We start from the raw sequence: 132,705 nt of genomic DNA on the forward strand, positions 1-132,705 counted from the left end.
AAAATGAGATTTGGGTGTTAGCAAGTATGCCCTTAAAAAGATTATTAGGAGAGGTGAGTTGTGCATGGTCACCTGAGCCCCATTGTCTAACTCTAGGCTTACTCTTCATTCAAGAGAAGCTTTGGGGGAAGGGACACCAAGAGCATCCTGTCTCCCATTGGAAACCTTCAGGGACTCAAAAACTAATCACCTTGGAACCCTGCCAGAACAAAATCATCCTAGTTGGATGCTCTGGCCATCCCAGTTGGTCTGTCTGGGACACAGCCTGCAGAAGTGAATTTCACAGGGTCCTCTGAGCCCCATTGTATACTTCTGGACTCATTCTTCCATCAAGAGGCGCTTTGCTGGACCCCAAGAGGAGCCCTACTTCTCAGAGGAAACCTTCAGGGGGCCCAAAGTAACCAGCTTGGAACGCTGCTTCTCCAATCCCATCCCAGTTGGATGTGCATACCTCCCTGTTGGGTCAGACTGGGACAAAGTTACAGCATAGGATCTTTCCTGGGACATAGATGGCAGAGTAGGGTACCCTGACCTCTATTGTCTGGCCCATGACTCCCCCCACCTTCCAAAGAAGTCCTGATAACACTAGGATTATCTAGCCAATACCAGGGAAAACTAGATGCCAACATAAGAACACAATCAACCAGACCCAGGGCAACATGGTACAACCAGAGTCCAGCTATTTTGCTATGACAAATTCTGGATATCTTAATGAAACCAAAGCACAAGAAAAAAATCTTAAATCCAATTTTATAAAGATGATAGAGGTTTTTTAAAAGGACATGAATAAATTCCTTAAGGAAATACAGGAAGTCACATTCACACAGGTAGAGACAATAAAAGAGGAAGCAAATAAATGTAAAGAAATACAGGAAAATGTGAACATGAAAATACAGGAAAATATCAAACATAAAGAAATACAGGAACAAAAGGAAATACAGGAAAACAAAAGGAAATACAGGAAAATGTCAAACATGTGAAGGATATGAATAAAACTGCTCACGACCTAAAAAGGGAAATGGAAGCAATAATAATATAAAAAACCACAAACTGGGGTTTTTCTGGAGATGTAAAACATAGGACAGTGACAGGAACTACAGATATAAGCATCACCAACATAATACAAGACATGAAAGAGAGGATCTTAGGTGTAGAAGATATGAGAAAAGAAATCAATATACCAGTCAAAGAAAATGCAAAATCTAAAAAGTTCATGATACAAAACCTGCAGGAAATTTGAGACACTTGTGAAAAGACCAAACCTAAGAATAATAGGAAAAGAAGAAGGAGAAGGTTCCCAGCTTAAAGACCCAGAAAACATTTTTCAACAAAATCATAGATGAAAATTTTTCTAACCTAAAAAAAAAAAGTGTGCCTATAAAGGTACATGAAGTTACAGAAGCCCAAACAGATTAGACCAGAAAAGAAAATCTTCCTGCCATATAATAATCAAAACATTAAGTATACAGAACAAAGAATTTCAAAGCAGCAACAAGAAAAGGCTAAGTAATATGTAAAGGTAGACCTATCAGAATTATACCCAATTTCTCATCTGAGATTCTTAAAGATAGAAGGACCTGGACAGAAGTCTTGAAGAACATAAAGAACCACAGAAGGCCATCCCAAACTATTATAACCAGCAAAACTTTCAATCACCATAGTTGGAGAAACCAAGATATTCCATGACAAAACAAATTTAAACAATGCCTTTCCATTAACCCAGCCCTACAGAGGATACTAGAAGGAAACCTCGAACCCTATGAGGCTAACTGTACTCAAGAAATTGCAATAAATAAATAATTTCACACCACTAAAACCAATAAAATGAAAACACACACACATACATACTCAACCACCACCAACATCAAAATAATAGGAAGTAACAATCATTAGTCATTAGGTTCTCTCAACATGAATTCCCCAGTAAAAAAGATGCAAGATAACAGAATGTGTTTGTAAATAAATCAATCATTCTTCTATACACAAGAAACATATCTCAGCAACAAAGATAGGCATTATTTTAGTATAAAGGATTGGAAAAGGTTTTCCAAGCAAACAGACCCAAGAAACAAATTAGAGTAGCCATTCTAATATCTAATGAAAGATACTTTCAACCAAAGCAATCAAAAGAAACAGGTAATGAACTTCATACTCACGAAAGGAAAAAATTCACCAAGAGGGCATCTCAATTCTGAACATCTATGCCCCAAATGCAAGGACACCCACATTCATAAAGAAAACATTACTAAAGCTTAAATCACACCTCAAACCCGACACATTAATAGTGGGAGACCTTAACACTCTACTCTCACCAATGGACAAGTAATCAAGACAGAAACTAAACAGAGAAACAACAAAACTAACAGATGTTATGATTCAAATGGACCTAGTTGATATCTACAGAACATTTTACCCAAACACAAAAGAATATACCTTCTTCTCAGCACCTCACAGAACATTCTCCAAAATTGACCATATACTTGGTCATATAGCAAGCCTCCACAGAGACAAGAAGATTGAAATAATTCCATGCATCTTATTAGATAACCACAAATTAAAGCTGGACTTCAACAACAACAGAAACAACAGAAAGCCTACATATACATGGAAACTAAACAACTCACTACTCAATGATTGCTGGGTCAGAGAAGAAATAAAGAAAGAAATTAAAGACTTTCTGGAATTCAATGAACATGAGGGCACAGCATACCCAAACTTATGGGATACAATGGAAGCAGTGATAAAAGGAAAGTTCATAGCACTGAGTGCCCTCATAAAGAAATTGGAGAGTTCTCATACTAAGTAAAAGTACATCTGAAGGCTCTAGGAGGAAAAAAAGAGGCAAACACACCCAGGAGGAGTAGATGGCAGGAAATAACCAAACTCGGGGCTGAAATAAATCAATTAGAAACAAAGAGAACAATACAAAGAAAACCAAACCAAGAGCTGGTTCTTTGAGAAAATCAACAAGATAGACATGCACGTAGCCAAACTAAGTAAAAGGCAGAGACAGAGAGAGAGTTCCCAAATTAACAAAATCAGAAATGAAAAGGGCAATATAACAATGTTCATTGTTAAACTGCTAAGATCAAAAACTCGGGTGATAGCAGATGCTGGTGAGGATGTGGAGAAAGAGGAACACTTTTCCACTGTTGGTGGAATTGCAAGCTGTTACAACCACTCTGGAAATCAGTCTAGCAGTTCCTCAAAAGACTGGACATAGCATTACCTGAGGACTCAGCTATACCACTCCTGGGCATATACCCAGAAGATGCTCCAACATATAAAAAAGGACACATGCTCAACTATGTTCATAGCAGCCTTATTTATAATAGCCAGAAGCTGGAAAGAACCCAGATGTCCTTCAACAGAGGAGTGGATACAGAAAATGTGGTGCATTTACACAATGGAGTATTACTCAGCTATTAAAAACAATGAATTCATGAAATTCTTAGGCAAATGGATGGAATTTAAAAATATCATCTTGAGTGAGGTAACCTAATCACAAAAGAACACATATGGTATGTCCTCCCTGATAAGTGGATATTAGCCCATAAGCTTTCAGTACCCAAGATACAACTTACAGACCATCTGAAGCTCATGAAGAAGAAAGACAAAAGTGTGGGTGATTCGGTCCTTCTTAGAAGAAGTAACAAAATACTCATGGGAGCAAATATAGAGACAAAGCGTGGGACAGAAACTGAAGGAGGGGCCATCCGGAGACTGCTACACCTGGGTATCCATCCCATGTGCAGTCACCAAAGGCAGATGCTGATGTGGATGCCAGGAAGTGCATGCTGACAGGAGCCTGATGTGGCTGTCTCCTTAGAGGTCTTCCAGAGTCTGACATATTCAGAGGTGGATGCTCAAAGCTAACCATTGAACTGATCAGGGGGTTCCCAATGGAGGAATTAGGGAGAAGGAGCTGAAAGGGTTTGCGGGCCCCATGAGGAGAGCAACAATACCAACCAACCAGAGCTCCCAGGGTCTAAACCACCTCACCAGCCTGGGAGCACACAGGGAAGGACCCATGGCTCCAGCTGTATATGTAGGGGAGGACGGCCTTGTTGGGCGTAGGTGGGAAAGGAGATCCTTGGTCCCATGAAGGCTAGATGCCCTAATGTGGGGGAATTTGAGAGTGGGCAGGAGGAAGTGGGTAGGTGGGTGGGGGCATATCATCATAGAAGCAGAAGGGGAGATGGGATAGGGGGTTTCTGGATGGGGGGGGGAAATGGGGAAAGGGGATAACATCTGAAATGTAAACAAAATATCCAATAAAAAATGGACATTTAGGAAATTCAAAGAATCTTTAAGTCTACTTCAACAGTCTGTATTCCATAAAATTGGAAAATAGAAATGAAATGGATGATTTTCTAGACAGATGCCTATTACCAAAGTTAAGTAAAGATCAGGTAAATGATCTGAATAGTCCTATAAGCCCTAAGGAAACAGAAGCAGTCATTAAAAGTCTCCTAACAATAACAACCAAAAAGCCCAGGGCCAGATGGTTTTATTGCAGAATTCTATCAGACTTTAAAAGAGCTAATGCCAATACTCCTTAAACTATTCCACAATATAGAAACAGAAGGAACACTGCCAAATTCATTCTATGAAGCCATAGTCCCTCTGATACCTAAACAACAAAGACTAAATAAAGAAAATTTCAGAAAAATTTCTGTTATGAACACTGATGCAAAAATAATAATAAAATACTTGAAAATGAGCTGGAGAGATGGCCCAGTGGTTAAGAGCACTGTGTGCTCTTCTAGAGGTCCTGAGTTCAATTCCCAGCAACCACATGGTGGCTCACAACCATCTGTTATCAGAATGGCTAAGATCAAAAACTCAAAGGACAGCAGATGCTGGTGAGGTTGTGGAACAAGGGGAACACTCCTCCATTGCTGGAGGGGGTGCAGACTTGTACAACCACTCTGGAAATCAATTCAGTGGTTTCTCAGAAGACTGCAAATGGTTCTACCTCAAGACCTAGCTACATCACTCCTGGGTGTATACCCAAAAGATGCTCCACCATCCCACAGAGATACTTGCTCCGCTATATTCCTAGAAGCTTTATTTGTAATAGCCAGAAATTGGAAACATTCCAGATGTCCGTCAACTGAAGAATAGGTAGAGAAAATGTGACTTATTTACACAATGGGATACTACTCAACCATTAAAAATAAGGACATAATGAATTTCACAGGCAAATGGATGGAACTAGAAAATGTCATTCTGAGTAAGGTAAGCCATACCCAAAGGCACATGTATGGTATGTACTCACTTTTAAGTGGATGTTATCCATAAAATACAGGATAACCATGCTATAAATCAACAGACTCAAAAAGGCCAAATAAGAAGAGGGCTAAAGGGACGGTGGTTGAATTTTTCTCAGAAGTGAACTAAAATAGATATTGGAGGTCTATGGAAGGAGGGAGCTGGGTGGAGGAGGGGGTGGGGAGGGGAGAGAGAGGGGGCCAGAGATCAAATGTAGGGAGAGAGAGAGAGAGAGAGAGAGAGAGAGAGAGAGAGAGAGAGAGAGGAGATAGGAGGGTGATCAGCAATCTCTAGAATGTGCCAGAGATCTAAGATGGGGGGAGGCCACAGAGGATCTATGGGGGCAACTCTGACTGAGACTCCTAGCAGTGGGGAATATGGATTCTGAAGTGACCATGCCCTGTAGCTAGGCAGGATTCCCAGTGGAGGGATAAGGACAGCAACCCACCCACAGAGCCTCTGACTCCGAATGTGTCCTGTCTAGAAGATGGACAGGGGCAAAGATAAAGCAGAAACTGAGGGAATGGCTAACCAATGACTGCCCCAAAATTAGACCCATCCCACGGGCAAGAACCAATCTCTGACACTATTAATGATAGTGTTATGCTTGCAAATAGGAACCCAGCATAGATATCCTCTGGGATGCTTGACCCAGGAGCCAATGGGAAGAGATGTAGAGACTTGTGCTCAAACATTAGATGGAGCTTGAGAAGTCTTACTGAAGAGTCGGGAGGATTGAGGGACCCGAAGATGACAGGTACACTACAGGAAGACCAACAGAGTCAACTAACCTGGACCCTTAGGGGCTTCCAGAGACTCAATCACCAACCAAAGAGCAAGTGCTGTCTGGACATAGGCCCCCTGCACTTGTATGTAGCAGATGAACAGCTTGGTTTCCATGTGTGTTCCCCAAACAACCAGATCAGGGGCTGTCCCTGAGACTGTAGCCTGCCTGCCTGCCTGCCTGCCTGCCTGCCTGCCTGCCTGCCTGCCTGCCTGCCTGCAGATCCTGCAGCCTTAAATGAACAGCCTTGTCTGGCTTCAGTAGGAGAGGATGTGCCTAGTCCTGCAACCTCCCCGCCCTCACAATGACTTGATGTGTGGAGGGAAGAATGATTAGGGGCTTGACACCCAGGGGTGGGGGGACTTCTCCTTCTAAAGGGATTGGAGGAAGGGTTTGGGTGAGAGGGTACTGGGAGGAGAGGAAGGGCTGATATTAGGTTGTAAAAGATAATTATTTCACAACACTAGCTTTGTTTACAGTCTTGAGTTTGATTGACAGTATACGAAACCAGTAGCAGAAGATATGATTCTTCACTGGGAAGTGGTGGGGTGAGGTTGCAATTGTGGCCCTTTCACAGAAAAGGGAATTTCCAAAATGAAAAGCTGTGGGTGACTTCCCGAGGCCATCTAGTGCTTTCAGAAGGTCAAAAGCACTTAAGAGGCCATGGAAATTCTGGTAGGAGCAGCCTGCTTTAAACACCCCCAGAAAGCACATACATTCCAAAGCCAGCAGCTCATTTCAGCCAAGAAACTTCCTGCCAAGAGCTTCTTCGTGGGTTGAATATGATTCCTCAAGGTATAATTCTTAGCTTTTATTTATTTAGTTTTTATTTTCTTCTCCTGAGAGACAAACAAGTTAGTCGTGAAGACTAATGAGTCCAAGGAATGCAGCTTGCCCACAGGCGGTGATTTCAACACAAGAAACCTCATTCTTTCATCCATTTCTCCCCAGGTCTGAAGAACAGCAATTAAGTAGCTTTCCCAGCAGGCAGAGGGCACTGGAAGAAGGCGGCTGGTTTACCTGAGTGTGAATAACTAAAATTCTTGAAATCTCAAAGTACAGTTTGTCAGGGAATACTTGTTGGTGCCAATAGCAACACATGCCCTCTCCCCCCCCCCCCCAAAAAAAAAGGAGCAAATAAGGAGAAGGGGAAGCAGGAGTTTAAGTCTATAAAAATGTGGAGCTGCATGGAGCTGAGCTGCCCCTTAAGAAGGGCAAAGAGGAGGCCTTTCTCACCCAGGTAATGACTGTATGGGTCCCATAAGGAGATGGTTAAGTCAAACTGAGATAACTACGCTTAGGAGGGGGGAAAATATGTCAATCACACTTTGCCTTTGACACAAGGAAATTCCTTGAAACTGAGAACGGAGAGTGGAAGGGAGGGAGAATGTCTCCTGATGTGGGTGGCCAGGAAACCAGGGGCCAGAAAAGCATGGGAGGAGAGAGAGAGAGAAAGAGTCAGGGGATGGGGGCGAGCACAAGATTGAATTCTAATCAAAATGCTATGAGGCATTCACACCAGGCCTTGAGAGAATATTAACAAGGTTACGGGGGGGGGGCTTTAGCCCCAGGAATTATTAGTGAATATGGAATTATATTTGCACAAACACTACCAGATGCATGGAGGTAAATGTCCTGCAGATGTGGAAGGGCCCGCGTATGCTCCAAATAGGCGGCAGCTTTATTTGTTTTACCCTTCTTCCAGCACCGGGGCAGCACGTTTCTGAGGGGTTACATTTCTGGAATGACCACCACACCATGAACCCCAGTTTCCCAAATTCTGCTTCATCAGCCTCCACAGTCCTCGACCCAGGACCATGTGGAGTAGCCCTGAGGCAGGCTTGACTAGCTCACCAGCTCACTGTCTCCTTTGGCGGGGAGGAGGGCAGTCTAACATCCCGAGAAGTGATTTCATGAAAGATGAAAGAGATCAGAGCCAGGTACATCCCAGCGGCTTCAGAGAGGAGCTGTGAGTACAGATATAACCTGCAAACAAAGAAGGCAAGGTGTTTCGTTGTTCTATGAATCATCATACCTTCCTACAGTTTAATTTAGATTCATCGCTGCCGAAAAAGACATACTTTATTTCTAACTTTGTGACAAGACACTATTTTCAGAGAGTCTCCTGAACACAAGCTCCTAAATCTCTACAGTGGTCATGGGTTGTTTTTTTTTGTTTGTTTGTTTGTTTTGTTTTGTTTGTTGTTGTTGTTGTTGGGGTTTTTTTTGGTTTTTCGAGACAGGGTTTCTCTGTGTAGCCCTGGCTGTCCTGGAACTCACTCTGTAGACCAGGCTGGCCTTGAGCTCAGAAATCCACCTGCCTCTGCCTCCCAAGTGCTGGGATTAAAGGCATGTGCCACCATCGCCCAGCTTATAGTGGTCATTTTGAGGACCAGTTGTTGAGGATATTGAATAGTTGTGAGGTGAGGTGGATCAGTGGATAAAAGTGCCCCCCTCCAAGGCTGTGTTTGACTCCATATAGCGGAAGGAGAAAACTGGCTCCTACAAATTGTCCTCCGACATCCACATATGCATCATGGTGGGCACATGTATTCCCCCCGACACCCAAACAGACACAGATAAGTAAGTAAAATATAAGTTAAAAAATTAAAGACGTGGGCATAGCAAGCCAAGTTTCAGAAGATTGATAAGACATGTAGACGCAGGGAATCTTGAAGCTAGCCTCTCAAGTTCTCACGGGGGCTCTGTCAACGTTGCTTATATCTCTGCATGGTTATATGTTCTTATACAGTTCAGCAAGTTAAAGAGCTTAAAGCCAATTGGTTACTATTGCCCTGAATTCTCCTGTCACATTTTCCTCTGGATAGGATGGTATGCAGTTGGGTTGAAAATACATGTAGCTTGAAGAGAGTGGAACACATTATATGGGCCCCATAACTTTGCTGTAGAGTTGATTGCTAGTTGTATTTAGATGAATGGATTCCAGAAAGGCTCTTATTGGATGCTCACTCTGTGATCTTGGCAACCAAGAGATATTATCCTGGGACGTGAATGCATTCTACAATGCCCCGCTCTGATGGCAGTGGAAGAGAAACACTTGAAATGCAAAGCCAGAAGCCGGTAGGGAGAAGTTGCCTAGATCTTGTGACTCTCGATGTCTCAAGTTTCTAACAAAAGTGTTCTCAATCTGATGACAATTGTAAATTTGTGTGAGTGGCACTGGGAACAATGAGCCACACACTCTAGTCGCCGGCTCTGAAGGGAGTTTTCCTAAGCTAGCCACAGTAAAACGCAAATTTTGATTAACCACACTGAAAAGGAAAGTTACAATATTCCTATTCTGCCTCAGAGTGTGATGTAATAAAAAGAGTTGTCATTCAGAGAAACTGTCAGAATCTGCAGCACAGTTGTATCTGTGTATAACAAAAGTGTTCCAGACAGCTAACAGCATTGCTTGTTGTTTTCCTGGACTTACTAATGTCGTTTGTTTCAAATTAGCATGTTGTTTCAATTCCTCTTCTTATTTTTTTTCTGATTTTTTTTTAACTTTTCTGTTTTATTTTATTTTTAAAACATGTACAGGAAAGCTGCGTGGCAGCTGCAGGCACTGTGTTTACCTGGGCTGTCCAAGTTTCTCCAGTTTCTCTGGTCTACAGTTGGAAAGCCCATGGCCACAACCAGCCATGGCCCTTGGAAATGTGCTGATGACTTACTTCTCTTTCTATCAAATATTTATTCATTTGTTTCATATTAAAGCCAGAATTGTATTGTTTTTCCTAAGTAAGACTCCCAGAGTTGAATGAGTCTCAGACCCACATCACCTGGATTCGGCCCTGGTGCCATGCGCTGTGTGTCCACTTCCCACACTCTCCTATTTCCACCATCAGAACACAGGACATGCTCTGTTCATACCACCTGACCTGAACCTCTCAGTCTTCGTACATAGCTTTGAGTCAAGGTCCACCTTATGCTAGAGAGAGGCATTTATCCTAGTCCTCTTCTCAGTCCCTGTCCCACCAGAGGGCATGCTGAATCCCAAGTTTTCTGTGCTTTATCGAGGGTCCAAATGACTTCCATTGACATCACCTCCACTGTACCCACATGTCCCTTGCCTGCCTCACAGTTGATAGATCTTAAAGTTCTCACTGGCAGGCTTTATTTCCTCTGATGGGGACTGTCTTGCGGGTTTTTTTTGGCAATTCCTCTTATAATATTTTCAGGTGTTTATAAATCATAAGGGAAAAAATAGAAAAGCTACTCCAAAGTACCTGGGTGGAAGGATTTTGGAACTATAGCATCTTATAACTGAACTTCAGAACACATTTCCTCCAGGAAGCCACCATGCAGTTCTCCTTTGACCCCCGTTTACTGTAGGCCACTCCCACCCACATGGAACATTTACTCATATTCTCGTCCTTCTGAGAAGACAGGATCAACAATGCCTTATAATCTCTGCAACATAAATAACACTTGTCTAAACATTATGAGGACCCAAGCATAATTTCCAACCATATAGTCTGAAATGAACTGAGGGTGTTTTTTTGTTTTTGTTTGTTTGTTTTTACTTCAGTGCAATCTATCATGTTGCCTTAAAAATGAAAAAGAAATAAGTTAATTTTTTATCAAAACGAAACACCTCACTTCTGCATGGAACAAAAGTCCAAGGATCTCCTCACCCAACTCCCTAGATTCTTGTGTACGGCTTCAGCTCCTTGAGTGTGATAGCAGCATATGGTACTGCTTCCAAGTCTGTAGTTATAAAATTAAATGGTGTTATTTCTTTCCCATTGAAAAAAGTCCCATGAGCCCTGAGAGTTAAATGATTAATGACTGAAAGCTCCTACACAAACATGAATAGTTAATAATAAAAATAACCCCTCTTTGCCCCAGTGATAGGCACCAATAACCTGATGCTAAGCCTGGATCCAGTCTTAAGGCAGCCGAGATAAACCCTTTTGCTGCTTCAGTCTGGGCTGGTGTTCTCTGACTTCCTCTACCGACAAGTCTTCTATCAGGCTCAGACTTCACCCCAGTAATGTGAAATCTGCTCTCTGATTGTAAAGAACTCACACATGGGACACCTCCAGTGCAGGCCACTGAAGGGTCAGTATAACTTATCTTTTTTCAAAGAACATGACTGATTTCCCTATACCACAAAATTATTAGGAAAGTTTTGTAAGATCAAATGTTTCATCAAATCTTCATTCATTTTAGACCCTTCCTAAGAGAACCCCTGCACAGCTGTTGAGAACCTCCAAGACAAGAATGTTTCTGTCTTGACTGCTGGAGCTGGGTGTGCCTGGAGAGATATTCATAAGGAAATAGGTTCTGGCAAATTTTGAGTTTACTTTGTTTACTGACTATAATCCATTCTTCTCTTAAGGCAGAATACAACTACATAGAATGTCTGAGCCAAATATGATCCCAAAGCAAATTTAAAACACTATGGGTGGGTTATCAACCAACTCTGACACATAGCAAACAGTCTTGTCTTCAATGACTTTGCTTTTCTTTGAGCTGATGAACAGCCAAATAAGGGAGTCCCTGTAGGAGAAAAGCATCAAAAAGCTTCCTGCGTTTCAGACAACCATTGTGTGAATAGCTGGCCTGGTTTCACCACCAGAACAAAGCAAGATGAGGGGCTTAAGACTCATCACCAAGCAGATCTGTATCTGAAATCCTGACAGAACCAGTTGAAAGGTATGGTATCTTAAGCATTTTGTTCCATTTCTAGTAGGCTATTTCCGTATATACAAAGATGGACAAAATTCCACGGGGGTGGGGGGGGTGGGGGGGGGAGCAAAAGTAATGTAGTTAGCAGCTGCTGCACATTAGAGGGCCATCAGAACCCAGAGGTGCAGGAAGTAGAGTTTGATGAGTTTTGTTTCATTACAGAAGCAAAGTGAAGAATAACTGACACAGAACAAAAATCCTGCCCTCAAGAAATCCAGACCATCTAGCTCATTTTTTTGTAAAATGTCAGTAAATATCTGTCCTTACACATTTTTTTAATTTTTCCAAGTGTGCATCAATAATATTGAGAAATTGCACATGTTCTTGGATCTGGAAATCCAGATTGGTAGCACAGCATATACTTCACATGAGTTCTAGATTTAAGGTCTCAAACTAAATAAACTTAAAATAAAAATAGATGGTCAAGTTCGTCAGTTTATACAAGCCAAGACTATCTCTCAATTACAGTTGCTCCCAACCACACAGTGAGGAAACCGGGGTAGAGTATGATGGTCTTTCTGGATAGAGACACTGGGGTCCAGGGAAGCCAATGTGATCAGAGTTTTCAAAACAAAGAACCAGAGGAGGAAAAGAGAGCCATGGCCAGAGGGAGATTCTGGGATTTGTAGTCCCTTGTTAGGTTTGAGCCATGGCCAATGAGAGCTTCTGGGATTTGTAGTCCCCTACAAGGTTTCACCTAAGAACTGCTAGAGCACAGATAAAACTACCTTAAAGAGCAATGAAATATGATGTCCCAGAATGCACAGAGGGCCAGGATGTTTCATCATCCTAAATTGAAAACCTAACTGTAGAAGGATACTTATTCTGTTACATTGTATTCGCAGTGGAGCTCTGTGATTAGGCAGTAGAAGAGGAGGCAGAGCTGGGAGAGAAAGAGGGGAAGGGGAGGGAAGAAAAAGAGAAAGGGGCGAGGAGAAATAGAGGAAGGGGAGGAGAGTAAGGACTCTATCAGACATGGAGAACCACGAATGGCTCAAAAGCTGCCTTGGGTAGCAACTTCTATCAAAAGCTTAGATATTGGGTAACAACTCTAATTGTGTGGGCATCTTGTTGATTGAGCATTTCTAAATATATAAATCCTTTAGATAATCATTAAGCTTTAAGAGTCTCATTTCTTCTGGGTACTGCGAGGATGGCAGATATTGTCTGGGAATCAGCCAAGCTTTGTGGATGCAGTGTGGTGGATTGGCAGAACCATCCCCCATGCTGGTGTCTCGTGGGTGCCAGGGTCTGTGCATCTAGCTAGCCAGAACCCTGGTCAGAGTGGAGGAGCAGCAGGAACACAGCAGCTGCCCCAGGAACAAGCCAGACAGGAGCTGTTTTCTAAATATACCCCCTACACCTAACTCTTGGTGCTGAGACCAGTAGTAAGAACATTCTAGTCTCAGATGTGGGGGAGAAATCAAAATTAAACAAAATATTGTCTTGATCCTGCAGCATCAGTTTGTTCCTTAATACTTGGTTATATTCCAGAACAGTGTATAACCTTTTAAGGTAAATCTCATAATTTTGTGCATCTGGTGAAGGGTCTGCAAAAATAATAATGAACAGGAAAATAAATTCCATTCAAAAATGATTCAAATTATAACATTAATAAGAAAGGTTAGTAGCATAGTTGTGGCAACTGTGCTCCAAACGTTCAGAATGTGAGAAAGGGATTGAAAATATGGCTCAGGGGGAGAGCATCTACCAGCATACACCACACTCTGTACTTCAGGAAGAAAGGATGGAGGCTCCACAAGCTTTCTCCTTCCATGATAACATATCTGTGGATGATCTTGTAATAAAGTGTTTGTTTACACAGCCATGCTGATGAGGCTTCATGGGTGTAGCTTCTGACAGTTCTAGGAGACAGGATCTTGCAACAAACTTTCCATTCTTCTGGTCCTTACAATCTCTCACCTCCTCTTCTGCTAAACATAAATATTAACATATATTTACATATATGTATGTATACATATACAAAGCCATGAATTTGATAGAGAGCTGGGGGTAAATGGAAGAGTTGGAGGGAGGGAAGGAAAGGGAAAATGATGTAATTATAATTGCAAAACATTAAAAATTATTACTTAAACAAAGCAAACTAGGAATGCATTTAATAGATCAGGCAAAGATAATGAAAATGTTTTTACAAAATGTATTTCTGGCTAGGCCCCTTGGACTACACCTGCACTCCCACATTCAAGGAGCTGAAAGAAAGATTTCAAGACAAGGTAGCCAGGATATTACTGTAAAACCCTATGTCAAACCTGCATCTGAAACAACTTCTAAATATAGAAGCTAAGCATCTAAGATGTAAAATGCACTGATTCACATCAGCTTAGACATCAAAAGCAAATTGGTATGTAGATTTGGAGACACAGGAATAGAAACTATTCACCATGAAGCACAGAAGAACTGAAGACACTAAGTGGATTGCTGGTCCACAGGACAGACTCATACAGACAAGGAAGTGTGTAATTAAAGGAGATAAGGCGAGATAAGATACAAAATTTTAAGGAAATAGTAGCTAAAATATTTCTAAATTTAAGAATGCTCAATATGCTTTGACTATAAGAAACATTACAACATATGACCACATCAAGGTAGGTCATAATCGAATTGCATGAATAAGTGTATGCACGTACAGAATTCTATGAGATACTATTATTAATATTATTAATATGCTCATAATTTTTAAATTAAGTTGAAAAACATAACTATAACCTTGAAATACACAAAGGAAATTTCTACTGTCTTCTATGAGAAAGGAAATACAGTAAGCTAAACTAAAAAATAAAATAAAAATCTACTCAAATTTCCCATTAACTTTATTTAGATATTAGAAAAATATAATGAGATATGAGCTCTCATCAATTGGAAAGATTATTATTTAAAAATATGAAAGAGAAGTTTGACTAGAAACATAAATGTGGGAAAGATGACACTTGCATTCTGTTGGTTAAAAAAGTAAATTGTTCAACTATTACAGAAAGCTGTACAGATATTAATCAAAAAACATAGAACAAAGTATCATATAATCCAGCAATACTACTTCTATACATTTACCAAATAGGATTGAGACCATACATGTATACACACTTATGTTGGTTGCAGTGATATTTATTTGCGAGAGCCAAGTTCTAGAATGAACTTAAATGTCCACCAGCAAATTGTAGATAAAGAAAGTGTGGTGTCTGTGTACAATGCAGCTTAAAAAAGAAAAAGATTGTTTCACTTGTGATAGGAAGACACACAGGAAATAATACAAGCCAGGGCAGACAAACTCACTGAAGCACAGGATAACATAGTGGTTATGATAGACTTTGTTGAGGATTGGTTCTAATGCTTTGAATTAATCCTGCTCCCCAAATTGGGAATCTCTGTGTCCAGATACTGAAGGTCCTTTTCCCCAATTGGTTTTTGAACAATCAATAAAGAGCCAATGGCCAATGGCTGGGCAGGTAGACTGAGGCAGAACCTTTAGATTTGTGAAGGCTAGGAACTGGTAGAGAGGAAGAGAGATTGCTCTGATCGGGAAGAAGAAAGACCAGACCTACAGGCCCACAGATGTAAGAACCAGGGAAAGTGGCCACATGGGCTACTTCCCCAATTGTGTTTGGGTTAGCAGAGATAAAATATAGACTTTAAAAGATGTTAACTCAGGAGTACTGAAGCAGAGTTTGCTAGCAGCAGGAAGGATTAGAAATGCCCAACCATTAAGCTAGTCACAGATTTCAAAATTAACTGATGTGCATGTATGGGTTTCAATTGCCAATCCATACAGTTCTTGGGCAGGTACATGAATGCGACCCATCAGGAGCCAGTTAACTAACTACCACTACAGGTTTGGATGGAGGGAAAATAGGGTGACACTGGTCAAGGATGCAATTTAGGTCAGTGTGAAGAAAATCTTCAAGATACAAGTTACACATTGCAGAGACTGTATTTACCGACAGTGTGCTGCAAATTGATATCTCTAACCAAGGCTCAAGTGGTCACTTTACATATATACAGACTAAGTGTGTGGGAAAACCCATACAGCACGGCTTGAGGTGGCCTTTCCACGATGTGCCCATACCAAGACATCATGCATACAAATTATAACATTTATATAAAAAGGCGAAGGACTTAAAATGCTCAAAAGAACTTTGGAAAAATAAAATTGAGGAACTCACATCGCTTGACTTTATAACAAAATAAAGAGGCTATATGGTACTGGTGTTGAAAAACAAAGAGATCCACAGAACAGAAGACAGCCCAGGGAAAATCCTGCACATGTGTTGTGCTGGTTCAGACAAAGAGGCAAAGACAATTAAGTAGAGAAAGAACAGTCTTTCCATCAACTATATGTTAACAATTTACATTCATTTAAAAGATGTACTTCAATCCATAGGTGCAACATGTGCTAAAAATTACCTCAAAATGGAGTATATGTTGAAATGCAAACCTAAAATTATAAACCTTGAAGGTGTTGTTTGCTGGACCACTTGACCTGAGCTACAGGGTTTGTGGCATTGCAACCCCAGCAAGTGCCTGAAAAATGAAGTTGTTCCTGTTTGTTACTTACTGATCTCACACCAACAAAGTTAAGACTTGATAGGACAACATCATATGATACACAGTCTATATTCAAATTTCTTTCACTGTCCTGCTAATATCCTTGTCTTGCTATTTATTTCAATATAGAAATAAGTCCAGGGATATGCATTGTACTCAGTTTTTGTATGTTTTTATTTCCTATAATCTAGAACAGACCCCCCACTCAAATTTTTCATTTTATGACCTTAATGTTTTTCAAAAGCCCATGCTAGTAGTATTGGAGGACACCAACAATATGGATCTAATTAGTTTCTCATCCTTGGAGGCGGGTTAAATATTTTGTCCATGCTACATAAGGGATGGTGTACTTCCCCCATAGCATCATAGCCTACATCCCCAGAGTCTGCCTGCCCCTCTGGCAATGCTGCTGAGTTACTTTGCAAAGCATCTGCTCTCTCCATTGTGAAGAAACGTTCCCTCTGAGGTAGCTCATCTCAGTCTGCAAGTTCTGTCCTCTCCAGGCACCTTACGAGTGAAGCACTTTATTTGAGCCAGTGATTGCACTGCTGCTGAAAAATGCTAAATTTGTAATTTTAACATTCACTTTACATACAATAACTGGCAATCTTCTATAAAGAAGGGATTACTTTCTCCTGCTTCCTTTTATGGTATTATGAGTGCACAGATCTTAAAAATAAACATACTTTACCTTAATGTATTACTGCATGTAGCATTATTATATTTAATTAATGTGTTACCTGTTATTCTTTGGGATTCTCAAACTTTCTGAAATGTGATCAGAGGAGCCTTGCACACAAGTCCAGACATAGCAACTGCACATATGAACTCAAAAAGACTATAACAGCATGCATAAGACCCACACAGAGTCAGCCACACAAAATCCCTTCATGGAGAAGAAGTGGGCACAAAGTCCCTCACCTAACCAAGAAAATATTTGCAACTGATATCTACTGGGAGAGAGAAAAGTGTCACTTCAATGGAGTGACACTATCAACCATATTCTAGAGCTGGTCTCAGGCTCAGGAGTAGTTATCAATACAAAATGGTCTCTCTCTCTCTCTCTCTCTCTCTCTCTCTCTCTCCCTCCCTCCCTCCCTCCCCCCTCTTCTCTCTCTCTCTCTCTCTCTCTCTCTCTCTCTCTCTCTCTCTCTCTCTCTCTGTGTTTATGTTTGGTAATTTTTGTCTTTTTGGTTGTTTCACTATTTCAGTGGTTTGTGAGGGAGGGAGAAAACAGGAAGTTGGGTGAGTCCGGATATTGGGAGGATCTGGGAAGGCTTGGAAGAGGGGAAAAGAACTTTTTTTATATAAATACTTAAAGACATAACAACAATCTTTTTAAAGGCACCTGTGAGCCTCTGTCTGCGCACTGCAGGATCTTCCCAGGCTGTGAGCGCCTCCGTGACATCTGCAGCTGTCTTGCTCCTTCGCTCCTTCAAAGTTACAACTAGCCATTTGCACCTGAAGTCTTCTGGTTTGAGCAAGGGTTGGCACTAAGAAGCCCACCTCTGGGGTTGCCTAGTGCTCCTGGTAGGGTGCACCGCACTCTCCTCCTCTTCCAGGTTTTTTTCATTCCCCACTCCACAGTTATGTTCCTCTTTTTAACCATGAGTGTCCAACCAACAAAACACATGTTCTTTCTTTAATCCTATTATATTTATTTTTAATCGATTCTTTATAAATTTCTTATCATGTACCCCAATCCCACTCATCTCCCCCTTCCCTCGTGCCTGCCCTCTACCTTGTGATCTCTCCCAACCTTTCCCAACAGAGGGAGAAGAAATCTCATTGTGGACGTTGTAGTATGTTACTGTAGACCATTTGGGCCACACTTCTTTGCTTACATATATTCACTACAATGATTTGTTCATCTGACACAAGGCCTTTGGCTTCTACAAATAATGTATCAATACTGAAACCTCATCGGGATGCCTCTCAAATATCCTGTTGTTACCCTATGTAGAACCAGCAGTTCATCACTTGTGTAGATATTGGGGTGGGCCAATTCAAAGGTCTGAGAGGTCTATGAGCTGGTCAGTCTGCCAGCTCTCCTGCACTCACACCACTGGGGTGAGCTCTCCTGCCCTCCCCTGGCTAGTCCATCCAATGCCGCAGCCAACAAGAGGCAGAGCCAGCTCTCTCAGCTCATGCCCTTGTACCTAGCTCACTCATACACCCACTGCCACCAGGGTCAGGTCTATTGTGCTGCCCAGGCAAGGTGTAGGGTTTGCCCTTTCTAAGGTTGCAGTAGGTGAGGGGCAGAGCCAGCTTTCCTGCTTTAATGACCTTGGGGCTAGCTCTCCTGCTACCTGTAGGTGACAAAGTGTGAAGAGGGAGAAGGGCTTCTCTCCCTTGCCCATGTCACCACATAGCAGACAAGTGGCAAGGCCAGATCTCCCATGCTTACACCCTCAGGGCCAGCTCTACTGTGATGTCCTGGTGAGATTCAGGACTTGCTCAATTGGGTGCTGAAGCTGGTGAGGGGTAAGAACAACTCTGGTACTTTCATGACCCCAGGGCCAGGTCTCCTGCCTGCCACAAGTGGTGAGGGGTAAAGAAGGAGAAGGACATCTCTCCCTTATCCATGTCACCATATGGGAGACAGGAAGCAGGGATGGCTCTCCCACACTCATATCCTAAAGGCCTGGCTCACCAGTAATTCCTACAAACAGGGCAAACCAGCTCTACTGCCAGTGGGGCCTGCTCTCCTGAATACTGTAGCTGGATAGAGGTAGGGTCAGCTCTCCTGCTCTCACGCCCTAGAGCCAACTCTCCTACAATGCCCAGGCAAAAGGTGGGGCTAGTCTGCACAGCCCCAGGCATAAACATGTCCCCAGGTAGTAGCCCAGACCAGGGATATCTGCCTGCCCTTTGGTGGCAACAGATTCCTGTTGCAGCAGGGCCATGTATCCAGATGTGGCCCCAAGTGTCAACGCAGAACCCCACTATGATCCCAGGTTGCATCACTGGCTTCTCACACCAGGCTGTTTCTCACTACCCTTGTGTCTTTAGTTCTACCTCTCTTCACTGTGTACACACCCTTCTGTTTCTCTTCCATTTCTCCACCTCTTAGTGATGTGGGGGTCTCTAAGTGTCTGGAGAAGTCTCAGGAGTGCTGTGTCCCATTATGGCACTGGGCAAGGTTATTTCAGGCAGAGTCGGCCCCCCTCAAGCCTGCATGGCACTGGATTGGTGGTCATCTCAGGCTCGCTATTTCCAGGGAATGTTAAGCTATTAATCATTCAGATGTTCACAAGTCAGAACACTGAGCACAGACATAACCTCTCTCCTATCTGTCGACTACTAACATGCATGACACCGGAAATATCTGCAGGGGACCAACTCTTGAAGACAAATAGAATTTCAGCATTCCTAATGCCTTTTCTAACAGCATGCCTACTAAATTCAAGATTGTATAACAGATCATTTAGTTCTTAAACCCAATGTTACTTTGATTCTGCTTGAATTGATTTTAATTCTTCTCACTTGCATGATTATGTTACCGACATGCTATATGTGTGTTCTCATTCCTAGGAACAGTAAATGTTTGCTTCCTTTGCCTTTTGAATTTAGTTCAATGTTTAACTGTATTATACTTAATAATCTATTAAGTGTGTGTGTGCCGTGGTACATCCATGGAGGGTCAGGGGACAATTTACAGGAATCAGTTCTCTTCTACCATGTGGATGCCAGGGATCAAACTCAGGTCACCAGATTGGCAACACATACCTTAAGCAAGTGAGCAGTCCCACTGGCCCTTTGTTCAGTTTTGAATCTTAAAGTACTTATGATCCAGTCTGCATCAGAACATACATGGAAGCCACATCTCTCCCACATCAGAACTCTTCATTGTCCTCTCTCATCCCCTTGGGTAAGTATTTTTGTTTCTAGTTTATCTTTTACTTTTCACAAAAAAAAATGAGGAAATGTGTGCACACAGTTTTATTTCTTCCACCACAAAGGTAACATGTTATCTATGTTCTGTCTCATCTTGACTTTTGTTTTTAATCACAAACATCTTTTGGAAGTCACTTTGTAACAGGTCATGGAGGCCTTTATCCTGTTTTCATGACTGTATGATACCATGTGTTAGAGGGAGATACCCTAGCTTTATGGGCTCCTATGAGAGGACATTGAATTGTTTCCATTTCTTTTTGTTTTATTTTATTTTTATTAATAATTATATTGTCATAGTGAATGGTTTTTATTGTATAGTGTTTCATTTTTGTGGAAGTATATCTTAGTGTTTTGTGTCCATGGCTGTATTCAATTGCTAGGATTGCATAATAAAAATCCCCCAGACTGTATAGTTTCAGTAACAGAAATCTATTTTTCCAGAGTCTTGGAAAAGAGCCAAGGGCCAAAAGCAAGGTGCCATGGAGACTGGTCTATCTTCTTAGCTTCCAGATAGTGCTTTCTCCCTGTGTCTTCTCCTGGCCTATGTAAATGATCTGTGTCTCAATCTTCTCTTCAAGCCAGTAGAGTCAACATAAATAACATTATTTCACCTTAAGAAACTCTTTAAAGGCTCTGCATCCAAGCAGTTGCATTTCACTTTACTGAGCACAGGGCTTTGGCATATGAATCTGAGGCTGCTACAATTCAGTCTACAAGAAAGCTCGGCACCAGGCACGTGCCAACTCCACCTCACAGGGTTTTTATGAAGTTTTGTGCTGACACCAGTAACCACACACTTATTTTTTAATGTTCTTAAAATACAGTTCTTTCAGAAGTATTGCTTATCAGCAGCCACACTGAGAGATTTTCCTCTCGAACTGAAGGGTATAATTTTACTCCTTCAATTCCAGGATTCCTCAATGAAAAACTCATGCTCCATTTCCCAGATTCCATTTACTCTGGTGTGTATTTCTGTTCAACCAACTGCTTAAACAAAACCAAACAGAAACAGTTCTGAAGCCAGCCAGCACACACACACTGTCGAGTCTCAAATGCTTTCCCTCTATCTGACTGGTCATTTACAGATTCTTTGCCCTGTGCATCTCCTCTGCTAAAGACTTGATTCTGGAGTGTGGCACAGGTGAGTTTTCTGAACTAATGGGAAAATGCATGTGGGTAAACACGTGGGTGGGTCCTGAAGGAGCCAGGTCTCCAAGGCTGTGAGAGGAGAGGATTGAACATGCTTCTTTCTAGAACTTGGAATGAAAGGCACAGGTATTTTAGGGTGCAGGAAATAAGAACTAAGTATAATTCTTCCTAACCTCTGTCCCTTACAGTACAGCCTCATTCTAGGGATTGTGTACCTAGGGAGAGAGCAGCACTAGCCATTGTTACAGCTACTTCTGGGCTTCTAGATTTGACTAACATACAGTATGATCTGTAGTTCTCAGGGGCGAGCAGCCTTCAGCCCCATCACCTTCTGTGTTCTGTGCAGTGTTAGCTCTCTAATGACTCCCTCTCATAGTCTTTTTTGTGATGAATAATCTAATATTCTAATATTCTAGATTTTTATTTTGCAAGTGAAAATTTACTCTAAAATGTTTTCTATAGAAATGTTCTGAATTTCTAATTGTGAAATAAAACTTTCTATATTTTAGTTTACATGGCACAGCTATTGACCTAATTTGATCTTAACTGTTCATCATGGGCTCATTTATTGAAATCCAGATCCCCAGAATGTGAGCTTACACTTTTGGTATAGGTATGAAGGTGTGATACCTTCAAGAGATGTTTTCTAGCAGAAGAAAGGATATCAGAGGCATGGCCTTGGAAAGGATACTGGGATCCTGGACCCACCCACTTCTTTCTGCATCCCAGCTGATTTCTTCTCCATCCTTTTGCCAATTTTTTTTTTTTTTAAGTAAGGCCTTTCAATGTAGGCCACACTGGATTCAAGATCCCACTGCCTGTATTTCTCTTCTGAATGAATGGGATTTGAGGTGCATGCCATGATACCCAGATTTTCCTCCTCTTAAATTGATTCAGGTAAGTTGTCACGGAAGCAAAAAGCTAACTAAAATAGAAATCTATGATTAAAAAAACAAAAGTTCTTCCCTGAGTGCAGAAGTGTGATATTTTATAGCTGTTTTTATTAAAAACTCAATCAAACAAATTCTCAGTGATGAGGAAAATTGAGAATGCATGCTCATGCACCATTGATTAACACTTCTGGAGATAAATCAAGGGATATTTATTAAGGTATAAAACCACAAAACTTCACACTCAGTTACCCCATTTTTAGAAATTACCTCTGAAGTGTCAGGTTTATTTTATTATATTTACAATATTTACAAACCTTCAATAAAGTATATAACTATCTAAAAAATGATCAGGGCTGGGGATATATCTCAGTGGTGGCAACACCTGCACAGTATGCACAAAGCCAGGATTTGGTCCCAAGAGGAGAGAAAACACAACAACAGCAGCAACCAATCCAGAAGATAGCATGAATGACGGTGTCCAAGTACCTCTGCCACCTGGCCTTTTAAAGCCTGAGCTGTCCACAGGCAAAGATGCATAGGAATAGGGGAGACTGCGCTGTAATACCCTACAGGGAATGAGGTGTAATACCTTATAGGGAAGAAAACACTAGGACAGTTCTCAACCTTCTCCAGTGTTGCAACCCCCTAATACAGTTCCTCCTGTTGTGATGAGCCCCAACCATAAAATTATTTTTGTTACTACTTTATAGCTGTAATTTTGCTACTTTTATAAGTTATAATGTAACTATCTGATATGCAGGTGGTCTCAGGCGACCTCTGTAGTCTTTTGATGCCCCCAAGTGGTCTCAACTCACAGGTTGAGAACCATTACGCTAGAGTTTGTTGTCCTCTCCAGAATCTGCATAGAATACTCCTGTAAAATGCACCACCAGACACTAGCAGTGTTTTTCATGACAACCAGATTCAGGTTGAGGAACAATGTTGAAAAGAGAATTCTGAGGTCTTTTCTTTATAATTTGATTTTCTTTTTGAAAAAGGTACACTTTATGAGTTTACCTTGTGTGGGTATGAAGAGGTGTGGTGTGTGTGCTGGCATCTGCACATGCTCTGGTGCACGTGTGCATATCTAAGGACAACTTGCAGGAGTTAGTTTTATCCCCACAGTGTAGGTGCTTGGGTAATCAGGTTTGGTGGCACACGCCTTTACCTGCTGTGCCATCTGCTAGTCCTAAGGTTTGAATTTCCCTGTGAATGTATTCCTCTTAATAGTAATATTCTTTTCTTTTTTCTTTTTCTTTTTTTTCTTTTTTTCTTTTCTTTTCTTTTGATTTTTCAAGACAGGGTTTAAACTTAGAAATCTGCCTGCCTCTGCCTCCCAAGTGCTGGAATTAAAGGCGTGAGCCACCACTGCCCAGCAATAGTAATATTTTCATTAAGCAATTTTTCTTTTCTTCTTTTTCTTTTTTCCTCTGTTTTTCCCATTCCTCCTACTTCTATTCCCTTCTTCCTGTCTTCTTTCCTTCCTCCCTCCTTCCTTCCTTATCTTCTCCCCTCTTTCCTCTCTCCCTCCCTTCTTCTCTCTCTGTTTCTTCCTTTCCTCTTTCCCATCCCTTTCTCCCTTGCCTCTCTTCACTCCTTCCTTCCCTCCTTCCTTCATCCTTGTCTTCCCTTTTCTCCTGAGATACTCTGGATGCAGTATCACTCCCAGAAAAAAAGAGTGGTTTCACACTGTCTTAGTTAGGGTTTTACTGCTGTGAACAGACACTATGACCAATGCAAGTCTTACAAAGGACAACATTTTATTAGGGCTGGCTTCAGAGGTTCAGTTCATTATCATCAAGGCAAGAGCATGGCAGGATCCATTCCAGGCCGGCATAGTGCAGGCAGAGTTGAGAGTTTAACATCTTCATCTGAAGGCTGCTAGTGGAAGACTGACTTCCAGGCAGCTAGGGTGAGGGTCTTAAGCCCACGACCACAGTGACACACTTACTACAACAAGGCCATACCTCCTAATAGGGCCACTCCCTGGGTCAAGCATATACAATCCATCACCCTCATATCATTACTTTTCAGTAGCTGTCTTCAAAATAGAGGAAAATCAACATGCTTTGTTCAAGTTATAGTAGTTCTGAAGTAGGGCTTTGTCTCATGTAATTCTTTTCTGCTTAACTGGAAGGACTCACTTGGTAGGCAGCCTACCAAGAAATCTGAACATTGCAGAAAGCTTAGAATAGAGGTGCACAAAACATCTGACCTAATAACTATTGACTTAGCATTATTAAAGGTTTCCTTTCTAGATGCTGAGGTTTATAAAATAGTTTCCCCTATCTAAATCATATCACTATTGAAAAACATGGGCACATAATTACTTTGTTACCAGGGAAGATTTTCTCAATATTTATTTGAGGACCAAAAATTTTTAGAACTTGCCAGACCATCTTGAACCCCCAAATGATACAGCCACAGGCCAAGCTAACCCTCACAAGCTGGCCAGGGTGCACATCTACAAGGCCATCAGCATCCTGAGAAGCTTCGGCATGATGTTTGGTCACCTCATTCCACAGCACTGACATCTTCTTAAACTACTGGATGGTGTATGCAAAACCTCAATACACAATTTAGAATATTCGTTATTATGTTGCAGTTCCCCCAGAGGACAGGGAGCTTCTTGGTTGTTGTAAAGTAAGGATCAGCTGTTGCTGCCAGAGAAGTCAGCTTCCCTCATCGGCTTACAAGACACAGGCATGACACCAAATCCAACCTCATGACATGGTAACTTGATTAACGTTTTGAAAAGGAACTGTCTCTCACACTGGGCACTGATGTCTCAAAGTGTGCTGCTATTGAAAGAGTTCTTTAAAATCCTGTGATCCTGATCGAGTAAGGAAAAAAGCATGAGCACTTCTGACAGCACCCTGGCCACTCCTGTTTCCAGAACACTGCTGACCCTGCCTAAGCCCAGAATGCCTGTGGTTCAATGCAGCAGCTGACTGCTCTCCTGGGACTCCTCTGTCCCTCCTGAACATGGATGCCTGCCTTAGTCTCCAGCTGACCAAATGTATGACCAGTGTCTGTATTGCTTGTGTGAAAACAAATAGCCACCTGCTTCCCACCTCGGACCTGCAGAACCTGTTCCTCTCTCACATGTGCCACGTCCCTTCTTCATACACAAGCATGAGCTAAAGGGTGATCGCAGCAATGCTTTTACGACATGCTGTCTGAGTGCCTCTTTGGCAAACCAAGCTGAAAATATCATCAATGGATGTTTATGTGAGCATTGTATGAACGCTGTTGTGTTTTCTTGAGGATTGAGAATGATTTCCTAGTCTTTCCAAATAGCAGTTGCACTCCAGGTACTTTAAAGTTTATCCAGATTACTGCCATCATGTTTCTATCCCATTCAACTCAGTTCAACAACTGTTTGCTGAGTGTCTGCTGTGCAGAGGGTTGCTTATGCTATAGAACACTGAGCAAGACTGGTCACCTCTGCAGAAGATGTTAATGGCTCATGGAGAGTACAGTTAGCCAATGGTAGAACAGGCTTCAAGAGAAGCTGTGAAATATGGAGAACAGGGTCCTGAGGGGCATTGGGAGGGGTGCCAACTCCATTTGGGCGTATTTCATGTGGCTTTACATCCTCAGGCTGCGGAAGGAAGACATGCTGTTTGGATTATAGAAAGTGCTGTGAAAGTATCCTGTTTAGGAAAGCAAATGAAATCCTAACTACTTCCCCCTTAGCTTTGTCCGTACTCGGTTTCTTCCACGTTTCTCTTCTTATCTCATCAAGTGTTTGTGACTCCTCTTGAGTTAATTGCACAGAATACTGGCTCTAAATAGAATTCTGGGAAAAGCAGCGCAGAAGCCTGTGTCATTCCAGGGCGTGGGCGGCAGGGATGATGGAGCCAAGCAGGGACACCAGGTCCCAGGAAAAGGAACCCATAGCACAGCTGGCACTGATTAGCAAAAGAGCTGAGGCCATGAGTAGGCAATGCTAACGTAACCTAAAACAACCATACTATTTTATGGAAATGTTTTTTCAGCTCATCTACTTGAGCCTCCCCTTTCAGTGCTGTTCCCAAGGTAAGAAACTCGCTCCTCTAAATGGCAATTCTCTGAGTGTGTATTGCATGGCCACTGTCTTATGGGCAAGTCAACAGATCCTTGCAACTGGAGGTGAATGTGAGCTTCCCAGTAGGGGTACTGGGAACAAAACTCAGTTCCTCCAGGAGAGCAGCAAGTACTTTTAGCCACTGAACCATGTCTCCAGTTCCACATTTCTCCATTTAAAACTAATATTAACACACACACACACACACACACACACACACACACACACACAATCACCCAATTAAAGAAAACTACAGATAATTTGATCTTAGTGTTTTGCAGGGAAGGCAGTATTATATAATGTAAGGCATAAAGTTCCTCTTTCAGGTCCTTTCTGGTATTTTCTTCCACTACAAGTACTGTGTACTTTGTGGAGCTGGTTGAACTGATTAATGTTGGTGAACAAATGAGTTTAGTAGAGTTGGTAAAAGCCTAGGAAAAGATATCCAAAGTCAGGTCCACCAGCAAGTATGTAACATACCTGTAATTCCAGCCCTGGGAAAGCTGATACAACAGGAGTGTCACAAATGTGAGGCAAACCTGGGCTACAGAGTAAGACCCTATCTCAAGAAAATGAAAAAATGAGAAAGCAAACCAACAGTTAAAAGAGGAAGAGGAAAAGGAGGAGGAGGAAGAGGAAGAGGAGGAAGAGGAAGGGAGGGGGATGAGGAAGAGGAGGAAGAGGAAGAGGAGGAGGGGGAAGAAGAGGAGGAAGAGAAGGAGGAGGAGGAGGAGGAAGGAGAGGAGAAGGAGGAGGAGCCAAGCCAGCCACTAAAAGGCATCTAAAGGATCCGGAAACCATGGATGACACTGGTGTTAACACAAGCCACAGGCTCTGCTGAGCTGACGTCCAAAACCCTTCCCTTATTGAGATGCATTCTTGAGTACTTGGAAGCTTTTTTTCCCAAGTGTGCAGCTATCTGGGTGGCAGATGCAAAGACGGGAAAAAAAAAAAAATGTGGCTATTGGAAACACCCGTAGGAGAACGCTCCACACATCTGCCTCAGAGCACAAGCGTCAGCTTCTAGTCAGGCAGATCCCACTCGCTTGAATTCAGAATTTGGCAACTGTTCACCAGGGCTACTTCCGCTCATTTGTACGATGCTTGAGGGCAAGCACTCAGTTCTTTATCTCATCTTAGCAAACCCAGTATCTGGAGCAGGAGGGAGGGCCACTCAGTTGTTTGTTATTGATAATGAATTAGAAAACTGGCCCTGCCTTGCCTGCCCAGCCATTCTGCTAAGGTGCAACAGTGGAGTATATAGTAGCTTAAAACAGCAATCTAGATGCTAGAGAGAAATAACTCAGTAGTTAAGAGCATTGGTTGCCTGGGTGTGGTGGCCCACACCTTTAATCCTAGCACTTGGGGAGACAGGCAATTTCTGAGTTTGGGGCTAGCATAGTCTATAGAGGGAAGTCTAAGAAATCCAGGAATATACAGAGAAAGTGTATCTCAAACCCACCTCAAAAACAAACAAACAACAAAACAAAATAAGAGTATCAGTGGCTCTTCCAGAGGACCCAGGTTTAGGGTTTGATTCCAGGCATCCACATGGTGGCTCACAACTGTCTACAGTTTCAGTTCCATATTATCCAACACCCTCTTCTGGCCTTGTGACTATGACAGAAAGAGCACTTTGTCCTTTATCTTTGAGGGTATAAATGGAGCATACACTAAGTAGTTTTTGCTTGAGTGAACAGTATACATGAGTATCAATGTCCTTGCCTGAGAGCCTTGAGAGTCAACTGGTTCTCCCATCTCTCCTTACCACAATCTTCTCAGTCACCAGCTCCCTAACTAACCCCCTCAACTCAAAAGATGCATGTGATGGTGTGAACAGACTCACTCCATATTTGTTTAAAGATGGCACTCTGGGCCCACTTCCCCTCCTCTGTGCTGGGACTTATGTCTGGCCTGAGCTTGTACAGCTTGTGCTGTCACAGTCTCTGAGTTCATCCATGCATCTGCCCCATTGTGTCTGGAAAACGCTGTGTCTACAGAGTCATGCATCACCTCTGTTTCTTAGAATTTTCCACCCCTTGTCTCCCACATATCCCAAAGCCTTGAGTGGGAAATAGATCCATACTAGTTCTAATAACTTCTAATAATCAAAGGATTATTCATGTTGCCATGGAAATGTTTAATCAAAATTGGAGGATGGTTTCAGCTAGACATCCCTGGGTGTTACTTCCAAGGCAAGAAGGATCACTGGGTTACAAATGCAACGCCTACATGAATGCACACTGACAAAGCCTGGGAGGAAGTGCAAGAGTCATTTGGGCCCACAGCTTCCATTTATGCAGATAACAAAATGGGCATAAAGGAAAGGTCTTTATGAGATCGCTTTACCAGTGACCACACAGCCCAGCTGGAACTGAGATCCACTGTTTATTTATGTGTTTGTTTAATTATATACTTACTTATGTTTAGTGCATTCAGTCTCTCCAGGAACACTATTTCAGGATTCCCATTGCCTTAGGCCTCCCAAGGGACATTTACCCTCTGTGGATCTACCACTGATTGGGACGTATGCTTAAAATGAAGTGCTGGCCCACAGAACTTCTCAGTAAGCAGAGAGATGATGCAAACTCAAGGGATGGGTCCAGAAATGCATCACATTTTCATACAGCATTTACCCAAACTGGATTTTGAATAATTTCCACAGAAATTATTTTACCCACAGGAATGCTATTTCTTCCCACAAGGATTTGACCAAACAAAAAATAGGACAAAATGGAAGAAGAGCCGTGATTTCACTTTATGTCGAAAACATTAGCTGGAATCTAGGTAATATCCCTCAAGTAATCAGAATATTTTATACATACTGATTTAGCTGAAAGAGCAAACCACAAGAAGCTAAGCATATATCATACAATTTTAAAATGTTTCCAGAGTTTAGCATACATACTGATCAAACATACATACATACATACATACACACACACACACACACACACACACACACACACACACACACACTGTGACATCATTTCCCTCCTAATGGTTATTGGGTAGCCTCCAAGAACTTCCTCTCTGGCTAGTAGTTATCATACAAGTCATTGTGACTGCCGATAAGAAAACCATAAGTACTTTTCCTACAGAACGGGCAAGCGGATAAACAATACCCAGCAAACAGCTGAGAACTTAAGGGAGCTTCTCCCTACAGTAGCTAGAGCAGAAGATAAGACCAGATAATTCTATCAACCCTTTGACGCTTGTGAAAAACATCACTCCATGTTCACAGTGGCTAGGAAGTCTCCAGTCTGCAAATTTGCCGTACTGGGATGGAGATGGTGTCAAGCAGTTTCACAAGTCTGGGCTAGAAGTGAAAATTCACAAGTCTGGGCTAGACGTGAAAAGTCCTTCTTAGCCATCTGTATGGCCCATGAACACAAAATCAGTAGATAAGTGCTTGATGTGAATCCTGGCTATAATATCTATTTTTTAAAAAATTTCTAAATAGCTCCATTTTAGGACATCAGAAACCAGATGTCTAGACAGACATGTTATAATGTATATGTATATCCTCCAACAATCCAAATTTTCCCACTTATTTTACATGTAAAAAAAAAAAGGCATGTGAAGTTAAATGACTCATGGTTCAGTAACATTGCCAGTGTGCTGATTTTCTCAAATGTCATACTATTCTGTTTGTTAAAGGGAAAAGGTGAAAAAGAAACATAGCCGGTTATAACTGTCAGTGGGTTTGGAGAAGTCTGGTGGATTCTAACTCACTGAAATGGAATTTGACAGCAATAGAATGAGGTTGATTCACTATTTTTAGAGAGATCAAAATCTCTTGGTTTTAACTCAAGGAAAATGCAGGTATAAACCTGCATTTATACCTGCATGAGTTTCAGTAGTCACAGAGAAGATTCTAGATCAGCAGTCCTCAACCTGTGGGACCTCTGTGGGAGTGGAATGACCCTTTCCTAGAGGTTGCCTAAGACAATCAGAGTAGAATTCTTAGCAGGTGTGGCCTACTATGCTTGGCTTCTAGGAAACATTTTCAGGGGAACCTTACCGAAGTTTGTAGTGTAGACGCTCAATTGGGAAGTAGAAAGCCTGCCCAGCCCAGTTATGAAGTCACTGAAAGCCAAGGGTGGATTAAAAATAGAACATGTGCAGAGAATGTATAGGTCTTGTCTTAGGTGCCATGCCATCTGGAAAGAAATACGGCATTCAAAGACAGTTAACAAATAAAATGCTTTTTCAAAAGTTTAATATTGCTAATTTGAAAGTTCCATTCTTCATAAGATGAAAGATGAACAGTGTGGGTTGGAGATGCTATGGAAGTCTCTTGGGATTCCCTCTGAGATATTTTTTCCCCAGACAGGGTTTTTTTGTGTGGCCTTGGCTGCCCTTGAACTCACTCTGTAGTCCAGGCTGGCCTCCAACTTGTAGAGATCCTCCTGCCTCTGCCTCCCAAGTACTGGAATCAAGGGTGTGTGACACCACTGCCCTGCCATATTTAAGGATCTGCATTCTCCACCTTCTTTCAAGCTGTTCTCTGAATCTAAAACTGCAGCTTCAGAAAGATCTGGAGAGAATACTAAAACCAACAGCTACTTGTGGGCCTATATCACTCCTATGTAATTAGTTCCCATTCAGGTGCTACACACTAAAGACCACCAGAGTCCATATTCTGAAGATGACTGCCTCCAAATTGTTTACTGGGCACACCCCATTTCTTTCCACCGTCCCCCATTTCCTGTTAGCCCCAATGAAAATATTGTGGAGTGGGAATGAAGACGCCTTTAAGGTTCTTGCTATTCACATCCCTTTCTTTCTCCCTTGTTCTTACTGGATTGCAGTCTGAAAGAGACAGTGATGCACTTAACAGTGCAAAATGGCCCTTGAAGTACACAATGAGTCCTTCATAAGATCATAAACACATAAACACATCGTAAACACGATGAGGGTTTCATAATGAGATAATTTTCAACGCACCCCCCACCACACACACACACACAAACCCTAGAGAAAGAGTATCTTTTAATATGAGGAGACCAGCATCACCTTTCTAAAAATCAGATACTTGCTGTTCTGACCATAAAGCCTCACATAGGATGTGACTTCATGTGAAACCTTTCCTCACTTGGAACAGATCTAACTTCAATGTTCTTAGCAGGGCACTAATATGGAAATGAAACTGAGGTGTTTGTGTGTGTGTGTGTGTGTGTGTGTGTGTGCACGCATGTGTGTGTTCTTGCTCTTATTTGTCGAATGGTTTGTGACAAGTACTATCTCTATGAAATGAATCACAGAACTAAGGTGACGCCAAAGCTGAAAAAGAAGTCACCAGCTTCTCATGCGCTTTCATGTGGATGGTGATTATCTCATGCAGGGGTAGGACCCCACCCATCACTTTGATTTCTGTTTATAGAATCGGTCCAGGGTAAGATGGCATGGTCAGAAAGCTGTTGCTGTACTCCCATTATTCCTTTTTTTTTTCTATTATGGAATCTCCTCCTCCACATTGAAAGAAAGCATACTCAATAAGCATAAAGGGTTAGGGTGAGTGGCTTATGTTTAAAGTAAGCTTTGAATACAGTTGCCATCTAATTTTTACAGTCTGCAGAATTCTTCTTTAAGTGGATAAATGTGTAGGGTGACTCTCCATTACCTTGATCAGCACCTAATGCTAACCTGACACTTAGAATTAAATTAAAGAAACAGAACTGGATACTTTGAGACTTTGGGGGCTGATTACACTACAGCTAAGAATGGGTTTAAACTCTTCCCTTATCCCATTTAAATCTAACTAGGTATAAACTCTCCATTACTGGGGAGTAGAGGTGCGTCTGCTGAGGTGGGGTTCCCTTGATGTTCTCTGACGAGGAAATCCAATCCTTCTTTTTGACACACATGGTTGCAATAGAAACAGCTCCTCAACTGCCAGTCTGGTTTTAATCTGTTGTTTCTTGCAAGAGAGGATTTTCTGGGAATGTTAGGAAGAGAGCAAAATTACCAGAACTTACTATAAAATAAAAGTGTTGATGAGAAATCAAATTTTAAACAAGTGTTCAAACTCCTAAGCATGAACACATGTAGACACAATGGTACGTGCTAAAAGTTTAAGAATGCAAAACTTTAATATATCAAGGATGTCTGAGGATTGCTTTAGTAATTAATTTATTTCTCATTTTAAGAAAACACTACATCTCACTCAAATGGTTCCAGAAGTAAAATGCTGTCATTAAACACAGCGCATCTCTTAAACAACTCTGAGAAATTTTCTATATGATCAAGTTTAGCACTGTAACCTTTTAAAAGTATTAACTATTTTGTATGAAAAACACTTTTAAAGTGAATTATACAACTTTTTAAAGATTCACAGTCACTATTATTAAAGATATTTGTTAAACTAAGCAGTCCTTGTATACTGCTCCTTTCAGAAAGTGGTTTAGAAGCTGACAGCTTTTTGCTCATTCTTGCTTCAATACTAAAATGCTGTTATAAAAACAAAGTACAAAACTAAGTAGAACAGGTTCTAATGGGTCTTGTGTCTTTTTACTTTCAGTTGTTGGTTCTGACTGTTAAAAGTATCCCGATTTTTTAAAAAGTCATGTTATATAAGTTGGTAAAATAAAATTTAGATTTAAAACATGTAACTGCTCTGTGCAAGATTCTTTCCTAAGTGATTGAAAAAATCTTAAGGTTCATGAACTTTTATATTATAATAAATATTGTATAGTTATTGTTCGTGCAACAACTCAGCTGAGTGATACCTTGAGTTACAAAGTTACCACTATAGTGCAGAAAAAAACTAAGCTCCAACAACATCTTATAGTCTGCAAATAATAACCTCAAAGTACTGAAAATGCACTGATAGTACATTAACAAAAAACAAGTCTCTTACCCAGACTGAGTTCGGGTTTCTCCGTGTTTTCTGTTGCCTCATTTTTTGTAATCTGTCTGTTGCATGAATCTGAATCTGTGCCTGTCTGAATGATGTCATGGGAATCTATCCCTGTGTCTTTGGGTCCCTAGCAAAGGGCATTTGCTCTGTATTTATTGAAACAGAAAAGCATCTCATGGGGAAGAAATGGATCCTTAACAACATTTTTAAAAAGATGAAACTTTACTGATTGCAACTGACCCAGCTAGAAACGAAATCCCTCAAGCAACAGTTATGTGCTGCTTCCAGCATTTGTGGTGCATTTGTTACAAGGTTGCTTTCAACCAATTTGTTGCTTCAACAAATGACTCCCACATAACACACACACACACACACACACACACACACACACATACTATATACTTTTCTCTCTAGGTCAGAGTGAGGCATGGAAGGTTATTTACCTTAAGATTACAGCAAAGCATTAGCTCAGGTTATAAAAGTTGATTACATGGGAAATCCAAGGCAAGTAAGGTTAGTTGTTACATTGTTCTCTTCTTTATTTTTCGGAATTATATTGTTTCCTCCTCTTGTTCTCTTAAAAGCAGATTAAACTGTCTGAGTGCGCAGAAGCATAGCAATCTTTATTGATTTCAAGGTGTGTTATTAACTTAGCTGTGAGGTCCAGCAAAAATATGTAAGGGATATTTTATAGTAATGTGATCGATGTTTTCCCAATGATGAGTCACTACAGCAAATGATTTATTCGAACATTATCGTATTGAAGTAGAGTATTTATAAACTGTCAGAGAACGTACCCTGAAGATATTCCCCTATTAAAACATTACTAGTCATAGGCACCTGGGCAGAAGACTCCAAAAAAGCACTGGCACTGCTGTCTCTCTGTGAGGGTTTTTTACTCTGCAATCGGGATGGCTAAGAACGTTAGAAGTCTAATGTTAATTTCTAGGGTTATAATCTAATTAATTATACAGCTATGCAAATACTAATACTTTGCTTTCTATCTGAAGATTAGACACCTAAGGCATTTATAAATTTCTATGTTACAGTAGTCATCGTCTATCTCTTCTCCTGACCGGCTCTGCCTCCTGGGCTTCCGCTATACTATGTGCTTTGGAATTTCTGTTAATTCCTGGCCACTTTATTTCTATTATTTGACCACTTTTTATTCTAAATTCTATCTAGTTGATTCAGTTTTTGGCTTCTATTACCATGTTTTGTAGCTCAAGTGTCTCCTGGCTCTATTCTTGGGTATGTAGTCAAAGAGCATTGAACCTGGAAATACATGCACCTTGAATTTTAATGACAAAATCGTATTGTTATGTTCTGCTGAGGGAGGAACCATAACTTCTTCAGCTTCCTCCACCTCGTACCTGTAACTCCTTTCCTGTTCACTTCCAATTACTCCGGGACAATTGCTTGCTTCGCAGATTTTACGTATGAGTTGAGTTTTATCTTGTCTTTAGATTTCAGCTCCCCAGGAGTACAGGAATCTCATAGACAGTACCTCCCACGACTCCTTGATAATTTCCAGTACATGTTTCTTAGACTAATATAACAAATGCAGTGGGATTGAGCCAAATCTGCTCATTCTATTTTTACTGGTTCTTAATCTGAGAGCTTTCAGTTCACTGAGAGAAGTCAACCGTTTTTACACAAAACATCTTCCATTAGACATCACTGGTGTCGTTAAGTTGTTACTCAACGACCGTGAAGCACTGCAACTCTAAGCATTGTCCACTCTGCACTTGGTACTTGCTTCTATAGCACCTCATCAGCATGCATCTGTACCTATTAGACCCCACACTTCCGGAAGGCAAGGTATATACATATCCTTGTACTGTTTCACTCAGGGCACTAAAGTTGTAGACCGATGACCACTACGTAGGTCTCAAAAAGCCACTTACAGTCCTTTAAGAGAAGCAGGCATCATTCTTAAGAGACACGAATGGAAAGCTGCACCTAATAGCTAGATCAAATTTTAAAAAAATCAACCTACTTGACCTTTTTCCTTTAAGAAATAAGCCAATGGAGAAAAAATAAAATAAAATAAACCCAGTTCAACCTCAAAATCTTGAGAGCTGACTTTTATTGTTCTTAGAGGTGTGTGCTCTTGGGTTCAGTATCAATGAGCACAGGAGAGCAAGCCGTGTAGTTTTGTAGTACAGAGTAGGTGGTGGGGCACAGCTTCCTCAGTCATTGACTGCTTTTCGAAACTGCTGAGTAGGAGATTGCCTATTTGCTCCACCTTCGGTCTCCAAGGAAACCCGTGGGCGGCAGGATTCCAGGAACCTTGGGTCTGTTTTTAGCCTCGGTTTAGGACGGGTGATTTCCTTTACTTCCATGTCTAAAGAGCAACAACTTATTCCCGACGGGACAGAGTCTCCCTCAATTAAGCTGGCACAAAGGGAAAGATGATCGGGAAAACACTAAAGCCTACGGACAGCTCATTCCAAGGCGCACCTGCTCAGCAACGAAACAACCCCAAAAAGCTACTTCAGCCAGCCGCAGCGCGGAAGACAAGCGCATGCGCAGTAAGCACTTCGGCTCTCCCGCAGACGTCATTCCGGGCGGGCGGCTCCGCCCTTCTCAAGATGGCGCTGTCCTCCGTGCGGAAGGCGCGCGAATGCTGGCGCTTCATCCGGGCACTTCATAAAGGACCCGCAGCTACTCCGGCTACTCCGCAGGTAACCCGAGCCGGCTTTAGGCCTCCGGTCCTGCGAGCGCCTTCCCGCTCCCCATCCCTTCCGCCACTTATTTCTCCCTTCCTGCTTCCCGTAAAGAGCCCTCCACACTTTCTCTCCGAGGTCCACTAGCCTATGACTGTCCACAACGCAGAGCGCAGCGACATTGCACACACACGTGACAGCAGGAGGTGCTGCTGCTGGAAAGCACTCGCCGCCCGGCCACGTGGCCAGTGTTGCCAGGCAACGCAGGAAGCCATCTTCTGTAATAGCGTGACGTTATCAGAGACCTGGTTGTTCTGGGATCGTTCTCCTGCTCACCTTTCTGTTATGTTTTTAGCCTCCTTCTCCTAACAGCTACTCCGGGTGCGGCAGAGAAATCAGAAAAGTTTTCTTAGATTTGGGTTGTTTAGGTTAGTGCAGTAGCAAGTGTGTGAAACGCGAGCAAGAGTCGGTGTTCCTTGATCCTTAGGCGCCTGCATCTACCAGGCCCTGTAACCAACAGCAACCAGCTGTCACGGTGCTTCATACTGTTGCTTGCCTGGCAGCACTGCGGTTGCCATGACTGCGCTGCTGAGCACGACCGGTTATGTTGAGACCGGCTATATTTGCATTTTGCCCTCAAGGTCAAAAGGTGGCAGGGAATATGCTTTCACTGGTTCAGACAAGCACAAAACATCCCAGAATATGTCAGTTTGACATAGATGATCACGGAAGTAATGTCTGAGAGTGGGAAGGAAATTTGAACTTGTGTGATGAAGTAGTTTTTACACATTGCATATTCATAGCCATTAATACACAGACATGACACGAGAATGTCATGTTCTAACTGGTGTATTATTGAAAATCGGGCTGGCCTGGTCCTAAAAGTTCCTGGCTTTTTTTGACATTTGCTAGATATGTTACAGAACCAGTTGCAATCCTCTGGGCAGATGGGATAGAAGGAGAATTGGAGTGATTGGCATGTTAATATACTTCCAAGCCTGGAAAGCTTATGGGTTCATGACTATGAAGATAAAACATAGCCAGCAAGAGTAGATGACAACTAACATGTAATATTATATTTTGAATCATCCCATAAGTTACTCATTCTCTGAACTTCTGTTTTCTTCATTATTGTAAACCTCACAAGGTTCTATAAGAATAAAAGACACAATACTGGAAACTCGGCAAACAACTATTCAGATGTTACTTTACATTTTAAGAAACTTGTTAGTTAAGAGTTGATTCCAGCTTTAATCATCAAATATTGTTTTCCTTGAGGTTTGGGAATTGTATTTTTCAGAATATGATAGGCATAATAATTTGTATGCAATCAAGAATATCTAGGGCAGATTACTAAAGAATTAAATTAAAAAGAATTAAATGATAGTTTCTGCAGTGCCATATGCATATCAGTTAAAGATGATGGCATGAAAGATTAAGGCAAGCCCAGTCTGATGGCAGAAGCCTGGCATCCCAGCTATTCAGGAGGCAGAAGCAGAGGGGAGAGGATCACAAGTTTAAAACCAGTCTGGGTGATTAAGTGAAAGTCTTTGTCTCAAAATAAAATTTAAGAGGATAGCTAAGTGACAGGGTGCTTGTCCAGTACACAGGATGACATAGGTGCCAAAGCACTAATGAAGTTCTCCTGAAAGACTAATGGGAAAGATTAAATACTGTATTCAGAATATGATTGCAGTCGTGTTTGTAATTAAGTGTGTACACATAGGAAGAAAGACTGGAAGGAGAACAACCATTTTTGATGGGCTTTGTTCATCCTAAATAGTGGATTAAAAGTAATTTAAGTGTGCTTTAAGCCTTTGTTTTGTGTGTTTCAAATTGCAGATATATCACTTTTATAACCAGGAAAATTTGAAAGCATAAATTTCCCTGCAGACCTGTAGTCACTGGTGCTGTTTGGGCATTTTAGGTTTCTGAAAGAGATACCTATTCTCTATGGCTATTATTAAAGTGGCCTTGGAAAAGGACTCCTAAAAATTTATGGCCACTCTTCCTGTGTGTGTGTCTTCTTTTTCTATTGAAAAGCGTCCTTTGAAGTCAAAGGGATTTTGTGAGCAGATGCAGAAATATGTGAAGAAAGAATTGGATTCTCAAACCAGATGCACTGGACATTTTTATGACATCTCATAACCTTTGTAGAAAACAAAACATTATTTTGTAAGAGCATATTATAATAGAAAGAAATGCATATTTATCACATAGGTAGTTTTTATAAAACCGAGGAATGGTTATGTTACTTGGTTATTAGTGTAGGCTGTACCCTTGCCCCCTGAGGTGGGAGCAGATACGGATGAGCCACAGTGTGTTTTTGTTGGAAACTGACTGAATGCACTGTGAATCTTAAGCTGTTTTAATGTTTTGGGAATTTTTTTAACAGCATCTTAAATAAGAAGTGTGACTCCTCAAGGCTACATGTAAACTCAAACTCAGGATAGCAAGAAAGGGCCTAGACGTGTGGCTAGTGCTTGCCTGGTATGGGAGAGGTCCTGGGTTTCATCGTGAGTATGTTAAAGAAGGGTATAGGGGAAGGAGTGTGAATAAGAGCACATCCTACCGTGTTCACTGTGGCTGTCTACAATTTGTGCGGCAATGGTTTATTTTGTCAGGTGTTGCTTGACAGAAGCCTGTTGAAATCTGATGAGAGGAGCGTAATCACAAAGTCAGAGAAATGAAAATCTGACGTGATGTTTAAAGACTGATGGTGTTAGATACATTTAAGCCTGTCATCATTGACTAAACACAGCATCTGTCCTTCTTTAAGCACTCATTCATGACTGTATTTGGAAACCAGTGAAATATTCTTGGTTAGAAGGTTTTCCCAAGACTATTTATAATTATCCAGCTCACACATAGAAAGTCCTCATTTCATTTCTAGCCCTCCACAACCTAGATTTGGCCAACACTGTCCTATTCTTTCTCCTGCTGATGGTCAAAACATAGCCATTAGATCAGCAGTTTTCAACCTGTGGGTCATGACCCCTTTCAGAGGGGTCACCTAAGACCTTCTTCATAACAGATAGTTACATTACATTTCATAGTAGTCGCAAAATGACACTAATGGAGGAGCAATGAAAATAATTTTTTGCTCGCGGGTCAGCACAACATGAGGAACTTTAGTAAGCACGATTGCAGCATTAGGAAGGTTGAGAACCACTGTGTTCGAGGGAGGGAATGTGTTTCAAAAGGAAGAAAGAGCACTGTCTTAAATTTCTGGTTGCATGATTAAAACTTTTAAAATTTAAAAGTAAGATTCCCAGAGTTGCAGAGTTAGTTCGAGAACTTCCTGTCTAGCCTGCGCTCTGCTTTGTCTTACATGCTCACAATCATTACAGTTTAAGCCTAACATCTGTGCAGTGCTGTTGCCTTAGATAGAAGCCAAATTCTAGTTGTGCTGGTTTTTCCAGCAGTCATATCATTTCATCCTGAATCGAATGCAGGATCCCACGATTCACTGCTGTGTGTTCTCCAAGAATGGATTACTCTCTGGTTTTCACTATTGAAAGTTCTACCTTTGCCACTGTTTAAGGATGCTGATCAGATGTTCTCTGGGGTGGCTCAAGATGAGCTCTCCTAGGGATTTCTCAGGATGAAACCAGAGTTATGGATTTCAGCAAGAAAACATGGAAGAGTGAGGCAGGTGTAAGCACTCTAAGAACTAGAAAATAAGATTTGTCTAGGTACTTTCCCAGTTAATTAGTGGTAGAATTGGCATGGCAACGTTGATTGTGGGTGTTTCACTTTATGATTATTGCTGTTTAGGTTTCTGTGATTATAACGCCATGAAATTGGGGTGTTCCTGGTGACTTTTTACTCAGTTCCCTTTCCAGTTCTCTGTGTGGTCTGTCCACCTGCTCCATCCATAGGAAGCTTTAGGGACTACCACAGCCAGCTCAGTCTTGTTGGCTGGCAACTGTGCCAGTTTGGTCAGACTGTTTCAGCTCTGCTTCCTTAAGTAGAGTGGGTACGGGGTAGGGCTCTGTGAATCCACCCTATAGCTTTTTTCTATCTTAAGAAGTAAACAGATTTGTTGAAAATGCCCTTTACCTTAGTCGTTTATGTAGACTGAGTTAATATACATACAAATATCTCAGGTCTTTGAAAAGTAACTCTGAAACAGGTAATAAAAACCACTGAAAATTTCTGCTGAAAAAGGTTTCTTCAGAGAAAGAACCATGGACAATTCTTAAGGCAGCCACACTTATAAAGGGTTGGTAAGAGAGCTGCCACCTTCCAGATTCCTTCTCAACTTGTCATTTTTATACTTGCATGTGCAGAACTGTCTACAGAGAGGAGCTGGGGTATGTTTGTGGCTACAGTGTGTGTGTGCACGTGCACATGTATATGTGTGTGTGTGTGTGTATGTTTGTGTGTTTGGGGGGCACATGTGTGTGTGTATGTGTGTGTATGCTCATAGATTGATAGATTTCCACATTTATATTGATATGTGCATATGTGTATATAGAGATATGTTAACATATATATGCCTACATATATTTACATTGCCATATATGTTTGTATTTATATCTTTTAGAAGAGGAAATGGCGTTTAGTCAGCCAAGGCAAGCCTTATCTTACTCTTTCCAAATATTGCATAACTTTTATTCTATCCATTTTATGAAAGAAGACACTAAATCCAGAAAGACTTGAGTTTCACAAGTCACAGAACCACAGTACCAGGATGCCAACCCAGAGCTGCTTTGCTTTTCTCACCTACTCAAAAGTTACCTCTTATCAGTGAAGGAGTTTGGGGAGCTGAGGACCATCCAAAGCCCTTCTTGCCGGATCCTTCTTCCAGCCTCTCCCCAGCCACACACAACCCAAGCCCCTGAAATACAATATTGAATTTAAGATATAGTTTGAAAACTGTTAAAGCTTCAAAGGAGGAGTATAGTATCTGTTCTGTTTACCGAGCTCCCTGAGTACAGGGCAGTCATCAAGTGCTGCTTTCCTTCCCTGGCTCTTCCCGTCATCTCTGTTCTTTCTTTCCTTACTTCCTCAGAGCTTACTCTCCACAGTATGCTGGTCACCATTCAAAAGGCAATGCCACAGCTTCTCCTTGGGTCTCTGCCTAGCCTGATGTCCAGCCATTTCATAAAGAACACTTTCCCTGGTTGTGCTCTGATGTTGGTGTGCCCTAGAGTCTGGGAGCTTCTCTCATAAACACTGCAGTGCAAGCCCAAGTCTCCCCCCTAGGTACTTCTCAGGAATGATTTACTCATTAGAGATTGAAGCCGCTATGCCGGAGTGTAACACGCTAGGTGCAGAGATGATTTAGAGACAGAGATGATACACTGACTCCAGCTTGAGTTAATTTAACTGGTCTGGGAATTTGCAGATTTCTCTTTGTCTTTTCTTAGCAAGACTTGTTTTTTCCTGCCCTTTAGGAGAGTAACAGGTTTCCTAAGTCTCCTGTTCACCAAACGGAGCAGGCCATGTCGAGGTCACTGCACTGCCCCAGCCCTGGAGCTCTGTTGGACCTCTAAGCATTTACTGAAATTCATCTATAGCTCCTTTTCTCTTGACACAGCCGACACAGCCATTGGTTTTTTGTTTTTTATTTTTTTTCTCTTGAACTGCCCCTCTATTACTAGTTAACTTCTGATTGGCTAACAGACTGTCTTTTGACTGCTCCGTTGCCTTCTGAGAGTAGAGTCAAGTCAGTGTGATGGCTAACCATGAAGATTCTCATTGGTTCCGTTTCCATCCTTATGCCAGGCCAGCACCCAGCATTCAGGATCCCTTCACTTTCCATCTCTTGCTCTCACTGACTCATTGGTGAGCCGGCTGTCGTGGTGAGAGTGCAGTCCTGAATGTCTCACTCCTTGGGATGTTAGTTGTAGATCTCTCACCTGGGATACATTTTCAAGTGGATCTGTTCTCTTCACTAATATCTTTTTCTAATACGGCACTCCGTACTGTCCAAAATATTTCATAGATTCCTATTAAATCTTGTATACAGCATGCAGAATTTTATTATTTGGTTGTTCAAAATTTCTACTCACTGGAAAACTTCCATTATGCCCTCTTCCCCCCACCCCACCCCCTTTTTAAATCCAATTCAGTGATAATTATCAGTCTAAATAATTTATTAATATTCTTTCAAATTTTAATTTGGTGAGCTTTTCCTGTTTCTTTCAACCCCATTCTATACTTAATTTATTCTAGGACCTTAGTCTAATAATGGCTGGCAGTTTCAGTTATTGCTGAGGCCAATGATACCGGGGTGTAGAGCTGGCAAACACTCGTTGAATGCTTACCTTGTTCCCAAGGCCAGGTTTTAAAGGCACCAGATAACATAGCTCATTCAGTCTTCCCAGCTCAACTAGGTCCACAAAGAGTAATTCTGGGAGGGTTTAATAAGTCACTCAAGGTCATGTAATTAATTGTCAAGTGTCACAGCCAACATGTGACCCCAGTTATCCTGATTCCAAACCCTATACATGAACTATAAAATGACAGAAATATCTACAAGAAACCATATGTGTTAATTTGCTGTTAACTGCTTTGAAAACTTGTAAGTATTCCATGGATGCTACTTGTCTTGTCACTATGACATGAAGGGTAGACACTCTGAGTCAGCCTTTGCTGAGCCAGCTTTGCTGTTGCCATTCTTGAGGTCTTATTTGGCTGCATGAATTACGGATATGGAACAAGTCTGTCTTGTAAAATTTTCCGAGTGTCTCCATTGGCCACTGCCACTAAGATTACCTTAGATAAAATAAGGCTTTTAAAACATGAGTCCCAAGGTGCATGTAGGAAGTTATATTTATATATTGACTGTAGCCAAAAGGTCAGCCTGGACAGAGATCTGCAGGCAGAACAGAGGTGGAGAGTGCTAAATCTGAGGCCAACTGGGGGATCTTTGTCTGGCTTGTAGTTATGATTTATGGTGGGAATACTCTCTTCAAGGAGTAGGAGTGGGCGGTGGCAAGGGATGACAGCCGAAAGTAGTTAGTAGTTGGCCCTGTCTGCAGAGGATGAGGAGTCTCGCTTGTTAGTGGGGCTCTTAAAAAGATATATACTTCAGTAATTATAGAGTATTGATTTGAGTGATTACCCACCTGTACACTCACTGGGACGAGGATGAGGCTTTGAAATTAGCACTGTTTGTCAGAGTTGACTGTGTACAATAAATGACAGGCTCTTTGTTAACTCTTCCTTATAGTCTCTGTGAGTAGAAACTACAGACATATTATTCAAATTCATTCATCCTCAGGAGTCCTTTGGGGAAGCAGAAGGATGCAATGGAGAAGGGAGATGGGGCTGTTTGCTTAAATCCTAGGTTTGGTCTTAACTGGGTAGTTCCAAAAAAATACTGCAAAATAGAAAAGGCCCCTTGGGTTAGGGACAAGTGTACAGTAAAGGTGCAGGGGCCATTACAAGGAAGTAGGACTAGACTGTCATGGAACTGTATTCTCTTGTATCAAGGTGTTTTGGTTTAAAAATTTAAAAAAAAAAAAAAAAAAAAAAAAAAAACAACTTTGGCTTCCAATATCTGCCAGTTCTCTAGCCACCACATGCAGTTAACTGGAGTATGCAAGGTCTGAAACTAGTAATGTTTACATTGTGGGAATATTATGTGGATTTGAGAATCCACCACAGAGATAAAGTCCCTTGGCTAATGTTTAGTACTCAGGAGCTCTTCCTCCTTTCAGTAGGACTGTTCCTACTCTTATCAACTAAACAGTATTTTCCTATCTTCATGCAGTCCTTCCTTCTCCTGACACCCAACTGGATTCATTTCCCAGAAGCAAAAGCAGAAGCAGACTCACTTTTCATAAAGTCTGTACTCTTCATGACATTTAAAATCTTCTGCAGGCCATTGCCATTACAATTGATTCTTGACCCAGAGTTGTGTACAATTCTCCTTTGCTTAGAGTCACCCCTTTTACTTAATAGTATATCATTTTTTAAATGTCCTTTCTTCCATCTATATCTATCTGTATTCTGCCATTCCTTTTCATTTCATTTTACCTGGTTTATGACAAGTTTTACTTTATAGCTTTTGCTAGGCTCAAACTTGCAATCCTCCTGCCTCTGTTTCCCTGGGATTACAGGCATGAGTCATGGTAATTAGCTGTTTTACCACTTTCCAAAACTATGTACAGCTTTTGAACTTTGGTCATAGAGAGGCTTAAACAAAACAGCAGCAAAAAAAAAAAAAATGTATTAAAACATTCTAGAAAATTTTTGTTCAAAAGCTGGAGGTAATCACTTCCAGTTTCAAATTATAGCTTCCATTTTGAAACTGGATGAGCCCTCATCCCTGTCTATAGAAGCGAACACATGCTCTTTATAGTCTGCCTTTGTTTAAAAACATTTGCTTGAGACAGATGGACGATCATGCCTTTGTTCTGTACACTATCTTTGGACACTCCAACAGGAAGCAGTTCGGTATGCATTGTTCCACAGGTGAGCTGTAGGCTTCACTTAACATGGAGAGCTCCCAGAGCATAGTATTTCTGGAGGCTCCTCCCTGTCCTGAACAATGAGCATGAGCCAGTCCTGTTGAGTCATAGCTGTTATAAGTATATGTGTGATAAATGAGTCATTACTTAAATCCTGGGTGTGATTCTTTCGATAGAAAACCCCAATGATTATTTATTGAATGAAGACAGTGGAAAAAATAATCAATGCAATGGCACACGAAAATTCATAGTGTTGATATCAAGCATGCTATTGAATAGGAACCATACATTTTCATGTACTTTGTGCTTAATTGACTACACCTGATGCAGGTAGTGATCGGAGTTGTTATTTCCCAGTGCATCTAGGCATTTATGTTACTGGAAGGTATTGGTGGTTGTCCAAGTAGACTGTAGGATTCTAACCTCTTGCTGTGGCTGAAGTTAACTTTGCCAGCTCTAGTTTTATTGTTCATGGTACTGCTAATTACACTGGGGATTTTATTATACCAAAGTTTGCTACCTCTGTATGCTGGGAAGTGCAAACATTCACAATTAAGATGAAAAGCTTTTATTTTGAAAATAAATATGCTGTGTTATCTATACAGTAGTTACTGTTATAATTCTGTTGTTATGAATAACGATTTGCTTTTTACCTTTTAGGAAGGAGATGTATTAATCACGTATTGTTTTTTTCTCATTCAGTTACCAATTTGAAGTCTCTTTAAAGCATCGTTTTGAATCATACCTAGCACTTTTTGCCCTGTTGGTGTTAGTGTGCTCTGCATAGAAAGCAACCTTACCTCTCACTGCAGGTACATGATAGACAGGGGACAGGCAGGCTTAAAGTGCCTAAGGTAATGTGCCCTCACTTTTACTTGTACCATGTTAAGAGTGGATTAGCATAATGCAAGATTTTATATGGTCAAGTGCTACAGATAATTTATGTGTTCTTTCAAAGTAGTTCATGGCACATTGACATCTGCTCAGAGAAGCTTTATTGTTATACTCTCATTCTAATTTGTGATGCATGTATTCAATAAGCCTTAAATCAATGTATGTAATCACAGAGTAATCATGGAATATCATGTTTCTTAAAGAGAATAGGATTGGTTGTAACGTCTCCCGTGCCTTAGCCTATTTGGGCTGCTTCGGTAGTACCAGAGATTGGGTAGTGTAAACAACAGCCATATATCTTTCATACTTTTGGAGGCTGGGAAGTCCAAGATCAAGGTGCTAGTGGATTCTGTTTCTGGTGTTTCCCTTTATAGTTCATAGGGAGTTGCCATTTCACTGGGGGAGAGCATGAGGCCTCCCTAGGATCTCTCAGAAGGACAGCAATCTGTGAGAAATACCCTCTTCCTGCCTAGGCACCTCCCTACCATCAGGGAACTAAGATTCATCATAAAGTTTTGGCGTTCACAGGCATTGTCTATTTTGGGTGATTTCAGTGGCCAAACATCTTATAAAATCAAGACTGGTTTTCGCAAATCTTTGAAATGTGTTGGATGTTGCAGTGTTTCAGTGTTGACATGACATCTACCAGCTGTTTTTCACATTCAAAAATGGAGTAGAAATTCTTTAGCTGACCATGTGTCCTTAATTTTGATTGGGAATATATTAACATATTTATGACTTAAATAGAGACACAGCTTGTTCTCTGATTTTTTTTCCTAACTAGTGGGCCTTTTGATCAGGTTTCAGTGATATTTTTCATTTTGAAAGTTACATGTTCACTTTAGATCATATGGCTACAGGATACAGGACTAGCCACTTCCATTGGTTCACATGCTAGATAGAAGGGGGACATGGGAAGTGGCAGGCTCTTCAAAAATTAAGTTACAAGGCTATGATCAGTAATGAAGTTCCTGCCATTTAAACAGCATTTAAAGTTTAGTCTTCTACAGGAAGATGATTAGGAACGTCCTAGGGGGATAGAGAAATGACTTAGCAGATAATGTGCATGCAGTAGGAACTAAGTCAGATCCCAAGCACCCATATAAAAAACGTAGATGTGATTGTGCATTTTTAATTCCAGTGCTGGAAGGCAGACAGGAGGATCCCAGGGGCTTACTGGCCAGGCAGTCTAGCCAATCAGTGTAAGAGACCCTTTCTTAGAAAATAAGGCACAGAGTGATGGAGAAAGATACCTGATGCTAGCTTCTGACCTCCACAGACAGGTTCAGATGTTCACACTCACATATATGCACCTGTGTCACATATATATGTGACACACAGGAAAGAAAAAAAGGAAGGTGTTGTGGGTTGTTCTGGTGCTGTTTGTATTCTGATGTTAATTCTGCTTCTTCAAGAGGGGCTGCCCCATGAGGAGTGGCTCATGTACTCAGGTGATTTCATGTGAACCTTTTCCCCGTTTTAACTGGTCAAATAAAGGTTAGGGCCTGTGATTGGACAATGGAAGGGAAAGGTGGGGCTGGAGGTTTTAGAGAGTAGGGGAAGAGAGGGAGAGAGAAGAATAAGGATGGAGGAAGAGGAGGTGGAAGGAAGATGGAGAAGAACTTTACAGCCTGGGGAAGCCTCGGAAGCCGCAAGTAGCAAGGGATCTCATTGCTGGGGAATAGAGCAGTGTAGAGTGTAGTGGGAAATCTGCCCATTCTAGGCGTGCAGCTTATAAATCTTGTAACTGAGGTGTATGTTTTTTGCATGGGCTTATTGGGGTTGGATATTTACTGCAACAGGAAGGAATGGAGGGAGGGAGAGGAAAAGGAGAGAAAGAGAGGGAGCATAAGCATATGAAGTGAAAAACATTTTAAAAACTTGGAGTTTGAAGTAAAGTTGAAGAATGTAAAAAGAAATTGGGTAGGAGAAGAATCATTACAGGGTCAGTTTAGGGGCTCAAAGGGTTAGAGCTTTAAGAATCAACTTCGGGGTGAGGTATTGATATAGTAAAAATAAAGACTGAAACTATTAAATACTATTTATAATTGATTTATACCCAGGGATGATAGCATCAATAACTATAGACTGGTTTTCAAGGCTGAAAATTCATCTCAGTGAGACAGAGATAAAGTGAGGATCACCCATTAAACACCCTGCTTGAGCACAAACCACCTCGGATGATAAAGGGAGCTGTAAACGTTGCCACCCTCAGCCAACTTTTGAGGTACTTTTAGGGCTGAGGAAACCTGATCATGATTATAAAAGCAAGTATGAAGATGGAGAGGTTGGAGATAAAGAATGAATAAGCACCATCCAGAGTAGGCCATCTCTGGGAGAAGGGTGGAGATGTCTGGGTCTAGATGAGTTTTCTGAAAAGGATGTGAGCAGTGGAGGATCTCCCAACCTATTGGGCATTAGCTCTTGCAAGGGGGTTGATTTGGAAATGGTGTAGATTAACAGGCTAAAGTATGGGCTGTGAAGTCACATGCTTTTCTAAGCCAAGTTCATCCATTTGATACTTAGATAACAGAAGTTGGGGTCCAAGGGCAGGTACTGGATTCTGTAGCTCACTGTTGTCTTCTTCTACAAGATAAGCAAGGAAAGTCAGAGTTAACTGCAAGAACTCTGCAGCCAGACTGCCATTGTGTAGGCCTAGTCTGTTTCACTACTTTTCTTTATTTTTTTCTTTATTTTTTTTATTTTATGTATTCAACATTGCTCTCTTCAGATACAGCAGGAGAGGGCATCAGATCCCATTGCAGATGGTTGTGAGCCACCATGTGGTTGCTAGGAATTGAACTCAGGACCTCTGGAAGAGCAGTCAGTGCTCTTAACCACTGAGCCATCTCTCCAGCCCACTACTTTTCTTATAATCTATAAAGTGAAGACAATAGTATCTACTTCTGTGACTGTTGCTGTGAGGATCACCTGAGTTAGTGTTTATAGAGTCTAGAACAGCACCAGGTACATTGTATAGCATAAGTTTTTTAAAATATTTGGTAAGCAGTGTTGTGAAGCACTGAAATTAAAACTAGAAACTGGTTTTATATATAGATTCTACAGAGTTTTGATATTTATATTATTGCCAAAACTACTTAGCATTTAAGTATCTAATGAACTTATTAGCCTTAATCCAAATTGGAGTCTTGCTTGGCTGTTATGACATGGTAGCAAGGGGAGCTGAGACTGCTCATGGGTGCACGACCCAAGTGGAAGAATATTGACACTTATGATATTAAAGTGGTGGAATGATGGTAAGACCTCTGGTACAGCGTGGACTAAACAGTTAGTGAAGTCAGACAAATGCATTGAAAGCTAGTGTGCTGGATGGCTCAAACGCCTGGTACTCGAACTCCCTTGGAGAGCAGAGTTTGACAAGAACCAGATTCCCAAACCTATAGTAAATGTAAGAGCATATCCAAGAAGTGGGAGATAGCAGTAAAGATTGTGTTATGAAAACACCAATGCTTTATGGAGCCTGGGATGGTTTTATGTTGTGCTGCCTTTTAAGGTTGAGGACTAAGAGAGGAGTAGCCTGTGGCTTGAGAGGCAGCTGAGGACTAAGCTTGCTGTTCTTAGGGAGGATCAAGGTTCAGTTCTCAGCACTGACTTGGTAGCTCCCAACCATCTGTAACTCTAGTTCCAGGGGAGCCAGTGTCCTCTTCTAAACTCCACACGCACCATGAGTGCACATGGTGCACATACATGCATGCATGAATAACACTCTGTGGTGGTTTGTATATGCTTGGTCCAGGAAGTGGCACTGTTAGGTATAGTCTTGTTAAAGTGGGTGTGTCACTTGGGCTTGGGCCTTAATACCTTCATCCTACCTGCCTGGAAGCCAGTCTTCTCCTGTCTGCCTTTGGATGAAGATGTAGAACTCTGAGCTCCTCTAGTCCCACATCTGCCTGATACTGCCATGTTCCCACCTTGATTATAATGGACTGAACCTCTGTACCTGTAAGGTAGCCCCAATTAAATGTTATCCATATAAGAGTTGCCTTGGTCATGGTATATGTTCACAGCAATAAAACCCATACTAAGACACACATACATAAAAAATATGAATCTTTAAAATAAAAGACTTACTTGGCCCTACTGAGATGGAGTTGGGAAGCCATGAGAAGGCTTGAGTAACCTGGTAACGTCTGACACAGGTACTAAAGCCTCTACTGTGGGTGCTTTGATAGAGTTTAATGCAGAAAAGCAAGGAACACGCAGGGAAATTAGTTGTGAGACAACTGTGAGATTCAAGTAAACAATAACAGTGCTTTGAGTTGAGCACAGTGGTAAAGATGGAGTAATCAGATTCTGAACATTTTAAATGGAAGTGAAATTAGCAAGATTTTCTGGCTAATTGGGAATAGAATGAAAGAATTGTCTAGTTCAAAGGACTGTAGCCAGAACAACCAACGGACAGGAGGCATTCACACTGAGATGTTAATGACTGTATATGTTAGGAACGTGATATGGAGAGAATATCGGAGTTCACACTGACTTGAAATGCCTGGTGTGCACTTCCATGGAGCTGTTGGGCAGGCAGTCTGATATCTCAGACCAGCTCAGCAGAAAGGTATAGGTGGAGATAGACATTTAAGAGTTCTTAGTAGAGTATGCATGGAGTTACCATGAGGTTGGGTGTGTGACCACAGTATGTTTAGGAAGCATATTGGGGGGAAGGTGCAGGGGAGCATGGGGAGGACAGGAGAAAAGAACCCTGATGACCTGAGTTTGACTGGATGCACATGATGGAAGGAGAGAACCAAGTCACAAGAGTTGTTCTGACCTTCACATACAGTATGTGAACAATGAGGTATCTAATACTTCAGTAAGGAAATCCTCTGGGTGCAGGAGCCCAGACCTTTATACCTTCTACACATGACTTTTAGTGAAGTCTACTTACGAGGGAGCACAGATGTCTAAGGTTGCTAGCTGATTCTGACATTCAGCCTTTACTAAGAGAACCTGTAACGTAAGATGATGCTGCCTGAATATTTAGAGCTTGTGCACATATGCACACACACACACACACACACATAAATACATGTACACACATGCGAATACACACACACATACACACACACACACAAATACTCACACACATTTGGTTATGGTTTTGATGACAATAGAAGTGAAAATATTTTCCTGACAGGAATGAAAATCTTTTCAGAATATTAGCAGTGCCATCCATCAGAGCTTCGCAGAAAGCATCATGAGAACGTGTGATTAGAATCGATTGGATATTTGGCTGTCTTTTTCAACCAAAAGATGGATTTGAACCAGATTACCACTTCTATAACTTAGTTTTGAAGAAAGGGGTGTGGGGGAAAGGCAATTATTTGTCTCTTTGTTCAAAGGCCTTTTTGTATCGTCGATCCCTGAAAAGCCAGTGGAGAAGCCAGCCTTTCACATCCATTAAGGTCAGCCCTGAAACTGTTGAATTTGATCTCTTCCATTTACCATCTGGATACAGTAGAGAAAAAGCTATTCTGCAGTGGGTTGCTGGACACCATCCAGAAAATAATATGTCAGGGCATCAAAGGCTTGAGGCTCTTGGTCCATTCTGCCTAATGATCACAGGCAGGGTCTGTGCTCCAGTTTTGTAGCATGTTTCATTTTTGCAGTGACAATTTATATCCCAGTAAAATAGATCACAAGGATTACTGCCAGCTTGTCAGAGGTAGGATTCCTCTATCATGGACGTTCTCCCAAAGGGTTGTGTTTTAATTGGGCAAAGCTTGGTTTCCAAAGCTCATTTCTCTCCATTCCAGTCTTTCTCATGGACAGCACTTACTGCAGGAAGGATTTTAATTCATAAACTGTTTTATTCCTTACCCAAGTTCCCAGTCTGAAATCTTAAAATTGACCTTATTTAAATGGGTTAGTATTCATTGTCATCTTTATAAGGGAGCCTGGTGTCAGGCCAGCTAATGATGTTGCTGGCAGTTGTCCAGGAATCTGACAACCACATCTCCTTATTCACAACAACTGGAGCCAGTTGTGGCTGGGTTGTTTTTATTATGAATTGATTGATTGATTGATTGATTGATTGATTAGCTGAATAAGAAACAAAGGCAGCAGCATGTCCTGTGTCTTCCCTGAGATGGGGAGGAGACTTGCAGACTAGGATGTGTGCTAACAAAGAGCAAATGGCTGCATTTTAAGATAACAGGAGGCCATCTAATGCTAGACTCGGATACAGCAGCTTTGCTTTGAATCTCTGCAGGATGCACCCAGGCATAACTTTATGCTGGAGTAGGGGAAAAAAACCAGCTATAGGGGATTGCCTTTGTGTCCCTTATGCTGAGAAAAGATCACGGGAAAACCTCGAAACCCTGACAATACAAATCATTTTCCTGTGGTAAGGGAGATCCTCAGTCTTCCCACCAAACAAAATGGCGGGTCGCAGATTTCCTGCTCAGACCCAGGAAACTGGAGCCACCGTGTGAATTCCGGCTGTCATCAGAAGGCATGTGCTGTGCTTCTAGGTTTGGTCCATGTTCTCCAGGAGGTCCATGGCCTCCATCTCCTCCTCATGGAGATTTTCATCTCAGAATCTTCTGTGCTTCTCTTTCTTTTGATTTTTCTATGTTGGGAACAAGAAACAGTTCTCCAGGATTAAGTCTAACAAATTAAATCTCTTTTAACTATGGTCAAGCTGGACTCTTAGGATTCTTAGAGCCTGTGTGTGTCCACATGGGTGCATGCCTGTGGTGGGAGGAGGAGGTATGTGGGGGTGTGCATGCCCTTCACTGACTAGGACTTTGGTTGTCTACCTGTTGTTCTCCATCTTATTTTTATTTTTTAAGTATTTTTTTTAACATTTTGAAATGAAAATATCATGTCCCTTTTCCCTTTCCTCCTTCCAACCCTTCCCTTGTACCCCTCCTATGCTCTCTCAAATTCATGGCTTGTTTTTATTTGTTTGTATATGTATTTCTAAGTATATAGAAGCAACCTTTATTTTTTGGAACAGTATAACCCACTGAACCTGGAGCTCACTGTTTTTGGGCTAGGCTAGCTGGCCTGCAACCCTCAAAGATCCTCCTGTCTCCTTCTTCCCCCACACCCTCACATACCCCAGGCTGGTGTTACAGCTGTGCACACTTTAAACTTTACATGTGTGCTGTGGTCTGAATACAGGTCCTTGTGCTTCTGCAGCAAGGACTCACCGAGCCATGGCCCGGCTGTTAAGCTTTGTGCATGCACAGCTTTTCTGCACACGTTCTGTCCCTTTCTACTGTTTAACTGCTCAGATATCTTTTCTTTGGAAAAGAAAGAAAGAAAGAGATAGAGGGAGGGAGGGAAGGAGGAAGGAAGGAAGGAAGGAAGGAAGGAAGGAAGGAAGGAGGTAAAAATGGGGGAGTCGAGTTGCTAAGATGTTAAGATAATTCTAGATCACTAGACACAAGCTACTTCCTGGTGCTACCATCTCCAGCCTGTCTGTGCCTCTGGACAGTGTACATGATGATGGGGCTGTAGTTCATGGCTTAGTCTCCACAAGTGAGTAACATGAAGAGGTTAGCATGGTGCAGCCGAATGCTCAAGGTGTATTTACTGTTGTCATTGTTCTTATTTGATGCATCTTTACATAAACAAGTGCTGGGCTCTGGATCTGGAATGCCCTCACAGGTCCATGTAAAACACTGAGGAGAACAGCATGGTTGAGAACTCAGCAGGCAGTTTTAAGGTTCCTCTGACACATGTGATAAGAGTATGTTTAGTTTTATATGGAACCACTGAACTGTCAAATGTTTGTGTCACGTTGGGTTCCCTGCATTAGTGTGGATGTTCTTGTCATTCTCTGCACTTGCCAGCATTTGATACTATGTCTTGATTTGGGTCACTGTGATATGTGAACTGAAATCCCATTGTTCTTTCAACTTGCAGTTTTCTAGTGACACATAATGTTGAATGTCTTTTTAAATATATTTCCCTGCTGTCTGCATATCTTTCTTGAGGTGCCTGATCAGGCCTTCTTTTCCCTCTGCTTGTTCTTCTTTATTTTGAAATTTAAGAGTTGTGTGTATGTTTTCTGAGTAACAATCCTTTGACAGATGTGTCCCATTTCAAAGACTTTAATTATACTTTCTTATTTATTTTCTGGCTATATACGTATTTATTTCTTTATGTATTTTATTTGTTTGTTTATTGATTGGTGGTGAACATACTACGGCAGGTGTGTGGAGATCAGAGGACAGTTTGCAGGAATCAGTTCTCTTTTCTACCACGTGTGTTCTCCGTATCTAACTTGAGTTGTCAGGCTTGGCGGCAAGTGCATGTGTGGACTGAGACATTTCCCTGGCCTTATGTCTTTTTCAAATATTTTTTTCCAGACTTGTAGCTTGTCTTGGCACTGTCTTGACATACTATCTTGTAGAGGTGAAGTTTATAATTTTAATTATATCCAGTTTATCAATTATTTCCTTGTGGATTATGCCCTTTGTGCTGTATCTGAAAAATCATCACCATATCCACTGTCAGTAATGTTTTCCATATTTTAGGAGTCTCATGTTTTTGCATTTTATATTTAGACTTAGGATTCATTTTGAGTTAATTCCTATAAAATGTTTAATATCTGTATCTGTTTTGCACATGGAGACCTAGTTGTTGAAAAGGCTCTTTCCTTTGCTGAATTGTTTCTTTCTACATGAGAAAGATCAGTTGACACTGTGCTCTCTGTTGTGTTCCATGGATCTGTTTATCTGTTCTTGTATGCATACTGTCTTGATTACTGTAACAGTATACTGTATTAAACAAGGGTGATGTTATCCCTCCAACTCTGTTCTTTCACCAGTCTTGCTATCCTGATTAGTACAGCATGCCTTAAACATGACAGTCCCAGTCCTCCAGACATGGGAGTCCCTGTCTTCCAAACATGGGAGCCCCAGTCCTTCAGACATGGGAGTCCCAGTCCTTCAGACATGGGAGTCCCTGTCTTCCAAACATGGGAGCCCGAGTCCTTCAGACATGGGAGCCCCAGTCCTTCAGACATGGGAGTACTAGTCCACCCACTGGGTCTTACAGTCCTCTCTGTTTTGAATGCTGTAGCAATATGGTGTTTTAAACTTGGGCAGTGCTTCAACTCTTTATTTTTTAATTGAGTTGGCTATTCTGTTTCTCTATATAAGTCTTAGGATCCATTTGTAGCAATATATATGATAATTTGCTGGAGTGTGAACTAGGATTGAGTTGACTCTTTACTGTTACTTTCCCATGGATGTGGACCATCTCTTTATCTTTTTAGTTCTCTGATACCCTTCACTAGAGGGTTATTGATTTCCTCTGGTAGACCATATACATATCTTCTGAAAGTTATATATAGGCATTTCTTTTTGGAAGGCACTAATACAGGCAGTAATGTATATTTTTATTTTAAAATATGAAAGGGAGGAAGAGAGAGCATACACATATATGTGTGTATAGACCTCAAAGATAACTTTTGGGAGTCGGTTTTCTCTTTCAGCCTTGTTGAGGCAGGTCTCTCTTGTTTCTGCTGTATTCCAAACTCCAGGCTAGCTGGTCTGAGATCTTGTCGGTGAGTCTCAGGTTTTGCTTTCTATCTCATGGTTGGAGTATTGGATTGCCAGTGTATGCCACAGCATCTGACTTTTTTCTAGGCATCAAACTTGGGTTGTCAGGCATCCATGGCAAGCGCACCCTCTGTGCTCTCACCAACGTCATGCTGTATTTTATTTTCAGGTTTTCCTTGCTCTTGCTGGCTACAGCAGTGGGGTTACCTTGTGCATGTTAAACGTGTGCCCTGTCTCCTAACTGATTGCACGTACTCCGTACTCTAGGGGGCAGAGTGTTTATTATTTGTTATTATTAGTTCTGAGTGTTCTGTGTAGATGATCATGTTATTTGTGAATAAAGGCAAGTTTTTTTTCTTTCAAATTAGAATGTTTTCTTGACCTAATTGTCTAGAATTTGTAGTAGTATTGAAAAAGGGGTTGGTGAGAGGTAACATTTTTTTCTTCCTGGCTTTAGTGGGAATTTTCTTCTAACCAATAAGTACATGATACATCCCATTTCCTTGTGTGTAATCCTTTTTATGCATTGTTGGGTTTGACTTGCTAATATTTTTATTGAGAATTTTTATATCCATGCTCATAGTAATCTATAATTTTTTGTATTTTTCAATTTATATTTGGTACAGAGTCATACTAGACTTTCAGAATGAGTCAGTGATTATTTTCTTAGCTTCTGTCCTTTAGGAATTATAGAAAATGGTATACTTTCTTCTTTAGATGTTTATTAGAGCTCACTAGTGAGGTCCCCTGGGCCTGGAGCTCTCTGTTTGGGAAGTTATTAATCATTCATTCAGTCTCCTTAATAGTTGTGGTCCAATTCAAGTTGTTTATTTTCTGTTGTGTAAATTTTGATAAATTGTACATTTCAAGGAATTGATCCATTTGATCAATGTTATTAATTTTGTGGATATAGAATTATATGTTCACAAGATTCCTTTTCAGCCTTTTGATGGCAATTATTGTGATGTTCCTTTTAATTTTTATATTAGTGATTAGTGTCTTTTTCTTTATTACATTTCTGTACGTTTATGCTCATGCATGAATGCTGATACTCACTTCCCTATGACTCTTTCCTCTCCATCCTCACCGTGCCTTCCCCTGTGCCCTTCCATGCATAGGAATTCCCCATTTACCTTCATGCTCCTTTTTCTCACCCTCTCTGTACACATGAGAAAACTTGTGATCGCTGCCTTTACTTCCCTTAGCATGATGATCTTCAGTTCCATCCATTTCCCTGCAAGTCACACAGTTGTATTCTTTGTAAAACTTGTGTGTGTGTGTGTGTGTGTGTGTGTGTGTGTGTGTTGCATGTAGGGGGTCTTCCCCTGCATCCTCACCAACTTTTACTTTATATTTTCTTTATAGGAGGCGTTCTAGCTGAGGTTAAGGTGGGATTGCAGGGATTTGTAGTTCCCTGATGGCTAAGGATGCTAAACTCGCCTTTTCACTCTTTTGTCTTTTCTTTGGTCCTCCGTACCAATTCAATTATTCCACTGAAGAGCATCTGTTCCATTGCATTGCCCATTTACTGAGAGGATTGTTTGTTCTTTTATTACTTAAAGCTTTGAGTTCTTTGTGTTCCAGGTAGTAGCCTCCTTTCAGGTGTCTGTTTGGAACAAGAATTCAGTCTGTCTCTTCACTCAATGTTTCTTTTCCTGTTGGTGTACAGAGGGTTTTTTTAAATTTATTTAAATTAACACATAATGTTTATACATCTTTAGACAGGGCTCTATGATGATTTTACTAGTGTTAGTATGTATGCTGACATCCGGGTAATTAGCATTTGCATCTTATCAAACATCCTTTCTGTACTGGGAAACTTTAGACACTTAAATTCTTTTGACAGATATCATAGAACATTGTAGGCTCTCCTTCCTCCCTGTGCCAGTCTGAGTGTCTAGTGACCTCTGACCCACCTACTCAGCTGTGAGGATGTTGTACAGAAGCATTTTAATAATGGTCCCACGCCATTCCTGTTCTTATTTCCCGAGCCGCCGGAGTCCAGCGTGGAAAGTCTTTGTCAATGCCTAGATCCTGAAGCAATTCCCCTGCATGCTACTCTAGAGGTACCTAGTGTAGCCAGAGAAAGTGTTGTACAGCTGCTCACATGATTGACATCCTTAGAGGACCAGAAACCTGACCTTTTAATTGTTTTAATTACATCCCCACTCCTTTTCTTCACCTGTTTGATCTTCTGTAGAGACTTTAAAACTACAGCTGACCTTTTTTTTCTTAGCCCCTCTGAGGGTGATCCTGTTTGCTTGTTTGTTTTACATCCCCACCAGTTTCCCCTCTCTCCTGTCCTCCCAGTCTCACCCCCTCCCTCTTCCTATCACCTGTCCCATCCACTCTTCCTCCATTTCTCTTCAGAAAAGGGCAGACTTCCCATAGTCATCAACAAGCAGTAAGGACAGTAAAGGGCAGACTTCCCATAGTCATCAACAAGCAGTAAGGACAGTAAAGGGCAGACTTTCCATGGATATCAAGGTGCAGTAAGACTGGGTGCCTCCTCTCCTATTAAGGCTAGACAAGGTAACCCAGTAGGAAAGAGTCCCAAAGGCATGCCAGTCAGAGACAGCTCATGCTCCCACTGTTAGGAGTCCCACAAGAAGACTAAGCTACGCAGCTGTAACATATGTGCAGAGAGCCTAGGTCAGCCCCATGCAGGCTCCCTGGTTGGCTATTGGGCCTAGGTCAGTTGATTCTGTGGGGTTTTTTTTGTGGTGTCCTTGGGCCCTCTGGCTCCTACAATCCTTCCTCCTCACTTCCTAATTTCGATTTCATTTTTCTTTTTTTTTTTTTCTTTTTTTTTTTTTTTTTTTTTTTTGTAGTGCTGGGGATTGAATGAGCTCAGGTTCTTGTAGATGCTAAGTGTGTTCTCTACCACTTAGAGTTCTACTCATAGCCTGATGACTTTGATCTTTTATCTGATTTGCACTCTTTATTTTCTCTTGCTTACTTGTTTAAGGTTTCATTATTTTGTCTGTTTCGTGCACACACAATGCATGGTGATGATAGTCATCTCCATTCCCACCTTTCATTTCCTCCCAACCAGTCCCTCTTACTCTCACTTATTTGCTTTAGGCTGGCTTTATGGGGGTAGCCTCTGCTACTGCATGTTCATGACTGCTGCATCTAGAAAACAGCATTTCACAAGACTTCTTCCTAACTGCCAACTCTTACAGTCTTTCCACCCCTTCTCCCTCCATGGTTTCTGGTCTTTGGAAGGAGTCTTACAAATGTCCTGGTTAGGGCTAAAGACTGAACGCTCACTGTTCTCAGGACTGTAACTAGTTACGAGTCTGTGCATTAGTCATCACCCTGTGCAGTGAGACACTTCACTGATCAAAGCTGAGAGCAGCACTGTCTGTCCACATAAACTATTTAAAAGACAGCTTGACTGCATATTTGTTTTCTGTTTACTTTGCTTGATTTTTATTCTGGTTTCCTAAGGTTGAATCTTATATTATTAATTTTTAAATCTTTATTCTTTTCTAACGTGCACATACACTACTGTAAGTTTCCCTTCGAACCCTCCTTTGCCTGCCTATTGTGAGCTTTGATAAAACTACATTTTACTTTTTCTTTAATTCAATTGTTTTCTGCTATTTATACGGAGAATCTCACCATGTAGCCCAAGCTGGTCTAGCCATGCTGTGTTGCCCAAGATAGCCTCAAACTTGCAATCTTGTCCCTGCCTCCTGAGCACTAGGATTGCAGGTAGCAGCGCCATGCCCAGCCAATTCAAAATATTTTAAAATTTCTCTTGAGTGTTTTCCCTCTGACCACGTACTTAGAAAAGTGTTGTTTAATCTCCATGTAGCCCGGGTTTTTTTCCAATTATCTTTCTATTACTGATCTCTAGCTTGATTCCATTGTGCTATAAGGTCAGACATTATATGGTTCTGATCTTTAAACTTGTGAAGAAGTGTTTGATGATTCAGGATGCTGTCTAACTTGGTGGATTTTCCATATGAACTTGAGAAGAGAATATAATCTGCTGTTCTTGGGTAAAATGGAGACTACTTTGAAAGGTAGCTTCTTATAAAACAGCATGTTCTTACCGTGCATTCAGCAGTTGCATTCATTTCGTGGCTGGGTGTCTATGTGAGATGAAAGCGAACACAGAATCTGTTGAAGGGGCCTCTGCTACCCCTAAGTTCTCCCACATTGGTTGCCTAAGTGGTTGCGTTTTCTTTCCTTGCCTTAAATGCCAGAGTCTGGGGCTGGAGAGGGAGCTTAGTGCTTAAGAGTACTGGCTGTTCTTCCAAAGCTTCATTTCCCAGCACCTACAAGGTAGCTCATAACTTGTGGTGATTCCAGATACAGGCCATCATCTGAAGCCCTCTTCTGGAAGCACACAGGTATGGCATACACTAATACACACACAGTTAAAAATAAATTGCTGGGGGTGGGGGGTGGGGGCATGCCTTGTGGCAGGCACATGCCTTTAGCCCCAGCACTCGCAGAGGCAGGCAGATAAAGTCGCAGGCCAGCCTGGTCTACAGAGTGAAATTCCAGGACAGGCAGGCTACATAGAGAAACCTTATATCAAAGAAAAAGTAAATAAATAAACAATAAATGGATAAATAAATAAACTTTAAGTGCCAGCACATACTGGTGTGTTCATTCCAGGTAGCTCCAGCTCTCCCGCAAGTACCAAATTTGCTTTCATCAACCCAGTAAGCATTTCCACGTAGAAGCGTAGGGAGCACCTGAGACTTTCATTCCCTGAAATGGAACTTTTAAACATTACTTCAGTGTTTTATTTCTACAAACAGCAATTTATAAAACATCCATTTGCCAACTAAAAGTAATTCAGAAGTTTGAGTTGGGTTCTCTGAGTAGCAAAGTGTGGGAGGGGCTTTTATAGGGAAAGAAAAGATAGAAATAAAATACAGAAAATATTTAAAAGAACTTTTGGTGATTTTCCTGTGTGGATTTTTTTTTTTCTGACCTACTATAGAAATTGTTCATAGTACAGAAAGTGTTTGCTGGCGCTGGTTTTGCAGGCAGTGTGTAAGGCCCGTCATTGGTGCCTCCGTTCTCCTCAGTCACGCTCACCCTCTCATCTCTCCTGTGCATTCCACCAGCAAGCTACCCTTTCCAACACAGGTGCAGTCGCAGTCTGCGTGTGCCTTTCTGTTTGCTTGACCGTTCCCTACTCAAAGCCCTGCCATGCTCGCCTCCACTCCTCAGTGGCTCCTTGCTTACCTGTAGATTGCCTCCGTTCTTTCTTGACCTAGAGACCAGAATAATCCTTAAAAGATGCAAATCTGATCATATCCCGACTACTTAAGGTCATCGAATCTGTTCCCAGTCTGGCTCCTTGCCCTAAGCTCCTTGCTGTAAGTCATCTGCTGGTCCTGCTCTTCTACCTCCTTTCCAGTGCTCTTCTCCCCTGGAAGGCTGCACTCCTCTTTGCTTCCTCTTTGTTCTTGCTCTGTTTGTTTTTGCCTTTCGCATCTTAAAATATTGTTTTCCTTGTTTTTTTATTTTAAAAAATTTGAGGCAAGAACTCAATCCTTCTGCCTCTGCCTTTTGAGTTCTAGAATTACCAGCATGTCCCACCATGCTTGGCTTCTCTTCGCCTCTTCAGACCAGAGTTCAGATGTGTATTCCAGGATTCTGCACACATGCTCTGTCTGAAGAAGGTGTTCCTTCATCATGCTCCTGTCTCTCTCTCTCTCTTTTCTTCTTTCCTGGTCCTAATTTCAGTCTTTATTTATCACACATATCCTCTTTTTTTTCCCCCAGATCTTTTCCTGGAATTTAAGCTTTATAATATTAGGACCTTAAGGTTGTAGTAATCGGAACTGTGTTTTGCTATTTGAGTTTATAACTTTAAATAATCCTATACCCTCTGGTTCTCAGGAGGAAGAGCATGGAGACAAAGAGATTTGCAGACAGGCTTTTAGACAGGGGAGAGAAAGGGCCCCAATATCATGGACACAAGGTAACTATAATGAGTTTGCTGCATGGGGGGACACTTGGTAACTATAACGAGCTAGCTACATTTCCATGTACTGACCAGGGAGGATGCCCTTGGCATGTGGTCACCACAAATGCAAGCAAGTACAAGGTAATTCATGAGAGCAGGTTTGCTTGGTGTACCTTTACCACTGACTTTCTGGTAAAGATGAGTGAGCATTACTCCTGTCATGATGTTGATGCCTTTGCCAGGTCTAACATAAAGAAGAAAAGAGGAGTTTTCAAGCTCTTCTATGTGGTTCTGGATTTGCCTTGTTATTAGAAGGTCTGTGTTAATCTAATGAATGTAGGTCTGTGTAAATTTAATGAAGCGAAGAAGAGAAGAAAATGCAGTCAGTCTGACCAGAAGTTCAGGGATGCTCCTGTAATGGCCTGTTTGCTTCCCTCCCCAAGAAAGTTCTATAGAGATACATGCACAACGGCAGCAGCACATGAGAACAGAAAGACTATCCTGGTATCTGTGTGGCTCTTGGTTTACCCACTCAAACTTTGGAATGTGAATTACCAGCTACCTTAGATAGAGGGTGCAAGAGACCAGCCTGAGCTACTGGATTCAGGAAGAGGCAGAGAGCTGGGCCAGGCTTAGAGTTGACTTGTAGGCTAAGCTCCCCTGATAAAGGCATGGCCTAGCCATGGATCAGTTCCACAGAATCCTTTCATCCAAGCCCCAAACAAGAGCAGATGAAGAGAGGAGGTTTTCTTTTCCATGAACATCACCTGCCAAACAGGAAGAAGTTGGAAACTGCTGTAGGGTGGTCCCCTCGAGGCTATTAAGAATAAACAAATCTGGAAACAACAAAGACAAACTTGAGAAAATGAAAGATCCTAAAATATAAACAATACAGTATAGATTCATGGGAATGAAAACAGTTGTTTTATGATTTTTTCAGGTCTTTTTATTGTTATTATTTGTTGCTTAAGATATAAAATAATAGATTTTATCATGACATTTTTCAGACATTAAAAAGGATGACAAAAGTGTCAGTTGGAAGATACAGAGAGATCTGTGAAGAAGAAAGACAGCAGCACAGCAAGGCCTTGGATTAGGGTCAGGGGTCATTTGTGGTTTCAGAAGTGCTTTCAGAGAGCTGAGCATAGTGCCTCACCTGAAACCAACTGCAGCACTCAGGAGACTGAGGCAAAGGACTGAGAGTCTGACAACAACCTGGATTACATAGTGAGATCCTGACTCACCTTTAATTAGGAGTATAGTAATTCTATGGGTGAGAAGCCAAATTGTAGTCCAAGTTAAGGTGAGTGTCAAGTATGGGACTGTCATTGGAATGTTTAAATAGTGTGAAGGGAGAGATAGCCCAGCGTAGGAGTGTGCCTCCTTATGCTTCCACATAGTAAGAAACACTGGAAGGCCCTGGGAAGTGGGTAGGGAAAAGAAGCCAGGCATGGTGGCACATGCCTGAAGTCTCACCACTCTGGAATGAGAGGCAAGAAGATTGCTGTGAGTTTAAGGCCAGGCTAGGCTACACAGTGAGTTTCAGGTCAGCTTGAGCTACAATATAAGACTCTGTCTCAAAAATTAGTTGGTTAATTAAAATTTAAAAGATTGGGGGGGGGGGCATTTGAGCAATCCTAGATAAAAAAGGAAAGCATTTAGATCCAGCATGTGTCCTGCTTCTTGTAGCTCTAAACTGCCCTAGCTGGGATGCCACATACATACAGGCAGTATTTATAGTTCTTATAGTCACTGAAGAGCCTGTGTCTTCTGGCTCTTGCCTCCTCATCAGAATGTTCTAGAGACATTGAAATGATTCACTTCTCTCTATTTAAAGTGAACAGTGGTCTCACCCATGTGTTAGACCTACTTCCTACAGTCTTGTGTTAAGCAAGTAGACATCAGGGTTTCTAATGTGCCTTTTTATTAATGAAAGATTTTAAAGTGAAAGGACAGAGATGGATAATGGGGGTTTTTAATTGATTTATTTATCAGTGTTTTACCTGCATGTATATCTGCATACCACGTATATTCCTGGTGCCTGCAGCAGCCAGAAGAGAACATCAGATCCTGTGGAACTGGACTTACAGATAGATGGTTGTGAGCCACACTGTGGGTGCTGGGAACCAAGCCTGGGTCTTCTGGAAGATCAGCAAGAGCTCTTAACTTCTGATCTGTCTCTCCAGCCCAGAAACAGATTCTATTTGAAAAAGGAAAATAAAGACGCTTCTGGCCTTTAATATCTCTATTGTAGTATTAGGGAAAGTAATTGATTATAATTTACTCATTGATCCAGTCATTATGTGTCAAGGGCTTCAGGATGTGATAAGCATGCACAAAGTTCTGGACTCAGTCACCAGCTACAGAAACAATAATGGCTAAACTCAAATGAAAATAATAAAACCACAGATACAAAGAGATTGATTTTAAAAACAATAATGATATATCAAACAACTATAAGACAGAAAATTTTATAAGGAGAGGCTAATTAACTATGATTTGTTTGCATTTTTTAATAGTCTTCATTAAAAAATAGTATGTGTCTTGTTTTGGTCCAAATGAACACACTAATATTCCAAATTGGTTACTTCCAAAGAGGAACATTGAAATGATTATGATGCTTCGATAAGCCTTCCTCTACATTTCGGTCAGCATTAGATATTTGTCCTTGAAGAATGCTGAAAGGACTGAGCTGTTTCTCCTGGTCCTTTGCTCATTAGGAACCATCACAGTAGAAGCCCTGACCCTGTGAACCACTGCAGCAGCAGATGAACAAAGAACGAACTAGATTCCAAAATATTTTGTTTTCAGATGTTACTTGTTGTGTTGAAGTCATCATCCAACATCTGATTCTAATTTTGAGATTCTTAATTTGTTCTTTTTAAAGATTCAGTTTTTAAAAAACATAAACACATTTCCACTCAGTTTTCCCATGAACCCCATCCCATAACTCAACTCAAAACATCCTGCTCTACAGCACCCTGCTGTGTTCCTCCAATTGCTGGATTAGGACCGCCCTAATGTCTGCTCGGTAGACAGACACACACAGTGCTTGTCTCCATAACAGCACAAGTGCCCTGTGCTGTAGACTAGACACATACTCAACCTAAATGCAGAGCTCATCAAATGAGGCTGAATTCACACCCCGCCCCCAGCTCCCTGCATCCCTTTGATGAAATACATATGAAAGTGTAACATGCAGTCCATGCTGAACCTTTCTTGCACTGTAAGGTGGGTTGAATACTTATAAAGGCTTATAAAAGTAGTTACCACATTTTATTATAAATTCAATTACATTTTATTGCATTAAGACGATATTCTAGTAGTTGTCAATATTCGCGTGTTTGTATAGGGAGCCTGAAAATGATCTTTTGAAAATCCCCTGTGCTGATCTCAGTACATGCCCTCTGCTCATCCTCCTCCCCTAGGCCTCCTATGTGCCTCAGATCGCAGGGCTGGACTGCTCATTGCTGCGTTTTGTAAACCTCATAGGGTCTTGGTTTCTGTTCCATTCATTTTATTAATTTACATACATTGAAACTCGCCCACTCTGATGGTGTTAGGGACCGGAATGCCACTGCTTGGTGAGGTATGTAGGGTGAATAAGTTACAGTGTGTTACATACAGGGTGAGTGCTCCATTGATAATTATAGCTTGGTGATATAAGTGAAAGACAGATATAGCTACAGCATGCTAAGTAAGTGTTTATGGGACCAAGTAAGTAACTTATCCTGTCTGGAACATTTAGAGAAGATGCCAGTAATGGGCGATATCTCAAAGAGTAACTTGGAATTCATCAGATGGGGAGAGGGAAGCCAGGAAGAGGTACTGTGTGTGGAAAAGTATAGTATAGAGAGTGGAGAGTTAGAGAAAATGTAGCTTTCCCAAGGAAGTAAAATCACTAATATCAAAACATGACTCTGATGCTTTTCACAAGAGGTGCCCATGGGTTAGAGTCTGAGGCAAGCAGTGCTGTTGCTTGTGACATCAAGTATTTTACCCTCAGTGACTGCCTAGCAGTCTTTGTCACCTGCAAGATGCACTTTCAAACCTGACAAGTGACACCGTGAATAAGAAAGGCATTGCATTATTTATGCTAATTATTGTACCTACTTAAATGTAGTTGTAGAGAATTATGAACAATATAAAACTTCTAGTTGGGAAGAAATCTCAGAAGCTCACAAATGACATTTAGAATTGTATGGTTGGAGGGAGTACTACTTTGTGGTGAAGCTGTTGAGGAATAATTATCAGTTTTGACTCAAAGGATATTTACAAAAATAGAATGTGATGATATCAAAAACATAAAATATATAGGTAAAAATAACATCTGTGTAGAAGGTACATTGGAATAAAAGCATATGCTACAAAAGTAACTGCTGGATGTTTCATTGGTGAGTAGAGGCAGCCTTCTGAAGTTATCAGAAAGGCACAATGAAATGTGGAAGAGGGCAACTGTCTCGGTTTACACACTCACCCTTGATCACTGTGAGAGGGCACACATTCTAAGCACATTATTAGAACAAGAGCAACAAAACCGTGTGCTGTTATTTCACAGGTTGGGGCTTGCTTCGGTTTTATTCACCAATATGTGATTCACTGACTTAACAGAATGAGAAATTATAAACAATCAAGAAAGAAAGGCTTTCTTAATTACAGGATGTTAAATTTGGTCAGGCTTGAAGACAGCTAAGGCTGTCAAGTTACTTCACACATATACATGACAGAGTGAGTGTAAGCCACAATCTGGATGGTGCCACTGAACACAAGCAGAAAACTGTCCTTGATGGCAGAGTTTCCGAGGAAGAGGCAAGTCCTCATGAATGCAAAACCGAAGCTGATTAGTGAGCTTGAGCAACAGAAAACTGATATGCTTTTGAGAGCAGTACCTCTTTGATAGCATCCTCTCTGTGTCTGGATGCACATTACCAGCTTTCTTCCAAAGTTTTATAAGAGACCCAAAGATAGGACCTGCAGGAAGCAATGTGGCATGTCAAAAATATATTGGGCTATTTGTTCTCTAACGTTATGGGCTGTCATTGAGACATTCCAGAGATTATTGGCATGTGCTTTTGAACATAAAGGGGGATGGTGGATTAATGATCAGCTGACACTGATTTGCAAATTTGAATCCCCTTCCCCCCAAGTTTATTAATTATAATACGGTGTTTTAAGAATTCTTTCTAAAGAGCTTCAAAGAAAAATCAGACATGTGTACTTGGTTTTTCAAAAGTTAAAGAAATAGTTCACTGTTTATTTTCTTTAAAAGAAACCTATATCTCAAAACCATTTGTGCTACAGTGGTTATGAAAAAAAAAAAAAGAAAACTGTTAAAAATTCAAAGGAAACAAAAGGTATTTTAGAGAACAGCAGTAGATCGTGGCCATTCAAGTAATGTATGTCCAGAAACTCCACTAGAAAAATGGTATACAGTGAGTAATTCTCATCAGAAAAAATATACATATTGTTTGCTAAGTTCACATTGACATTTTTCTGAGTGATTATCCATAATGGAAATTCCAGTGGTGCTGTTTAAAGTGGAAGAAATAAATGGGGTTAAAGTGAAAACCATGTGCAGTAGTTTTAAAGAATCAATGCAAATATGACCCTAGAAATTTGAACTGATCCCAGAACAAAATAACAGCAACTTCAAATATGATTACACCCTCTTAGTTGATCTGTGCTGTTTATTTGATGTGGTCAGTCCAATAATGCTGCTTGCAACATAGCACCACTACCTATATACAATTGTGGTTTGGCCAATCACCATAGGCAGTTCAGTGTTTTCATCCTGATCTGCCTTGCCTGCAGCACCAGCCCTTACAGCTCTGGATAAGAGGTTCCATGCCAGGCTCACTCTAGAAGGGAGGGCAGCCAGATTATAGATCTCAGACGTCTGCACATCTCTTTGTTGCACTAGCGGAGCTTACTGGTTTTCTGAGACTTCAATATAAAAGTGCTTTAACCCTGTGAAGTAGCACTTGGTACAACAGGAGCATCTCTCACGGCTCTGGGGTTAAAGGCAGATAGAAATGTGGTCTGCAGGGTATCTATTCACCTTGGAACTCTATCACTCCAGCCTCTCCTTACATCCAACATGGCTACCTTTCCTTTTCACCACTGTCCATCTCTTGTAAGGAAACTGTTTACAGCTCACTCAAGTCAAGAATGGCCTCATTCTAACAGTTGATTTCTGCAAAGACTTATCTTCCAAAGTTTTATTTTAACAGGAAGGGTGATGTGTAGGAGGAGCTAAGGTGAGAGGAGTACTGAGAGGAAGAGAAGGAGTAAGGAGAGGAGGAGAAGAAGGAGAGGAGAAGCTAGGTGACGAGAGAGAGAAAGGGGGGAGACAGGGAGGCAGATGTTCATGTATCTCCACCAGTCAAAGATAGTTGATATATCTAGGTTGGGTAGTGGGTTACACCTCTGATTGAGCATTACCAAACTTATAAAGCCTTTGATTAACATTTTTAAAAAAGTGTATAAATGCAAAAAGGAAAAGGGGGCATGGGGTAGGGGTTTTCTAAAGGGGGGGAGGGAATGGGGAAAGGGGATGGCATCTGAAGTGTAAATAAAATATCCAATAAAAAATGAAAAAAAAAAGACTCATCTTCCAGATAAGGTCATAATATGGAGCTTCACATAGACATGGATTGTCAGGGGAACATAGGTAAGCAGTAGAAGTACTGTATGTTTAATTTTACCCAGAAACAAGGTCAGTTGTTATATAAATATTTCTTCGGTTTTGGACACTGAACCACAGATCCTAAAGGTTCTGACTATTCTTACTGAGCTAGTTTACCATAACATTGACTGTAGTCCAAAGCTGCTTAATTTAAAAAGGAAGTGTTAAAGGCAAATCACCAACGCACAATTTTTCATGAGATTTTTCATTTGCTTAATTAAGGTCAGTTCATGGAGACACTTGCCTTTGCCATGCTACACTAAAGCAAGGAGTTTGGGCTTAATCTGGGAAAAGAACAACTGGGGGTCACTATCTTGAAAAGACAGTTCAGCTGATGGTATAGACCCTACAAAGTCCAAAGTAGTTCAGACGTCAGAGGAGAGATGGGAAAGTAACAACGAGCCCTGTTGCTTTTGTAGCTGCTTAGCTGGTAATGATGCTAGCTAAAAGTTTTAGAAGCTATGCTTACTGCTTCCCATAATTTCAGTTAACTCAGTCATTCTGGATTTCTGAAGGGGTTGAAGACCTATAGTCTCATAGCCAATCCTGGCTATTTGCTTTGAGAGAAAAGATCTGAGTGGATGGTTTTCAGCTGACATTCATTCTAAAGCCAAAAAAAAAAAAAAAAAAAAAAAAAGCCAGGTTCAGAACTAAGTGTTTTACTTAGGAGAGATGACAGAGATTCTGGCTAGTCAACAAAATGATGGACTGGATATTAGGACTATCTTGTACCTCACTGGTACAATTAGGAATAATTATGCTCTAATTGTATTTTGAGAGAAAAGTTTTATTTTAACAGGAAGAGTGATATGTAGGAAGAGCTAAGGGGGAAGGAGTACCGAGAGGAAGAGATTAAGGAGAGGAGAAGATGAAGGAGAGGAGAAGCTAGGTGGTGAGAGAGAGAAAGAGGCGGGGCATGGAGGCAGATGTTCACGTGTCTCTACCAGTCAAAGATAGTTGATATATCTAGGTTGGGTACTGGGTTACACTTCTGATTGAGCATTACCAAATTTATAAAGCCTTTGATTAACATTTTAAAAAATTGTATAAAAGCAAAAAGGAAAAGGAGGCATGGGATAGGGGTTTTCTAGGGAGGGGAAATGGGGAAAGGGGATGGCATCTGAAATGTAAATAAAATATAAAATAAAATAAATGATGCTAGCTAATATTTATTGAGTGATTCATATGCACTTTTGATATACCCCTGTGTTTAATTCCTGTAATAATCCCATTGTGTAGAAATAACTGAAATCATAAATGCTTGCTAAAAATCACCCAGGTAGTAGGGAAAGGAGTCAGGGATTAATACTCTAGAATGTAGCAAGGGAGAAGAAGGATTTGATGTCATTCCTGGACTGAGCAGGTTTGGAAGGAGATAGCCAGATTATGAGGTTGGGCTACAGTATTGTACTTGATGGGCAGCTGGTTAGAAATGCAAATGGCTATATCACATAGGTGGCTCTGACTGTAAAGGGATGGCAGTCATATTTTCCATTAACACTCATCTGCTCTGAATAATATAGTATTCAAAGCTATGGTGAAACATGAAAAATAATACTTTTAAAAGAAGCACAGTACTTTAAACAGGGTGAAATGTTTGTGGAAGTGAAAGGATTCTAGGATCCTTTTTAAGTTAAGTAAGTAGATACCATGTTGAGAACTTTGTGGAATTCTTTTCAGCCAAATAGATAGAGAAAAGGAATTTGTGACATACTTGGGGCCTGCTGGCTAATAAGTGAGTGTAGTTTGTCACAACCCCTTGCACTCACCCTGGGCTCCACTTTCCTACAACCTCCCCCCCCCACCCCCATTGCTCTAACCACAGGTTGTTTCACTTCAGACCTGATGGCTTGTGGGAACTGCTTTGTCAGAATCATTAAAGAAAGAAATGCCTGTGAATTCTCCTCCTGAAGCACTGCCTGTTTTCGGTGTCGTTTTGGTCTCATTAATCAGCATTGCAGCAAGGCAGACACTGTGCTGTGTATTTTACTGTCCCCAGCACAGCGGCTTCTCCATCTCTGCCCCCAGGCTGACGCATTGGGGAAAAGGAGAGAGGGAAACCATCAATCTTCCCAGTTGCTCATGTCAGCAGTGAGTCCTTCCCCCTTCCTGTTGGCTGGGTCTCTCACCACCTGTGTTTAGAATTAGCACCGAAGCTGCTGCCCAGATGAATGAGAACCACTGTCCTTGTCACCTGCCCTGGTACGGGCCAGCACTCCTCAGTGAAAACAAGTACATCAGGCAGTTATCTCGAGTGGGAACAGGGAAGCAGAGTCACATGTCTACCTTAGATGACTTTTATAACATAAAATTAAAGTAGGATTTAGGTCATATAATTTAGAAGGTTAACATAATCAGTGGCTCCAAGAGGTAAAAGCCAATAATTTTCCTGAGCACCATCCTCCCAGGATTGTTTGCAGCTATCGTTGATTGATGTACCTGGTTCAAGGCCTGTCTGTTATCTCCTGTCCATTCACTACTCACTCAACCTTCCTGAAACTCCATTTGTTCTTTTGTAAAATAACTGCATAGGAGCTTTTGCAAGGATTGAGACACAACTTATAACCTTGTTATATTGCTATTGCCAAAAGTTCTCACCAAATGTTAGCTAGTGTTGGACCTCCTTGCTCAAATAAGAATGTATCATCAGATAGATTAAGTGATATAAGAATTAGAGGACATAGAAGGAATTTGGCCCTAGCACTCTCTAATTCCCAAACTTTAGATTATGCTGCATTGTTTCTAGTGTATTTACAGTTTGCAGATGCTAATAACTTCAATTTGCAAACTGTATAAACCAGTAGATGCTATGTTTTTATTTCTCAGGACATAAAATAAACATGGTTACTCATGTTTGTACGAGACTCTCAGTTACATGCCAATCACTCAAGCTATATGCTCACAGATTGGATTTGTGCTTTCTTTTTAAATTTGATGACAGAAAGTGACTCTGCCCTTAGAAAACTAATACAAGTTATCAAAAATAATACAGAATATCAAAAAGTCCATGTGAATTACTCCCATCCCCTCCTAGCCACTAGTAAGCCATGTGTGACTCTCCCTCCTCCATCTGATTAGCCCATGCTGACACTGAGTGGCTGTGCGTTAAGCAGTGTCCTTGTCCCCTTACACATGAAGAGATGTTGTAATTCCCACAAGGAAGTAGTAGATCAAGTGCCTACAGGGCTGGTATTAGACTCCTGTGTTCTGGTGAAAGAGTTGGGATTCTCCCCTCCACCAATATACACAGTATTTTCTTTCTTCTTATCTACTCTATTATATAATCTCTTTGTGTTGCACAAAATGAAAACTATAATTTCTTTAAAATTTCCCCTGCTGGTGGATAGTAATTGCTTGGAGTTCTTTTATAACCAAGAGATGATGTAACACTAGGTATTCTATATTCTTCTTGGATAAATATTTCTGCAGGACAGATGTCCTTATTGAATGAGCAATTGGATAAAAATAAAGCACTCATATTTCTGGTCCCCACAGGTAACTTATGAAGGGATCTTACTATGAACCTGGTACCACAGGTTTCCATACCAGAAACCCTTCCAAAGCCTCCTAGCCGTGAGAGGTAGGTACTGCTGCTGTCTTCACATGTGGATGCTCAGGACCACATAAGCAATTGAGCAGAGATTTGAATCCAGGAAATCTGGCACAGATTCTCAATTCTTAATCTCAAGACCTTTTTTTCTCCATACTCTGTTTCCATGCATGAAATTCACCTTATGTCTTCTAAAGGTTCAGAACCCTGAAGTAGTCACAAAATCACAGTCACTTCATAGGGTTTGAGGGGTTATTTGCTTGTTCGTTTGAGGTAGGAGTTTCTCTGTATATTCCTGGCCTGGCTGTCCTGGAACTCACTCTATAGAGTGGGATGGCCTTGAACTCAGGCTCGATCTGCCTCTGCCTCTGCCTCCTGAGAGCTGGGATTTTGTACATTCTGTGTAAGAATGTTTGACCTTTCAGCTTCACTTGATTAAGGCTGCCTGTTACTAGCTCAAGCTTGGATTGGCTCATAAGACCCAACCCCCATACCCTAGAGAATTTACCTAACGACCTATGGAAATCAGAAATGCAAGTGCTTTATTTTTATAATGCTTATTTAGAAATATTCATACAAGAATACAGGATATCTAGTGTTGCACTATCAATTATAAAAGAGCTTGAGTGTTGACTCTAGACTCTGGTGAGAGATAGGAGTCAAGAAGTATTGCCAAACAGGGACATGGATAGAACAGAGAATGCCAGCCATGGAGAATTTCATCTTCTACTTATCCCAAGCATGTTTTAAAGATCTCTTTGTGAAATCCAATGCATTCAAGCTTTCTGAATCCACAAGCCATATAAAGCAAGAGTGGTACAGAAGCCATTGTCCTACACTTAACTAACATTTATTAGGTACCCTTAATGCACCTGAACCTGTATTGTTTCCTCGGGATATAAAGATGAAAAGGACAGCCTCTGCCCCAGAGGAGCTTGTGTCCTAGCTGGGAAAATATTTACTAAGCAAGCAAGAAAGTATTTGTGAAGTTTCTGATATGGTTTGTGCAATAGTGGAAAACTGATGAAGAGATCCATTCTGCTGGTGAGAGGGATACTGTGGCTAACAAAACTGCATATGCGTGTGTATGTGTGTGCATGCATGTATTTAATGGGTATAGAATTAGGGAAAGTTTATTATTGCTTGATGATCAGGAAGTATGCTCATGGCAGAAAAGGAAAGAGGTATTCTGCAGTGATAACCAGAGTGTGCACCAGGGGTGTACTATGGTCCTCCCTGCATAGTGATAGGATGGTATGAACTGCCATGGTGTTGGAGCCTCATCCCAAAGAAGGAATGAAAGTTTTTGCTAACTTAGTATGTGGTATTTCCACTTTTATCCCAGCCTTTCTTTTTAAAGAGCATGTGTGTGTGTGTGTGTGTATGCTTCATTTTGAAAATAGATATTTTGAAGAGCTTATATATTCATATATATGTATATAAATTCATGTAGGAATATATATACATATGAATGCTTGGGAAACACCTTGAGCCAAATAGATTTGGGTTACTTTTTGAAGTGATCTTTGATGTTGGCTGGGACAAGCAAATGAAAAGATACCTGTTGATTCTTCTATTATGTAACCAAGGGAGAAAGGAAAAGGGAAAAACTAAAACCAATCAGTGTAAATCTGATCTTCACGTATTATGTCTAAGGGCTTTCTTATAAGTAGACAACTCTCAGACACTAGCAAAAGAATTAATGTCCTCAAATGAGTAGCTGAAGAAGAGACTTTAGGTATGCATTGAGGTCTGAATGATGGTTTTAATTGATGATTTAATTCCTAATCATGTCATCAGAGGAAGTCTTGCTGGAGTATGTCTCAGTGCTGACATAAGTTCTGGTTCTGCAGTGGCGTGAATAGTCCTGTAAGTTCCATGTGGTTTTTGACATTAGAATAGCCACAAGGCTAGAACAGCATAGCACCAATGATGGAATCTGACTTCTGGTCAGGAATCCCACTCTGTCAAGTGGCATCCTTTACCATAACGTCATCTTTCATGTTGATCTGGTCCATAACTGAGGTCAGACTCAGTCATTGGAATTTCCAGGGCTGACTGATTATCCACTTCTGGGAAATCCAAAGTATACCAGTACTCACAATCAAAATTCATATGTCCCATATCATTTGCTGTTCTGTTTGGGCAATTTACATTAAGAAGCTCTGCTTCTTCCTGGGAATTCCCATGTGGGAGCCATTGATGAGAAAGCATCGTGAAATCCTTGAAAGAATTTGCAGGAAAATGGATAGAGCTGGAAATTATTAGATTAAGCAAGGTAACCCAGATTCAGATAGAAATCACATATTCTTTTATATGTGGAGCGTGCTTGTGTGTGTGTGTGTGTGTGTGTGTGTGTGTGTGTGTGTAGGGGTAAGATTGGATTAGATAATGAAATGAGAAAGGGAATTACAAGAGTACCGCCAGACCATCTCAGACCTGCCAGCTCCCGACACTGAGACTTCCTATTGCTATGAAAGCTTAGACATGGTAGATAGCAAGGCTACCTCCTAGCAAGCTCTTCTTTATCCAAATTAACCCAAGTGTTCTAGTCCATGTCTGCCTCATGGCCCAACACCTCTCACTCAGTCTTGACACCTATTCCTTCCATGTCCCTGTCACACTGGTGAATCCTTCGCACCAGATTTTTCCCATAGTCCCTATTTTTGCCCAGAAGTCTCTCCTTTCCTCTCTGGCCTCAGCTATTAGCCATCAGATCTTTGTTACAAAATACTGATGCAACATTTGACATGTAAATAAATAAAATAGTCAATAAAAAAAACCAAAAAATATATGTGGCAAATAAAAGCAAAAAACCAAAATACTGCTACGAGTGATGATCTGTAAGACTAACAATGCGAAGGTCTGGATAGCACTCAGTTCTCTGCTATACAAAAATCAACATTTGAATAATACAGAGTCAACATTTACACAGTGCACAAAAAGATGAGCCCAACAAAGTTAAGGATGTGGAGAAGGCAGTGGGGGCCTGTGACAGGAAAGGAGAAATGAGACTGAGACCGAGGAAATAAAGGTAGGTGAGCACAAGAGGAGTCAACCAGGGAGGCAGCGAAGGCATGTGGGGAGGAGAACTTAAAAAAAAAAACTAATTTTGTTGGCAATGCAGTAACAAAGCCCAGTGCTATATATATTGATTTAAGAATATTAAAAATAAATAAATAAAACAGCACCTTTGGCTCGAGTTAAACCCGCCGTAATCCCTAGAAGGCTACAGTAGGGTGGCCAGTGCTTACTAAGTAAGAGTAAATAATAAATAAATAAATAAATAAATTTAATGCCATTCTTTTTTATTTTTTAATACAGAAGTATTGTTTTACTCTGTAGCCTGGCTGGCCTGGAGTGTGCTGCTGTACTGGTCCTTCATGGCCATTCAGATAACCTGTTAAACTTTGAGTTTGTGCATTTAAGTGTCTGGGTTTGCCTTTTATGACCACAGTTAAAATAAGTCTGGTGATGGGCCATTTGATGCTCTGCCTGGACATGGCAGAACTTAGTACGGACTGCTGAGTCTTTGTTTCCCACCACTGCTCTCAGAGGGTTTCATGGTGCATCAGATTAACGTGCCAGCTGCCAAAACTGAGGGCTTGAATTTGATCTCCAGGACACACAGGGACTTGCTGGAAGGAGAGCATGACTCCCAAGAGGTGTCCAAATACATGTTCCCCAGTAAATAAATAAATGTAAATAAATAAATGGAGGATGGGGAGGAGGAGGAAAAGAAGAAGAGGAAGAGGAGGAGAAAAGAAACTATTTCACAGCTAGTAGGTAGCCTGAACTCATGTGATATAACCTACACACATGGGATTAACAGCAAAACTCTCTTGAGTGATTTCAAGTATTGTCTTCTGCAATAATTAATAGTTTGGGATTTTTCAATTGCTTCTAAGTGCCATCACCAGCATTAATAAAAGAATAGGTTTTGGTATGCCCAGGACCTTATGCAAGGAGAGTTTCAGCTCTGTTATGAAGTTGGTGAACCTGTGCCACATTTTGATTGGATCCCTCATGCTCTTTTCTGGTCTTCATCATTGTCCAGTGCCAGTGTTTGTGCTACAGTGAGGCCGTTAATTCGATTGGGTGTGGCTTTTGTTGAAGATATATGCCTGAAATTAAAAATGTGGGAGGTATAAATGTTTCCCTTACTCTGTCTACTGCAGTGGAATCTGCCTGACTCGTGCATGCATGCCTGTGGGCTAGTCTTGACAGTGTTTTCTTTGTGGCTTGCCTGCTGTCCACTGGGGAGCCCATGTTCCTTTCATTTTCATTCTTCTCTGACTACAGTGCTTTTGAACACAGAGCCCCCTATCCTCCCACCACCCGAACTCCACATTCCAGCTTCCTGATCTCATGGTGCCAGGCCTATCTCCCCTGCCATGCCGTCAGACCGCCTGCTGGCTCTTGCTGAGAACGACTACAACATAAACTCAGCGCAGAAGAGCAGGACGCTCTCTGTATATTTTTAAGACCAGGGATCCAGATCCCATTTAGAGGCTGTGTTTGTTTAATAGCCCCTTGAAAACTGAACAAAACATTTCTTGTTGCTCTTACTTCTTGGTAACATCATTCCGTCTGTACTGATGCACAGAATCTCAGAAACCAGGAAATGGAAAAGATGTATTAGCTCATGGCTAATCCATTCCCACTGCTCACGAGCCCTCTTTCCCACAGTCCATCCTCTTGTGCTTTTCTCTTCGAGTCTTCTCAAGAATTTATTTTCTCCAGTTCTCCTGGGGCACAGTTTCTGAGTTTGACCATAGAGGAATGTATGTAGAATTATTCATATTCCTTTTCTCAGCTCAATACTCCTGATCTCCCTTTATATTACCATAAGCTGCCACTCTTTCCTGCTCAAGTATTTCTGGATGGTATTTTCACTTCCATTTACCAAGTTCAGAGTTTGTTTTCCTGCTTTACTTTCCCTCTTCATCAATCAGTCCTGATGCCCATTAATCATCTTTCTGTGCTCTGAAAACCCATTGCTTATTCCCATATCGGCCTACTTCAGGTCCCTGGGTACTGGAGGAAGCTTCTCTAATACCCTCCCTCCCTCCTTCCCTCTCTCATCTCTCTGTCCCTATTCTTCCCCTTCCCTCTTTGCCCCTCTCCCAGTCTCTTCCCTTTCTCCCTCTTTACCTCCCTCAATTCTCAACTGGAAAAATTTTAGTACTGCTTATAAATTATGATTTGAAGAGTTCATTGAAAGGGTATGTGTGTGAGAAAGGGGGATGAGATTCTGAGTTGTTTGATTATGTTTGTTCATAGTTACTTGAATGGCATTTTTCATATCCTCAGAGCTACAAATTTTCTGGACCCCCTGCTGACTGCTTGGATCAGATTCAATGCCGGACCGTAGAAATATGATGTAACATTCTTTTTTGGCACTATCATCCTATTAGCCGAGAAAAACACAAACTATATTTGTAGAATGTAGAGTTCTTGGAGAAAGAGAAGAGAAAACCTTAAGTAGCCTTGACACTCACTATTTAAAGTAGACTAGCTCTCGGGACCCATTGTTAGGTAAACAAGATAAACATGTAACATGTTGTATGGTTTCCCATATTGGAATGTCTAGAGTCATAAAGATGTCCATTCTGCCCCAACCAATCTTATTTCAGGTTCTAACCAGATTCCTCACACTCTCCTATGGCAGAGATGACATTCCAGAGCAAGGAGAAGAAACAGGCTTTTTCCACACATAGTGCTGGAATAATCAGATGTTCATAAAAAGAAAATCTAATGCCTACCTCATACATTATGTAAAACAAACAAAAACACTCCAAATGGATGCAGACCTAGATATGAAAGATGAATAAAGCATTATAGTACACACATACAATTTATATAAATATTCATACATATGTGTATGTGCATATGTCTTCAGGACCTTATAGTATTGAAAGATTGAAAAATGACAGGATTATTTTACCAAAACCAATAAAGTCTTAATCAATGATGCTGAAGAGAACATGATAGCTGGCTGCAGTAGTTTCCTTTCTGTTGCTATTCAGGTCTGTAGTCAAGTGCTTTATATTTATTTAACTACTAATGAACTTCCCTTCATCAAAAGATAATAGGCAGAAGTAAGCACATGCTCTGAGAATGTACTTTCTCTACATGTAGTCAGCTATAGTATCTAGAACATAACAAATTCTTAAATAATGAAGACTACTTGTTGGGCTGTGGTGTGAGCATGGGTGTGGGTTCTGTGGGTCGAATTGTGGGTCCCATGTCTGGCGCTCCAGGGGCTGCGGCTCAGAGAGGCAGAGACTCAGGGATTCACTCCACACCACACTGGGTGGATATATGGCTGTGAGAAGCCAAACAGGAGTGGCGGGGTTAGAGAGCTGGTCAGTAGGAGATGTAGATGGTGGCGCAGTAGTTGAAGACCACCTCTGTGGTTCCCCATTGTGGGCCCCAAAGAGGAGAGGTAGTCCATGGTCTTAAAACGTTTATTGTCATGGTGGTAAGTAAATAAAACTATACCCTGTATTCTCAGGGAAGGTCTGAGGTTAAATACCTTTTGCTAGGAGGAAGAGGGTCTGAGAAGGAATGCTTAATTGGCTATGCCCTCTGGCCTTTAGGTAACTCATGAATATGGAGATGTCTTGAGGCTCTGAGGCCTGTAGTCATGCCCTCTACCTGTGCTACGTGACCAATGGCCACAAACCTCTCTTTGGGAGGGGCTGTCGAGGGCTGTGGCTATGTGAAAGGAACCCAGGGGACTCAGGAGCACCACCAAACTCCTACTGTCCCTTTAGGGTCTCCGAGGTTCAAGGCCTGCACTCAACGAGGTACCCAGCTGCCTCTCACAGCCCACTGCCCCACGATAACTCATCTAAATAAAGCACAGAATAGCTTGACCAGGTTTTTCACAGTAGAAATAAAAGTAGACAATAATAGAAGAATCTCAGTGTCTAATAATCAAGGAGATGAAATTAAACTATAGTGAGACTCTGCCTGTGTTCTGTTAGCAGAAAAGACTAGAATAAGCAATACCAAATACTGATGGGAATCTGGAGTCACAGGAACTGGTGGTAGAGAACAGATATGTTATATACTTGGAAATAGTTTACCAGGCTCCAGTGTATTTGAAGATGCACATATATACTTCATGATTTTACAATTTTATGCCTATATATAGAGTAACTTGGCAAGTGGCTCACAGAGATATGTCTGTAGCAATAGTTTTTATTTTTCTGTAACCATTTTGCAAATTTTTAGACCTACAGGAAAATGACAGAAGTATTTTACCAAAAGCAATAAAGTCTTAATCAGTTTTAAGAGAACATAGTAGCTGGCAGCAGTAGTGGCTTTTCTATTGCTATGATAAAACATCAGGATTGGGGCAACTTAAAGAAGACAGTTTATTTTGATTTGCTGTGCAGAGAGCTAAGTGTCCATCATGGCAGGAGGACACAGCAGCCACAGCAGGAGCAGGAGAGGAGCCTGAGGCCTCAGCAGAGAGAACAAACTGTAAGAGGGATGAGGCTGCGTGATCTCAAAGCCCTCCCCCAGTGACAGGCTTCCTCCAGCATGGCTGCACCTCATAGGCCTCACCCAAACAGTGCCACCAACTGGGTGTTCAGATGGTAAACTAGCAGATGTGGGACTTGATCATTCAAACCACCACAAGAGTAGACCGACTTTGAAATCCCACATCTGCCATTTCTTGCTGTGTGACCACAGGCAAGCTGTTGATATCTGTGAGGCTCAGGTTCTCCTCTGCAAACGGAAGTAGTAATGAGCCTACTTCATTGGGTGCTCAATTAACTGTGGTCCTGTATATGAGGAACTGGGCATGTGCTACCAGCATAATCGTCTAGTAAATCATGGGCTCCGTTAAGGTTTTCTCACGATGCTGACTAAAACAACAATGTAAACTTGATTGCTAGAACATTCAGTCTGCACGTTTACTGACGCATACTGAAAACATTTTGATTTGTCACTATATAATACTAAATCATTCTGGAAAAATAATTTTACTCTAATTTAGTGTTTTCTCCTTACTTTTTTAATAGCAACACTAGAAAATGTTATTCAAAGGCAAGGCATGACTGTGATAAAAAATATTTGTATAATTAGGAAAATTATGCAGACATTTAAAATTTTCTTAGTAAATTAAAACCTAAATATAATTATGAAAATAACTATCTTTAAAATATTACAATGAATATCTTCTAATTCTAGCCCAAGATGCTACCTATTAAATTATAGTATCAACAATAAGAAATAACTAAGTGACAGTATATTTTAGCCTAATGTTATGGCTTTCATTTTTTTGAACTAAAAAAGTGAAGTCACTCACAAAATCTTAAGGCTCATTTAATGTCTAATGACATGAAGTCTATGTGCGCCAACATCATGGTTGCCCACTGGGACCAAAGCTAAGCTTTTCCTCTTGGGAACTACTGTCCACTTACCTCATTTTTTGTTCATTCTGACCACGCCTATATTGCCACCTTGTACCTCATCTTTGCATGAATATAGCTTCTATCTTTAACTAGATTGTTGTCTTTTGGCCAAGCAGACCTTTTCCTAAACATCTTCGTGCTCATACATTTTGGGTTAAGAAAAACTATTTTAATACCTTTGGGTCTAGCAGTGCCCAACATAGTGATTTACAGAGTGCACACAAGACAGTACAAGGTGACGACCATCAGACTAGACTGTGCAGAATCAGGACTGTACAGTGAGCAGCACATAGAGTTCACGGATGCTGCCTCCAGAGCAACTGGGTATGCTTTTCTTCTCTTTGTTACAGAAGGAGAGTGGGGAGCGAGTGTTTTCTGGCATTCAGCCTACAGGAATCCTCCACCTGGGAAATTACCTTGGAGCCATTGAGAGCTGGGTAAAGTTACAGGAGGAGTATGACACAGTGATATACAGCATCGTGGACCTCCACTCCATCACTGTCCCCCAAGACCCCACCGTCCTGCAGCAGAGCATCCTGGACATGACGGCTGTGCTTCTTGCCTGTGGCATAAACCCAGAGAAAAGTATCCTTTTCCAGCAGTCTCAGGTCAGTGTCTCAGACCAGAGCCTAGAGGACTGGAAACTGTGGCGTTTCCAGTTTGATATTTACTTACATGCGTATCATTATGTATCCTTGTATTTAATACTGATTTCTAGCTTTCTCCCACTGTACTTTACAGTCTCTCATCCACCCCACGGTTATGTCACATTCCATCTTTGAACCCTGGGATTGTTTTCTGTGCTGATCGCATTCAGTCCATGACCTCCCACTGCTGACTAAGCTTCTGGTGATCAGGAGTGGATTTTGTGGCCAATGATGATTTTTTTTTTTTTTTTTTTGTAATTCCAATGGCAGTTCATTGAGTACTGAATTTGGAAGGCCTGTTGGATAATTTCCATTGTTCATTCTTTGTATAATTGCTTTTGAAAAGATTTGATGAAACAAGCCAGGAAATAAGACAAAGTCCCAGAGTTTTGTGTATAAGCCAAGAAAGTCTTTGGAAAGCCAAACTAAATAAAGCCAAGATATTTGACTTATACCTTTTCTGTGGATGAGTCAGTTTATCCTTAGACAGGAAGAAATCCTGGCCCAGAGACAGCAATGTAGAGACACGCTAGCAAAGAAGATAAGAACTCCTACTGGATCACACCCTTGTTACATATCTGCTTTAACTTGCAGCAAAGCCGCAGCCATTGGATCCCTCTCTTGCTCATGCACTTCTTTCTACTGAATATATGTTTTAATGTATTTTTTATTAACCCAGAACATACTGTAATGAGTCACAGAGTAACCAGCTGAAAAGCATAGAAGTAAAACACTTGCCTAGTATGCTCAAAGTCCTGTATGCTCAACGTCCTGTATGCTCAACGTCCCGTATGCTCAACGTCCCATATGCTCAACGTCCCATATGCTCAACGTCCTGTATGCTCAACGTCCTGTATGCTCAACGTCTTGAGTTGAATCCCCAGCAAAGCCAAGCACACACATATTAAATGAAGGATGCATTTAAAAAATAAAGTCTTCAGTGTAAGCTTGTCACTCATATACATATGTGAAATAATGCCATCATTAAAAGGATCATACAGGCAACCTACCTAGAGCTTCTCTACAATTAATCAGAAGGCTTTTACTTAAGACTCTTCAAGTCTGATGTTGCACAGATCTAAAGCATTTATCTAAATTGGGCAAATCTTGGCTTCTCAATAATTTCTGTGCAGAAACTTTTGCTTTTTAAAAAAACAGCAATAGATCAGCTGTATCTCTGCACACCTGCTCACCAAATACTTGCACACATTTATTTTGTGCTGTCTTTATTCCATAGTTTTACTTTTAAACCATGTTTTACTTTTATTTTTATATATGGATCTTTTGGGTTTTTTCTGTGCCTGCGGAGGCCAGTAGCGGGGACTGGATAGAACAGGAGTTAGAGCTGGTTGTGAGCTGTCATTTGAGTGTGGAGAACAGAACCTGGTCCTCTGCAATACCAGACAGTGCCCTTTACCACTGTGTCATCCCCCTGCCCCAGTTTTACTGTCTTCAGGCAGCTGGTCCCCAGGCCTCTCGAGCTGTCCATCATCCTACCTCAGAAACACTTCACCTTTCTGAAGGACTGTGATGCTTGCAGTTCATGGTTCTGGCTCACTCCAGCCATTGCCCCATCTCTGACACTGCAGAGTTGCTCATCCTCAAGGTACTTTCAAGTCACTCAGGTGCATTTCTCAAAGCACATTGGCTTCATCCCATCTAAGCTGCTTTGTATATAGCCTCTTCTTTGATCCTTATTTGTGTTATTCCTAAAACTTGCATTCTCAGCCACAAGTTTCTATTGCCATATTTTTTGGAGGTAAATATGTCAACCCTCCCCAAAGTAACTGCTGGCCAGGTTACATTTTGAAGTAATCTTTAAATTAAAGGCTATTTTGGAGCCTACATCCAAGAACTGTTACTTTCGGCTCATTCCTCCAAGAATAATTACCATATGATATTATTTAATATCACATTAGCATATTATAAATATTTCTTTCTCTCTAACAGACTTTTGACAGTGTCCTCTATAGGCACATAAACTACACAATAACTGAGAGAACTTCTTTAGCCTATAACATTTAAGAACAAGTACCCCACAGTATAATAGACTGTGTGTACATTGTCCCATAAGTGAGAAGTAAGAGTGGTCACCTTCTCTTTGGTGGTCCCCAGGTGGCTAGTAAGCTAGGTCAAGGAGCAGTAATGATGAAAGCGTCCGCCTGCCGCAGCTTCCAACCTTAACCCTGCCACGCTGCTTTGCCATCCTTGACTTTGGCTCTGTTTTGATAGTTAGTCTAGTAAACTTTGAGAAATACACTCTATTATGTATATTCCACAATTCTCCCCTCAAAACCCGTGTGCAAAGCTTCCTCAGGGGTCCTTATAGCTACATGACATACTTAGTCTTGGCAATTCCCTTCTGCTTTAACTTAGACAATCAAATTGTTCCAACCCTTTAGATGAAAGGTCTCCCAGGATCTTTCTCTTTTTTTAATATTAAAAAAGAAAATACTGGGGGCTAGATAGATGGCGCAGTGATTAAGAGCACTGGCTTTTTTTCCATAGGTTCAATTCCCAGCAACCGCATGGTGGTTCATAACTGTAATGAGGATCTGATGCCCTCCTCTGGCATGCAGGTGTCCATGCAGATAGAGCACAGATAAATAAATAAATAAATAAACAAATAAATAAATAAATAAATCTTAAAAAGGAAAAAAAGAAAATATTGAGATGCTTGTACGAACAGGGAAGTGCAGAGCAAGAGCAGGGCAGTGTGCTGTACTCTCACACTGTTAACATTTTATTCGACTCCTCAACGTTGTTTTTAGTGAATAACTGAAAGTAGCTATTGCATATAATTACGTTTTCTCTCCTTAAATGTTTCAGCGCTGCACCTCCGAATAAATTAAGAAAACATTGTATAGAAATACTGTGCTATCTTTATACCTAAAGAAACATGATAAATATAATTAACATCTAATACTAAAATTATTGTGGGGTGATCTACTCAGGTCCACATATTGGGTTTTTTGTTTATTGGGGTTTGTTTTGGAGTGTGCACATGTGCATTTGAAGTGTGTGTGTGTTTGGAATGTGCATGGGTGTCTCCTTCCACCTTGGGTTCTGGTGATGGAACTCAGGTTGTCAGGCTTGTGTAATAAGTGTCTTTATGTACTGAGCCATCTCACCAACCCTGCAGTAGGTCTCTTGAAGTTATTCTTTATGTGTAACTATAAGTGTACAGCCTGTCCCTTTGACTGACAGTTCCCCAGTTCCCCACACTGTCCCCTGATAACCACTTGCTTCTGAGTTCAGTTTCTTTCTCTTCTGTATGTGGTCCCCATGGCATTTGTCTTTCTATACTTGGGTTATTTTACTTAGCATATACTCTCCCAGTTTATCCACATTGTTGCAGATGACAGGACTCCTTCTGTTTAGAGACAGAATAACATTCTATAGTAGCTGTTATAGTAGTGCTTTTGGTCTGTTGATGGACATCCAAGCCAGTTCCATATCCTGCCTGTGGGCCTGCAGCTTGTAAAAGGTGCTGTGATGTGGGGGAGGGCAGATACCTCCCATCACCCATGACATACCAACTTCACAGACTCCGGGTGCACCCACTGTGGGGCCGTGCATGTATTTATGGGCTCTCCTTTAGGTGCCTCTGTGCTGTACTTTCCCACCACTCCCATTCATGAGTTCCCTTTTCCAGAATTTTGCCAACATATGTAATCTCCTGACTTTCTAGTAGTAGCAGTTAAAGAGATCTAAGGTGATCAACCTGTGAAGTCTAAAGTGAGTAACAAAGTAACAGGAACAGGCCATCTTGTTAGATCTTTGGGAAGAGTGTAGAATCATGTTTATACGGTGATTGGGTGGGACCTTCCCCTGCCTTGCCTGCTGACCCTCCTCGTGCATGCTGTCTCCTCAGAAGCTGGAAGCAGAGGGCCAGTGGGAAACTCACATTAGGATTTGGCTCTCCTCTCACAGAGTGGCAGTCCATCACCATGTGGGAGCTGCTTTCTTTCTACTAGGTATGAATAGAGCTTCTTGCCTGCCCTAAGGCTAAGCTCTACCCCAATTTAGCTAGAAAAGCTTTTATCAGTGAGCCTTGGAGGACGCAGGTTCGCATTTCTGTCATACTACCAGAGTGACATTGACTTATACCAGAGTGATGTTGACACTTTATTTTGTGTCCTGTGCTCTGATTGACTTTCACTAATAACTGTCAGAAACACATATTGGATTTTTTTTAATTTTGAGAAATTTTAATAAGTCAATTCCTAATATAGGAATAGAGTAATGTATGAATCATTTACCTACATAATTAAGTGATTTTTGCTTTTGTTGTTTCCTTTATCTTGGCAGTTTTGTAGTTTGTAAGCATTTGATTGGTAAAGCTATAACAGAAAGAATATAAATTTATTAAATAATTATCAAGATTTGGGAACTGAAGCCAATTAAGATCGTTTATGCCTGATACCCCCACACAGTTATTCACAAACAGAATTAATAGTTTTTGAAATTGAGAGTTAGATAAGAACATTTTTTCTACCATAGAATGTGTTCTTGGGTATAGCCATTGGGTGATGATTTTCCCATGTGCCCTAGTTGTGCATTAGAAAAGGCCCTAGTAATCATTTAAAATGGGGAAGGAATTCAGCTATGTTATAATGCTGATTTTACCAATAATTTTCATCTGCAGTTCTTTGCATTCTTTCTCAGCATCCTGGCTGGAACAGTTTAGGCATATTGAAGATTTTTCCCATTATTTTCTTTTTCTTCCTCTCCCACTGGCTTGTACTCACAGTGCTTCCCCTAAATATGCTTGCCATATGTGGGGAGCTTTCAGACCTTCTCATCTGAAAGTGTACACATGAGTGTGTATGTGCACATGAATATGTCCACACACACATTTTGTGCTAGAGAAGGGTGGGGTGGGGAGAATGCCTGTGTGTGCATTTGGCAGAGGTTTCTATGTCAAAGCCAAAGTCACTGTCTTTTGTTTTCAGCAGACCTGAGCACAGCTCCAGTCTGAGTCCCACAGATGTCTGTGAAGTTCAGGTTTCTACATCTCTCCCTGTCACTTTTCCCAAAGTATAATCGCCCTGAAGATGGAAGATAGGAACAGAAGATGTAGCCTTCAGGTCTGGCTGCCAGCAGAGGTCAGGACAAAAGGAGGTTTGGAGTATCAAATATCAAGTTACTGAAGGTCCAGAACAGTCCAGAAAAAGTCAGGGGAGCAGGGTGGAATCCAGACCTTTGGAACGTAGCCTCATTCTCTGGTGTTATGTTTTGTTTCCCAGGAAACTAAAATCAATAATAATAATAAATTAAAGGGTACTACGGCGGAATCAGTTTCTGAGTGAAGGCCAAAAGGACTAACTACATGGATCTTGCTCCAGTATATGCATGTAAAAGTTACACCTGACTCCTCTTTGCCCTGAGACGTAAAACGCCACATCCTAAGATTAGGCAGAATCCACATGGGCTCTGTGTATCCTGGGACCTTTGCAAGTACCTTTGAGTATATTTATGATTGTTGAGCTCTCCAAGTTGTTAGCTACCAACAAGGAGTGTGTGCTCAGCTTGTAACCAAAGAGGAACAAACATCTGTGTAGGCTAATGGACTTTCAGAATGTATTTGTAAAATTGGCAATACCTCTAGGTTCCTGGGGGAGATGAGGCTCTGAATGGCCTATGCAGTAAACCCTAAGTTGAAGAAATGATTATATAGCCAGACTTGGCATGTGGTTTCTTCTCTATATAGTTCCCACCTGTACCACAGGTACCACTTTCTGGCTAACATCTGGGTACTGTCTGACTTGATGAGAAGAAATAGGACCATAGCTTGACTGGTCATGCTTTCAGGGAGAGGTCTTGCTTCACACTTAGAACAAAAATGGAAAAGTACACACTTTGTTTTCCACTGGACTGAATGTCACTGTTGTCTCTTCTCATTTGTGCCATAACTGACAAATAACAAATTTTTTTTTCTGAAACCTGTTAGTGTCTACAGTAGGGGCTTAAAGAAAATGAGGTGACACATTTGGCAAAAGCTAACTTTCTATCACCAGCCATTGTGTGCCTCTTGTTGCCCACACATCCTTGATGTCGCAAAGGTTTTGTCTGAAGTGGATTGGCGGATGGCCATCCAGCTTATGACTGTCTCTTTTTAGTCTTGCTTAATAAAATATTTTCAGAAACTTCTTACTTACTTTTTCCTTTGCAAGGAATATTTTGGATATTCAAGACTATTAGATAATAAAGAAATATTTCAACCACTCAGGAAAGTTGTGAAGATGAGTGGATGTCTTTTGAAATATTAACTTCCTTCATACAGGTTTTGATTTTCAAAATAAAACATTGCAAATATAGCAGAACTTTTTAACTTGCTCGAATTCCACTCCATGCTCTGCCTCCCTAGAGGCAACCCCTATATCTGTTTGGTATTTCTCATTCCCACATATGTGTTTATATTTTTTATTGCATATGATATGGCTATAAATAATCTGTATTATTTCTTTGTACATTTTCAAACTATGTAAATGATATCCTGCTGCAAATCTTTCTGCATCTTTTATTTCATTTCTGAGATTTGTTCATTTGTTTTATTGCTGTACAGTGTTCTGGCTCCTTCACAATTTTTTTTTTTATCCATTTTCTTGGCAAGAATATTTAGATTTTTTTTTCAAACTTATTTTTTTGTTTTTACTACAAACGATAGTACTGTGGTCCTGCTAGAAAATGCCCTTTGTGTACTTGACAAAGACTTTTGTTTTTGTTTTGTTGTCTTAAAAAAATTTGTTTGTGTGGGCAGGGGCATGCATACACAATGACCTGAGTGTGGAGGTCAAAGGACAGTTAGCAGGAACTGGTTCCCTCCTTCTACCACGTGGGTCCTAGGGATCCAACTCAAATAAATAGTCAAGCTTGAGCCCCCTTACTGGCACTGGCAGAGTATTTTCTAAGTGCATATACCAAGAACAGAATTGTGAGGCTGCATGCTCAGTAAACCTTGCTTGTGCTGCAAATGGCTCTAATTTGTATCCCCACCTCAGGCACTCTGAGCCCACAGCAATATCAGTTACCAGGTTACTAGATGTTTTCCTTTCTCCATGATACACTGTGCTATCTAGTTATAATTGGCATTTCTAGTTGAAATTAAACATTCTTTTTCTTAACCTTTCTGTTCTTACCTGTTTTTTGTTTGTTTTTGTTCTGTTTTCTTTTGGTTTTTTTTTTTTTTCTTATCTGTTTTTATTTGTTTCGATTTTTGGCCCATGTTTTTAAATTATGGGTTTTTTTAAATTGATTTGAAAAAATCTTTTACATGTTTTGAATACTAACCGTTTGTTATGTTAAATCTTTTGCTGTGTGTGTGTATGTGTGTGTGTGTGTTTAATTGGGTTAATTGAAATGAGAAGACCCACCGTAAATATGAGTACCATCATTGAGTGCACTGTGGTCTAGAATCTAATTAGAGAAGGAAAGGTAACTGAGCACAAGAGTCATTGAGTTCTGTGTCCTGACTGCATCCAGTGTGTGCTGCACTGCCTTCTGCGTCCTGACTGCATCCAGTGTGTGCTGCACTGCCTTCTGCATCCTGACTGCATCCAGTGTGTGCTGCACTGTCTTCTGTGTCCTGACTGCATCCAGTGTGCTACACTGCCTTCTGCATCCTGACTGCATCCAGTGTGTGCTGCACTGCCTTCTGCATCCTGACTGCATCCAGTGTGTGCTGCACTGCCTTCTGTGTCCTGACTGCATCCAGTGTGCTACACTGCCTTCTGTGTCCTGACTGCATCCAGTGTATGCTGCACTGCCTTCTGTGTCCTGACTGCATCCAGTGTGCTGCACTGCCTTCTGTGTCCTGACTGCATCCAGTGTGCTGCACTGCCTTCTGCTACCACATTTTCCTGCCATGATGTGCCAGAGTAAACCCTTTCTTCCATTGCTTTCCTTAGGCATTTCATCACAGCAACAAGACAAGTAGCTATAGATAGAGAAAAGCCTTTATTTTCCTGTGGTTGTGTTCTTATAATATGCATTTTCAGTGATTTTCTGGCTTAATGTTAGAGAACTATTTATTACCTACAAAGTGCTTTTTAAGTTTTATTTTTCATGTGTAAGACTGAGTTATAGAAAAATTAGGAATTCTCATGCACATTTTATTGACAATATTAAAAACCCAAGTTGTTAATTTTATCATAGATCTCTTCATGGAGGCGTTAAGTATTGGGGAATGAAAGATGCATGTTTCCTAAAATTCAGATTTGCCCTAGAAAGCAGACATGCTGTCAGTAGCCACAACCCTTGGTTTTTCTTGATGTAGTAGGACCTACTGATTTATCTTAGTCTCTGCAAGGTGATGACATAATGCACATAATGGTCAAGCAAGAGCGGTTCTTGAAAGCTTTTTTGTTTCAAATGTTTCTTTCCAAGACAGGGTTTTTCTATGTAGTCCTGGCTGTCCTGGAACTCTCTCTGTTAGACCAGACTGACCTCTAACTCATAGAGATCCATCTGCCTCTGCCTCCTAAGTGCTGGGATTAGAGTGTGCACCACCACTGCCGGGCTTCGAAGGCTATTTTATCAGATAGAAATAAAGCCACCTTGTTCTCTTCAGCTGTTTTTTGGGTGGAAACTCTCATGTTTAGTTTATGTGCTGCCTCGTCTTCCTTTGACACCATATAGTTAGTTGGATGTTGTTTTTTACCTATTGGACCACTGTTCTCTTTGATGACTTTAATCCATTTGTTCCACTTACAGATACGGAAGAACGTCGTGTCTCATTGTTTGTTCTGGGTGTTTTGTAGCTCCCTTGTCTTTTCTTCCACACTTACCCTTCTGTGTGAGTTAGTGGGTGTTTTGTGGTATCAATCTTTGATTCCTTTCTCTTTATCCCGTACCCAAGAGGGCATCCCATGCTTGCCCTAGCTCTCTTTGTTTTTCCCTCTAAGACAAGAATGGGGAGTTCCAGAGAAGGGGCTACTTCTTCAGGTCAGACTCTGAAATGAAAAGATACAGAGTCAAGGAAAATCTATAGGTATCAGAATATATTATAAATAAGAAAGAGTCAATGTCTCTTAAAATTAAGAGTAATTTGTTACCTAATTTATCCTACAATAGATTGATAAGTAAAATACTTCAAAATAAGCAGAACTATGCACAGGGGTACATTTGTACACAGTAAGTCACAGAGCATAGATAGAGGTGACTTTTGAAGCTGGCAGATAGAATCAGCATATGTGGCTTGGGAGATACTAGACAAGGAAAGAGTTAGTGAACTCTGGAAATGCACAGCCCGATGCTCACTGGCCAATGTGAGCACTGACAGGAGGCAGCCCAACTGAAGAGAGGGGGAGAGCATCACTGATAGTGTGTTTTTTTAATTAAAATCAGATCTCCAAACAAGGCTCTTGTTAAAGGGATTTGTCATGGGGATGATAAGAGTCTAATAAAAATAACTCAGCATGAAATTGCACGTTTCTGAGAGGAAGCAATAAATGGGAATTTGGGAGTCTGAATAGACTATAAGTGTCTTTACTAAAACTTCCAGGACCAGATTCATGGGAAGGTAGCATTTGCACAGGAAGTAGGGACGTCCTAAAGAACTCTGGGAGTGTGTAAGAGATTTGACCCAAGAATTACTGAACCGGTAATTGACTAGGTCTGATTGATATCTAGCAAATATATATTTTGGAATCAGCTTCCCCATGCTCTTTTTCTTAATTTTTTTTATTTTAAAAATATAGAAAAATACAGATTATGGCCTAAGGGACACTCTTGTCCTCAGCACAAAGATGAATGTTGTTAGTATCTTATCGTATTTGCTTTCCATTCCTTTTAGTTGAAAAAATAATTTATAGAAGATAGAGCTGGTAAGATGGTTCAGTTGGTAAGGTGCCTGCCCTTAGAAGCATGAAGACTCAGATTCAGGTCCTCATCACCCACATAAAGACAGTTATACCTCTGTAACCCTGGCACTAAGTGGGCAAAGTGACCCTTGCAAGGGCCCACTGACCAGCCAGTCTAGCCGAGTCAGTAAGTTCCAGATTCAGTGAGAGACTCAAATCTCAAAAAACGAACAGAGGAAAGATGTCCGGTGTTGACATTTCCAGTTTTCACAGACTCCCACATAGGCATGAGTGCGTGCACATACATACTTATACACTGATGCACATACACACACACAGACACACATGCATACACTTATACACACACACGTTCAAGCACATGCACTCATACACACACTCATACACACATACACACTCATACACATGCACACACATTCATACATATATACATACATACACACATGCACACATGCACACACTCATACATACACACAAATATACTCAAGCATACATGCACATATGTACACACTTGTACACACACACACACACATGCTTTTTAAAATGTGCTTGATCTGCTCTCCTAAAAGTTTATGAAATTTTGAAGGAATTTGACACTGGTTTACGGATATTTGAGTGTGCAATCTTACCTCCAACTAATTATAAGGCTAGGGCCAAACATTTATTTTTATTGGGTAAATGTTCATCTAAGTGTTTTCAGTGTTTTGCTTTTTGTTACACTACATTACCTGAGGTTGTTAATAGGTAAATCTTACTTGAAAGTTTTGGGGAAAATGTGTTTTGATTTAGTTACTATGAATACTTAATAATATGTTAATTTTTATCAATACTGGTGTGTAAGTTTTGTACACACACATGTGCACACCATAAACGTTTTTATTTTATGAGTATGTGTGCTTAGCTTGTATGTCTGTCTGTGTACCACTTGTATGTCTTGTGCCAGAAGATGTAGAATTTCCTGGAACTGGAGTTACAGATGGATTTTTGTCACCATGTGGGTCCTGGGAATTGAACCCAGGTCCTCTGGAAGAGCAGCCAGTGCTTCATCTCTCCAGCCCCATAAACTTTTACAGTCATAGATAAAGTTGAAGTTTTTAAATCCTTCCCTGTATATCCCTTTCATCTCTTCTCCTCAGATTGTTTCCTTTCACCATAGGCAGCCACAATCTTAAACTTCATATAATCAGTGTGGCTTATAATTGATACTATTTTCCCACAAACTTATATTTTATAATTCACTGGGTATATATAATGTTGTTTGGTTTTGTAACTTTAAAACATTTTGCGGGCAGTGGTGGCGCATGCCTTTAATCCCAGTACTTGGGAGGCAGAGTCAGGTGGATTTCTGAGTTCGAGGCCAGCCTGGTCTACAGAATGAGTTCCAGGACAGCCAGGGCTACACAGAGAAACCCTGCCTCAAAAAAAAAACAAAACAAAACAAAACAAAAAAAGTATTTTGCAAACATAATATATTGTGGTACCTTTAACAGTTTTTTTTCACAGAATAGTGTGTTTGGTTTTGGTCTGGAGTGATTTGAATTGGGGGGAGTTGTTTGTGACAGGGTCTCACTCTGTAGCACTCTGTGGCCTGGAAGCAGAGATTCACCTGCCTCTGCTTCCCAAGACCTGGGAGTAAAGGCATGTGCCACCACGCCTGGCAGAACAGCATATTTCTATGATCTATATTTATAGATTCAGAATATCATTACACAGCTGTACTCATTACATTCCTCATGGCTGTGACCAAATACTTGAAAAAGAAGCAACTTGAGGAAGGAAGGGTGTATTATGGTTCATAGTTTGAGAGCACAGTGCATCATGGCAGGGATAGCAGGATGGCAGGGTGACGACGTTCTTCTCGGACAGTGAGGAGACGAGGCTGCATGCTCACATCTCAGTAGATCAGAAGCATAAAGAGGATGTCAGCACTCCACTGTTCTCATGTTTACTGTCTAGATCCTCAGACCTAGGCTGGTGTTGCCCACATTCAGAGTTGAGTCTTCCCTCCTCAGTCAATCATCGTTGGAAAACTGCTCATAAGCTCGCCTGTTACTGTGCCGCATTAATGCCTGATCAAATCAAGTTGACAGTGGAAATTAACTGTGTCGGTTGGCCACATATATTATTGTATTGCCACACTTATTTTGTCATTTCTCTATGTGACTTTAATCCTTCCCCATAAATTTTGCAAGAGCATAATGAAAATTTATTATATCCAAAGTGCTTGTGCCGTGCCACTGAATGATTCAAATTAAAAATTATTAATTTCTGTTCAATTGGCAAAATAGTAACAATAGTATGTAAGCAAACAATAAATTCTACTAGAAGGTATCTTCGTTACTTCCCTATTGCTGTGACAAAATACCACATCTAAGGCAACTTATAAACGAAAGTGTTTAATTAGGTTTACGGGTTCAGAGAGTTAAGAGTCCGTGGTGGTGAGCAAAGGCATGGTGGGAGTAATAGCTGGGAGCTCACATATTGATCCACAAGCAGGAGGCTGACAGCACACTGGGAATGAGGTAATTAAGCCTTTTGAAACTTCAAAGCCAGCCCTACTGACACACTTCCTCCCACAGGGCCACACATCCCGATCCCTGTGAGCCTATGGAGGCCATTTTTATTCAGACCATCATAGGCAATAAGTGGCATAAAAAAAAGCATCAAGTAAAATCAGCAATGAATTGAGGGAAGAGATGGCTGTTTCTAATGGTGAGCAGATGGCTGTTTCTAATGGTAAGATCTAGTAAGTCTTATGAGGTAAAGGCTGTGCAGACTTACGGTGAAGTAGGGAGGAGGAGACTTTCCATCAGAGAAAAGAGCCAGCGTAAAGCTACTGAAGTGAGTGTCCCTGTGAGTTTGGGAAACATAAAAAGGCCAGCTTTCTAGAGTCTTAAGTGCAAAGACGGAATGGGAGTGGGGAGGTTTGGCCTAGAGGTGACATATGGAGTAAAGAGGTGTATTGTTGTAGTATCTATAGTAATAATAATTGATGTTGTGCTAGGTCCTGTTCTAGGGAACCTCACTTCATAGTGAAAGTGACTTAGCTCCCCCAGTGTAACTGAGTAGCAGAGCTAGGAATCAGACCCAGCTCCCAAAAGATGAAGCTCTTGGGTGTGAGGTGATCTGGCTGGCTAGGCAGAGATCCCATTCCTCCCTCCCTCAAGTCCTACACCCAGTCTAAGAGGGCAGCCTCCCCCCCTAGAAGAGGACTGTGCTTCTCTCAAGAGTATAAAAGTACCTGTGCTCTCAAGACAAAGCTTTAAGCCCCACTGCCTTCCTGACTGTCTTCACATCTTGCCTGGTAGCCTTACCCTTCAGCTAGTACAATTCAGCTTCCACTGCAATCACTCCCATAGAATTGCTTTTGTCTGCATCAACAAGTTAGTTTGTAAGTCTGTTCCCTCTGCAGCTTCCAGTGAAGTTCATAGTACCTCGTACATACAGTTCACCAGCCTGGGTTTTACAGGGACGAACAAGGCAGGCAAACTACAGTGACTGAAGAAGGCTTGTGTCTTGTTCTGTTGATGGCTGCCGACTTGTCTGTGGAAGGCTAACAGGCCAACCGATGTCCTGTACCTTTGTGTGTCTACAGCTAAAGCAGATCATAGAGTTGTTTGGTTTGTGGCTTTGCAATATAGGAAAATAATATATTTAGGTATTTATCACTTTTTCTTTTGTTTCAAATAGAAATGTGTGCCTTTCCATGTGATCATCTTGATAATGACAATTATTTCTATTATTTCTCATATAATTATTGAAGTGGAATGGCAAAAAGTTAATTGGCTTTGACTTTTTACCTACTTTCTCTACTAGAATTGATTTGAATTAATTTAATGCTAATTTGGAACATAAAAATCTCTGGTAAATATTAAATAATTCTCATCCCATATGGCCAAACAAAAAGCTACCCCAAGCAAAATACTTTCATCCATGGGGACACAGTTGTTAGGTTTTTATTACGTCACCAAGGCTAAGTGTTGGACCCTGCATTGAAGGGGAAGATGTCTTGCCTCTGTCCACATGTCCACAGTCACGTGCTGCATTTCCTCCGTTCAATAACGAGGGAAAAGGATTCTCTCACTCTTTTCATGCCTAAAGCTAGTGGGTGTCAGCTGTATTCAAACGGACCATGTTTTCCCTGGTGACTGGGAGCAACTCTCATGCCCTCAGCTACTTTCTGTGTTACTGTTTGCATTGAGTAGCTGTTTGTTTACTGTGCAGCAGTTAGCAGTTTTCCTGGACAGTCCTGTCATTGCCACTGCCTTCACTGAAACCCAAAGGCCTCTTAGAAGAAAGATGACAGACTCCATCCAGAGACTTGCAAAACTTTAAAAGCAATTCCTTGTCAAGCACATGAAAAACAACTCTTCTTACTATATAACTTGAGAAGAAAAAAAAAAGAGAGAAACTGTCTTACTCCAGATGTTGGAGTGCTTGTGAGTCCTTGCTAGTGAGTCAGGCCTGGGCTGGTTCATCCCCAGGCCTTTATGTTCCCTTTGCAAAACTCACAGAGAACACATTTGGGGCCACTTTGCAGAATTGGCAAGAGTCTCAGCGTTTTAAGGGAATCATATGGACACAGAATGCCACAATCAATAGACTCAGAATCCCCAGGGCCCAGAAATGGGATGCTTAGGGCTCACAATCTAGGTCATCAGTTAGAGTATGGCCTGGGCCCAAGAATCATCCCAGCCGCTGCCAGGTTTTGCTTACTTGATTAAACTTGATTCAAACAAAACTAGGTTGAATAGAGTTTGTATTTTTTTGTTGTTGATTAATGGTAGGGGGCAGAAGAAACAAGAGGAAAAACAATGAAGGTTGAGAAGGAGTCAAGAGAGGAGGAGTTAGGAACTTTAAGACTCTTTTGGAGGACAAGTGGTGCAGGAGATCCACTTTCTCATCGCCAAAGATCTGAAAAGGTCAAGTCTTTCCATTGGAGCCGGGTGCCTTTCTTTACCATCTAAGTGAAAAGTATTGTGGTTACAGTCATGGATTTAAGGGTCAGAGAGGACTTTAGATGTGTGTCGGGGAGGGGAGAGAATGGAGGAGAGGACAGGAGAAGAAACTTAATAGATTTATTGATTAACCTGGCATTTCAAGTGGATGGATGAACTGGGCAGAGGTGGCACACACCTTTAATTCCAGCACTCAGGAGGCAGAGGCAGGCTGATCTCTGGGTTCTAGGCCAGCCAGGTCTACAAAGCTAGTTCCAATACAGCCAGGGCTGCTCAGAGAAACCCTGTCTTTAAAAAAAAAAAAAAAAAAAAAAAAAAAAAAAACAAAAAAAATCTAGGGGTTGGATGCTCCAGGATGTGGTGGAATTCCCACTGAAGTTACTAAAGGACCATGGCTGCCTCCTCACTAGGGATGCCAAGGTTTAAACAGTAATCTGCTATTTGTATTAGTTGGTTTTTGTTTTGTTTTTTAGTAACTTCTTCTTAGTTATCCTTTTCTGTGCATCAGGAATCATGGTCCAGCCCTTCACCTGTTTCCATTTAATAACCTTGACTTGGGTTATTTTCAACTGTTTCAGCCTCTCCCTGTTGTCTGTTAGTACTGCTTAGATGCAAAAAGACACTGGTCACCTTTCTCTCTCTCTTTTTTAGGTGTCTGAACACACTCAGTTAAGTTGGGTCCTCACCTGCATGGTAAGACTGCCTCGATTACAGCATTTACACCAGTGGAAGGTAAATGCCAGAACATGAGTGTTGATGGGAAAGGGAGGCTTTCATCTGTGCTGTTACTGGTGCTGGGAGTTCTGAGTTCATTCACTGCCCTGGTTTGCCACCCACTGTTTGCTAGTGCTGCATCATTTTCTGTTCTGTGTCAGTATCAAGGAGAAAATGGAAAGATCCACCAGGACTCTTTCTGACTTCAGAATCTCATTGTTATTTGTTTTATCTGTATTTTGATAGGATTGGTAATGACTTTGAACCTACTGCACTATAATTACAAACAATCAGAATCTCTGCGTTACTGGTCCCTGATATTGCCTCCCATTCCCCCTAAAATTAAGAATATTTTCATGGTGGGGACAAGAGATAACATATTTCATTTAACATTTAAACAAGTTAAGCCTAGGCAACAGTTCAAACCTACAAGGGGAAAAAAAAAAAAAGGCTGTCTTTCTTGTAAGAAATCCTACTAAGAAAGGCAAGTTAGATAATTCATAGTGCTTTCCTGCCGCTGACTTTTGCAGTTGGGTATCTAGAGGTAGGTAGCCCAATTATGTCAACACTAATGTTTAGTTTCAGTTTCTTTTGAGCATATTTTCAGGGCCATTAGTTTCCTCAAAAATTGGTCTTCAGAAGCCATCCCCTAAACTGCAGAAAGCAGCCCCCATGATGTGATTGTGTCCAAACCTTGTTGCCTGAGTTCGTGCCTCTCTCCCAGATTCTTACCTTGAAACCCAACCTCCACAGCTGGGCCTTTAGGGTAAGAAGTGTAGGTCTCACTAAACGGGATTGTTGTTCTTATGAAACAAGCCATGTCACCTCTCACACCAAGAACACGGAAGGAGGCACCATTGATCAGTTTTGGAGATGAGTTGCGGGTCCAGGATTGACGGTGGAGTCTCTTCCCTAGCTCCAGGCTTTTCCATAATCCTGTGCCCCCTGACTCCATTTCTCGTCTGTTGTTCACAGCAGAAATGGCTGTCTTCTAGATGTGCAAAGAGCCGACATTAACTCACACTGATGGGGATGCTGCAGATTGACCTTGTGCCGGGAACTAGAATCAACGTTTTATAATGTTCTCTAACGTATTTTAATTTTAGGAGAGACTTTGCTGTTACTATAATGTTATACCACTAATTCCTGGTTGAACCTAATGAGGAGAACTTCATTGACCTGGGGAGATGGGCTAAGAGCCGTTCTGACTGGAACAGTGAGCACAGCAGGAGTGATGTGAAGGGTGGGTCAGGGTTGCTGAGGTCAGCTGCAGGATTGATGGGGAAAGCACCTAGAACAGGCTACCAGCACTCAGTAAGCACTAAGTGTTCTCTACTTTACAGCACTTCCTTTGTAGTTTCAAGGACCAGTTGCTGATATAAAAAACCCAGGACTAGAGAGATGGCTCGGGAGTTACAAATGTTTTTTACTCTTCCAGCATCTACATTGGGTGGCTCACAATAGCCTGGAACATCAACTTTCAGGGACCCTACACCCTCTTCTGACTTATGTAGGCACCTACACACATGTGGCTCGCACACGGGCAGACACACACATACACATAATTACTAATAGTAGTGATGATGGTGATGACGATGATGATCAATTTACGAATTAGATAGAAAGATGGCTCAGCACTGGCCTGAGGACCTGTATTCAATTCCCAAAACCCACCATGGAAGGAGGGAACTAACTCTCCACAGGTTGTTCTCTGACCTCTCCATGCAAGCTTGGTGTGCCTTCACCTTTGCACATGCACAGGTGCAAGAACACACACACATTAAATAAACAAACAAATAAATAAAATGTACCTTTGAATTTATTGCAACACTGGGGCTGGAGAGATGGCTCAGTGGTTAAAAGCACTAGCTGCGCTTTCAGAAGTCCAGTGGTTTAGTTCCCAGCACCCACATGGCAGCTCACAACTGTCTGTAACTCCAGGGAATCTGACATCCTCACACAGACATACATGAAGGCAAAACACCAATGCACATGAAATTAAAAATACAACAATATTTTTTTTTTAAATTAATGCAACACAGCTTTCATTTTCCATCTCTCTGTCTTACATTTCATGTATCTCACATAGTGGAGGCGGGTGAGCAGTGACATGTGGAGAGCAAAGGACAACTTGCTGCAGTCAGTTCTGTTTCCAGAATCTGGGTCCTAGGGATTGAACTCTGGTCATCAGGCTTTGTGTCAGGCATCTTTAATCAATGAGCTGTCTTGCCCACCCTGGTAGCAGCTTTCTAAAAATGAGATTCCGTTTTTTTTTTTTTTTTTTTTTCCAAACTCTTCTCTAAATTAATCTTTGATGAACTTTACCTAGTAACTTTGTGGTAATTGTTTTTGAGAAATTTAATTTTGTAATAGTTTCTGAACTGATTCGGAAGCTAGAAAACTCCTTTCTCCTTAATGAAATGAATGAGAAATTGAGGTGGTATAAGACTCATGCCGGGGCAAGGGACCATGTGTGTAGCTCGGTGGTAGAGCTTGGGTGGGCTTTGCACAAAGGAGGCCCCAGCTCCCAAAATAAAATCAAACACCATGGAAATGGTAAAACAGATCCCTCTCACTCACTTCCGAAGCCAGGAGCATGGACATGATAAGCAGCCAAATGTATGTTATTGCAGGTGGCTCCGGAGCACACTCGGCTTGCTTTAAAATTTCTTAATTGAGCAATATAATCAGGTTGAAGTCAGAAGTCTTTCTCTTCTCTCCTTGTGTCCACAGGCAAAGGCTGCAAAGCAGAAGCATGATGGGACCGTAGGCCTGCTCACATACCCTGTACTCCAGGCGGCAGACATTCTGTGCTACAAGTAAGAAGGGGCACCAGCCCTGGGTACCTGCACTCTCACCGTGACAAGAGAGAGGCCGTGTGAGAATGTCTGTTTGTTTGCTCATGGCAGGGTCTCCCCTGGAACTTGTAATCCTCGGGCTCCTGAGTGCTGGAATCGCAGGCATGTGCCGCCTGAGTATGTTTAACTCTCAGAAGAAGGTTTGACTTGTGGAGGAGGGGTACAAAAAGGATCAGATACACAGTCAGCACAACACAAGTAGTGTATGTCTTTCAGTGACTTGCTCACGACTGCCATTGCCATTCAGAGCTAGTGCAGAGCACCTTCTATCTGTTAGAGACCTTAGTAAGTCTTCTCTGTGTACTAACCTGATAACAGCCTTGTAAAATGAATCATTGTTACTTCTGTTCATCAGAAGACATAGCCGGGTCTCAGGGTGGTCAGCAGCAGATCTAAGGTCATGCTAGCTAGTAAGGTTTGGAGCCCGGGTCTGAGTCCAGAAGGTGCTTCCAGTCTAAGATCAGGAAGGTTTGTCAGGTTGCGTCTATGAAAGAGTGCTGGATGGTGGTGACAGAAAATAACTAAGAGCCCAAACTGTTCATCTTGTGGCCAGGAAGCAAAAGAGGAGAGAAGGGAAGGAAAGGGGAATGGGGAGAGACAAGGAGGAAGGGGCGACAGGAGGCAAGAACAGGCACAGTGCTCATCTGGTGTGGCCGTCACGTGAGTCACGTGTTCTCTACATGTATCTGTTTTGTTTTGTTTTCTGTAGTGGGGATTGAACCTCGGGCCTTACACTTGCTCGGCAAGCACCCTACCACTGTGACACATTTGTATTTTGGCTTCGAAGACAGAGTCTGCCTAAGTTGTTCAGACCGGCCTTGAGTTCACTCTGTGTGAATTCATACAGCCTTCTCTTGCCTCAGCCTCTAGGCAGCTGGAATTAGAGGCTGCGCCCAGGCCCAGCGCCAAGTTTATTTTACTGTGCTGTGCCTGCCTTGCTTCTCATGCTGTTAGATGATGTCATCGGGCTGAAGGAGAGGGAGTAAGTGCTTATCGTGCTTTCTTAGTTTGGTAGAGTTAACAGGAACTTAAGTCTTTCCTTTTTTGTGATTTCTCAGACAGATTAGTTCTTACTATAGATTTTAACAGTCGTAACACACAATTGCTTCCTTTCCCTTAAGTTGGCATCGCTCATCTTTTCACCGCTTCCTTTCCGCGTATCTGGATTGCCAGCATCACTGTGTGTGCTTTGGGACCAGTATGATGTCAGTAAGTCCCTGTGAGGCTGCACCCACTGATATGAGAGCTCATGTGCCTGTGAAGGTGCATATTCATCATGGAAGTGCTGATTGGTGGCAGGCAAGGGAAGGTTGGCATTTTGCATACAGTGATGGGCATATTAAAACATTGCTTGCTTCTGGGACTTTTCATGTATGTTTTTAGACCACAGTTGTGTCTAGGTAACTGAAGCTGTAAAAGTTAAAATTGTAATAGGAGGCAACTGAGATATATTTTTATCAATTGCCCAAAGTCTAATTAGCAAAATGATTTTATATATATATATACATATGTACATATATATAAAGCAGTCCTTTTATTTGCAAGTTAGATGAACAGGGAACCTCTGGGAGTTATTGAGCAAATTACATAGGACTGATAGCACATGGTTGAAACAATCTGGTCATCTTAACAAGACCTACATAATGACAACACTGGATGGCATACCAGCATGAATGGGAGAAGTCTTACTTGACTTCAATCCATGATGAAGTGCTATAGGAAGTTATGATTTTTAGATATAGGAGGACACTGTTAGAAGGCTGACATCAGTGAAATGGATTTCTAAGATCTCAAAGCATGTTTTACATGCCACCATTTTTAGAGTCAAGCCTGGGGTTGCAAATATCCAAGTATTGTACACAAAACTGTCAGTGGTTCAGATGTGGCAGGTATCCCTGAGTTTCCTGATGGCTTCTTCTCTGTCTCCAGCATCAGCAGGATTCACTCATAAGAGTCTTAAGTGTTTCCAGGGTAGGCATTCTTTCCCATTCTGTAGTGTTCCTCCTTAACTGTTACAGATCTCATCAGTGGTTAGAATAGTACTTCTCTCCAGCCTCAGAAAGGAGGGTGGGTGCTAGTGGTAAAGCTCTTCCATCCCATTCTGATTTGTAGAGAGTCTTTGTTCAGATAAACAGATTAAAATGCTTTTCTCTAAAACCAGGCATCATCTACTTCAAGATGGGTCTCCTTTCTTAGCCTAGAAATTGTCTGGCAGATTTAAAGCCATGATTAGATTATAGGTGTGGACATCAGCATGTCCCTTTTCTAAAAGAAACAACCCAGCATTCCCCTCTGTCTAGTCTCAGGCTAGACCACCTATGCAGGTAGGGGGTTTTATTTGTTTTTGTTTTGTTTCACATATTTCTGTATCTGGGAAAAGTCATGACCAGAATGTCTAGGAATATTTATATTATAAACACAGGTAGGTTGATGGATTGAAGGATGGGTAGAACATCTGTGGTTTCTAGGCACCTGAACATCTATGTGGCCTCTTCATAGAATACTGATGCAAGTCTGATACAGATTTTGTATTTGCTTCTGTCAAAGTCAGCATTAGAATGAGTATTGTGGTAAGCCTGAGAACATGCTAGGAAATGAACAGAGAAGCAGCTTCAGATAGGCTGATAAAGGACGTGTGTAATTGTTTCCATAGGCATTGGTTAAGGAACCCAGGCAGGAGAGCTGAGATTATCTTATCTGGAGAGCATGATAACAGAAATTTTAGCCAAGCCTGGAGTGCAGGTCTGTGATCTTGGCTATTTATCAGGCTGGGCAGGAAGGTCACAAGTTCAAGACTTGCCTGATCTACAGAATAAGTTCAAAGCTAGCCTGAGTAACTTAGTGAGACACTGTCCCAAAATAAAAGCAAAAACTGGGTAGGTGATGTAGCTCAGGAGTAGAGAGCTTATTTAGTGTACATGAAGCCTTAGACTCAGTCTCTATACCAACAAAACAATAATAATAACAATAATAGCAGATACATGAAGAAAGACAAAGCTTGAAAATAGCAAAAGTTCTTAATTTTTATTTATATCTTCCTTATTTATCTGAATGCCCAATTTTAAATAGCTGCCTGTCAGAGAACCTGAAGACCTGCTGCTAGATAATGTCTCCCAGACTCTACCTGTGACACCTCAACAATATGTCACCTAAACTCTGCTTCCGCGCAAGCCCCTGAGAGTCATTCAGCCCCAACTGGTCAGACCTAAACACATATGTAGGAGCCACACTAAATGGACTCAGTAGGGAGGGTGTATGTGTGTGTGTTTCTATGTGTCTTGAGTCTGTATGTCTGTGTCTGTGTCATATAACAATAATTATAGAGGAATAGGCCATGACTTTAAGAGAGTTGGGGTGAACATGGGAAGAGTTGGAGGTGAGGAGAAGGAAGAGTAAAAATGATGTAAATACACTGCCAGTGTATAAAATTCTCAAAAATAAATAGTTGGCCAGATATTAAGAAAATATTTTTTTTTTATTTTTGTGTCTCTTCCTATATATGTATACATATATAGAGATACACAGTGTATTTATAGTTAACACTTTTTTTTAAGTATCTGTAATGCAGCAGTTCCAGGCAGTACCACTGTGCATGCCTTTGAAGGGGAGAGAAGGAAGGACTGACAAGTGTTGAGTGGTATTCTCCAAGTATCCTAATAACTGATAGATACATGGTACTCAAATCCTCATGATGCTCTGTAAGACAGGTGGTGATATTCCCATTTCCAGATGAAGAAATTAGCTTTCAGGACAGAGTCGTGTAGTGTCTGAGCACTTCCCTAGTATATGTGAGGTACTGCCAAAAATGTATATTAATAATCAATATTCAGTTATTATTTAAATTAGTTAATAATTAAAATACTACTAATAATTTTAAATTTTAAAAAGAAAGAGAAATTAACTCTTGGGGGGAAATTTGCTAAGTTCTGAAACCAGTGTTTCCCAATAATTTGAGCAGACAAACAGGAGACAAAGCTGAGACTAGAAAACCAGAAGTTGAAATGGGCTTGGTTGCTCAGCAGGGAAGGGCCCTTGCCCCCAAGCCTGACAAACTGAGTACAGCCTTAGAACCCACGTGGAAGGAGAGAGCATTGACCACAAGCATACTGTGGCATGTATGCATGTGTGCACGCTCATGCACACACACGCACGTGCACATGCACACACACACACACTGTACACTAAATAAATATGTGTAAACAAAGAAATTCTGGGATGGTACAGGAGAATGAGGCGATGAGCCTTCAAAAACTTTTGCTATAACAGAATCTCTGAGGTGAGACAACTTAACAGAGAGAAGGTTTATTTCTGCATAGGTTTCAGGGTTTCAGCACATGATTGGTTGACCCCATTACTGCAGGTGTACAGTACGGCAGGATGTCATAGCAGAAACACATGGTGGGACAACGCTGCTTTACTTCACAGTGACAAAAAGAGGTGTAGGGAGGAGGCAGGCCAGGGTCCCCAAGTTCCCTTCCAGGGCCACACCCCAGTGACCTAATTTGTTTCTAGAAGGCCCAGCTTCTGAGTGGTTCCACGTCTCCCAGTAACACTATAGACTGGGACCAAGCGGTCTCTGGGGAGTACAAAGTGCAAAGGAAGAAAAGGAGCAAAGGAGACAGTAAACTAAGTGGCCTGCGACTTCAGGTTGGTGGTTTCAGCTTCTAGGGGAGTCTTCCTATTGTCTGAGGGTGGAGGCATTGCCACGGAGAGTACACTTTTTTAAAGCAGTTTTAAAACCTTCATCCAGTGAGCCCAGAGTCCTGGAATCTTGCAGGATCCTGCAAGCTGTTGTCCCAGCTTCATTCTACCACACGGCCTGCGCAGCTATGCCTTTTCTTTCTTTCTGGAATATCAATAGGGCTATATTAAACAAAATCCATTGCCAGGCTTCCAGTCCCTGAAACTGGGAGCTAGCAGAGAGGAGAGTGAGTGGGGGCTATCAACAGACAAGCCAGTACATACCCCACAAAGAGTGGGAAGCTGTCTGTGTATTTCAAGGACAGAGTAAGGTTGTTGTCATCAATGCCATCTAAATGAACACAATTACATACGTGTAAAGGACGTGTAAAGGAGAGCAGTAGCTGGGACCTGCTGTTTGGAGGCAGTTTCATGGCCTGGAGCGTGATGGTGGGGCATGCGGAAGATCATGTGCATATTTATTAGGTGTTGCCCTGCAATGAGGTGGGCAGCTCTAGGAGAAGACTAGTCAGAAGCCACGGTTTCATTCCATATATAATGAGTATTCATATCTAACAAGTAATTACTAGAAGGGAGAGTCATGTCCAGTAAGTAATCAGTAAGGGGGAACCAGCCCTTTGTGACAGGAAAGACGGCTCCAAGCCCCTTTCCCAGCCTGCCAAGTAAAGGCTGCAGTTCTGAAAACCCACAGGCACAGCCAAGCAAGTCAGGGAAAGCAATATCCACACAGACAATGATCATTCATCTGGACACTAATGCTGCCAAAGGGGTGGGATGGAGCCCAAGGAAACTTCAGGCAGTCGGGATCGAAGCAAAAGAAAAACCGCTCAGTCACCAAAGAAGAAGATCAGAGGCATTATTATGTGACAGAAGTTATAACAATCAAAATTATGAAAGACTTTGTTTTATGTTGTGTCTGAGAAAGCGCAGCCAGGGTGAGAGGGAATAAAAGAGAGGGAGAGAGTGGGAGTATTAATATGGATATCATTATGTCGGATATAAATTTTGAGAGGGCAACCCTAAATTATTTGAAGTGAAAGGCAGACTATGGGGAGAGAGGTTGGAAATGTGAAGAGAATAAGCCCCATAAGTGAGTGGAATCAAAGACAGGCTGAATAAAGTAAAGTGTGAACTCCGCGGATGGGAAGCAAAGGCCAAGATAAATTACAGGAGGTGAAAGCGGCAGGAGGAGGGACCAGAAACAAACAAACCAAAGGCAGATGCAGGCGCCACGTGGAACAGTGGGGCCAGGTGAAAAAAATTAAAATGGTTTTTAATCCTCTTGTAAAAAAATCAAAACCCCACAGATTTGTAAGAAAAGAGTCAAGGATCCGACAAGAAGCGAGTCACACACAGCGTCATTATGAAAACTAAATGTGTTTTTTGTTTAGTGGGTGGCTTTGGGAATCTGGAACCATTTTGACATGTGGAAATATTCATTTTGATGTGCTTAAAGTGTATTGATTATGGTAATTGTTTTTTCTGTGTTAGTTGCCGTCCATTGTGATTTCCGACGAGCTACTGTAATTGCTTTTTAACCTGCTCGGTTGGCTAATTTGGTCTGGGAGAGTCAAAGTGACCTCTGCATATGGGTCTCACTATAATTACAATGTCATAAGAGTAGCAAAGACCAGTCAAAAAGAAATTGACAAGAGTGGGCCATGTGCTTGTGTACCCCAAAGAGGAGCCCCCGCAGCCCTGTCCCGATCAGAAGGTACAGCGTGACCATGCCTTTTGACCGCTCACGGAGCTGACACTGGCCTGCTCCAGCCTTAGCCCTCCTGGGCCCTCTGCACCTTCCCAGCGCCATCTTGCTGTCCTTAGATGGACAGAAGAGCCTCGGCCATACCTTCACCCTTACACCCACTGTCCTGTTTTTCTTAAGTCAGACTTCCCAGAATTCCTATAAAATAGTTTATATGTGGGGGGCTACCCATCAGTTTCACATATGTTTTGTACCCAAATCTGGGTTGCCACTGGGTTTGTGACAGTGTATGTTATGGGTTTGAAGATTACTATTTCTGTTTTTCAGGGTGAGTTGGCCATTAAAATGAAGATGCTGTTAATTGAGAAAGTCAATGTGCCTTCCATAAGGCCATCTATGCCTTTCTCCTACCATTCTGTCTCTTGTTGTATCAAACGTTAGTGAGTGTTTGTCGTATCAGTTGCTTTTATGTATTGAAGTCTTACCTCAGGAAACACTTGGTAACCCTAGAAACCAGCCAGATGGATGGTACCTTCATTATCAAAGTTTGCAAAGGAAATGAAGGCTTGGGAAGACGGAGAAATTCTAGATGGTTGCTCACTGCTTCTTCCAAATTAAACTTCCTTGCTCAGAAGCTACAGCTGTGCTATCAAACCTAGCCATGCATTAAACATTGAAGTCACCTGTCTGCACAGTCACACTTCCTGAGTGCCTCCTCAGGATCCCACACTGTGAACTGCATATACAGGAGTGACATCATCATAAATTGTTTCTCTTACATTCTAAGTGGATTTTTTCCCACATCCTCATTTATTTAAAAAAAAAAAAAAAAAAAAAAATTAGATAACATTCAAGTCTTCTTTGTTCCTTTTCTCAAAATCATTTCCCTCTCATCTTTAAGAACAGAAGAACAGGTATATGAGTTAACAAGGGTGGTTTGGGTATGTCTCAATTTTCTTTATTTCTCTCATTATCATTATGATCATTATTTTTGTCCATCTTTTAGTCCTGGGTGTTTAACTCAGGACTTTCATCAGTGTTTCCAGAATCATCCCACATCTGTGCATCCTAAAAACATGTAGCACCTGAACATAACTTTCTTAATTTATGTAAACATCAGTGTGCCCTTCACAAGCTCTGCAATTTGCTTCTTTCACTGTACATTTTAAGAAGCAACTACAGTGTATTGTGAGATTTTCATTTGAGTTCCCCACAGTATGTTAACTGTCTTCCAATTACAAATACTTGAAAATGAAGAAGCATATTGTAGAAAGATCAAGAGTCATGCCTCGTTTGATGGGGAGGAAAACCTCTGGCCGGAAGAGCTGTCTGCCATCTCTAATTTGAAGAATGGGTGGGGTGTCTTTCAAGTGTGAGCTGCAGCTCTGAGGTAAAGGCATCTGGTCTAGGCTGGAGTAATCTGCTGACTGGGTGAGGGATGAAGAGTGGCTTTTAGACACAATTATGTACAAAGCATGTGCTATTGAAGATGCCATGGCTTCCTCCCGGCCAGATCCTGTCATGCTGGTGTTGATGGCTCTGCTCTTTCGAGATGGGAGAAACAGAACCAGAGTAGACAAACATGCCTTCAGCACACAGATAAAGACTTGGGCCTTAGTGTTCTCTCTGTAGCTGGTGAACATTTGTTGAACACCAACAGTGAAGTAGGCACAGGAAATGCAGCTGCTTGCAATATCATTTCCAGCTAAGGAGCCTCACTGAGTTTTTCTGTCTGTGTTTTATTAAAAGGTCCACACACGTTCCTGTCGGGGAAGATCAAGTCCAGCACATGGAACTAGTTCAGGATCTAGCTCGAAGTTTCAACCAAAAGTATGGGGAGTTCTTTCCATTGCCCAAGTCCATTCTCAGTAAGTAGCAACCAGATGATCATGATTGCCGGGTACATACTGAAGAGTAGACTAGAGACCTGGAATTTCACTGACACTAAATGTGGCTTTCTCACTGACAGGCTTCAGGATCTGTAACTGGAATCTTTGTTGTTCATGTGGTACTAGGAGATGATGCTAGAGTCTAGAAAACGTTAAAAACAAAATGTGAGCACTGGCTGCTCTTCCAGAGGTCCTGAGTTCAATTCCTAACAACCACATGGTGGCTCACAACCATCTGTAATGGGACCTAATGCCCTCTTCTCACATATAGGTGTACATGCAGATAGAGCACTTATATACATAAAATAAATAAATCTTTAAATTTGTGAAAATGTGGAAGAAACTTTTTTAAAAATCATAATTTCTTAAGTATATGTAAATAGATTGTATGTATGAAATAACATTTTTATTTGATAGAGCAAATTACACATAGTTTTACACACAAACTAAGGCTCACCAAGGGTATGTCCAAGTCACGTGTCTAGTCGATAACAAAGCTGAACCCTGTCAGCTCTTCTGATCCCAAGGCTGATGCTCTTCGCCCATCTCAACATTCACAGTCAAACAAATGTCAGGAAAACGAGAGCTGCTTGGCATGATCCACACAGAAGGGGAGGGAGCTGGTGATCCTCACTGCTGTTGTCTGAAAGACAGCAGAGATGGGCAGAGTCCACCCACTGCGTCTGAAATGCCAGCCCCAGCTCTGCTAGAGCGTCCCATGCATTGAAGTCAGCCTCCTTCATAGCAATAAGTAAAATGCCAGTGTTCCATCTATTGCTGTTTAGCCTATCTCAGTTTCATCTCTAATAGCCATAAACTAAGCAGTTATCAAGAACACTTGTTTATGAAGCAACACTCCCCGTGTGTGTGTGTGTGTGTGTGTGTGTGTGTGTATGTCACTGTGTGTGTGTATCACTGTGTGTCTGTATGTGTGTATCACTGTGTGTGTGTATGTGCAGGTGTGTCTGTAAGTTTATAATTCTGTGTAGAGACAAGGAAGGATTGCCACAGATCATTAAAGTTGCAGCATTCCTATAGTGAGGTGGGAGGTGGAGACAGGAAAATGGCCAGCTGCATAGTGTCAGGAAGAACAAGAGATACCTTACCTCAAAACCAACTCCCTAAAGTTGTTCTCTGGCCACAAACTCACCATAGGACATGTATAGCTGTGCATATACCCACAGGCAAAAAAAAAATGTTTAAAAATGAAGTGTACACAGAGCCAGAGAGATGGCTCAGAGGATAAAGGCACTTGCCTCGAAAGGGTTGTGACCTGGGTTGCATCTGTGGTCCCCTCAAGTGTGCATAGCATAAGCAGTATAACCAACATAGTCTCTTTTGTGTCATTTATACACTGGATGAATAATTGCTGATACATGCTGTGAATGTCACACTAACAAGATTGATTTCTGATGTTTTTACTTCCATAGTTGATAAATTGCACAAATTCTCCAAGATGAAGGCATGCTATTGGGCAATCAGTATCTCTGGTCGGGTTGGTATTTTCGAGGTCTAGACTGTAAGGTTCTCAGTGACTTGCCTTGTTTTCACTAGCATCCATGAAGAAAGTGAAATCTCTTCGTGACCCTTCTGCCAAGATGTCAAAATCAGACCCTGACAAACTGGCCACTGTCCAAATAACAGACAGCCCAGAGGAGATCGTACAGAAATTCCGCAAGGCTGTGACGGACTTCACGTCAGAGGTCACCTACGAGCCGGAAAGCAGAGCTGGTGTCTCCAACATGGTGGCAATCCATGCGGCCGTGTCTGGCCTTTCGGTGGAGGAGGTGGTCCGCAGTAGTGCAGGCATGGACACTGCTCGATACAAGCTGCTAGTGGCCGATGCTGTGATTGAGAAATTTGCTCCCATCAGGAGGGAGATTGAGAAACTGAAGATGGATAAGGACCATTTAAGAAAGGTTTTACTTGTTGGATCTGAAAAAGCGAAAGAATTGGCCTCTCCTGTGTTTGAGGAGGTGAGGAAGTTGGTGGGGATTCTGTAGGAAGGTCAGCCAGTCCCTGCACTCCAGTCAAGGCAGCTTTTCTCCCGCAGATTTTGGCCTGTCCATATTTAATTCAGTTTGATGATCAGCTACATTTGATGAATGCCATCAACTGAGCAATGTTCCAATCCCATTGGCAAATGCCGTAATCGGGATCTGGGGCAGGCACACCTCTTCCACTCCAGTTAAATGAGGCGCAGTTTTTGGTCTGAAGTAGTCCCACAAGCTTAAACAATAACTGGGCTGTGATGTGTGCTTGTTTGTGCAGTACTTACTCTGGCCAGTGCACGTCATCTGTTCTGTGCACACAGGTCCTGTGCTGTAATCCCGAATCCAGTGGGTATTTGCAGTTCATAAAGAGAGGCTGATTCTCAGCTCATGTGTTACTATGATGATGTTGCCCTGATGTATTTCAATGACTTAACTTGTGCCCGCAAGGTGGCTCAGGCTCAAGGCTCCTGCTGCCAAGCTTGATAGCCTGAGCTCCATCCACAGGACCAGCATGACGGAAGGAGAAACTGTCCTCTGACCTCCACTTGTCGGTCATGGTATGAGCACATACACATACACACACAACCCTAAATAAAAATATAATAATCTCTAATTTTCTAGAGGCAAACACTGACTTATTTCAGCAAATGTGTTATTAACATCAGCGATTCATGAGGTCATCATTGGAGAGCATTGTATTGCTTCAGCTTTGTCTATTATACAGGGCCTGCATTCCTAGTTGTATTCTTGATAAGCACTTCTGTTTTTACATTCATCTCAGTTTAGTCTCAACAAGCCCTCCCTCTGTGGAACACATAGGAACCGTGGGGCAGAACATAGAATTAGCTCGCACAGTGTCACTAATTAAGTGGGAAGCAGGTCCAAGAGTGAAGCCCTAGCTCCCCACTACCAAGACTAGTGCTTTCAAATAATTCTCCCAAAGCCCTGAGGGTCAAAGTTTTGAACCTCTAAACATTCCAGTATCCAGTTTGGATACTGAAAAGATAAAGCCTGAAATACTGATTTTTGTTTATGTGAACTCAGCTAATGGTTGTGTATTTTAAATCTAGATCCAGCTAGCTTTGGTCACTTTTATCTTTCAAAACCCAAAAATAGGTCCCAAGGCCTCACTTCTAGATTCATGCTAGAGCTGCCTGCTTGTCTCTGCCAGACTCCAGTGAGGACTAAAGCCTCTGATGTTTCCAGTAAAGAGAAGCTTCTCGTCTCAGCCTGCCTCAATCTCTGAAATAACAAAGTATAGCTCTGCACTTCCATGTTCACAGATGAAAACAGAAATAGCAGTCCTGGCTTGCACACCAAGGCCTATGTCAAGATTGATTTTGCAGGGCCAGCCAGATTGCTCAGCAGAAAAGGGCTCTTGCTGCCAACCAGACCTGACTATGAGTCTAGTCCTGATAGAAGGAAAGAACCAACTCCTTGAAGTTGTACTGTGATTTACACACACACTCACACATACCACAGTGAAATGCACACACCTACTCCTACACAAAATAAATAAATGTTTGCTTTTGGATTTTAAGATTGATTTCACAACACCTCGATTGTCAGTTAGATAACTGAAAGTAGGAGACACTGTATCCCAGAGTCCAGATGAAAACACCAACCTGGTTCAGAAAGAGGGTACATCTTACTTGGGGGGGGGGGTGCATGTTGTTTTCTTAATTCATTTATTTATTAGTGTGTGTATTTGTGTGGGTAAGATCATGCCAAGGCATGCCTGTCAAGATTGGAGGATGATTAGTGAGATCCAGTTCTCTCCTTTCACCATGTGGGTTCTGGGAATCAAACTCAGGTCATCAGCCATGGCATCAGGCATGCTTTCTCTCTGAGCCATTCTGCCGGCCCTTAAGTTTTATCTTTTGCATCTTAGTAGGAGATGTCTGTAGTCCGAGGGCATCACTGATTATATTTCTTATAAAGATCTTTTTTACTTTCCTTTCATTTTATCTTTGTTTGCGTGTGTGTGTGTGTGTGTGTGTGTGTGTGTTTGTATGTGTGTGTGTGTGTGTGTGTGTGTGTGTGTTCGCGCGCATGCCACAGAACATGTGTGATGTTAGAGGACAGTGCAGGAGCTGGCTTTCTTCCACCATGTAGGTTCTAGGGTTCAAACTCAGGCTGTCAGGCTTAGCAGCAGGCACCCCTGCCTGCTAAGGAACCCACCAGCACTTGTTCACTTTCCGTTTAAAGAAACCTATTAGGAATAGTGGAAATCATATCTACCAGGCCTTTGCCTGTGTATCTCTGTGGTCTCTAACCCCTAACAGTGCTTCTGTCTAGCAAGAACTAAAGGCAACAAACAGGAGAAGATCTCCAAAAGAAGAAAAAGTGAGAAAGAAAAAGCATTAGAAGAGGATAGCCTCTAAGGAGTAGCCTCAGCACATCCTGTTATGTAAAACTCTTACTGCATAAAACCTAAGTTTGCCATAATAATTAAGATTCTTGCTAAATGTATTGTAGTTCCGCAGGAAAACAAACCCAGTAGGACACACAGAAACTGAAGAGAGGGGGCTAGAGAGATGGCTCAGCACTGACTACTTTTCCAGAAGTCCTGAGTTCAATTTTCAGCAATCACATGGTGGCACCCAAGCATCTGTAAGGGAATCCAATGCCCTCTTCTGGTGTGTCTGAAGACAGCAATAGTGACAGTGTACTCACATACATAAAATAAATAGATCCTTTAAAGAAGAAAGAAAGAACCAGAAGAGAGTTTACTGGGGGCTCAATGACCAATGGCATACACTTTTCTTGTTTTTTATTGGATATTTTATGTTTTACATTTCAGATGTCATCCCCTTTCCTCATTTCCCCTCCCTAGAATGCCCTATCCCATCCCCCCTCCTCCTTTTTGCTTTTATACCATTTTAACTACATGCAAGTATTCAGGTCAGTTCTGGGTTGAGGGGCTAGCAACACAATAGATACAAGTAGTCAAGGAACAAGCAAGACAATAAACACAAATAGTCAAAGAAAAAGCAAGGCAATGAGCAAAATTCCATGAACACTCCCATGACCACTGTTTCTAAGGGCTTATCAGGATGACCAAAGTATCGGAGCCAACTTCCCTGTCCTAGCCCAAAGTCATTCTCATGTCTGAAGCCTACTTCCTTGTTCTTGCCTAAAATTTAGATTCCTGCCTGAAATTACTTCTTTGTTCTAGCCTAAAGTCAGATTCCTGCCTGAAGCCCACTTCCTTGCCTTTGGCTGGCCAGTGTCATATTCCTGACAAGCAGCCTATTTCCTTATCCTTAGCCTATGTCAGATTTTTGCCAAGCAGCCCTAAAGGCTCTCCACCTCTCCCCCTTTTTTATTTCATTAACAAGACTGAGTCTGTCTTAGGTCATTCTGACAAGAATGCCTTCCTTTACCTGTCATAGAATATGTATTATCAAAAGCAATGCACTTTTGTCTTAGGTTGGTAAGACTCTGTGCAGAATTTTACCCATCCTTGGCTTGCCATCCTGTTAATTTAATAACTCTGTCTTGGGGTCCATTTTCAGTTTCAAACCACATACTTTGGCTACTAACATGTTGATGTTGTTAAAGACAAGCTCTCAAATGATGGGCAGGAATAAAAGTGTTCCCAGGACACAAAGGGATACTTTTGATCAAGCTATATATATCATTCTACTTGACAAAAATAGAAATACTGACCTCAGGCCATGGGTAATTTTATCAGCAGTATCTACTTCATCAACTCTCAGCAGAGCAGCATTCTTGAAATTCATAAGTTCACTATGTAAAGTTAAAACATCCAGAGAGGTGTTAGAATTATGCCAAATATACTGGCATATACTTTTCTTGCCAATGAATGAAGTTTGTTCCCAGCATCTGTGTTGGCCAGCTCACAACTGCCTGTACAAACCAATTATAAGGGGTCAGATAAATTTGGCTTTAGCATGCACCTGTACTCATGTGCACATACCCACACATACTTAATTAAAAATAAAAACAACAATAATAAATGCCATATGTATGCCATATCACATGCACCTGGGATGAACACTCAAGATCCAATATATAGCACAGAATTTTTTCAGGTCAAGGAGCATTGGGTCACACTATTACAAAGACTGGGAGAAATATAGCATGCTGTCCTCAAATCTAGAGACTCAGGACAGCAGTATAACCCAGTCCAGATTTAAAGGCTAAATAGTCAAAGGTGCACAATCAGTTCAAAGTGTTCAGAACCCAGAGACTGGACAGGGACTCCTGTGTAAGTCCCAGAATCTAGGAACCATAAACTATGATGTTCCAAGATGGGTCAGCTCAAGGGAAGAACAAATTGGCCTTTCTCACATTTTTGAAGTGGTCTCTCAATGGATTGATTGCTACCTGCCCATACTGACAAAGTTAAGTCTTCATTTATTGACTTAGTTTCTAATCTTTTCTAGAAATACCCTCAGACACCCCCCCCCCAAAAAGTAAAATTTAAAAAAGACAAGGTTTCACTAGCTATCTGTTTCACCCTGTCACCTCAGAAGATGAAAGAGCGAAGGCTGCATATAGCGGAGTCTGTTTTGACATCCCTTCCTATTATCATTTATAGGCCCAGCAATTTTTTTTTTTTTTTGAGACAGGATCTCTATGTAACCCTGGCTGTACTGGTCTACTGTACAGATCAGGTTAGCTTTGAACTGATACAGATCCTCCTGCCTCTGCCTTCTGAATGCTGAGATTAATGACTTGTACCACCATGCCGGCCCAAGAATTTGTTTTGATATAAATGAAGAATTGGAAATACAAACAACTATGCTTGAGTTCAAAAGGAAATTTTTATTATTATTTCCTATTAGCTTTATACAGAATGAAAATGTAAAAAGTATTTCAGATGGCATTGTTATAGCTGTTCGGCAGCTCAGTGCTCTGTAACTGTGCCTCCTGGCAAACCCCACTTCAAACTACCTTGTCCAACTAGACCCTCTCCACGATAGTAGGTTTATCTTCATAGGTTTATCTTTTTGGTCCATGATAAACAATTACCAGAGTATTGTCAGAAAATGTGCTAGAAACTTCTAATAAGGTGTCATTCCCCACCATGATTCTTCCCTGCTCCCCCAAAAGAGGTCCTTCCTGATGCACACCACAAGTGTGGTTATCACAAAGCAACTCCCAGTGCTATTGGGTTCTTGCTGTCTGTTGGGTACTGTGCTAAATGTCTTAATGTGTGTTCGCATCCATTACTTACATAAATTATATAAAGGAAGCCATCTATTTTTACTTTTATACAGTTTTGAGGGTTACGCCCATGATTGGTTAGTCCATTTGCTTTTCTTCCTACCTCAGGGCAGTGCATCCACACAGGACAAAACTGCTTACTTTGTGGCATCAGCCAACAAGAAGAGAAGTTGAGGGGATGGGATGCCAGTCCCCTACATGAACATACCCCTTAATGACCACAGTGTGTCCCACTAGGCCCCAACTCAGTGTTTCTGCTACCCTCCCCCACCCCCCAGCAGTGCCATGCTGGGCAGGCACCAGGCCTTTAGCACACACACCTAGGGAGAACCCTAAAGATCCAACATATAGCACAGAATTTTTCCAGGGACTATCCCCAGACCAGGGCAATGAGCATCATTCAGGAGTCCATTTGGATCACGATGTTCTGCCCAACCTCAGACCTACTAGATCCCAACACTGTCAGATGAAGTGAGCAACCTGCGTTTCAGCACCTTTCCAGGTGACTCAGATACACACTGGTGCTGAGAGCCATGCTTCATCTACATTCTCTCATTTAATCTTTATAAGCCAATAAAATAGACAATACTGTGTTATCAACCTCATATGACTAAGGTTGATGGTGAGCTAGCTGTCAGAGGTTGAAAAATGTAACAAATATAGTTCAGCTCCTAATAACGGTAGAGACGGGATTTCAGCCCAGCTTGTAAGGGATAGAATCAGAGTCTGGAGTCTCACAAAGCCAAGGGTCCCTTTGCGCAGTAGCTCTGGAATACTAGAGCTATAATACATTATATATTGCCATACACTAGCAGTTAAGTATATTTTATTAAATATTGCATTTAATATTTATATCAACCCAATAAGACAGGAGCTCTCAATTCCACTCTTTAAAGTGAGAAACTCTACTCAGCAGTGGGTCCAAAGCCACATGTTTATGCCTAACTTCAAGTTTCTCCCCATTGGGAGTCCAAGGTTTGCCTTAACCAGCAAGCCTCAGGCAGTGTGGTCAGACCCTGCTAGTCCAGTCTTCTGTGCTCCAGTATATCCCCAGTTCTTACATTCACTCTCTGCCCTCTCCTGCTCCTCCTGTTCTTCCCACTTATCTCAGTATTCCTACAGTTGTTCCCTAAAACTTCGCTTGTGCACACAGCAGTCCTTAGCTCTTGTCTCCAGTCAAGTGACCCGAGTCTGTTGTGAGTTAGTGAAAATGACTGTGCCATGTGGCAGTTCTCAGTCTCTTCTCTTTAACATGAGGACTCTGTGTCATCATTAACTATGTGTTATCCCCCTGTGATCATTCTTTTTTCATTCTGTCAACTCAGTGGCTCTTTTGAAATTTTTTTGCACGGGAGGCATCAGTTCCTCCCTGAGATGGATCTGAAAACAGATTGCCTATCATTAGCAATTAGGATTTTCCAGCACCCGGGGGCACAACACCCGGAGGCTTCATGGCCAATCGTTTTAAGTGCTTCTATGTTAACCCTCAGCAATTCTGTTCGATTGGCTATGTGGGGATTGCTTCTTTCTCTAGGATGTAGACCAGGGGTTCAGTGCATTACAAACATCACCAGATCAACACTGTGATCATGCTACCTTGTGACAGCAAATGCAGTACAGTTATTATTTAGCAAAAGACATATAGAGATGCGAGCTAGCAAATGCTGGATAAACTGGCTGAGCAATTAACACGGATATTCATGGGGAAGATACCACAGATCAGGGATAGCAGAAAGGATAATTTTTTTTAATATCCATTTTATTTTATGTGAGTGTTTTGCATCCATGGATGTATGTATCCACCATATGCATGCTTGACAACCACAGGGGTCAGAAGAGGGCATTGGATCCCTGGAATTGGAGTTATAGATGGTTGTGAACCACCATGTGAGTGCTGAGAATCCAGCCCAGATGCTCTAGGGAAGCAAGTACTCTCAACTGCTCAGCCATCTTTTCAGCAGGTTTTTATATTCTCAGTACCTCCCAACTGGGATTACAGTCCGCCAGAAGTTTCAGAACTAAAACATACTCAAACCATGCAAGATATCATACTCAGTGGTCCTCACATAAATAAAAATATTTAATATCTAATATAACTGTTGGCTCTGTAGAATATACTCTTTCCCATAACCTCCCCACCCTGACCCACATATAAATCAGGTCTACAGTAATCATTTTCAAATGATATTTCTGAATGGAGGATGATGTAATTTATGATTCTATTTTGAACTCCATTTTAACAGCTTTCCCATTTTTGAGTAATATTTAAACATCCAAGCTCTTCCTCGGAAGAAAGCCATGTTCTATTTTATGTACATGGGCACTGTGATGAAGAAGTGTTGTGTGCTGGCTTACTGCTTGGTCTCACCACACTAGCAGGTCCCACAGGAAAGCCCTGCTTGACCATTGTCAATTCAAATAAATGGGTTGTTCTGAGACTTCCGTGAATCTTCAAAAACTGCTCCCAATAAGAGGAGGTTATGTGACGATATTTTTAAGTTAAACTTTGTGAGTCATCTAGACATGGTAATGGGAGCCATGGGGAAAGAAGTGTTCCCATCATGGACAGTCGATGGGCAAGAAGTGTCTTCTTCCTAAGCACTACTCCAGAAGAAAATGTTTGTACAAGAAGAAGAGCTAGGTACTCATGAACATACAAGACAACCGAGTTGTTTTAGGGTTGTTTCCTCTCTGGGTCCTCACAGAGAAAAAAAATAATAATGAATGATGAGTTTCTGAAAGTTCCTGGCTCTTTCACAGATCCTCAGATCCTTAGTTTTTAGGCCTGCCCTGTTTGTTTGCAGGTCTTTGTTCATCTTCAGTCCTTCTCAGCTGCAAGCTCAGTTCCAAGACAATTCCCTAATAAGTGTGCCTCAACATGTATGCAGAACAGTCATGAACATTTGCCCCTGACTTCTCTTCCCCACATCTAAGATGATGCCAGACCCAGCTACCACCCCCGCTTTTCTTACCTACTGCTTTCTTTAACCAGCAAACTAAACAAATAGATCCCCAAAGGTGAGCAACCCTTCTGGTTGAGCACTTTATAAGTCACACATTGCTACCTGTCATCAAGGGAAGCTCTTTCCTGAGATCTTCATGGGTTTATTACTCTCTTCCACTGTCTTCCTTGCTACCTGACACCACTGAAGTCAAAATGGCCTCTGCATAGTCATGGTCTATCTAAACTCAAGTGTCCTCCCACTGTTCTAGAGTAACTAGCTCCATGTGGCTCACCTACTCTCAGCCCTATGGTTATTTTTGTACTAGCCACTATCATGACTTCCATGCCATGTCTGGCATAGTCTACAGCTGAATATTCACCAAACCATCTGGTGTTCAACATCCCTCTATTGAGGAAAGACTGTGACTTGCTGGACACACTGAAGTCAACAGAAAGAGTCTTATTGTTTGATTTGTATCCACACCAAATGAACAGCCTCAGTATTGATCAGTATTAAGCATGATTTGATTTCTTCTCTTTTTTTAAAAAAAGATGTATTTATTTCATGTATATGAATACACTGTAGCTGTTTTCAGACATACCAGAAGAGGGCATTGGATGGTTCTGAGCCACCATGTGGTTGCTGGTAATTGAACTCAGGACCCCTGGAAAAACAGTCAGTGCTCTTAACCCCTGAGCTATCTCTTCAGCCCCCAACCCCCAGTCTTCATAGATTCGTCATAGAATCTATGAATAAATGCTGCCTTCTTCCAGCATTCACTTCTCCTTCTTTCTTGTTAGTAATAGGACCATCACTGAATTTCAGCAGAGCTCTTGGCCCTAAGTAGGCCCTGCATTTTTCGACTTGCAGTAAGGTAAGTAGGTTGGCTATTCTTGGTTCTCAACTTGACTACATCTGGAATTAACTAAAACCCAAAAATAGAGGGACACACCTGTGAGGGATTTGCACTTAATTTGAAGTGGGAAGATCTATTTCTAACCCAGATCTTTGAGGTGGGAAGACATGTCTTTAACCCAGATCCTTTGAGGTGGAAAGACCCATCTCTAATCTGGGCCCTGCCTTATGCCGGAAGCCTATACAAGGACATGGAAGAAGAAAGCGTTTGCTGCCTAATAGCTTGCTCAGCCTGCTTATAGGACCCAGGACCTCCAGCCCAGGGATGTACCACCCACAATGGGCTGGGCCCTCCCCCATCAATCACTAATTAAGAAAATATCCTACAGGTTTGCCTTCAGCCCAATCTTATAGAGGCATTTTTTAAAAATCATCTCTAGTTTAATACATCTCAACTACAGTTTCCCTCCACTCTCCCCAGTTTCCCTCTCCTCTTATTTCTCCCAGGTCCTCCTCCATTTCCGGAAACTTCAGAAAAGAGAAGTTCTCCCAAGGATATCAACTGAACACACATAACAGGTTTCAAGAAGACTTAACACAAATACTCATGTCAGGGCTGGGCAGTTCATTAGGAGGAAAATGGTCCTAAGAGAAGACAAGAGAGTCAGAAGCATCCCCATCCCCTCTCTTAGGAGTCCCATAAGAATGCCAAGCTACACAACTATCACATATGTACAGAGGACCTGGCACAGACCCATGCAGGCTCTGTGATTGCTGCTTCAGACTCTGTGAGCCCTTATGAGCCCTGCTTAGTCTGTGTGCCATGTTCTCCTGCTTTTCTCAACCCCTCTGGCTCTAACGATTCATCCTCCTCCTCTTCTACAGGTTATCCCAAGCTCCAAGGGGAAGAACTTAACAGAGATCTACAATTTAGGATCTATCTATCTATCTATCTATCTATCTATCTATCTATCTACTCCTGTCAGCTGCCAGGGTTAGCCCCTCTGAAGAAGATTTGGTTAGGCACTGATCTGTGAGTATAGCCAAGTATCTTTAGGAATCACTTTATTATTTTTTCTATCCTAGGACTCTGGACTATGCTGGTTCTAGTTCCAGGTCATCCAGGTAGTGTCAGACTTGGGCTCCCTTTTGTGGTGTGGGCCTCAAATTAGAATAGTCATTGGTTGGCCACTCCCACAAGTTCTCCAGGAGACATTTTTTTTTTTTTTTATTGAAATTGCCTCCTCTTTTCAAATGACTTTAGCTTGTGTTAAATTGACATAAAACCATCCAGCAGGATGACTTGGTTCTAGCCAATAGCCAAGAGAGTTAAAAGTGGCGCACGACCTTCCAAGTCTTATCTCTCTTCTTTTCCTCCCTTCCTGGAGCAGCACATTTGAGTCACTCAGAAGGCAAAGATGGAAAGAGTCAATCCCGAAGCCTGGAACCTGGCCTCAGTGAGCCCTGCTGCCTATCTGCCTGGCTTATCTACCACACTTGCTCTACTATCTGATTAATAACCTTTGTACCATTTAAGCCACGTCCTCTTGGGCTCTCTGGGTTACAGTGTGCTAGACACTAACCATACTAGTTTCTTGCCTGATAGCTCCTCTACAGCTTGCTTTACTTAACCTTGTGCGGGTTACACTGTGTGCTAAGGCAGAGGTCTAGCAACTATGAACCCCAGACCAGATGTACTAAGGTCTCCTGGGCACTTACTTGTTAGCTATATAAATCCAGACTCTACCTCATAGCTACTGGATGAGAAACGAAATAAAGCTTAGCTACGAGTTTTTTTAACTTGAGGTGGAATGGATGCATAGATATTTAAGAGCCACTGTGCTAGGGATGAAGCTTTGAAAAAATTAATAAAAACCAGTCTCTGTCTTCAACATGTTTGCATTGGTGACAGTTAATCAGTCATAAAAATACTTGTTATCTTGGATCTCTGTTATTTCCTGTTTTTTCCTTTTTAAATAATCAGATTCACTCAGAAAAAAATATATTGAATTGTTTTTGTTTGTAGAAGTGATTACACAAATCTTAAAACCTAAGGCCATTTGAGTGTATGCAGATCATAAAGGGAGAGATAATTAGTTACAGTTGTAGATAAAATGGACAGACTCTCGATCCCCAATGCTGAAATTAATGAAGAGTTTCTGAAGCCAAGAGAGAAAAATAAGAAGAGGTAGTTATTTACACAGTGGGTAATAAAATTACAGTACTTATTAGCCTGTAAAGGGTTATATGGTCTAGAAATAAAAACAGTTGAGCATGGATTAAATTTATGAGTGAGAAAGTCATAAAACTGTATTAAGCACAAGTTAGGAATGCTCAAATGATTTCTCAAAGTGACTGGCATGAACACCGCCGAAGGAAAGTTGCATAACATTCAGTGCTCAGAACTCTAGACCGGACTAGATTGGTGTGGGACAGGTGATGTGCTGGTGAGCAGACTAGGTAAGGTAAAGATTTTTGTGCTTAGCACATTTCATGGAAAAAAAAAAAAACAAAACTCCTTCACATTTTAGATATGGTGAGGGCTTTAATGAACAGTATATAGTAGATGCAATTCATAGAAGAGTTGATTTTTAGGATAAAGTTAATGTGTCATTATTCTTATTAACAAGAGACAACTAAATAATTGAGAGCATAATATAATTCTGCTTTCCTTTGGGTATCTGTACCCTGAAATGCTTAGGTTGGTCCCATGAAACTGTTGGGATCAATATGTGAAAGGTAGAACTTGAATGGAGGTCTTCTAGTCATCGGGAGCATGTTCTTGAAGGGGACATCGTAACCCCAGTCCCTTCTTCCTCTGCTTTTGTGTCCCAGCCATGAGGTGAGCATGTTTTCTCCATGTCTACCATGATGGACTGGCCATAGACCTAACCCTGATGAGTTTAACTGACCATGGGCCAAAATTTGCAAAGCTGTGAGCCAAAATCAACCTTTTCTCTTTATTCATTGAGTATATCAGACGTTTTCTTTCAGCAACAGAAAAACCGACAAACTCAACAGCCAATAAAACATTGTTATTAGTATACAAAGCAAAATTGTTTTCTGTCTTCAGCACAGGAGCTTTACACGGGGAATAGAGTAACATGTAGATGAAATGTTCAGTGAAAAGTAGCTGGAGAGATGGCTCTGTGCAGAAGGAGTGTTTCCTGCATCACAAACTAGCTAAGCATGTGACATCCATGAGCCTAGCTGTGATCATGGTGGGGTGGCAGATAACATTGCCCAGTGTCCTTCTGAACTACACATATGTTGAATTCTACCATCCCCGATTTAGAAACTCCAAATTTACTCTACATGTCTCCTGCTTAGTGCTATGAATCACTTTATCCCCTGACTTGTGTATTTTGAAAATTCCGCAGTGTCATTAAACTACTATCCATTCTGGTAAAATAGTGCTGCTTTCCCTCCTTTCTCTACTTCTTTTTCTTTTCAAGAACCTCCTCTAAGTTCTTCCCCCTACAATATTGTTAATTACAATCTCTATTCCAAATAATTTGGAATAAAAAATATCCCACAGTCTGGAGTCAAGTGAGATTTTTATTGAGTTTTTATGGAGAATAAGTTGAATGAGGTGGGCAAACTAGAGAGAGGCTCCTCTATAAGGCTCTAGCATGCCCTCCTGTTCCACCCCAGCAAGCACTCATGTTACAAGAATTACATCTCTCATCTGCTTCCATTTGTTGGCCAGGACCAGCAAGCCCAGGGTACTACCAGGCAGATTAACTCCTTCCTGATCCTCAAAAACCATCCACAAGAGGCTGTGTGTGGCTTCCAGAGATCTCTGTCTTTCTTCTCATTAACTTTCAAATATGTTCCTGCTATTTGGTTTTCTCATTTATACAATACATCAGAATCACTATCCCCTTCTTATAGATAATTATTCCCTGATTATAATGCTGCCAACTAGCCTGTTTATTGCAGCTGAAATTTGCACTACATGTTACTATTCCTTCTACCCCTTTTATATGTACTGATTTGTAAGTACATTTGGGCACAAATCATTGCAAAAAAATCTGTTTCTTTTTATTGTTATTTTTGTTTGTTAGATCATTCTAGTATGAGGCACACTAGTGCACATAGAATAGATGCAAAAGTGAGTCTTATTGATTGAAAGTAACCCTGGCTGAAGAGAGGTTAGAGGTTGCTAACTCAAATGGTTTCAAAGGGCAGACAAGTGTGCAAATGCATTACATCATTTTACAGATGTTTATTTGGTGCCTGCTATGTATGCTGGCCACTATACTAGGCACTGGCTGTACAGCAATGAACAAAAGGAGAAAAAATTCTTACCCTTTTACTGAGCCTATCTGGGGGAGACTGACCCTCTGAAGAGATAATTACATTTAAAATGAGTCTGCTGTGTTAGGGCTGGAGAGATGGGTCAGTGATTAAGAGCACTGGTTGCTCTAGGGGATCTGGATTTGATTCCCAGAACCCACATGGCAGCTAAGAACTCCATTTATAACTCCAGTTCCAGAAAATCTAATACCTTCTTCTGGCCTTTAAGAGCACCATGCACACACCTGGTATACAGGCATAAATGCAAACAAAATACTCATACAGGTAAAATTATACACACACACATTAAAGCTTAAAAACTGACTCTGTTAGAGTGCACTGTAACCAAACCCAACTGGTATCTTTCTTCATAAGAACAGTTTTTAAACAGTAGGATGCCCAGAGAGTCACCAGGAATGTGAACATGAGAACACAGGCAGAAGACATCCTTAGAGAAAGCCAGACCTGCCTATACCTTAACCTGAAACTTCTAGCCTCCACAACTATAAGACAATGTCAGCCAAATCACCCAGTGTTTTGTTATGGCAGCCCTGAAAAACTAACAGAGAATACTTTTTTTAAAATAAAATAAAGGATTGGAGAGATAGCTCAGTGGCTAAGAGCACTGACTGCACTTCCAGAGGTCCTGAGTTCAATTCCCAGCAACCACATGGTGGCTCACAACCATCTGTAATGGGATCTGGTGCCCTCTTCTGGTGTGTCTGAGATGACAACAGTGTACTCACATATATTAAGTAAATAAATAAATGTTTTTAAAAAATAAAAAATAAGTGAAAAATAAAATAGAACTGCAAATAAAGTGATTCAAACTATATCCTGCTAAAGCCATAAGTCAATGTCTTGCTGGGCCGTATGAGCTTCCTCCTGCTGTGGATGGAAACAAATACAAAGGCACACTCCTGGACACTGCAGAGCATGAGAGACCCTGGAACACTCCCTGAATATCTCCATCAAATCCCTCCCTCAGCACATAGGGAACTCTGCAGAACAGGGGGTAGAAAAATTGTTAAGAGCCAGGGGGGATGGAAGACACCAAGCACACAAGGCCTTCTAGACACAACAGGACTGTCACACATACAACTCACAAAGGCAATAGCAGCATGCATGCACAGAACCTGCTCTGGTCTAAGCAAGATGGAGTCCTAACACTGACAGAGTACATAAACACAAGCCCCCATCCCTAACTGAGAAGCTGTCTCCAACAGACAAGCACTCACAAAGGAAAAGTTAGTTTTCTCCATGGAGTCTCACTGGGTATACAAATCATACCCAGCAGCAGCAGATGGCCAGCACGAAATGAACTAATGAACTCAATCGTGTTTTTAGGGTGTTTATTTGATTGGTTGGTTTTTATTTCTGTTTTGTTTGACTGGTGATACTTTTTTTTTTTAAACCTTACAGGTCTTTGCCTATGTATTATGGTTTGTACTTTTATATTTGATAGAATTTCTGTGGGTGCAAACCTATGCTTCTGGTGCTTTTTCCTTGGCTTTTTTCTGTGTTTTTATTTTTAGATGCCTGTTTTCTAATGAGAAAGAAAGAAGTGATGTGAATTTGGGTAGGTGGAGAGTTGGGGAAGGATCTGGGAGAAGGTGAAGGGAAAATCATAATCAGAATGGACTGTATGGGTAGAAAAACCTATTTTGATTTTTTAAAAGGAAAAAATGATAAAGATAGACTTGCAAATAATGTTGTAAAATATATGTGGAAGACTAAGTAGGGCAAAGAAGAGAGCAGTGTGATATCTGGGAGGAAACCCAGCCAGCCAGAGGAACAGCAAGTTCAAAGGCCTTAAAATAGAGGCAGGCATACTGCGTAACTCAGAGCAGGCAGGAAAGCCAATGCTCAGAAGAGTGCAGAAGAGAGGAGTGTGACTGGGGAGATGAGGTCAGGAGAGAAGCCATTGGATGGATGTGGAAGTCATCCTTTCTTCAGCTCATCTCCTCTACAGTTATCTACCCTAAGGTGGGAAGGGAGGGAGGAAAGCGTGGTGACTCTGAAGAGAATTCGGGTAGGAAAAGCTGTAATTAAGTTGAAGGAATCTGAACAGAAAGTTCCTTAGCCCTGGACCACTATTACCCATCTCCCAGGGTAGCTGACATCCTAAAATGCATGTTAAATTTCATTGAATATGCTCCCTCCTTCCCCTCACCCCTGAGACAGGGTTCCTCTGTGTAGCCCTGACTATCCAGGAGCTTGCTGTGTAAACCAGGTTAGCCTCAAACTCAGAGATCTGCCTGCCTCTGCCTCCTGAGTGCTGAGATTAAAGGTGTGGGCTACCACCACCCAACAATACGTCTCATTTTAAGCTGAGTCTTATCTTTACAATTTTTCCAACATGACCAATTGTCCAATAATATGTAAGATGTTTATAATGAGAATATGACCATTGAGGCTCTGGTCTCTAGTGGGAGAAGAAAAACTTCACCTCATTAAAGGAAATCAGTTTCCCACTACCCAGCATACTTAATCTTGCTTTGAAAAACACATTATGCTGGACAGTGGTGGCATATGCCTTTAATCCCAGCACTAGGGAGACAGAGACAGGCAGATCTCTGTGAATTCGGGGTTAGCCTGGTCTAAAGAGTGAGTTTCAGGACAGCTTGGGCTACAAAAAGAAGCCCTGTCTTGAAAAACAAATAAGCAACAAAAATAGCCCAAGAAATGAATCAGGTGGTGGTGGCAGGGCATGCCTTTAATCCCAGCACTCAGAGACAGAGGCAGGAGGATCTCTCTGAGTTCCAGGCCAGTCAGCCAAGGGTACATAAAGAAACCCTGTCGTGTGTGTGTGTGTGGGGGGTGTTAAAAGTATATATATATATTAGAAAGATTTTTAAAAAAAAAACTGAATTGAATTAAATATCCAATTCTTTGGGAGGTCCCTTGCTTTGCTCTTCCCCAAAATTCCACTAGCAAATACTTAGTGAGTGTCCCCTGTGAAGAGCAGGACACTGTGTCTGTCATGGGGAAACCACAATAAACACAATGGAGATTAAGACTAATCAGAAACCTTCACATCCCACACTCTCTCAGAAGAAAAATCCCTCTTATATTTCTGTGTGGAGCATATGAAACAAAAGCATTTTAAAAATTGTAACTTTCCTTTCCCCTTCACGAGGTGACTTTTCAATCCTAGTATAAAAGTACTGAAGGTACCTGGGTGGGGGAAGGTAAAAAGCCTTGAGCTTGTAGTATAAAAAAATGAGTGAGAACTCCACTCTCTTGCCACTTTTTTCTGCCCTGAGAGCCTGAGGACTCTCCGCAGCTCCAGGCTTCCTGTGCCTCAGAAGCCCTCAGCTGGTCTTTAGCAGACATGATGACGTAAAGGAAAATGAATCTGGTCCCTTCATCTTTCTCCTCTTTCTACAGCATGAAGCTAGGGGCCATGGAGGATCTAATATCAAAAGGAAGAGAGCAATGCCACTACTTGGAGAGAGAGAAAAATAATTACCAAATTTCCTGAATAGTAAACAGCTTTAAAAAAAAAAAAAAAAAAAAAAAAAGCATAAGAAAAAGCTCTGGCCTTTGATAACTTGGCCCCGGGTCTGCTTGTGAATACCTTAAGGGTTATATCATCAGACCGACTCCAGCAGCCCGTGGCTATTGTTTCGAAAAGAGAAAACCAGGAAGAAGGTGAAGGAGAGAAAGTAGATGGGTGGGGAACGCCGACTCTTGGGGAGGAGTTTGATTTTGAAAGTGCAGTTTGAAAGGCTAACGGTAGTAAGACTGAAAGACAAATTGGACGAATTATCCGAGTCTTCGAACATTGGGTTTCTTGGAGCCTTTCCTTCTTCCTTGTGGAATTAATGAAAATGAGTGGATTGTTCAGCTAAGATGCCACAAAGATAAACTCGAAGTAGCCCGCCTATGTCATTCTGAAAACAATCACTTGGGGGCAGTCTTGTGACTGTTAAATTTCCTGTGTTGCTATGGTGGATTTTGCTGTTTCTTCTCCTTGTAATCTGTTTCTTTACCTGAGAATGATGGAGGGGGATGGGAGAGGTGGGGTGCAAAGGAGAAGGCGACTTAGGAAGTAAACTTCACACGTTGCTAAGTCAGCCAGGTGATGTCACGAGAATGCTTAGACCGCTGAACAGTCACTGCAATTTTCCTTTGGGTCTTGGAAACGGAAATTTTCTAAGGCTAAGGAGGACGGCGCTGTGGGGACAACAGAGCACGAACACCGCGGCTGTACGATGCACACTTGCCAGGGTCTCCCTGCCCCGCGACACAGAGTCCAAAGAGTCAAGTCTGTGACCCCTGTGAACTAGTAGACTCTGGTTAGCAAAGAGCGCAGCAGAGTGTGGACCCTAGGGGGCTGCTTACTAACTCCTCAAAGTCTAGCTGCCGCCACAGAGGTGGTTTCCCAGGCTGAATCTGGGCATCCTGGCCTCTCTGGGCATTCCTGGGCAGGCTGAATAGCATGCCCAGGGCCTGGCTCTTCTCGTTGCAGGACCAGGCAGCCAGTGGCGGTAGGTACTGTGAGGAGTGCTGTGGCGAAGGAAGCTGAGCCTCGCTCTTAGACCACACACCTCAAAACAGACCAAGTCACGTATCAGTATCTTTCGTTCTGATTTTATTTCTCATTCAAAGGAGTTAATATCTTGGATCTTCGTGAACCAGGAGATTAAAATCCATAGAAAAGAAGGAAGACTGTGGCCTCTCTCATACCCATGAATTGGGGGCACTGGCCCAGAACCCCAAGACTAGAGAGAATTTGCTTGTTTGTGAACTTGGTTGTTGGGGCATCTCAGAATAACTAAGAACGCAAGTAAAAGTCGAGAGTCCTAAGAGCAAACAGCCAGACCCTCACTTTCCAAAACGGTGGTAGAGATATCCCAGCACTGGTGTCAGAGGAAGAAGCCTCCCACAAACCTACCAGGCAAAATAAGATACATCCTCAAAGGTCCGGAAAATGGGGAAGGTCGGGTGAGAACTCAGCTCTGCCGCTGGCCTGGTCTCAGACTTCAGCACTTAAGCGTCACGGAGGCCACCTCCAGTTGCCGCACAAATGAGGTCCACGCAGCTCCAGGGAAATCACATGAGCTCACCCTTCGCTCAGACCCTTGAGCTGTAAGGGTTAGGCCCTTCTAGAAAGGAAAAGGCAATTGTCTTGCAAATTCTGCGGGAAATATAATTAAAAAAAAATAAGTTAACGTTCAATGTGACATTTTTCCCCTCCAGAAAACCGAGAAGCATGCAAGAGACTCATTGCCTCTTCATCTGTAAACAGCTAAACAAGACAATGGCTGGGGCTGGGGCTGGGGCTGGGGCTGGGGCTGGGGCTGGGGCTGGGGCTGGGGCTGGGGCTGGGGCTGGGGCTGGGGCTGGGGCTGGGGCTGGGGCTGGGGCTGGGGCTGGGGCTGGGGCTGGGGCTGGGGCTGGGGCTGGGGCTCAGGGCAGGCTCTCTTGGAGAAGCAGAGCACTTCCACACCGCAGAACGGTCTCAAGGTCCCTGCCCTCTTTGAAGACCGAAGGAGCCTGGGAACTCAGCTGCATGCGAAGCTTGATCAGGCTTCAGCAGGGCCAGACTGGAAATTCAGTCCGCAATATTTTTTTTCTTCCCTTAACTCCCCACTGGAGCTCTGAGCAGCTGCTCCTCGCCTAGAACAAAGGCAGTTCCTTTCTGTCTGTGTCTGAATCTCAAGGACTCTCCAGAGTTGCTCTGCTTTAGGCTTCCTTGCGTGCGGAACCGAATGCTATGCTCTTCTGCGAGACCAGCGGTGAGACAGAGCTCCTGGCTGTGCACAAAGAATCCTGGATTCTGATGCAGTGGCACCGAGGCATTCCTGATTCCTACCTCGAAGCGGTAGGAGTCTAGACTCCACTTACTACCTAGGTCTAGCATCCTGGGACAACCCACCTACCGGCTGCGGCTCTCACTGGCCAGTATCTCTTGGCCTTGCTCACGAACTCAGGCCAAGAAAGAAAAATCGCAGTCAGAGCTTTCCTTAAGTGATAGATGCCTGGTTAAGTAACTTTAATGTCCGGACACCGCAAAGCCTGTCCCACCTCTGCGGGTAGAAATGGTCCTAAATTAAGTGTGTTTAGAAAAGGCGAGCCTGCTTGTTTCACCAAAAAGGTGAAAGAGATTGCTTTCGGCTTGAGGGCACAGAATGGTTTTCTCCAGAATGTATTTTCCTAGACATACCTAGGTTGAATGAACCATGAGGGGCTTGTGTGTGATTTAGAAGGACCAATGAATCAGTGGCAGCAAAATCTCCAGTTAGCATGGCACAGTCCCTGCTGTTTTCGCCTTAGGAGAACTGTATCTAGCACTAGGCTGGCACTCGCTGTGTTTGAACCAAACAGGCATCTGAGGAAAAACCATCACTTTTGCCCGCCCCCACCGCTCCGCTTGCCCCACTCTTCCGGTGGCAATGTTTTCCACGGTAGTTGTGACTGGCCATCTTTTCACTTGGTCAGGATATAGAATTCCGATGTCACAGCCTAGGAATATGCTTGAACTAGCAGATACTCACACCAAAGCCTTTATGACTTTCCATGGATCCATAAGACAACAGGTCATTTGCTTTTTCTGGCTGGTGTCTGTTACCCTGATTATACAGTGATATAATAAATAAATACATAACGTATGCAAAAATTAGTTCCCCCCCACAGATATAGTATTTCAGCATTCTGGAGGCTGAAGCAGAAGGCTAAAGAGGTCAAGTAAGATCCTGTCTCAAAACTAAATAAGAAAATAAAAATTTAAAAAGCAAGAAGGAAGACCTGAAAGAAAGGGAAATAAAACCTAGTGTTTGGTCAAGTAATACAAAACCTTAACCAGAAGGAGCAAGTTGAGATCTATAATACAGTGTAGCAACTGTAGTTTTAGTCCTGAAATTTGTTAGGAAATTTTCACCACAAAATAAGTATATACGGCAAAGCTACATAAATTAAGCCATTTTGTGACACATAAGTACTTCAAATTATGTACATAAAACCCGCAAAATAACTGAAGTTATTTTCCCAATAACTTTTTGAAAGTTAAGTGACATTTTATGTGTATTTGTGGAGTTTCTGGATTTGGGAAATGCTTGTTAGCACCCCCACCCCCTTAAGGATGATTACATCCTATGAGTAGATTTGCAAAGTTGTGTGTGTGTGTGTTCATGTTTCTGTGTGCAGACATGCCGATGAAGTGCTTAATTGTGGGAATAGCACTAAGTCAATCTTTCCTTCTCTCTCATATGTATTGAAAAACACCCATTGATTTCTAGGTTTATTATTCCTAAGATCCTTTGGACACTCCTGGAAGATCGACCTTTAGGAATGGAAGGCATTCCTTTAGAGCAGTTTATTTAAATGGCTTCTCGGCATTAACCTCAACTGTGGGACCTGAAGTTGGAACAGAAGGCAGTTTCTTCTCTATTTCCACAACACAGGAGGAAAATTGAGAACTCCTAGGGGGTCAACAATCTTACTATTTTTCACAATGATCCAAATTTTAAATATCCTCAAATCTGAGCCCTATAATTCTGATAGTTTGGAGCTGTGAGTTTTAGAGTCCCACACCAAGCCAGCTTGCAATGTGCTCACTTGCTCACTCTGCTCCACACACTAAAAATATGTAAGGGAGAGTGTAGCAAAGTGTGCTTTTAGTGATAGGAATTTAATAATTATTGAATAGAAGTTATGTGCACATCTTTTCTGGCTAAGACACTTCTATAGACTAAGCGTGTGTGTGTGTGTGTGTGTGTGTGTGTGTGAGAGAGAGAGAGAGAGAGAGAGAGAGAGAGAGAGAGAGAGATGGATAGAGTTTGTTGTTGTTTTTAAACTATTTTTCTCTTCATTCTTCTATGTCCCAGCAAAGAGTTTGGGTCTCTTCAATCAGTTTGGAGTCACTAGACTCCTGCCAAAGCCTGTCAACTGGTCAGAAAAACCAAATGACTTAGTTAGGTCATATTCCCATGTTCCTCCCAGGTCTCACTCACTCACTCATGTCTCTGCAAAGGCTCTTCAGCTGACTTCATTCTGTACACACCATATTCTAATACAGCTCTGTAGGAGATACACCGTGTGAGTTTCACAAGCCTATGGATGGGCAGGTTGACTCTATTTGTCCCTGACCTCCAGACTCCAGGCAGCTTTGCTGTGATGAAGTTCTCATGAAAGCCCCTAGGGTCCTATTCCTGTGCCACCCACCACCACCCTCCAGGAGGGTGAAAGATTATCCTCTGGTCCTCTGCCAGGTCTGCTGCAACCCTGGGGGAAACAGAGAAGGTCTTCCCGTCTCTCCTAGACTATTTCTGGAAGGTATAATGGGAAGGAAGAAAGGAGCAGAGGTCTACTGCAGCCAGGAAGACAGCAAAACAGCTATGGCTGCCTTCCCTCTCTCCTCTGTCCTCCTTCCCCCAGCATCCTACCTTCCTAGCATTTGGGAAATCCAATGACTCTGGAAGGAAGCCCTCTTTAAGGGTCCAGAGCCCAGAAAAAGTATTCTTGAAGCCAGAAGTGCCAAGGAAAAGATTGTAGCCAGTGGATCAGTCTAGAATGCTTCAGACTCCATGACCCTGGAGTCTGAAGAACTCATAAAAGACCATTTGTCTTCATCCAATGAGAAGGGGTAGTGGTTAGGACCCAGTTGGGTGGATGGGAGATAGAAGGGTGAAGAGGCCTCTCACTTCCCAACCCAAAGAATTACCAGAATGCCAAGCTATGATAGTCCCTGCCAAGCCTTGAAGTGAACATCGGCTCACTTCGTTGTTGTAGTTCTCCGGACAATATATTCCTGAAGCCCCTCTGGAAACATGCTCCATCCATAGAAGCTCTCCTAATGAGTCCAGGAGCTGGAAATCTCTGCCTCTGGGCTTCCCCCTGCACCTGCCCTGCCCACATCAGAGGCTAAGGCCCAGAGGAGCATCAGGACCTGTTCCTGTGTTGCTATTTATAATGAAGGAGAGCAGTGACAACCCAAAGCTCTAGCACAGGGTCAAAAACCTCTGCAGGCTGTAGCCTGCCCCCTTCTTCACGTACTCCCGGGGCTACTTTTCACAACAGGAAAAAAAAAAAAAAGAAAGAAAGAAAGAAAGAAAGAAAGAAAGAAAGAAAGGAAGAAAGAAAGAAACCAAATCCCAACTCAACAGTGTTGAATCAGCTGCTCTCTCTACCTGGCCCTCCCGATGTGATCTACAGCCCCCCCCCCCTCCACCCCGATTGCTAACAGTTACCTGGGGACAAATTAAGAAATTGAAAATGCTGAGCTTGAGAAGTCGAATTCCTTACACTATCTGGGGTCGTTAATCACAGAACAGAACCAGCAAACAGCAAAGGGTCTGTGTCTGAGCGGTTTGCAGGTGGCAGGACTCGAAGGCAGATATGCACACAGGCCATACAGTCTCAGAATGACACTTGGACCCACAATTGACAAGTTCTGAGAACCAATGGGCTGCCCTGCCCATCCCAATTTATAAATAAGGAATGTGCGCTCAGTCATCAGGAGACTTGTGTAAGGTTAGAATCCAGTCTGCACTCTCACTCATTCCAGAAGGAAGGTGGCCGGTTTCTCACCCGAGGTGTGATAAGAATAGAGTTTCAGATTTAGTGAGTCCCGAAGTACATTTAAGAGTGGGTTGAGGATAAAGACTTGTAAGAAGACCTGTCCTAAGAAGAGTGGGAAGCGGAAGATTTACAGATTGTGTGTGTGTGTGTGTGTGTATGTGTGTGTGTGTGTGTGTGCTGTGCAGACCAAGTAGTGGTCTAGGATGGTTGGTAGCTGGCTTAGGGGTGAGCATCTTGACAATTGAAACCTAGCTGGGAACCCTGGGGCGTGGGACCAGTTGCCTGGCCAAGAGTCTTCCCTGACAGACACGTTACCTAGAGCGCCTGTCACAGACAACTACCTTTTGCACCTTTTGCCCCGCCCCCACCAGTCCAGACATCCTCTTCCTTTCTCCTGAATCCTTGACATGGGATCCTTGACATGGATCCAACTTCCTGACCTCCTGTCAGTACTGAGATTGTGCTTCTGCCACATTCTGTATGCCAGGACATCAGAAGGCTTCCAATCATAATTCTCACAGTACTGAGCAAAAAGGCTTGCTTTTGCCATCTCTTCTCAGCAGCCCTATATCTGTGGGGACAATTTGTTTAGTGACGCTCCAAAGACAATGGAAAGTTCCGGAGTTTTCCTGGACGTAGTGTTCAGGAGGCGGGGCCGGGACCCGCTGACGGCGGTTTCTCCGGCCCCGTCCCCCCCCTCCCCGCCCCCTCAGCCACCGGGCAGCAGAAAGAGGCAGGCACCCAGCCTACTCCTGCCCCTCGGCCGGCCGGAGGACCTGCGGCTGCCTGGTCCACCACCTCTGCACCTGCCTGGCTGAGGTGAGATGCCCGGCATGGTGAGGGTGGTGTTCACCCGCCAGCGCCCAGCTGCTGGGCTGCCCGAGGTCGATGACCTCCAGTGACGGGCGGGAGAAGGGATTACAGCGGCGGGGTAGATACACCACTGGAGTGGGACGGCAAGAATATTTAGGTGACCCGGATGAAAGTCCTAGCTTTGCAGATGAGAAACTTAGGACCAGTCCACAAAGTTGTAGAGACTTTGTTTTCCTTATTGAAAAACGAGAATAATAACATATTGTTCCCTCCCACTCAAAGGGATGACAAATCTCTCTGGTCTGAGGGAAGATCTAGTGGGCGGTTGAGGGATTATGAGATTCTGGGCACGAAGATATGGAGCACTTTCGATTGTTTTAATCCACCCCATTTTAGTAGGAGGTGGGGGAAATACAATAAAACAAAACTCTGAAATTTAAAACATCAGAAGCGGCCCACTCCGGAGCCAT

At 41.8% G+C, this 132,705-nt stretch overlaps 1 protein-coding gene and 2 non-coding genes across 7 annotated transcripts; 1 reads left to right on the plus strand and 2 right to left on the minus strand.

Annotated features, from left to right (window-relative positions):
* Window positions 1-9,593: 9,593 nt before the first annotated feature.
* Window positions 9,594-9,723, minus strand: LOC117707968 (small nucleolar RNA SNORA44). The gene has a single exon (XR_004606706.1). It is a non-coding gene; the product is annotated as a small nucleolar RNA SNORA44 (small nucleolar RNA).
* Window positions 9,724-19,534: 9,811 nt separating this feature from the next.
* LOC117708037 (small nucleolar RNA SNORA17) lies at window positions 19,535-19,668 on the minus strand. Its single transcript, XR_004606764.1, has one exon. It is a non-coding gene; the product is annotated as a small nucleolar RNA SNORA17 (small nucleolar RNA).
* A 15,834-nt stretch (window positions 19,669-35,502) lies between these two features.
* On the plus strand, window positions 35,503-121,454 carry Wars2 (tryptophanyl tRNA synthetase 2, mitochondrial). 5 transcript variants are annotated; one of them, XR_013109981.1, is made up of 8 exons: window positions 35,505-35,869; window positions 79,666-79,923; window positions 95,393-95,473; window positions 98,189-98,274; window positions 106,469-106,587; window positions 108,163-108,584; window positions 117,544-117,617; window positions 118,106-121,445. XR_013109981.1 is itself a non-coding variant. In XM_076933020.1 (7 exons), exons 1-7 carry the CDS (start codon window positions 35,597-35,599, stop codon window positions 117,544-117,546), a joined length of 1,242 nt encoding a protein of 413 aa, XP_076789135.1. In that variant the 5' UTR covers window positions 35,505-35,596; the 3' UTR covers window positions 117,547-121,454. The 5 variants fall into 5 exon arrangements, 4 of the variants coding, with proteins under 4 accessions (XP_034357403.2, XP_076789135.1, XP_034357401.2 ...); XM_076933020.1 differs by having other exon boundaries at window positions 117,544-121,454; XM_076933021.1 differs by lacking the exons at window positions 117,544-117,617; window positions 118,106-121,445 and adding an exon at window positions 60,582-60,663 and having other exon boundaries at window positions 35,752-35,869; window positions 108,163-110,558.
* The last annotated feature ends 11,251 nt before the right edge of the window (window positions 121,455-132,705 follow it).

The sequence above is a fragment of the Arvicanthis niloticus genome, chromosome 4 (genome assembly GCF_011762505.2).
Source record: "Arvicanthis niloticus isolate mArvNil1 chromosome 4, mArvNil1.pat.X, whole genome shotgun sequence".
In the NCBI taxonomy this organism is placed as follows: domain Eukaryota; kingdom Metazoa; phylum Chordata; class Mammalia; order Rodentia; family Muridae; genus Arvicanthis; species Arvicanthis niloticus.

Bases quoted from the DNA above. Each gene is read 5' to 3' on its own strand.
- Wars2 (XM_034501510.2), top strand. From the start codon at position 35,597: ATGATCGGGAAAACACTAAAGCCTACGGACAGCTCATTCCAAGGCGCA. The intron at 35,870-79,665 runs GTAACCCGAGCC...TCTTTGTTACAG, and splicing joins CTACTCCGGCTACTCCGCAG to AAGGAGAGTGGGGAGCGAGT. The intron at 106,588-108,162 runs GTAAGTAGCAAC...TGTTTTCACTAG, and splicing joins ATTGCCCAAGTCCATTCTCA to CATCCATGAAGAAAGTGAAA.